This window comes from Miscanthus floridulus, chromosome 2 (genome assembly GCF_019320115.1).
Source record: "Miscanthus floridulus cultivar M001 chromosome 2, ASM1932011v1, whole genome shotgun sequence".
Lineage (NCBI taxonomy): Eukaryota > Viridiplantae > Streptophyta > Magnoliopsida > Poales > Poaceae > Miscanthus > Miscanthus floridulus.
In genome coordinates this window covers 76505276-76649454 of record NC_089581.1, presented here as the reverse complement: position 1 = coordinate 76649454, position 144179 = coordinate 76505276, and the positions used below count along the sequence as shown (strand labels likewise).

The 144179-nt window shown below is 43.9% G+C and overlaps 2 protein-coding genes across 3 annotated transcripts; one reads left to right on the top strand and one right to left on the bottom strand.

Moving 5' to 3' along the window:
- The first annotated feature begins 88384 nt into the window (after positions 1–88384).
- LOC136539149 (subtilisin-like protease SBT1.8) lies at positions 88385–92389 on the top strand. Of its 2 annotated transcripts, none has more exons than XR_010779552.1 (2): positions 88385–89016; positions 91835–92389. XR_010779552.1 is itself a non-coding variant. In XM_066531091.1 (2 exons), exon 1 carries the CDS (start codon positions 89869–89871, stop codon positions 90976–90978), a length of 1110 nt encoding a protein of 369 aa, XP_066387188.1. In that variant the 5' UTR covers positions 88385–89868; the 3' UTR covers positions 90979–91488; positions 91835–92389. The 2 variants fall into 2 exon arrangements, 1 of the variants encoding a protein (XP_066387188.1); XM_066531091.1 differs by having other exon boundaries at positions 88385–91488.
- Positions 92390–121206: 28817 nt separating this feature from the next.
- LOC136539148 (serine/threonine-protein kinase RIPK-like) lies at positions 121207–124231 on the bottom strand. Its single transcript, XM_066531089.1, has 4 exons — positions 123781–124231; positions 122253–122388; positions 121816–121952; positions 121207–121719 (listed from the first exon to the last, which is right to left on the bottom strand). Exons 1-4 carry the CDS (start codon positions 124186–124188, stop codon positions 121228–121230), a joined length of 1173 nt encoding a protein of 390 aa, XP_066387186.1. The 5' UTR covers positions 124189–124231; the 3' UTR covers positions 121207–121227.
- Positions 124232–144179: the final 19948 nt, after the last annotated feature.

Here is a 144179-nt window from a genome sequence, read left to right as displayed (position 1 = left end):
CAACATCGTATCCTTCATGTGGTGCATCTAGCGTACCTAGATGAGATGCAATATACAAGTGCATAAATATGAAGAAGAGTACCATGAGACGCATCACAAAATAGCAAGCAAGACAAGCATAGTTTACACTAACACACTTAAGTACTTTGCGATGCTTAACTTAAACATCACACAATCTATCATGCTAAGATGGCAAAGAAGATGACAACACCAAGCATGACACAAGTTTCCTAAGATCTCAGATGCTCTAACTCAGTCATCATTCAAGGCATAAGTCACACTTAGCAATATACAAGCAAACACTATAATTGGAATCTGCCAATTTCTGGACATGCAAACAGCAGCTACCAGATTTAGCTGTAACTAGAGTTACACAAATCCAAATGACTTGAAAGAAGACATTTTGGAAATCTTATGAAATTGTATACAATTCATTTTTAATCATCTTAGCATGATTCTCAAGTTAACTAAGTCAAATATACCAATTTACAGAAACTGGTCCACAATTGACAGAGAGCAATCAATTCTGTAACCCAACTTTAAACAGGAATAACTCACAAACCACAAAACCAAATACCACCAAATGTTAACAGCAGCTATATACATGAATTATCTACAACTTTGTTATTATCACCAAAAGCTCATTCAAACCCTAACTAGATCAAACACTAGCATCTTTCAGATCTGCTCAGAATACAATCAAAACCTGACAGGAGACTTAAAAGTCATATAACTCCTACACTATCTGGCCTATGGCCTTACAATTTGAACACAAGCAAGACCATGGAATTTTATACAACTTTTGTATTCACTACAACCATAGCAAACATCATTTACACCATGAAAATAATTACACAAGCAAAACTGCAAATGCAATCCAACAGCAGTGGTACAGAAAACTGATAGGAACTTCAGAGATGCATAACTGGAGTTCTAGATCTCCAACAAACATGAACCATAACTTTTTGAAAATCTTAGGAAGTCACCTACAACTTTCTTATTCTCATATTAAAATGATTCTATAGTTAGAAGGGTCAATTAATCCAATAATTGCATCTCTGTCCAAAACATAGACAGAAACTGACATGCCACTTTAAACAGCTATAAATAGAGTTATACATGTCCAATAAATGTGGTTCTAGACTTTTTAGAAAGCTTATAAAATTATAAACAACTTTGTTGTAAACACCTAAAGTTAATTCTACTATTAAGAAGGCTCCACAATACCAACAAGGTACCCCTGTCAGAGTTTGGGCAGAAACAGCCACTGATATTTAAGCAAGTATAACTCAAGATTTACTTAACTAAAAATCATGATATTTAACTTTTTGAAAAGCTTATGAAAAGTAATACAACTAATGTATTATCACAAAGTCATGATTCATAACCTAACTAAGCCAATTAATTTAATCTTGCAGACCTATTCAGAATAGGGGTAAAGCAATACAGGTAATTTGTTATTTTTATAGATCTTAAACTATCAAGCCTAAAATACTGAAATTTTTACCAGACATCACTAATCACATCAGTAACACTCCATAAACATTTCACATTTATTTGAGTAAAATAACTGCAGTTATAAAAAGGACAAGACATGACTAGCATTAAGAACCTAACTGCCTAAATCTATTTTTGCAGCTAAACCTTTAAAATAAAACATGTAATATTATTGATCTAGTGCACAGAGAATTTCACAAGGATTCCAAAAAATCCTCATTTACTATTTTACAATTTTTCTACAAATTACTACGAATTTTCAAAGTGGAGCATTCAAATCTGTAAAAACCAGAGAAAAAGGAAATTGAAATCTTGCATCGGGGTCCCTGCAGAAAACACAAATTAAACACGAACAAATGTATCCTTTTCAGCACTATTCACTGGAGTCACTAGTTCTTCACATAACCCCCTGCCTTTTCCCTTATTGCCGCGCGAGGTCCATCGTCTTCCTCATCCGGTCGGAAGAGAGTAGCATGTCGGCACTCGCTCTTCCGGCCACCGTGGTGCTCACCGGTGGCGAAGGAGGGGTGGAGAGCACCAAGGGAGCATAGTGGACCCATAGGACTATCTTGATCGGCCTGAGATGAGCCCGAACGGCCTAGCCACGGCAGCGGCGAACTTAGCCCTCCTCGGCCATGGCGGCGCCCGCGCACGACCGGCTATTGCAGCTGCGAGGCGACGCGGAAGTGGAGGTGGACGGCAACGTGCGTGTAGCTAGGCATGGAGAGTTCAAGGGGCAGTAGCGCTGGTAGTAGCGCTGGCAGCAGCAAGCTCAGCGGCGGCATTCGCGTGGCCGCCGAGCGAGAGGCAGGGAGCAAGAAGGGCGATGGGAGGGCGAGCGAGTGAGCCAGAGGGAGCTCGGGCGCTCGGCTTTCACTACAGGAGGGCGCCGGGGACACGACAGGGCAGCCATGCAGCAAGCGGCGTGCTGCAATGGCGGGTGCACTTTGTGCATGGCGGCCACGCCCTGGACACGCGCCGCCCATTGGGGCATTTTACCGAGCACGTGGCGGGCAGCAGTGTAGGCAAGGTGGGGAGCCAATTTGGGCCGTTTGCAGGCCAAATTTGGACATGGGCCCAAAAGCAAAGTTGCAGCCCACATAATGCTCTACAATTTCTATTTAAGGTGCACTACCATAAGGGCTATAGATTAATGATTAACTATGCTCCAAAGTGATAGTGTCAGCGCATTGATGGCTATGAACAAAAGTCCAAAATTGATGGTCAAAACGAAGTCCAACGAGTGCCATCTTGTTATATGCTCTTCTCCATAATATAACCTTCAACTTTTATTTTTGGACCAACTCAAGTTGCTTAGCAAAATTTGGAGAACGCGGGATGTCGATGTCGATGTCAGTGAATTTTGGACTGCAAACACTATCGGACTGATTTCAGCTTTTCTATTAGACTTTGAGCCTTGTTTTGATCCATTTTGAAACCGAATCATGACTTGGTCTTTTAACAAAGTTTGTTATAATCAAACTTTTATTCAACCTTTATTTTTGGTCATACCTCATATCTGGTCCAGAAGTAAACTTTATTTCTCGGTCAACGCAAAGCCCTTTTTGCTATAGAATCTAGGGTTTCCATGATTTTCGAATATTTTCTCCATCTTTGCTCAACACGAACCCTTCATAACTTTTGTTGTAGAGTTCAATTAGAGTTGTTGGAGCAAGGTTGCAGGGTTTGGTTGACGTCATAGATTTCCATCTACTTGATAAAGTAATTCATGCAAAGATATGACTTATCATTTCATGTGACTTTTTGATTCCAAACTTCATGAAACTTTTCCATGGGTCTAGATGGATGCATGTGGATGTAATGTACATGGAATAAGCATGTTTAACATTACTCTTGCATAATCTTAACAAGGGTCCATATGTAAGCAAATGTGCATGGCCCAAGTTTAAGTTGGAGCTCCATCATGTAGATTTGATCTTGACACCTTCATTACCACTCGACATGTCATGTTTGAGCTCAACCCCATTGCTTAACTAGTGACAAACACCTAGGGTGTTACACAATCCATGAGGGACCCTAGGTTTATGAACCTGACTGGAGCCTCCGAGCCCCTAAGCGATTCGGGTAGAATCGTCTGGGAGATTTTTGTCTTGACGGCGGGTGTGCATGAGTGCACCCATGGGTGTAGCCCCCAAGCCCATGGGCAATTCAGGTAGAGTTGTGTGGGGGGTTTCTTCGTGTTGCCAATGGGGGAAGTTTCATTTCATTAGTGGGTGCGCGCGAGCACACCCACGGGTGTAGCCCCCGAGCCCCCGGGTGATTCGGATAGAATCGCTTGGGGGTTTTGTCAGCATGGGCGCAGCCGAGGCAGTTTAGGCATCAGGCGAGACAGAGCTCACAGATCCTAGCGTCGAGCGCAACCAAGATAGTTTTAGGGATCGAGCGAGATGGAGCTCACGAATTCTAGCATCGGGCGCAGCCGAGGAAGTTTTAGGGATCGGGTGAGACGGAGCTCACGGATCCTGGCGTTAGGCGTAGCGGAGGCATTTTTAGGGACTGGGCAAGATGGAGCTTGTGGATTTTGGCATCGGGCGTAGCCGAGGCAGTTTAGGGATCGGGCGAGACGGAGCTCGCGGATCCTGGCATTGGGCATAGTCGAGGGAGTTTGAGGGATCAGGTGAGACGAAGCTTGCGGATCTAGGCGTTGGGTGTAGCTGAGGTAGTTTTAGGGATTGGGCGAGATGGAGCTCATGGATCCTAGCATCGGGCGCAACCGAGGCAGTTTTAGGGATCAGGTGAGACGGAGCTCGCGGATCTTAGCGTCGGGTGTAGCCAAGGCAGTTTAGGGATCGAGCAAGACAGAGCTCACAGATCCTGGTGTCGGACGTAGCTGAGGTAGTTTTAGGGATCGAGCGAGATGGAGCTCATGGATCCTAGCGTCGGGTGTAGCCAAGGCAGTTTAGCGATCGAGCAAGACGGAGCTCGGGGATCCTAATGTCGGGCGCAGCCGAGGCATTTCTAGGGATCGGGCAAGACGGGGCTCCTGGATCCTAGAGTTAGGCGTAGTTGAGGTAATTTTAGGGATCGAGCGAGATGGAGCTCATGGATCCTGGTGTCGGGCATAGCCGAGGTAGTTTAGGGATCGGGCGAGATAGAGCTCGTGGATCCTGGCATTGGGCATAGCTGACATAGTTTTAGGGATCGGGTGAGATGGAGCTCGTGGATCCTAGCATCAAGTGCAGCCAAGGCAGTTTAGGGATCGGGTGAGATGGAGCTCATGAATCCTGGTGTCAGGCGTAGTCAAGGCAGTTTTAGGGATCAGGCGAGATAGAGGTCATGGATCCTAGCATCGGGCACAGCCAAGGTAGTTTAGGGATCAGGCGAGATAGAGCTCGCGGATCTTGGCATTGGGTGCAGCCAATGTAGTTTAGGCATTGGGCGAGACGAAGCTCATGGATCATGGCGTCGGGCGCATCTAAGGCGGTTTTAGGGATCGAGTGAGATGGAGCTCATGGATCCTAGCGTCGGGCACAGCCGAGGCGGGTTTAGGGATCAGGTGAGCCAGAGCTCGTGGATCCTAATGTCGGGCGCAACCAATGCAGTTTGGGGGTCAGGCGAAATGGAGCTCATGGATCCTAGCATCGGGCGTAGCCAAGGTAGTTTAGGGATCAGGCAAAATAGAGCTCATGGATCCTAGCATCGGGCACAGCCGAGGCAGTTTAGGGATCAAGCGAGATGGAGCTCAAGGATCCTGGCATCGAGCGTAGTCGAGGTAGTTTAGGGATCGGGCGAGATGGAGCTCGTGGATCCTAGTGTGTGGTGGTTTTAGGTGTCTTGAGCCGCTAAGCCCCGTTGGGATTTGGTAGGAGTCGGTTGAGTTTTGTGCGTTACCCCATCTATGGCTTCTCACGACCGGAGGGGCTGAGCTAATGTCGCTTGCCTTGATGGATCGAGTGACACGCTCGGTGAGCTCGCTAATGGGTATGCTCGAGTGAAGTCTAGGTCCGTCGTTCATGATAAGGTCGGCATAGCCCTCATGTGGCACTCCACTGTGCTTTAAGTAGCAACTCGGTAGATGCCTAGGTCGTTTCGAAGACTGACCCAAGTGGCCTGCTGGCCTCCCCTCGATGGAGATTCTGTGGGTTTGGCGGGAGATTAGGATCGAACAAGAAGGTTGAGATGACCCTATTTGCTTTGGGGCAGACTAGGCAAGGGTCGCTCGGGGCTCATCTATGTTTTCTCCCCTAGCTCTATTTGGTGTGAGGAATCCTCGAGCCCTTTGTTAGGCTGGCCTTTGAACCCTAGTCGGTCGTTGCTCATGTTGAATGAGGCAACTACCACTTCGTGGCGCAACACAGAGCATTGTGATGCATTTAACTACACATGTGATGCCTTGGATGTATGGAATGAATGAATGTGTGTATAGATGAATGAATGATTATATAAAGAAATAGTGGGGTTGGTAATGTTACCTTGATGACTCGAGTGATGGGGTTTGAGGAGCTCTAATCAGAAATGTTTGACCAGGATCCGCGCTCATCGTTTGTGACAAAGTCAGTATAGCCCACATGGGGTGTCTCTCTGCTCCTTACCTATCTCTCGGCATTTGCCTGAGTTGTCCGATTGACTCAAGAAGCCCAATGGTCTCTCCTGGGCGGAGATCTCATAGTTGGGCCTTTCCAAGTCCTACCTCGGAAGGTGGAGGGCCGCCTATGCATGGTGGTGCTTTGTTTCTCATGCCCAGCGTGTAGTAGTGGTGAGCCATACCCAGGCCATGTCCTGTCTGACTAGGCACCATTCCATCGAGTAGGGTGCATCCCATCGGTCAGGGTGTGTCCCGTCATTTCCCATCCGCATTGAATGGGTGAAGGGAGAGGGTTTTTCACCCCAATCCTTTGCCCTTCTTCAATTGTTGCATCTCCTCCTTAAATAAGGGAAGGGAGAGGGATTTTCGCCCCAATCCTTTGCCCTTCTTCAATTGTTGCATCTCCTCCTTAAACAGGGGAAGGGAGAGGGAAAGGATGACTCATAGACCCATTCGTGATTTCAGAGCGCAATGTTGAGCTAGAGGTCATCCAGCATAGATGAGGTGGTGCTGGCCGCCTTCACCGAGGAGGGGCTGCTTCTGTCAAAGGAGGTGGTGCTGGCCGCCTTTGCTGAGAAGGGGCTGCTTCCATCGAAGGAGGTGGCGCACTAGAGGGTACTACACATCGCCGGCTTCGTCACCGTCTACGAGACTTTCATCGGGATGGAGCCGCATGTGGACTCCTTCCAGCGAATCTTCTCTGGGTGAGCCTTGTTGAAGAGGAAGACGCTCAGGACTACACTGGTGGGGGGTTTTACCCTTGTAGCTGCTCAGGTTGGTCAGTTCATAAAGTTTGATGAGACAACCTCCAGCCATGGCAGCCATACTTCGGTGGGCAGCGTCCCTGTCCAGGAGCTGCCTCGACTGTATGAGAAGGTCAGGAGCTCCATGCTCTTCTACTGAGCATCTATGGGTGCGATGCCCTTGAGGTACCCATTGCGCTCGCTGAAGTCGAGGGAGCAGAACTAGGTGGGGCCCTTGTAGTGGTAGTTATGTCTGGTGGTATGTGTCATAGCCTCACTTTTGGCATTAACCGGAGCAGCCATAGTAGCATTTGGAGTAGAAGTAGTCAGCAAATGTAATTGTTAAGTTCATGGGGGAGCCCTCGTGTGAATAGTTTTTTGTATCAATGAATACATCAGTTCTGCTTTGTGATAGAATCATTATTCATTCCTTATTTTTTTATCCTAGCATAGCTTTGTTTTTATCCTTTCTTTTTCACACCTACCCGTTCATTTTGTAGGCTGCAACTTTAAGAACCCAGGCATGGCCTACGAGGCTTGACTGCTTGTAACTATAGGTCATGGTGGGGTGTGCTCGGTCAGGAGTAAAAACAAAGTCACATAGGGTTATCAAAGGAATGGAATGTCCTTTCGTTCGGGCGAAAAGTTTTTACCGTGTGATAGTAAATAAGAGAGGTGGTATTATACCCTCATGGAGCCCTCGAGCGACCTAGGCTGAAAAGTGTTTGGGCTAGGGTGCTTTATAGGAGCAAGTATTGAATAAAAGTGGTAAGACCAAATTTAGGGAAAAAATGACATAACTATTCGATGTTCCAAGTGTTGGTGAGAACATTGCTGTTGTCGTCCTTCAGTCAGTAGGCACTCGATCGGATCACTTCGTCACCGTATAGGGACCTTCCCATGGTGGAGAGAGCTTGTGTTTCTCCTTCGTTGATTGGGTCCTCCGGAGTACGAGATCACTGACTTAGAGCATCCTCCCCCTAATCTTCCTTTCATGGTACCTATGGAGAGTTTGCTAGTAGCAAGCAGAGTGGATGACGATCATCTCGCTAGCCTCCTTGAGTAGGTCGACTGCGTCTTGCTGAGCCTCCATGACTCAGTCACAGTCGAAAGCCTTCACTCTTGGGGCACCATGGTTGAGGTCGGAGGGTAGCACTGCTTCAGCTCCGTAGGCTAGGAAGACATGTGTGAACCCTATGGATCGGTTTGGGGTCATTCTCATGCTCCAGAGGATCGCTGGGACCTCTACAACCCATCACCCAACGTACTTGTTGTGTCAGTCGAAGATGCGTGGCTTAAGTCCTTGGAGGACCATGCCATTGGCACTCTCGACCTGACCGTTAGTACGAGGATGTCTAACCAAGGCCCAGTCGATCCTAATGTCGTATACATCACTGAACTCTAGGAACTTTTTCTCAGTGCAGTTAGTCTCGTGGTCAGTGATGATATAGTTAGGAACATCGAACTAGTAGATGATGACGAGGAAGAATTTGACCGCCTCTTCCAAGCGGATGTTGGTGATGGGCTTGGCCTCTATCCACTTGGTAAACTTGTCGACCGCTATGAGCAGGTGAGTGAAGCCACTTGGGCCCTTTTTGAGGGTTCCTACGATGTCGAGGCCCCAGACCACAAACGGCTAGGTGATGGGGATGGTTTGAAGCTCATGTGCCAGTAAATGAGTTTATTGAGCATAGAATTAGCATCCCTCACACCTATGGACAACCTCCTCTGCATCTCATAGTGTGGTGGGCCAGTAAAAACCTTGGCGAAAGGATTTTTCAACCAGCGACCTTAGGGTCGCGTGATGTCCGTAGATCCCAGCATGGACCTCGAGGAGGAGCTACTTCCCCTGGTTGGTAGGATGCACTTCATGAGCACCCCTGATGGACTCCGTTTGTAGAGTTCATCACTAAGCATGATGAAGGTCTTGGCGCATCGAGCAATTCATCGAGCTTCAGTCCTTTTGGGTGGGAGGACCTCCACGAGGAGGTAGGCGAGTAGCGGTGCTCGCCAGCTAGTTTGATTGAGTGCCAGCACGGCGACATCAGCGGGTGACATCGTCATGGAGGCACTGGGGTCAGATCCCCCGAGCGTCGGCTTGGCGTCAGGGTCGAAGCCCCCAGGCGCTGGCTTGGCATCAGGGTGTGTCTGGATTGGACCTTCAAGGACATGGGTGGATGGCTCATGGAGATTGTTGATGAAGATCCCGCTCGGAGACGGATCCCGCCTGGTGGCCAATTTTGCTAGAAAATCGGCGGCATCATTGTCCTTTCGGGGGATGTGATGCAGCTTGATCCCCTAGAATTTATCCTCGAGCTTATGCACCTCTTGGCAATATGCTGCCATTAGGGGACTTTTGCAGGAGGACTCCTTCATGACTTAGTCGACGACCAACTCTAAGTCACCACGGACATAGAGTCATGTAGCGCCGAGCTCAATGGCGATGCGTAGCCCGTTGATGAGGGTCTCGTATTCTACGGCACTATTTGAGGCTGAGAAATGGAGGTGGATGGTGTAGTGGAGCCTACTCCCATCTAGGGAAATTTGAACCACTCCAGCCCTCGAGTCAGGCGCCATTATGTACCCATCGAAGTACATTGTCCAGTACTCATGGGTGACGTCCGGGGTCGGTAGCTGGACTTCCATCCATTCGGTGACAAAATCCACGAGAGCCTGAGATTTAATGGTGGTACGGGGGATATACCTGATGTCGTGGCCCATGTGTTCGAGTGCCCACTTGGAGATCCGTCTTGCAGCATCATGGTTGTAGATGATGTCTCCGAGCGGGTATGAAGTGACGACCGTGACTTCATTGTAGGTGAAGTAGTGCAGGAGCTTCCGAGTCACCATCAGCACGGCGTATAGGAGTTTCTGCACCTGGGGGTACCGGACCTTGGGGTCGATGAGTACCTCCCCGATGAAGTATACGGGTCACTGGACCTTAAGGTGGTGTCTTGGCTCCTCCCTTTCGATGATCAGGGTGGCGCTCAAGATGTTGTAGAACCGACCAATTTATAAGAGTACAAGTACAATGGTAGTTCGTAAGCGGTCACACTGTCATACTTGAACCCATATAAACCCGGTAGTCCGTCGAGTACCATGATAGGTCTCGATAAACGATTTACAATAACCAAGATCATACATGATTCAACATACAGGTCACATATTACATAAAGTTCATAGATACATTTCCATCATCAGAGTATGAAACAAAGTTATTACAAACCAAGTTTAATTGATAAAAGCGGAAGCAAATTAAGTTTGAAAGTAGCATTTACCAACATAGTTTGATACAGTGCCAACATATGATCACAGTCCACAAAAGCATGTAGAGGGATTAATAAAGAAGCCTACCCAAGGCTTACTCCTCATCCATAGCGGGATAGAAGCAACTCTTGCAATAACCATGATACATAGTGCCATTTGCAACAATGGGAAATAAACCCTGAGTACGAGAAGGTACTCAGCTAGACTTACCCGTTATAAACCAGAAATAAAATAACTCCAAGGATCATGCAAGGCTGTATAAGTAGATATAGCTTAGCAACATTTTGCATAAAAAGCAATTAACTCAATTATACAATTAGAATTCTGTTATCAAGTTAATTATGACTATCGATCTCTAGATTAGCAACTATCCTATGCCAAACATGCGGTATATCATTTTAAGAGCATACAATAGTAACCGTAGCCGGTATTGTAAATCCATGTTTATCCAAACCAACATGTTCCATAATACAGTTACTATGATGTTGGGACTAGCCAAGTTTCTCACTATTTGGGAGAGACAGCGATTCGAATCAATTTCAACCAGCTGGGAATTTATTTCTAACACAAACCCAGGTAGACTAGATCAACAGTCACCTTAGGTCACCTTTGGAACAACTCAAGTACACATTTCGTAGGTTCGCCCAGCGCCGCACAATCAGGGACAACCAAATGCTAGGACGTTCAGGCCCAGCCTGCCCTTGGGCTTAGCTTGGCTCCCCACATATCCTTACTACCATCCAGAGTGCGCACTTTTACAGAGCAGGGCTTGGCCTGAGTTGAGCTACTCAGCTTTGCGGTCAGAACGAGTTATCCGGCCAGCTAAGTGATAGGCAGGCATTCAATCTTGTCAGAAGCGCCAACAACGGTACGATCCTTAATCGGCACAGACGGAATCACATGAGTCAACCTACGCATAGACTCTGCCCAGCCTTGATTTTCTTTTACCCCATGGTTCTTTTCCATGATAGCAAATATAGCCAATCATGCTACAGTATCCACCTATATCTCGTAGGTGACAGGAAATCACCCGACTTCTACTGGTCTAAGCATGGCTAAGCATATATTCGATCCTAGACCTACATAGGGTTAAAGGTGTATATATCTAGAAAAGGAATTTATATACATCAAGTGGTTCCAATCAACTCTTATTACCTAATGCATCAATCATAAGGACGTGAATAATAATTTGTAAAATACTGGGGGACTTAGAATGCTCCAGGGCTTGCCTTTCAGAAAGGAAGTGGGGCGATGATTAGGGCACTCCAGAAGCTCTTCTGAGTTCTGCTCCTTGCCTTCGGGAGCTGCGGCTTGAGAAATCTCCTACTGGTCCCCTTCCTCTCCTTCGTCGAACTCCAGCAACCTGTCACTGTCACTGTGGCACAACCTCCAACAAATTTCATGAATATTGGATTCATAAATAATTTATAAAAATTCATACAAGGATCATCTAATTGTGGCAGAACCTCCTAAGTTATAAGGCCCACATGCACCTGTCACTGTTCGATGACCTTTGACATCTATGCATATGTTTCCATGAACTTAAAAAGACTATCGGGTGTCCTCGGGAACCCCAAATCATCCATGATTTCCGAGCAGGATCACGTTACAGAGTCATTGCAGTATTACAACATTTATTCAAATATCAAAACCAGAGTAAAAACAGCGGAAGTCTTATGATAATATAGTTTACAAACTAGTTGTTTCAAACCTTACAAACTAAGTTCGATAATTATTACAAACCATAGTAGTAGTGGAGTGGCATAATTAATATAGACATATCACACAAAATAAACATCCTGCCCAAGGATCACACATTTACTTCTCATCGTCAGAACGAACGATAGTCATGCAGCACGATCCAAAACAGATCTGCTCATGTGGCTCATCTACAACAAGGGGTCAACGAACCCTGAGTATGAAAGTACTCAACAAGACTTATCCAAAATATTAACTGATAAACTCAGTAATGCAGGCTCAGGGATTCAAGGTATAGCTTTAACAATGATCAAAGTTCTTTTGCGTAAAAGCTCTTTTAACAATATTCTTTATATAGAAAACTTCTCAAGAATTATATACAAAGCTGACACGATCCGCACTGAGATCATGAAACTTCATATCCAACACCTTCACAAGCCTTATTCAAGTTTCGGTTATTAATTCTATGATGATGAACAGTGAGTTGAGTCTCCTTAACCGAGGAGCAATGACGATTCGAACCGATTAAGCCCAGTTGGGGATTCCAGACCACACGACATATGCAGGTCACCAACCTACATATACCAACCTACCCTCGGATCCCCTAAAACAAGAATGGGTCCACGCTACCCGAGAACACAGTACTCCACCATTCCAGCCCATGGCCACGTGGGTACACGCTATTCCCGCCATCTCTCCACTCCTAGTGCGCGAGTAGCCATTCTCGTAATAGAATTGCCAAGTTCAGGCTTACCGGAGTATGTTGTTAGTACTACAAATTCTCACCTCATACAATTCAACAACGGACGTGCCTTAATTGACACAGGCGGAAATAACTCGCTCACAAGACCTCCATGTCTTGTGGCTCACACGCACCAAGTCCGCCCGGTCTAGATTTATTACTTCACAATCCCATATCACATGCTAACATAATTAACCAATGTTCCATTTGTTACTTGCAGGTGGCAGGTAGTCACCCGACTTTCATCGTTCTACGCATAGCTAAGCAAAACTAGGCATATATGAGTTTTAGACTGGTAATATGGTAAATATGGAATAACAAGGGTGGTAATGCACCAATTAGGCTCTTACTTAACTCCTAAGCACTTAATGCAGTAATAGAAAGCAAAAGCGAAATTAATTTGCAAAACACAAGGTAGGGTTGTATGCATCCGGGGCTTGCCTTCGTTGATGGAAAAGTCCGTTTCCTGCGACGTTACACAAGTACACGATCCAACCTCAACAGACGGATTAACCTCTTCAACAGCTTGATTAACTACCACGTTTTCACCTTCGTTCACTACACATAATAACAATGCCATGTTCAACATGATGCGGAATACTAAATATGATGCTCGATGATGGATACAAAAATTAACAATTTGAATACAACTTTCCTTCGCGGTACAGTTGCAAGTCAAACAAACTAAATCTTTATCGTAACACATACATCAATTGCCAAGGATCATTATCAACTACTGACCCGAGGTCATCACTCAATCCAAAATTACAAACAAAACATAAATCACTAAAGGTTACTATTTGCTTTTATGAATTAATTATTTAATTCAAAATTATGAAATAAATCAACTTATTCTAATTGAGCTCAAAATTTGAGTACATGTTCATTACATGATAAGTAAGTGGCAAAACAAATTTCATAATTTTTGGACAATTAAATAAGCCTAGAAAAATCATGGAAATCCATTTATTAATAAATTGAGCAATTTTTACCACATTCAAAAAGTACTGAAATATATTATTTCATATTTTTATTAAATACTATACACCACAGAGAAGTCACTCAAAAATTTTCATAATTTTTGGAGCTCTAAATAAATCTACACAAAAATAACAAAAACAGACACTATTCATTCAAATCTGAAAATAGAAAAATCCATTTGAACGCTGAGTCACTGACAACGGGTCCCACCTGTCATCCCTAACCTCGCGTGTTTGACTACGGCAGCAACGGCGCTGACCGACGATTTCTCGCCGACGGCGAGTCCAACGGCGACGGCCAACATACCAAAATGATCACCAAGACTAGGCGCATCGATTGACGTCCCTATCAGCACTGATTACAGCCCTATACTAGCTCGTCGTCGGCCATGGCGGATGCGGTGGTACGGCGACACAACGCCGGTGATACGAAGCCGAAAATGGGGAAACAGAGGGCATGGGAAGGTCCAGTAGCTCACCACGAACACGTTGGAGCAAAGAACGAGACAGGATAAGCTACGATGACATGGGTCGACGTTGACAACAGTCACGGTGGAGCAAAACGTCGTCGGCGATGGTGTACCAGCGACTGCAGTGGTCAAAATGAGCAACCAGCTATGGATTAAGTACTACATCATCGAGATGAAACAGAATCAACCAAAACCAGGGACGGAGATGCACCGTGGAGCTCTGGCCGCGGCGAATCGTGCTCGGCGGAGGAGTTGCCGGCCACGAGGAAGAAGACGATGCAACTCGAGTTCCCGACTTAGACTAGTTGAATTGGTGGGTTGGCTAGATGCGCAAGGATACAGCGGAGCTAGAGCACACTTTGCTGCGATGGCGTGGGCACTGGTTCGACAGCAAAAGCTCGACGGAGCTGCGGCGGCGGTGACTGGAAAACAGAGGAGAAAAGAAAATGAAGAATGGCGACGGTGGCTGGCTTATAACGCGACTAAGGAAGCGCAAAGAAGCCACGCGGAAGCCTTTGCCATGCCAATGCGATGCCCAGACAGCCACGCACGCGACTGGAAGCAAGCCAAAGCTCGCCGGCCGTGTAGCGCAAGCGGTGAACACTGTTCATCGAAATTACAAGTTTGCCATTCGCCAAAATTCACAAATTACTCCCAAATTTTCATAACAACTCAAAAATCTCCAAAAACAAAAGTTGCTCAAAATCAAAAGTTCTACAACTTTGCTTTTATAACTATTTCCTAATTCGGTCTAGATTTTGAAATGAACTTTTGAATTCAAATAGGGAAATTTAATGAATTACGCCTTTTTGAATTACTCAAAATTTTTCTAAACAACTTGAAAAACTCCAAAAACAAACTTTATATAACTTGCCAAGCTCTACACTTTTGCTTTTGGGCCCAACCCCAAAATATACTTAGATTTTGAAATGGATTTTCAGGGTAGGGTTTAAATGTTGAAAAGCAGGGTTTTCTGGAAAAAAAATTCAAAATCCAAACAAACATTGACTTGAGTCACACAATACAATGCAACACATACCACATAAATATAAACTTATTTTAGTGTATGCATCTCAAAGTTTCACCAAATGCCAAATGCTTTGCAATGCATATGATGACATGTTAGATTTTAATATTTAAACACCCAAGGTGTTACAACCCTTCCCCCTAAAAGAAATCTCGCCCCGAGATTCAAAGCCATAGGGTAAGTAATGGAAAAGGAAATGTGTTGCGAGAACACATACAAACTCTGTTCATAAAACTGCCAAGGTTCCTTTACAAAACACAATTTGTACTACCGAACTCAACTTACATTACTCTATTCTATTTTGACGCTAGAAACTCTGGAAACTTTTCTAACAAGTAATCTTCTGATTCCCAAGTAGCTTCCTCTTCTGAATGTTGATTCCATTGTATTTTATAGAACTTGATTGTCCGTCTTCGAGTAACACAATCTTTCTGATCTAACACTCGGATAGGATATTCGGAATAAGTTAAATCCGGTTCGAGTTCTACTCCTTCAACTTCAACATTCTGTTCAGGCACTCAAAGACATTTTTTTAATTGAGAAACATGGAACACATCATGCACAGCTACAAGATGTTCAGGTAACTTCAAGCGATATGCCACTTTTCCATACCTCTCCAAAATTTGATATGGTCCAATGTATCGGGGTGTCAACTTTCCTTTAACACCAAAACGGGTAACTCCCTTCATTGGTGATACTTTCAGATATACAAAATCTCCTTTGGTAAATACCAATGGTCTCCGTCTTCTATCCGCATAACTCTTTTGTCGAGATTGAGCTATCTTCAAATTACTCTGTATTTGTCTAACCTTGTCTTTTGTTTCTTTCACAAGGTCAACTCCAAAGAATCTTCTTTCTCCAGGCTCAGACCAACTTAATGATGTCCTGCATCTATGACCATAGAGTGCTTCAAATGGAGCCATTCTAATGCTTTCCTGATAACTATTGTTGTATGAGAACTCGGCCAAAGATAAGCATTCGTCCCACTTATTGGAATAGTTAAGGACACAACACCTTAACATATCTTCAAGTACTTGATTAACTCTTTCAGTCTGTCCATCGGTTTGCGGATGATAAGCTGTACTATACAGAAGTTTGGTACCCAATGAAGAATGCAATTGTTTCCAAAAGTTGGAGACAAACTGTGTACCTCTATCTGACACAATAGTCTTGGGTACTCCATGGAGACTCATGATTCTTGCTAAATACATCTTGGCATATTGGATCGTAGGATATATTGTCTTGACTGGAACAAAATGTGCTGATTTAGTGAGTCGATCTACAATAACCCATACTGAGTCAAATCCCTTTGATGTCTTGGGTAGACCAACAATAAAGTCCATACTTGTGTCCTCCCACTTCCAAGATGGAATAGGTAATGGTTGCAATTCACCAGCAGACCTTAAATGTATAGCTTTCACCTTTTGACAAGTATCACACTTTGCTATGTATCTAGCAATCTCTATTTTCATTTTAGTCCACCAGAATCTTTGCTTCAAGTCATGGTACATCTTGTTACTTCCCGGATGGATTGATAACCTAGTAGCATGTGCCTCATCTAGAATTGACTGCCGCAACTCAGGAACTTTTGGTACCACTAGGCGATCCTTGAACCACAACACATCTTCATTGCCAATACTAAAGCATTCCGCTTTTCCATTCTTGACTCTTTTCTTAATATGGGCTATACCCTTGTTTTCCTTCTGAGCAGCAATAACTTGATCTCAAATAGTGGCTTCAACAATTATGTTGGTCAAACTTCCTTGTTGAATTACTTCTACGTTCAACTTTTCCATTTCTTGACATAAATTCAAACCCATTGTTCTCACTGTTAGACAATTGCAATAACTTTTGCGACTGAGGGCATCTGCAACTACATTTGCTTTACCAGGGTGATAATGTACTTCCAAATCATAATCCTTAATCAATTCTAACCATCTTCTTTGTCGCATGTTCAACTCTGACTGAGTAAAGATGTACTTTAAGCTTTTGTGGTCTGTATACATATGACATGTATTACCAAGCAAGTAATGCTGCCAAATCTTCAGAGCATGAACCATAGCTGCTAAGTCCAAGTCATGAGTCGGATAGTGTTCTTCATGTTGCTTAAGTTGCCGGGATGCATAAGCAATGACTCGGCCTTCTTGCATCAACACACATCCAATACCAATACCTGAAGCATCATAATAAACATCAAACGGCTTCTCGATGTTAGGTTGGGCTAATACTGGTGCAGTGGTTAACAGTCTCTTCAAAGTCTGGAAAGCCTTCTCACAATCTGATGACCAGACAAACCTAACTTGGTTCTTCAACAATTCAGTTATGGACTTTGATATCTTTGAGAAATCTGGAATAAACCGACGGTAATATCCCGCCAAACCTAGAAAACTCCGAACTTGATGAACTATGGTTGGCGGTTTCCAATCAAGCACATCCTTTACTTTGCTTGGATCAACTGCCACTCCTTCGGCTGATAAGACATGTCCAAGAAATTGCACTTCCTTAAGCCAAAAATCACACTTGCTGAACTTGGCATATAGTTGATGTTCTCTCAAACGGGTCAGAACAATTCTGAGATGTTCCGCATGTTCTTTCTTATTCTTGGAATATACTAAAATGTCATCAATAAACACTACTACAAACTTGTCTAGCTCCGGCATGAATACTAAGTTCATTAGATACATGAAATGAGCTGGAGCATTTGTCAAACCAAAAGACATTACCAAGTATTCATATAATCCATATCTTGTGGTAAATGCCATTTTGGGAATATCCTCAGGCTTTATCTTGATTTGGTGATATCCTGATCTCAAATCTATCTTGGAGAAAACTTTGGCTCCGGCCAATTGATCAAAAAGCAGATCTATCCGAGATAATGGATACTTATTTTTGATGGTCACTTCATTCAATGGACGATAGTCAACACATAACCTCAGGGTCCCATCTTTCTTTTTCACAAAAATTACCGGACATCCCCAAGGTGAAGAACTAGGTTGGATAAACCCTTTCTCAATCAATTCTTGTAACTGAGTTTTCAACTTGGCCAATTCCTTAGGTGGCATCCTATAAGCTCTCCAAGAAATCGGAGCTGTTCCAGGTTGTAACTCTATATTGAACTGTACATCCCTATCAGGTGGTAGACTAGGTAAATCTTCAGGAAACACATCCGGAAATTCACACACTACCGGAATATCTCTAATCTCTTTGACAGCAGTTGCACAAATCTTGCCCACTGATCTTTTTAGGGTTGGAAGTTGGATAAGAAGTTGAGAATTACTATCAGGCAAACTCACTCTTAAGGTCCTATTCAAAGCGTCTATAACAGCCTTATGCTGATACATCCAATTTATTCCCAAAATTACATCTATATCCTGATCCTTAAGGATAATCATGGTAGTGGGAAAAATATGCCCACCCAGGTTTATGGGTACCTGGTATACCATTTCCTTAGTACATAGACGTCCCCCGGGCGACTGTATAAAGAAACTTTCCTTTGTTTCCCCAATTGAAATTTCATGCTTCACAACAAATGTTCTATTGATGAATGAATGCGATGCACCAGAATCAAAAAGTATAACTGCAGGGTGATTGGCAACAGGAAACATACCCATCATCACTGGCTCCCCTTCTGGAATTTTTCCAGCTTGAATATAGAACACCCGTCCTGTCTTCCTCTCATCTTTGCCCTTCTGAGCATTCTGATTGGGGTTCTTGTTTAGTGCCTGACCCTATTGTTGATTAGCAGGGGCCTTCTGATAATTTTGATTAGCCTACCTAGGATATGGACATTCCCTGGAGATATGACCAGTCCTTCCACAATTGTAGCATGGATAGTTGTGACCCTAGGATGTTGGAGCATTGCCACCAGGAGCATTGGTTGATTGTGAGTTCGGATAGGTTATAGCAAGACGGACATTTGACTATTGCCCGGCTTGGAACTGCGGCGGACGATAAGGAGGACGATTATGATGTACTGGATGATAAATCACCCTCTGCCTCTTCTGATTTCCCCCAAAAGATCCAGACGGCACACTCTTTTTCTTTTTGAGCTCCTTATGCTGCCGATACTTTGATTCTGAAGCAATTGCAATATTTACTGCCTCATGGTAAGTGACATTGGTGCAAGTGGTCATCATAGTCTGCAACTTGGTATTCAGGCCTCTCATAAACCACCTCTTCTTCTTGGCATCAGTATTGACATGTTCGGATGCATATTGGGACAAATGATTAAATCTTCCCACAAACTGCATCACGGTTTGATCTCCTTGTTTCAAAGCAAGGAATTCATCTAACTTCATAGCCATCACTCCTTCAGGGATATAATGGGCTCTGAAGGCAGTACAGAACTCAGCCCAAGTTATTGGAATGCTAGCAGGTTGCATAGCCACTAAGTTTGCCCACCAAGCACTTGCTGCTCCTCTAAGTTGTTGGGCGGCAAACGTAGGTTTCTGATACTCCATACATGGGATAAGGTCAAATTTCTGCTCCATGGTTCGAAGCCAGTCATCAGCCTCCAATGGTTCATCTACCTTGGTGAACACCGGGGGTCTTGTGTCTGCGAAATCAACATATGTAGCCTCCTGTCGGTTATGGTGGCATCCACAGTTTCTGTACATCTGATTCTAATTACTCTGAGCCATCTCATGAAGCAAACGAGAATTTTCAGCTGTCACATTGACAAGTGCAGTTATAGCATCAGCTAAATTGGTTGGAACTGGTGGCGGATCTGGAATACCGTCCTCATCTTGTGAAGTTCCCGGAATAAATGAACCCCATGTACGACGCATCTGCTCATAACAAACCAAACTTTATTCACATGTCTTTATTGAATTGTACCAAAGCTTACTCTAGACACATTACATAGAGTTTACTAATGTACAATCAAACCCACAAGTACGAAAATAGAACTACATAACTTAACTAGAGCTACTATTATACAACTCTACTCTTTTCCTCAATTTCTTCAAACTTCAGGCTCGGTATCCATTCCAGAATTATTACTGCCTTCATCATCACTTTCATTGATCATTACTAATTCTTCAGGATCTTCTTCTTCTTCCTCTCCCGATTCATCATCATCGGCAAGGATGACACTGGGGTCCATGGCATCAGCTTGAGGCTCATGATTCAGATTGAGTAGATTGCTAAGCCTATGAACCTCCTCATGTAGATATGTATTATGTTCTTCTAAATCTTCTACATAGAATTCTAGCTCATGAGTTCTAGCTCTAGCTACATTTTCCCTGTGCCAAGCTTCATTTCTTCCTTCCACCGTACGAACTAACATACTTTCATAGTTCCTATGCGCTGTGGTGAGCTGCCTCAATTGACCCTGTAATTCTCCTATTTGTATAACATCCAAAGCCCTATCTCTAGTAGATTGTGCTAACTCTATAAAAACCCTCAGTATCTCTGCCTAGGGATCAGGCCTAGTACTGCTACTGCTAGCACCATCATTTCTAGAGGCAAGTTGGTGACAAGGAACTCCTTTGGGTCTGGTGGACTTACGGGGCGTTATCTTAGCACGAGCCATACTGTAGGAAGCCAATTGAATCCAAGTAAGACCATTTAATCAAAATCCAAAAAGTAGCTAAGATGGATTACATTCCTCAAACCAGACTCACTACTTAACTCCAGACTAAGAGGTGAAGGAAGTAACGAGTGAATTATTTGTGATGCATGAATCGTTCTTACGAACAAAAACATCAAAGTTAATAATGCACATAAATAACATTTATTTTTATATAGGGCATAGTAATATTACTACTCCACCACACAAAACCTTTTTAATCAAATATGGAATGGTGAGAAAGAAATAAGATAAGTCAGAAGCAATTTGGACTAAATTACCAAGTTAAATTTAGTCATCCAAATCATTTTGAAGTTTTTGTAAAACAATACAACAAAAACCTTGTAATGATAGCTCTGATACCATTCTGTGGCAGAACCTCCTAAGTTATAGGGCCCACATGCACCTGTCACTGTCCGATGACCTTTGACATCTATGCATATGTTTCCATGAACTTAAAAAGACTATCGGGTGTCCTCGGGAACCCCAAATCATCCACGATTTCCGAGCAGGATCATGTTACAGAGTCATTGCAGTATTACAACATTTATTCAAATATCAAAACCAGAGTAAAAACAGCGGAAGTCTTATGATAATATAGTTTACAAACTAGTTGTTTCAAACCTTACAAACTAAGTTCGATAATTATTACAAACCATAGTAGTAGTGGAGTGGCATAATTAATATAGACATATCACACAAAATAAACATCCTGCCCAAGGATCACACATTTACTTCTCATCGTCAGAACGAATGATAGTCATGCAGCACGATCCAAAACAGATCTGCTCATGAGGCTCACCTACAACAAGGGGTCAACGAACCCTAAGTACGAAAGTACTCAACAAGACTTATCCGAAATATTAACTGATAAACTCAGTAATGCAGGCTCAGGGATTCAAGGTATAGCTTTAACAATGATCAAAGTTCTTTTGCGTAAAAGCTCTTTTAACAACATTCTTTATATAGAAAACTTCTCAAGAATTATATACAAAGCTGGCATGATCCGCACTGAGATCATGAAACTTCATATCCAACACCTTCACAAGCCTTATTCAAGTTCTAGTTATTAATTCTATGATGATGAACAGTGAGTTGAGTCTCCTTAACCGAGGAGCAACGATGATTCAAACCGATTAAGCCTAGCTGGGGATTCCAGACCACATGACATATGCAGGTCGCCAACCTACATATACCAACCTACCCTCGGATCCCCTAAAACAAGAATGGGTCTGCGCCACCCGAGAACACAGTACTCCACCATTCCAGCCCATGGCCACGTGGGTACACGCTATTCCCGCCATCTCTCCACTCCCAGTGCACGAGTAGCCATTCTCATAATAGAATTGCCAAGTTCAGGCTTACTGGAGTATGTGGTTAGTACTACAAATTCTCACCTCATACAATTCAACAACGGACGTGCCTTAATTGACACAGGCGGAAATAACCCGCTCACAAGACCTCCATGTCTTGTGGCTCACACACCGAGTCCGCCCAGTCTAAATTTATTACTCCACAATCCCATATCACATGCTAACATAATTAACCAATGTTCCATTTGTTACTTGCAGGTGGCAGGTAGTCACCCGACTTTCATCGTTCTACGCATAGCTAAGCAAAACTAGGCATATACGAGTTTTAGACTAGTAATATGGTAAATATGGAATAACAAGGGTGGTAATGCACCAATTAGGCTCTTACTTAACTCCTAACCACTTAATGCAGTAACAGAAAGCAAAAGCGAAATTAATTTGTAAAACACAAGGTAGGGTTGTATGCATCCGGGGCTTGCCTTCGTTGACGGAAAAGTCCGTTTCCTGCGACGTTACACAAGTACACGATCCGACCTCAACAGATGGATTAACCTCTTCAACAGCTTGATTAACTACCACGTTTTCACCTTCGTTCACTACATGTAATAACAATGCCATGTTCAACATGATGCGGAATACTAAATATGATGCTCGATGATGGATACAAAAATTAACAATTTGAATACAACTTTCCTTCACGGTACAGTTGCAAGTCAAACAAACTAAATCTTTATCGTAACACATACATCAATTGCCAAGGATCATTATCAACTAATGACCCGAGGTCATCACTCAATCCAAAATTACAAACAAAACCTAAATCACTAAAGGTTACTATTTGCTTTTATGAATTAATTATTTAATTCAAAATTATGAAATAAATCAACTTATTCTAATTGAGCTCAAAATTTTATTACGTGTTCATTACATGATAAGTAAGTGGCAAAACAAATTTCATAATTTTTGGACAATTAAATAAGCCTAGAAAAATCATGGAAATCCATTTATTAATAAATTGAGCAATTTTTACCACATTCAAAAAGTACTAAAATATATTATTTCATATTTTTATTAAATACTATACATCGCAGAGAAGTCACTCAAAAATTTTCATAATTTTTGGAGCTCTAAATAAATCTACACAAAAATAACAAAAACAGACACTATTCATTCAAATCTGAAAATAGAAAAATCCATTTGAACGCTGAGTCACTGACAACGGGTCCCACATGTCATCCCTAACCTCGCGTGTTTGACTACGACAGCGACGGCGCTGACCGACGATTTCTCGCCGATGGCGAGTCCAACGGCGACGGCCAACGTACCAAAATAATCACCAAGACTAGGCGCATCGATTGACGTCCCTATCAGCACTGATTACAGCCCTATGCTAGCTCGTCGTCGGCCATGGCGGATGCGGTGGCACGGCGACACAACGCCGGCGATACGAAGCTGAAAACGGGGAAACAGAGGGCATGGGAAGGTCCAGTAGCTCACCACGAACACGTTGGAGCAAAGAACGAGACAGGATAAGCTACGATGACACGGGTCGACATTGACAGCAGTCACGGCGGTGCAAAACATCATCGGCGATGGTGTACCAGTGACTGCAGTGGTCAAAATGAGCAACCAGCTATGGATTAAGTACTACATCATCGAGATGAAACAGAATCAACCAAAACCAGGGACGGAGATGCACCGTGGAGCTCTGGCCGCGGCGAATCGTGCTCGGCGGAGGAGTTGCCGGCCGCGAGGAAGAAGACGATGCAACTCGAGTTCCCGACTTAGACTAGTTGAATTGGTGGGTTGGCTAGATGCGCAAGGATATGGCAGAGTTGGAGCATGCTTTGCTGCGATTGCGTGGGCGCTGGTTTGATGGCAAAAGCTCGACGGAGCTGCGGCAGTAGTGACTAGAAAACAGAGGAGAAAAGAAAACGAAGAACGGCGACGGTGGCTGTCTTATAACGCGACCAAGGAAGCACAAAGAAGCCACGCGGAAGCTTTCGCCGTGCCAACGCGACGCCCAGACAGCCACGCGCGCGACTGGAAGCAAGCCGAAGCTCGCCGGCGGTGTAGCGCAAGCGGTGAACACTGTTCATCGAAATTACAAGTTTGCCATTTGCCAAAATTCACAAATTACTCCCAAATTTTCATAACAACTCAAAAATCTCCAAAGACAAAAGTTGCTCAAAATCAAAAGTTCTACAACTTTGCTTTTATAACCATTTCCTAATTCAGTCTAGATTTTGAAATGAACTTTTGAATTCAAATAGGGAAATTTAACAAATTACGCCTTTTTGAATTACTCAAAATTTTTCTAAACAACTTGAAAAACTCCAAAAACAAACTTTGTATAACTTGCCAAGCTCTACACTTTTTCTTTTGGGCCCAACCCCAAAATATACTTAGATTTTGAAATGGATTTTCAGGGTAGGGTTTAAATGTTGAAAAGTGGGGTTTTCTGGAAAAAAAATTCAAAATCCAAACAAACATTGACTTGAGTCAAACAATACAATGCAATACATACCACATAAATATAAACTTATTTTAGTGTATGCATCTCAAAGTTTCACCAAATGCCAAATGCTTTGCAATGCATATGATGACATGTCAGATTTTAATATTTAAACACCCGAGGTGTTACACTAATTATAAAAGGAAAATCTATAACTACAAATCCATACATGCACTGACCCTCAATTTTATACTAGAGCTTATACTTGTCAAGAATAGCTCACTAAATTTTATAATTTTTGGACCACAGGAACTCTAGATATAAAATAAACAAGTTTACATACATTTAAAAACACATTTCAAGTTTCATTTTAAATCTTCTAGAAATTCTACTACAAATGCTAATATCATTTTTTTCATAAATACTACACTTCCTAAGGAACACTACAAAATTTGGTTCACAAATTTTGGATCTCTATAGCTCAACTTATCAATTTCCAAAGTTACACACAAAAACAGGAATAAATGGACTAGCTTTTTCTGAACTGAGTCACTGACAGACGGGGTCCACCGGTCAGACAGACCCACGCGTTAGCGACTGAAAATAGGGGAGGCAGCATGGAATCGACCAGGGTTCGACGGAGCTCTGCGACAGCGGCCTCTCCGGCGACGGCGTCTAGACTACAGTGACCCCCACTACATCCCACACGCACTAGTGCAACAAATTGGATCGATTAACGAAGTTAGCTACTACAGCGGCGGCCATGGCGGCGCGGAGGTGTGGGTCGACGGTGCTTTGCCGAAGGTGACCATGATGACTCAAAACAGGGCTTGGACAAGCATCTACGGGCTACGGTGCACCTATTGCGCATCCAAACACAACACTCGGTGGTCAGAGTTGGCCGGACCATGGTGACAGGCCACGGCGACGGAATGCCGGCGAAGGTGAACGTGGCACGGCGGCTTACTGAGCGTGGTCAATGAGCACGGGCGGGCGCAGCTAGTCTCGGGGGTGATGGTGGAGTGGTTGCGGTGGTGGAGAAGCGAGGCGGGGCAAGCTGGTGGCCGGCAAGTGACGGTGGCGAGCTTGGCACGGCTAAGGCTACTGCGGATGGCGAAGGAGGAGGCAGTGAAAATGGAAAAGTGAGCGCGGGCATAATGGGTGGACGCTAGGGTGATAAAGACCTGCTCTGGCCCGGTGTGGCCGTGCTAGGCAGAGCAACAGCGATGTGCAGCCTCCTTTCCTCCACGCGGTGGCCAGCGTCTGAAGGCGGTCGGCCATGAACCGGCACGGCGCGATGTTTGTCAGTGCCTGTTCAAACGCTTGATAGCACGATTTCGTGAAGCTCGATCTTCAAATCCGTGATGAATTAGCGCACACAATCTAAACCAAAGTCGTAGCTGTACATACCACCTACAATACTCCTTTAGAAATCAAAGTCTAATTCATAATGAATAGAGAGTAAAATCAACTCAAAGCTGGTTGCATCGACACTGTCAGTTAAACCGACCGAGCAAAATCGCCTAAGTGTAGAAAACAGAGAAATTTTGGTTCTTGTGAGCTAATTTTGGCCATGTTAGGAGCTAAACTAGTCTATGACCCAAACATAAAAGTTGTTCCTCTAGCCAAATACTACAACTTTGCTTTAGTGACCACCTCCATGCAAGGTCTCTAGCACATAGTTCAAACTTGGTCAAACATGCTACATTCAAATGATGGTATACACTCAAACTATGGCTTAGTGACCAAATTACCCCTAACCATGAATACCAAAGTTGTTCATCATGATCTTCTAAACATGTTTAAGCTATTTGTAAGGTCACACACTCATTTCATGCATTGGTCACACATAGGGCTATCCAGGTCAACACATATAACATCACTTAAGTACTTATCATGAAAGGTGACCCTCATGAACAATGTTCCATTTGTTAACCTAAGTGTAGCTAATATGTTTTAGTGGCTCGCATAAACCATTTACATGTATTCACTCATGATCATATGCATATATACAAAGAAACATAAAATAACAAGCAATGTTGCATATGTTTCACTTGTAATCAAATGTTTCACTTGTAAAAGCTTAAATATGAATGCTTGATGCTCATGCTCATGCAATGCAAGTCAATTTATGCAAGGCTAACACCTAGGGTGTTACACAAGACATGGTTGTTCGCTACGACGTAGAGGAGGAGGGGTTCTCCCCATTCAGGAGCAACAAGGATTGGGGCCAACGTCAGTGACGCTTTGAGGCTCTCCAGAGCCTGCCACGCTCAGACACAATGTATCCAAGCAGCTTCCCCTTTGGAACCCTAAAAACACATTTCTTAAGATTCAATATGATGTTGAACCTTCGGAGGTTCACGAACGTTGCAGCCAAGTTTGCGATCAGGTCGCAAGCTTGAGCCATTTTGACCACTATGTCATCAACATAGACGACAATTATTGGTTTTGGCCACTCGCCTTGATCAGGCTGATCGAGCGGGTCGATTTGGTCAGCGAAGCATTGCTGCATGTGCCTTTGGTAGGTGGTGCCAGCGTTCTTCAGACCAAAAGGCATGGTTACATAATAGTATGAACCATACAGGGTGATGAACAAGGTTGCGAGTTGATCAAACTCTTTCATCACAATCTGGTGATAGCCTGAGTAGGCATCCAGAAAGGAGAGGATCTCGCATCCTGAGGTGGAGTCGACTATCTAGTCTATGCATGGCAAAGGAAAGTGATTCTTTGGACACGCTTTGTTGAGGCCAGTATAATCAACGCACATTCTCCATTTCCTGGTCTTTTTTTAATAAGAACAGGATTGACAAGCTAGTCAGAGTAGAATACCTCTCTGATGAATTTGACTGCTAGGAGTTTGGCGATCTCTTCGTCTATGGCCCTATGTTGCTTAGCGGGCATTGAGCCTGAGATGAGGCACAATGCATGCTCGACGATGTCCCGTGGTATGCCTGGCATGTCAGATGGCTTCCATGTGAAGACATCATGATTGGCACATAGGAAGTCGATGAGCTCACATTCCTATTTGGCCAAGAGCTGGGTCCCAATCCGCACCATCTTGATAGGGTCAGTGGGGTTGATTCCCACCGCCTTGGTTCCCTCAACTGGGTGGAAGGCCATTGAGGAGGTTGGTTTGTTGCAGTTTGGGATTGCTGGGATCGACAACTCCCTAAGCCATGGGAGCTCGAACGAGTTGATGACCGCGGTGGCGAGCTCGAAATGCTCACGGTCGCACGTGAAGGCATGCGAGAAGGCGCTTAAAAGCTCTAGTTTGGTTTTGGTGAATTGATGAAATCCTAAGTGCTAACCTAGTTTATCAAGTGATCATGAGATTGGTAACACATTCCAAGTGGTGAAGCAAATAAAGATCATAACATGATGATGATACCATGATGATGATTGTAACACCCCGGGTGTTTAAATACTAAAACTGCCATATCATCATATGCATTGCAAGGCAATTGGTCATATTAAAAACTTTGAGATGCATATACTAAAACAAGTTTATATTCATGTGGTATGTGTTGAATTGTATTGTTTGACTCAAGTTCAAAGTTTGTTTGATTTTTAATTTTTCGTGAAACCCCCGATTTCAGCATTTAAATCCTACCCTGAAAATCCATTTCAAAATCTATGCTTATTTTGGGGTTGAGTCGAAAAGCAAAAGTGTAGAGCTTGACAAGTTAAGCAAGGTTTGTTTTTGGAGTTTTTCAAGTTGTGTAGTAAAATTTGAAGTTATTTAAAAAGGCAAAATTCCTTAAAAATCCCCGCTTTTGATTCAATAGTTCATTTCAAAATGTAGGCCAAATTTGGGTAAGGTTTCTAAAGCAAAGTTGTAGAACTTTTGATTTTGAACAACTTTTGTTTTTGGAGATTTTTGAGTTGTTATGAAAATTTGGGAGTAATTTGTGAAATTGGCGAATGGCAAAACTGTAATTTTTGTGAACAGTGTCCACCGCCGAAGCTACATTGCCGGCGTTTTCTTCTTCGGCGTTCTAGGCGCGGTCATGGCTGTTTTGGTGTCGCGCTGGTGCGGTGAAGGCCACAACACATCTTCCTCGAGCTTCTTGGCCCCCTTTATAGCCTGAGCCGCCGTCGTCTTTGCCTTTCTTCTTGCTCTGTTTTTCCTGTCGCCTTGCTCATCTCCGGTGAGCCCGCGCCGTCGTTGTTGTGCTCCACCATCACTGATAAGTTAGTTCCAGTTTTGCTTACTCCTTGCGCATCCAGCCGACCCACCAATTTGCCTTGTCTTCGTCGGGAACTCGAGTTGCATCGTCTTCTTCCTCGCGGCCGGCAACTCCTCCGCCGAGCACGATTCGCCGCGGCCAAAGCTCCACGGTGCATCTCCGTCCCTGGTTTTGGTTGATTCCATTTCGTTTTGATGCTGTGGTACTTAATCCATAGTTGGTTGCTCATTTTGACCACCGCAGTCGCCGGTTCTTCCTCACCGACGATCTTTGCTCCGCCGTGATCACAGTGATCGTCGTCACGCCTCTCCGTTGCTTCTCCGACCTCGCTCCTTGCTTCAATGCGTTCGGGGTGAGCCACTGGTGCTTCCTGGATCCCTTGTTTGAGCTCTACCAGTTGCACGCCGCCGGTGTAGCACTGTCGTGCCACCGCGTCCGCCATGGCCAACGACGAGCTAGTATAGGGTCGTAATCAGTGCTGATAGGGACGTCAATCGATGCGCCTAGTCTTGGTGATTATTTTGGTACTTTGGCCGTTGCTGTTGGACTCACCGTCAACGAGTTTACGCCGGTCAGCGCCGTCGCCGTCGTGGTCAAACGCGCGAGGTTAGGGATGACAAGTGGGGTCGGGTTGTCAGTGACTCAACGTTCAAATGGAATTTTTCTATTTTCAGAATTGAATGAATAGTGTCTGTTTTTGTTATTTTTGTGTAGATTTATTTAGAGCCCCAAAAATTATAAAACTTTTTGTGTGACTTCTCTGTGATGTATAGTATTTAAGAAAAATATGAAATAATGTTTTTCATTAATTTTTGAATGTGATAAAAATTACTCAATTTATTAATAAAGGGATTTCCATGATTTTTCTAGGCTTAGTTAATTGTCCAAAAATTATGAAATTTGTTTTGCCACTTACTTATTATGTAATGAACATTTACAAAAATTTTGAGCTCAATTAGAATAAGTTGATTTATTTCATAATTTTGAATTAAATAATTAATTCATAAAAGCAAATTGTAACCTTTAATGAATTAGGTTTTGTTTGAATTTTTTGATTGAGTGATGTCCTTGGGTGATTGGTTGATAATGATCCTTGGCAATTGATTTGGGTGTTGCGAAAAAGGTTTGATTAGTTTGACTTGCCACTGTACCACGAAGGAAAGTTGTATTCAAATTCTTAATTTTTACATCCATCATCGAGCATCATGTTTCGTATTCCGCATTATGTTAAACATGGCATTGTTAATATGTGTAGTGAACGAAGGTGAACACGTGGTAATTAATCAAGTTGTTGAGGAAGTTAATCCATCTGTTGAGGTCAGATCGAATACTTGTGAAACGTCGCAGGAACCGGACTTTTCCGTCAACAAAGGCAAGCCCCGGATGCATACAACCCTACCTTGTATTTTACAAATTGATTTCGCTTTTGCTTCTTTTTACTGCATTAAGTGATTAGGAGTCAAGTACAAGTCAAATTGGTACATTACCCACCTTGTTATTCCATAATTACCATATTACTAGTTTTAAATTCGTATATGCCTAGTTATGCTTAGCTATGCGTACAACGATGAAAGTCAGGTGATTACCTGTCACCTGCAAACTTTAAATAGGATTTGATTAACTTATGTTATCATGTGATATGGGAATGTAGAGTAATAAATCTAGACCAAGCGGACTCGGTGTGTGTGAGCCACAAGACATGGAGGTCTTGTGAGCAGGTTCTTTCCGCCTGTGTCGATTAAGGCACGTTCATTGTTGAACTATGTGCGGTGAGACTTTGTAGTACTAACCACATACTCTGGTAAGCCTAAACTTGGCGATTCTATTACGAGAATGGCTACTCACGCACTGGGAGTGGAGAGATGGCAGGAATAGCGTGTACCCACGTGGCAATGGGCTGGATTGGTGGAGTACTGTATTCTCGGATGGCGCAGACCCGTTCTTGCTTTAGAGGATCCGAGAGTAGGTTGATATATGTAGGTCGGGGACCTGCATATGTCATGTCTGGAATCCCCAGCTGGGTTTAATCGGTTCGAATCGTCGTTGCTCCTCGGTTATGGAGACTCACTTCTCTGTTCATCATCGTAGTACTAATAACCGGAACTCGAATAAGGGTTGTGAAGGTGTTGGATATGAAGTTTCATGATCTCAACATGGATCATGTCAGCTTTGTATATGATTTTATGAAGTTTTCTATATAAAGAATTTTGTTAAAGAGCTTTTACGCAAAAGAACTTTGATTATTGTTAAAGCCATACCTTGAATCCCATGAACCAGCATTCTTGAGTTCTATCATTTTTATTTCGGTTAAGTCTTGTTGAGTACTTTTGTACTCAGGGTTTGTTGACCCTTGTTGCAGGTGAGCCTCATGAGCAGATCTGTTTTGGATCATGCTGCATGATAGTTGTACCTTGTGTTGACGATGAGAAGTAAATGTGTGGCCCTTGGGTAGGGCAGTTTCGTTGTGTGTTTTGTATTATATTATAATGCCACTCCACTATTTCGATTTGTAATAAACATCGAACCTAGTTGTGAGGTTTGAAACTATTGTTTTATAAATTATGTTATTGTAAGACTTCCATTGTTTTTACTCTGGTATTGATGTTTGAATAAATGTTGTAATACTACAATGACTCTATAACATGATCCTGCTTGGAAATCGTGGATGATTCGGGGTTCCCCGAGGACACCCGATAGTCTTTTTAAGTTAATGGAAACATATGCATAAATGTCAAAGGTCGTTGGACAGTGACAGGTGCATGTGGGCCCTATAACTTAGGAAGTTCTGCCACAGAATGGTATCAGAGCGATCATTGCAAGGTTTTTGTTGTATTATTTTACAAAAACTTCAAATTGATTTGGGATGACTAAATTTAACTTGATAATTTGGTTCAAATTGCTTCTGACTTATCTTATTTCTTTCTCCCTATTCCGTATTTGATTAAAAAGGTTTTGTGTGGTGGAGTAGTAATATTACTATGCCCTATATAAAAATAAATGTTGTTTATGTGCATTATAGACTTTGATGTTTTTGGTTCGTAAGAATGATTCATGCATCATTATTAATTCACTCGTTACTTCCTTCACCTCTTAGTCTGTAGTTGAGTAGTGAGACTGGTTTGAGTAATGTAATCCATCATAGCTGCTCTTTAGACTTTGATCAAATGGTCTTACTTGGACTAAATTGGCTTCCTACAGTATGGCTCATGCCAAGATGACGCCCCATAAGCCCACTGGACCCAAAGGAGTTCCTCGTCACCAACTTGCCCCTAGAAACGATGGTGCTAACAGTAGCAGTTCTAGGCCTGATCCCCAAGCAGAGATATAGAGGATTTCTACAGAGTTAGCACAAGCTAATAGAGATAGGGCTTTGGATGCTATATAGGTAGGAGAATTACAGGATCAATCGAGGCGTCTCACTACCGCACATAGGAACTGCGAAAGCATGTTAGTTTGTACAGTGGAGGGATGAAATGAGGCTTGGCATAGGGAAAATGTAGCTAGAGCTAGAACTCATGAGCTAGAATTCTATGTAGAAGATTTAGAAGAACATAATACTTATCTGCATGAATCTGCTAAATCCCAATCATGAGCCCCAAGCTAATGCCATGGACCCCGGTGTCATCTTTGCCGATGATAACAAATCGGAAGAGGAAGAAGAAGAAGATCTAGAAGAATTAGTAATGATCAATGAAAGTGATGATGAAGGCGGTAATAATTCCGGAATGGATACCGAGCCTGAAGTTTGAAATAATCATGGAAAAGAGTAGAGTTGTATAATAGTTAGTTATAGTTAAGCTATGTATCTTTGTTTTAGTACTTACAGGTTGGTGTTTATATTAGTAAACCCTATGTAATGTGTCTGGAGTAAGCTTTTGTGTAATTCAATAAAGGCTTATGAATAAAGTTTGGTTTGTTATGAGCAGATGCATCGTACGTGGGGTTCGTATGTTCCTGGAACTTCGCAAGATGAGGATGGTATTCTAGATCTGCCACCAGTTCCAACAAATCTAGCTGATGCTATAACCACACTTGTCAATGTGATGGCTGGAAATTCCCATTTGCTTCATGAGATCGCTCTAAGTAATCAGGATCAGATGCAAGGAAACTGTGGTCATCACCATAATAGACAGGAGGCTACATATGTTGATTTTACAGACACAAGACCACCAGTGTTCACCAAGGCAGATGAACCATTGGAGGCTGATGACTGGCTTCAAACCATGGAGCATAAATTTGACCTTATTCCATGCATGGAATATCAGAAACCTACGTTTGCCGCCCATCAACTAAGAGGTGCAGCGAGTGCTTGGTGGGCGAACTTAGTGGCTATGCAACCAGCTCGCATTCCAATAACTTGGGCTGAGTTCCGTACTGTCTTTAGAGCCCATTATATCCCTGAAGGAGTGATGGTAATGAAGTTAGATGAATTCCTTGCTTTGAAGCAAGGAGATCAAACCGTGATGCAGTATGTGGGAAGATTTAATCACCTGTCACAATATGTATCAGAACATGTCAATACTGATGCCAAGAAGAAGAGGTGGTTTATGAGAGGTTTGAATACCAAGTTGCAAACAATGATGATAACTTGCACCAATGTCACTTACCATGAGGCCATAAATATTGCAATTGCTTTAGAGTCAAAGTATCGGCAGCATAAGGAGCTCAAAAAGAAAAAGAGTATGCCGTCCAGATCTTTTGGGGGAAATCAGAAGAGGTAGAGGGTGATTTATCATCCAATACATCATAATCGTCCTCCTTACCATCCGCCACAGTCTCAAGCTGGGCAACAGTCAAATGTCCATCCTGCTATAACCTATCCGAACTCACAGTCAACCAATGCTCCTAGTGGCAATGCTCCAACGTCCCAGGGTCACAACTATCCTTGTTACAATTGTGGAAGGACTGGTCATTTATCCAGGGAATGTCCATATCCTAGGCAGGTTAATCAAAGTTATTAGAAGGCCCCTGCCAATCAACAACAGGGTTAGGCACCAAACAAGAATCTCAATCAGAATGCTCAGAAGGGCAAAGATGAGAGGAAGACAGGACAGATGTTCTATATTCAAGCTGGAGAAATTCTAGAAGGGGAGCCAGTGATGATGGGTATGTTTCCTGTTGCCAATCATCCTGTAGTTATACTTTTTGATTCTGGTGCATCGCATTCATTCATCAATAGAACATTTGTTGTGAAGTATGAAATTTCAATTGGGGCAACGAAGGAAAGTTTCTTTATACAGTCGCCCGGGGGACATCTGTGTACTAAGGAAATGGTATACTAGGTACCCATAAACCTAGGTGGGCATATTTTTCCCACTATCATGATTATCCTTAAGGATCAGGATATAGATGTAATCTTGGGAATGAATTGGATGTATCAGCATAAGGCTGTTATAGATGCGTTGAATAGGACATTAAGAGTAAGTTTGCCTAATAGTACTTCTCAACTTCTCATCCAACTTCCAACCCTAAGAAGATCAGTGGGCAAGGTTTGTGCAACTGCTGTCAAAGAGATTAGAGATATTCCAGTAGTGTGTGAATTTCTGGATGTGTTTCCAGAAGATCTACCCGGTCTACCACCTGATAGGGATGTCCAGTTTAATATAGAGTTACAACCTAGAATAGCTCCGATTTCTCGGAGAGCTTATAGGATGCCACCTAAGGAATTGGCCGAGTTGAAGACTCAGTTACAAGAATTGATTGAGAAAGGGTTTATCCAACCTAGTTCCTCACCTTGGGGATGTCCAGCAATATTTGTGAAAAAGAAAGATGAGACCCTAAGGTTATGTGTTGACTATCGTTCGTTGAATGAAGTGACCATCAAGAATAAGTATCCCTTACCTCAGATAGATTTGCTTTTTGATCAATTGGCCGGAGCCAAATGATGAGGACATCATTAGCTCAAATATGACCATGCCAACCACTTCTATACCAAAGGTGCAACCATTCTATATGAGGCTTATCATTGATGCATTTGATGAATTGATGCTGCACCATGATGTGTGTTCATTCTCATTTTCAGAATTACTTACATGGATCAAGGGAAGGTTTGATTGCATATGGAAAGCATGGAAGGTTAATGAAGTTGATTGGGGACCAAATCCAAGTATTCCTAACATCCTCCGCTAGGCCACCACATCACTTTGGTTCCAAGGACAGAAAGAGTCCAAGTCCAACACGTTTTGGAAGATGAATTCGAACTGCAAAATAGTCCCAAATTGTGACGGTCACCACGACTTCATACGGATTTTGATTGGGACATTCTAGCACTTTTTGGAAAGCTTATCAAGTCTATTTTCTGACGGATCTAGACTCATGGCAATATCTTATCCGATGCTTCTGCAGTCATCATTTCAACGCCAGGACCTTTTCTACCTTTGGTGCTGCATCACCCTATTTTGGGCCGATGGTCCATGTATCAAGTTGGGTCCATTAGGGACGCATCCTAGGGTTGGAGAATGACCCCAACACCCCCCTAGTCATTCCCCTAGGTATTAATAAGGATTAGAGCCACCACAAACAGATTGGGTTTTGTTTTGTTGAAAGTTTAGCCATTGCTACTTCCTTGTAGACGCGTGTGTTGACTAGACCATCCGTTCTACTTGATTCAGAACCCCAACTTTGTGAGTTCAGATTTGTATTGCCTCTAATATTTTGATTGGCTCTGATACCAACTGATATGAACCCGCTAGGGTGAATCCCGATCTTTTGATAAGAGAAGGTGGATAACTCGATTTGGGGATGGAGATGACGTTCACGGCCCGACTACAGCCTTCCAAGCTACGCCTTAGCAACCAATACACCACCTCCAACAACCATCGCAATCTTGTGGAGCACGATCAACCAAACCACTAGGGTAATTCCTACAAGCAATCGAGGAACAAGCAAGAACAAGTAGAACAAGCAACTCAATTGCAAATATGGAGATAAAAAACCAATCTAAACTCACAAAGTTGGGGTTCTGAATCAAGTAGAACGGATAGTCTAGTCAACACACGCGTCTACAAGGAAGTAGCAATGGCTAAACTTTTAACAAAACAAAACCCAATCTGTTTGTGGTGGCCCTAATCCTTATTAATACCTAGGGGAACGACTAGGGGGTGTTGGGGTCATTCTCCAATCCTAGGATGCGTCCCTAATGGACCCAACTTGATACATGGACCATCGGCCCAAAATAGGGTGATTCAGCACCAAAGGCAGAAAAGGTCCTGGCATTGAAACGATGATTGCAGAAGCATTGGATAAGATATTGCCATGAGTCTAGATCCGTCAGAAAATAGACTTGATAAGCTTTCCAAAAAGTGCTAGAACGTCCCAATCGGAGTCCGTATGAAGTCGTGGTGATCGTCGCAATTTGGGACTATTTTGTAGTTCGAATTCAACTTCCAAAACATGTTGGACTTGGACTCTTTCTGTCCTTGGAACCAAAGTGACATGGTGGCCTAGTGGAGGATGTTAGGAATACTTGGATTTGGTCCCCAATCAACTTCATTAACCTTCCATGCTTTCCATATGCAATCAAACCTTCCCTTGATCCATGTAAGTAATTCTGAAAATGAGAATGAACACACATCATGGTGCAACATCAATTCATCAAATGCATCAATGATAAGCCTCATATAGAATGGTTGCACCTTTGGTATAGAAGTGGTTGGCATGGTCATATTTGAGCCAATGATGTCCTCATCACCAAAGTTTTCTCCAAGATAGATTTGAGATCAGAGTATCATCAAATTAAGATAAAGCCTGAAGATATTCCCAAAATGGCATTTACCACAAGATATGGATTATATGAATACTTGGTAATGTCTTTTGGTTTGACAAATGCTCCCTCTCATTTCATGTATCTGATGAACTCAGTATTCATGCCTGAGCTAGACAAGTTTGTAGTGGTGTTTATTGATGACATTTTAGTATATTCCAAGAATAAGAAAGAACATACGGAACATCTTAGGATTGTTCTGACCCGCTTGAGAGAACATCAACTATATGCCAAGTTCAGCAAGTGTGATTTTTGGCTTAAGGAAGTGCAATTTCTTGGACATGTCTTGTCAGCCGAAGGAGTTGCAGTTGATCCCAGCAAAGTGAAGGATGTGCTTGATTGGAAACCACCAACCACAATTCATCAAGTTCAAAGTTTTCTAGGATTGGCAGGGTATTACCATCGGTTTATTCTAGATTTCTCTAAAATATCAAGTCCATAACGGAACTATTGAAGAACCAAGTCAAGTTTGTCTGGTCAACTGATTGTGAAGAGGCTTTCTAGACCTTGAAGAGATTGTTGACTACTGCACCAGTATTAGCCCAACCTGATATCGAGAAGCCATTTGATGTGTATTGTGATGCTTCAGGTATTGGTATTGGATGTGTGTTGATGCAAGAAGGCCGAGTCATTGCCTATGCATCTAGGCAACTTAAGCAACATGAAGAAAACTATCCGACTCACAATCTGGAGTTAGCAGTTGTGGTTCATGCTCTGAAGATTTGGCGGCATTACCTGCTTGGTAATACATGCCATATGTATATAGACCACAAAAGCTTAAAGTATATCTTTACTCAGTCAGAGTTGAACATGCGACAGAGAAGATGGTTAGAACTGATTAAGGATTATGATTTGGAAGTACATTATCACCCAAGTAAAGCAAATGTGGTTGCAGATGCCCTCAGTCACAAAAGTTATTGCAATTGTCTAGCAGTGAGAACAATGGGTTTGACACTATGTCAAGAAATGGAGAATTTGAATGTAGAAGTAATTCAATAAGGAAGTTTGACCAACATAATTGTTGAAGCCACTATTCGAGATCAAGTTATTGTTGCTCAGAAGGAAAACAAGGGTATAGCCCATATCAAGGAAAGAGTTAAGAATGGAAAAGCAGAATGCTTTAGCATAGATGATAAAGATGTGTTATGGTTCAAGGATCGCCTAGTGGTACCAAAGGTTCCTGAGTTGTGGCGGTCAATTCTAGAAGAGGCACATGCTACTAGGTTATCTATCCATCCAGGAAGCAACAAGATGTACCATGACTTAAAGCAAAGATTCTGGTGGACTAAAATGAAGATAGAGATTGCTAGATATATAGCAAAGTGTGATACTTGTCAAAAGGTGAAAGCTATACATTTGAGGTCTGCTGGTGAATTACAACCATTACCTATTCCATCTTGGAAATGGGAGGACATAAGTATGGATTTTATTGTTGGTCTACCCAAGACATCAAAGGGATTTGATTCAGTATGGGTTATTGTAGATCGACTAACCAAATCAGCACATTTTCTTCCAGTCCAGAATACATATCCCACTATATGGTATGCCAAGATGTATTTAGAGCGAATTGTGAGTCTCCATGGAGTACCCAAGACTATTGTGTCAGATAGGGGTACACAGTTTGTCTCCAACTTTTGGAAACAATTACATTCTTCATTGGGTACCAAACTTCTGTATAGTACAACTTATCATCCATAGACTAATGGACAGACTGAAAGAGTCAATCAAGTACTTGAAGATATGTTAAGGTGTTGTGTTCTTAACTATTCCAATAAGTGGGATGAGTGCTTACCTTTGGCCGAGTTCTCATACAACAATAGTTATCAGGAAAGCATTAGAATGGCTCCATTTGAAGCGCTCTATGGTCATAGATGTAGAACATCGTTGAGTTAGTCTGAGCCTAGAGAAAGAAGATTCTTTGGAGTTGACCTTGTGAAAGAAATAGAAGACAAGGTTAGGCAAATACAGAGTAATTTGAAAATAGCTCAGTCCCGCCAAAAGAGTTATGCGGATAGAAGACGGAGACCATTGGTATTTAACAGAGGAGATTTTGTATATCTGAAAGTATCAGCAATGAAGGGAGTTAACCGTTTTGGTGTTAAAGGAAAGTTGGCACCTCGATACATTGGACCATATCAAATTTTGGAGAGGTATGGAAAAGTGGCATATCACTTGAAATTACCTGAACATCTCGCAGCTGTACATGATGTGTTCCATATTTCTCAATTGAAGAAGTGTCTCCGAGTGCCTGAACAGAATGTTGAAGTTGAAGGAGTGGAACTAGAACTGGATTTAACTTATTCCGAATATCCTATCCGAGTGTTAGATCAGAAAGATCGTGTTACTCGAAGACGGACCATCAAGTTCTATAAAATACAATGGAATCAACATTCAGAAGAGGAAGCTACTTGGGAATCAGAAGATTACTTGTTAGAAAAGTTTCCAGAGTTTTCTAGCATTAATATAGAATAGAGTAATGTTAGTTGAGCTCGGTTGCTACATATTGTGATTTGTAAAGGAACCTCAGCTGTTTTATGGACAAGTTCTGGATGTTTTTGGACTGACACATTTCCTTTTTCCATTGCTTACTCTATGGCTTTGAATCTCGGGGCGAGATTTCTTTTAGGGGGAAGGATTGTAACACCCCGGGTGTTTAAATACTAAAACTGCCATATCATCATATGCATTGCAAGGCAATTGGTCATATTAAAAACTTTGAGATGCATACACTAAAAAAAGTTTATATTCATGTGGTATGTGTTGAATTGTATTGTTTGACTCAAGTTCAAAGTTGTTTGATTTTTAATTTTTCGTGAAAACCCCGATTTTCAGCATTTAAATCCTACCCTAAAAATCTATTTCAAAATCTATGCATATTTTGGGGTTGAGTCCAAAAGCAAAAGTGTAGAGCTTGACAAGTTAAGCAAGGTTTGTTTTTGGAGTTTTTCAAGTTGTGTAGTAAAATTTGAAGTTATTTAAAAAGGCAAAATTCCTTAAAAATCCCCGCTTTGGATTCAAAAGTTCATTTCAAAATGTAGGCCAAATTTGGGGTAAGGTTTCTAAAGCAAAGTTGTAGAACTTTTGATTTTGAACAACTTTTGTTTTTGGAGATTTTTGAGTTGTTATGAAAATTTGGGAGTAATTTGTGAAATTTGGCGAATGGCAAAACTGTAATTTTTGTGAACAGTGTCCACCACCGAAGCTACATTACCGGCGTTTTCTTCTTCGGCGTTCCAGGCGCGGTCGTGGCCGTTTTGGTATCGTGCTGGCGCGGTGAAGGCCACAGCGCAGCTTCCTCGAGCTTCTTGGCCCCCTTTATAGCCTGAGCCGCCGTCGTCTTTGCCTTTCTTCTTGCTCTGTTTTTCCCCGTCGCCTTGCTCGTCTCCGACGAGCCCTTGCCATCGTTGTTGTGCTCCACCATCGCTGATAAGTTAGTTCCAGCTTCGCTTACTCCTTGCGCATCTAGCCGACCCACCAATTCGGCTTGTCTTCATCAGGAACTCGAGTTGCATCATCTTCTTCCTCACGGCCAACAACTCCTCCGCCGAGCATGATTCGCCGCGGCCAGAGCTCCACGGTGCATCTCCATCCCTAGTTTTGGTTGATTCCATTTTGTTTCGATGTTGTGGTACTTAATCCATAGTTGGTTGCTCATTTTGACCACTGTAGTCGCCGGTTCTTCCTCACTGACGATCTTTGCTCTGCCATGATCATCGTGATCGTCGTCATGCCTCTCCGTTGCTTCTCCGACCTCGCTCCTTGCTTCAACGCGTTCGGGGTGAGCCACTGGTGCTTCCTGGATCCCTTGTTTGAGCTCTACCGGTTGCACGCCGCCGGTGTAGCGCTACCATGCCACCGCGTTCGCCATGGCCGACGACGAGCTAGTATAGGGCCGTAATCAGTGCTGATAGGGACGTCAATCGATGCGCCTAGTCTTGGTGATCATTTTGGTACTTTGGTCGTCGCCGTTGGACTCACCATCGACGAGTTTACGCTGGTCAGCGCCGTCGCTGTCGTGGTCAAACGCACGAGGTTAGGGATGACAGGTGGGGTCGGGTTGTCAGTGACTCAACGTTCAAATGGAATCTTTCTATTTTCAGAATTGAATGAATAGTGTCTATTTTTGTTATTTTTGTGTAGATTTATTTAGAGCTCCAAAAATTATGTAAATTTTTGTGTGACTTCTCTGTGATGTATAGTATTTAAGAAAATATGAAATAATGTTTTTCATTAAATTTTGAATGTGATAAAAATTACTCAATTTATTAATAAAGGGATTTCCATGATTTTTTTAGGCTTAGTTAACTGTCCAAAAATTATGAATTTGTTTTGCCACTTACTTATTATGTAATGAACATTTACAAAAATTTTGAGCTGAATTAGAATAAGTTGATTTATTTCATAATTTTGAATTAAATAATTAATTCATAAAAGCAAATTGTAACCTTTAATGAATTAGGTTTTGTTTGAATTTTTGATTGAGTCGATGTCCTTGGGTGATTAGTTGATAATGATCCTTGGCAATTGATTTGGGTGTTGCGAAAAAGGTTTGATTAGTTTGACTTGCCACTGTACGCGAAGGAAAGTTGTATTCAAATTCTTAATTTTTACATCCATCATCGAGCATCATGTTTCGTATTCCGCATCATGTTAAACATGGCATTGTTACTACGTGTAGTGAATGAAGGTGAACACGTGGTAATTAATCAAGTTGTTGAGGAAGTTAATCCATCTGTTGAGGTCGGATCGAATACTTGTGAAACGTCGCAGGAACCGGACTTTTCTGTCAACGAAGGCAAGCCCCGGATGCATACAACCCTACCTTGTATTTTACAAATTGATTTCGCTTTTGCTTCTTTTTTACTGCATTAAGTGATTAGGAGTCAAGTACAAGTCAAATTGGTACATTACCCACCTTGTTATTCCATAATTACCATATTACTAGTTTTAAATTCGTATATGCCCTAGTTATGCTTAGCTATGTGTAGAATGATGAAAGTCAGGTGATTACCTATCACCTGCGAACTTTAAACAGGATTTGATTAACTTATGTTATCATGTGATATGGGAATGTGGAGTAATAAATCTAGACCGGGCGGACTCGGTGTGTGTGAGCCACAAGACATGGAGGTCTTGTGAGCAGGGTTCTTTCTGCCTGTGTCGATTAAGGCACGTCTGTTGTTGAACTGTGTGCGGTGAGACTTTGTAGTACTAACCACATACTCTGGTAAGCCTGAACTTGGTGATTCTATTACGAGAATGGCTACTCGCGCACTAGGAGTGGAGAGATGGTGGGAATAGCATGTACCCACGTGGCAATAGGCTGGATTGGTGGAGTACTATATTCTCGGGTGGCGCAGACCCATTCTTGCTTTAGAGGATCGAGAGTAGGTTGATATATGTAGGTCGGGGACCTACATATGTCGTGTGGTCTAGAATCCCCAGCTAGGTTTAATTGGTTCGAATCGTCGTTGCTCCTCGATTATGGAGACTCACTTCTCTGTTCATCATCGTAGTACTAATAACTGGAACTCGAATAAGGGTTGTGAAGGTGTTGGATATGAAGTTTCATGATCTCAACATGGATCGTGTCAGCTTTGTATATGATTTTATGAAGTTTTCTATATAAATAATTTTGTTAAAGAGCTTTTACGCAAAAGAACTTTGATTATTGTTAAAACCATACCTTGAATCCCATGAACCGGCATTCTTGAGTTCTATCAGTTTTATTTTGGTTAAGTCTTGTTGAGTACTTTTGTACTTCAGGGTTTGTTGACCCTTGTTGCAGGTGAGCCTCATGAGCAGATCTGTTTTGGATCATGCTGCAGGACAGTTGTACCTTGTGTTGATGATGAGAAGTAAATGTGTGGCCCTTGGGCAAGGCAATTTCCGCCGAAGCTACATTGCCGGCGTTTTCTTCTTCGGCGTTCTAGGCGCGGGTCAGTGCGTGTTTTGGTGCATCGCGCTGGCCGGTGAAGGCCACAATGACAGCTTCCTCGAGCTTCTTGGCCCCCTTTATAGCCTGAGCCGCCGTCGTCTTTGCCTTTCTTCTTGCTCTGTTTTTCCCGTCGCCTTGCTCATCTCCGGTGAGCCCGCGCCGTCGTTGTTGTGCTCCACCATCGCTGATAAGTTAGTTCCAGTTTCGCTTACTCCTTGCGCATCCAGCCGACCCACCAATTCGGCCTTGTCTTCGTCGGGAACTCGAGTTGCATCGTCTATTCCTCGCGGCCGGCAACTCCTCCGCCGAGCACGATTCGCCGCGGCCAGAGCTCCACGGTGCATCTCCGTCCCTGGTTTTGGTTTGATTCCATTTTGTTTTCGATGCTGTGGTACGTAATCCATAGTTGGTTGCTCATTTTGACCACCGCAGTCGCCGGTTCTTCCTCACCGACGATCTTTGCTCCGCCGTGATCACCGTGATCGTCGTCATGCCTCTCCGTTGCTTCTCCGACCTCGCTCCTTGCTTCAACTGCGTTCGGGGTGAGCCACTGGTGCTTCCAGGATCCCTTGTTTGAGCTCTACCGGTTGCATGCCGCCAGGTGTAGCGCTACCGTGCCACCGCGTCCGCCATGGCCGACGACGAGCTAGTATAGGGCCGTAATCAGTGCTGATAGGAACGTCAATCGATGCGCCTAGTCTTGGTGATCATTTTGGTACTTTGGCCGTCGCCGTTGGACTCACCGTCGACGAGTTTACGCCGGTCAGCGCCGTCGCCGTCGTGGTCAAACACGTGAGGTTAGGGATGACAAGGTGGGGTCGGGTTGTCAGTGACTCAACGTTCAAATGGAATTTTTCTATTTTCAGAATTGAATGAATAGTGTCTGTTTTTGTTATTTTTGTGTAGATTTATTTAGAGCTCCAAAATTATAAAACTTTTTGTGTGACTTCTCTGTGATGTCTAGTATTTAAGAAAAATATGAAATAATGTTTTTCAGTACTTTTTGAATGTGATAAAAATTACTCAATTTATTAATAAAGGGATTTCCATGATTTTTCTAGGCTTAGTTAATTGTCCAAAAATTATGAAATTTGTTTTGCCACTTACTTATTATGTAATGAACATTTACAAAAATTTTGAGCTCAATTAGAATAAGTTGATTTATTCATAATTTTGAATTAAATAATTAATTCATAAAAGCAAATTATAACCTTTAATGAATTAGGTTTTGTTTGAATTTTTGATTGAGTGATGTACTTGGGTGATTGGTTGATAATGATCCTTGGCAATTGATTTGGGTGTTGCGAAAAAGGTTTGATTAGTTTGACTTGCCACTGTACCGCGAAGGAAAGTTGTATTCAAATTCTTAATTTTTACATCCATCATCGAGCATCATGTTTCGTATTCCGCATCATGTTAAACATGGCATTGTTAATACGTGTTAGTGAACGAAGGTGAACACGTGGTAATTAATCAAGTTGTTGAGGAAGTTAATCCGTCTATTGAGGTCGATCGAATACTTGTGAAACGTCGCAGGAACCGGACTTTTCCGTCAACGAAGGCAAGCCCCGGATGCATACAACCCTACCTTGTATTTTACAATTGATTTCGCTTTTGCTTCTTTTTACTACATTAAGTGATTAGGAGTCAAGTACAAGTCAAATTGGTACATTACCCACCTTGTTATTCCATAATTACCATATTACTAGTTTTAAATTCGTATATGCCTAGTTATGCTTAGCTATGCGTACAACGATGAAAGTCAGGTGATTACCTGTCACCTGCAAACTTTAAACGGGATTTGATTAACTTATGTTATCATGTGATATGGGAATGTGGAGTAATAAATCTAGACCAGGCAGACTCGGTGTGTGTGAGCCACAAGACATGGAGGTCTTGTGAGTAGGTTCTTTCCGCCTGTGTCGATGAAGGCACGTCCGTTGTTGAACTGTGTGCGGTGAGACTTTATAGTACTAACCACATACTCTGGTAAGCCTGAACTTGGCGATTCTATTACAAGAATGGCTACTCACGCACTAGGAGTGGAGAGATGGCGGGAATAGCGTGTACCCACGTGGCAATGGGCTAGATTGGTGGAGTACTGTATTCTCGGGTGGCGCGGACCCGTTCTTGCTTTAGAGGATCCGAGAGTAGGTTCATATATGTAGGTCGGGGGACCTGCATATGTCGTGTGGTCTGGAATCCCCAGCTGGGTTTAATTGATTCGAATCATCGTTGCTCCTCGGTTATGGAGACTCACTTCTCTATTCATCATCGTAGTACTAATAACTGGAACTCAAATAAGGCTTGTGAAGGTGTTGGATATGAAGTTTCATGATCTCAACATGGATCGTGTCAGCTTTGTATATGATTTTATGAAGTTTTCTATATAAAGAATTTTGTTAAAGAGCTTTTACGCAAAAGAACTTTGATTATTGTTAAAGCCATACCTTGAATCCCATGAACCAGCATTCTTGAGTTCTATCAGTTTTATTTCGGTTAAGTCTTGTTGAGTACTTTTGTACTCAGGGTTTGTTGACCCTTGTTGCAGGTGAGCCTCATGAGCAGATCTGTTTTGGATCGTGCTGCATGACAGTTGTACCTTGTGTTGACGATGAGAAGTAAATGTGTGGCCCTTGGATAGGGCAGTTTCATTGTGTGTTTTGTATTATATTATAATGCCACTCCACTATTTCAATTTGTAATAAACATCGAACCTAGTTGCGAGGTTTGAAACTACTGTTTTGTAATTATGTTATTATAAGACTTCCGCTGTTTTTACTCTGGTATTGATGTTTGAATAAATGTTGTAATACTGCAATGACTCTATAACATGATCCTGCTCGGAAATCATGGATGATTCGGGGTTCCCCGAGGACACCCGACAGTCTTTTTAAGTTAATGGAAACATATGCATAAATGTCAAAGGTCGTCGGACAGTGATAGGTGCATGTGGGCCCTATAACTTAGGAGGTTCTGCCACAGAATGGTATCAGAGCGATCGTTGCAAGGTTTTTGTTGTATTATTTTACAAAAACTTCAAATTGATTTGGGATGACTAAATTTAACTTGATAATTTGGTTCAAATTGCTTCTGACTTATCTTATTTCTTTCTCCCTATTCCATATTTGATTAAAAAGGTTTTGTGTGGTGGAGTAGTAATATTACTATGCCCTATATAAAAATAAATGTTGTTTATGTGCATTATAGACTTTGATGTTTTTGGTTCGTAAGAACGATTCATGCATCATTATTAATTCACTCGTTACTTCCTTCACCTCTTAGTCTGCAGTTGAGTAGTGAGACTGGTTTGAGTAATGTAATCCATCATAGCTGCTCTTTAGACTTTGATCAAATGGTCTTACTTGGACTAAATTGGCTTCCTACAGTATGGCTCATGCCAAGATGATGCCCCGATAAGTCCACTAGATCCAAAGGAGTTCCTCATCACCAACTTGCCCCTAGAAACGATGGTGCTAACAGTAGCAGTTCTAGGCCTGATCCCCAAGCAGAGATATAGAGGATTTCTGCAGAGTTAGCACAAGCTACTAGAGATAGGGCTTTGGATGCTATATAGGTAGGAGAATTATAGGATCAATTAGAGGCGTCTCACTACCGCACATAGGAACTGCGAAAGCATGTTAGTTCGTACAGTGGAGGGACGAAATGAGGCTTGGCATAGGGAAAATGTAGCTAGAGCTAGAACTCATGAGCTAGAATTCTATGTAGAAGATTTAGAAGAACATAATACTTATCTGCATGAATCTGCTAAATCCCAATCATGAGCCCCAAGCTAATGCCATGGACCCCGGTGTCATCTTTGCCGATGATAACAAATTAGGAAGAGGAGGAAGAAGAAGATCCTAGAAGAATTAGTAATGATCAATGAAAGTGATGATGAAGGCGGTAATAATTCCAGGAATGGATACCGAGCCTGAAGTTTGAAATAATCATGGAAAAGAGTAGAGTTGTATAATAGTTAGTTATAGTTAAGCTATGTATCTTTGTTTTAGTACTTACAGGTTGGTGTTTATATTAGTAAACCCTATGTAATGTGTCCGGAGTAAGCTTTTGTGCAATTCAATAAAGGCTTGTGAATAAAGTTTGGTTTGTTATGAGCAGATGCGTCGTACGTGGGGTTTGAATGTTCCTGGAACTTCGCAAGATGAGGATGGTATTCCAGATCCGCCACTAGTTCCAACAAATCTAGCTGATGCTATAACCGCACTTGTCAATGTGATGGCTAAAAATTCCCGTTTGCTTCATGAGATCGCTCTAAGTAATCAGAATCAGATGCAAGGAAACCATGGTCGTCACCATAACAGACAGGAGGCTACATATGTTGATTTTACAGACACAAGACCACCAGTGTTCACCAAGGCAGATGAACCATTAGAGGCTGATGACTGGCTTCGAACCATGGAGCAGAAATTTGACCTTATTCCATGCACGGAATATCAGAAACCTACGTTTGCCGCCCAGCAACTAAGAGGTGCAGCGAGTGCTTGGTGGGCGAACTTAGTGGCTATGCAACCAGCTCGCATTCCAATAACTTGGGCTGAGTTCTGTACTGCCTTTATAGCCCATTATATCCCTAAAGGAGTGATGGCAATGAAGTTAGATGAATTCCTTGCTTTGAAGCAAGGAGATCAAACCGTGATGCAGTATGTGGGAAGATTTAATCACCTATCACAATATGCATCAGAACATGTCAATACTGATGCCAAGAAGAAGAGGTGGTTTATGAGAGGTTTGAATACCAAGTTGCAAACAATGATGACAACTTGCACCAATGTCACTTACCATGAGGCCATAAATATTGCAATTGCTTCAGAGTCAAAGTATCGGCAGCATAAGGAGCTCAAAAAGAAAAAGAGTATGCCGTCCGGATCTTTTGGGGGAAATCAGAAGAGGCAGAGGGTGATTTATCATCTAGTACATCATAATCGTCCTCCTTACCGTCCGCCATAGTCTCAAGCCGGGCAACAGTCAAATGTCCATCCTGCTATAACCTATCCGAACTCACAGTCAACCAATGCTCCTAGTGGCAATGCTCCAACGTCCCAGGGTCACAACTATCCATTGTTACAATTGTGGAAGGACTGGTCATTTATCTAGGGAATGTCCATATCCTAGGCAGGTTAATCAAAGTTATTCAGAAGGCCCCTGCCAATCAACAACAGGGTCAGGCACCAAACAAGAATCCTCAATCAGAATGCTCAGAAGGGCAAAGATGAGAGGAAGACAGGACAGATGTTCTATATTCAAGCTGGAGAAATTCTAGAAGGGGAGCCTAGTGATGATGGGTATGTTTCCTGTTGCCAATCATCCTACAGTTATACTTTTTGATTCTGGTGCATCGCATTCATTCATCAATAGAACATTTGTTGTGAAGTATGAAATTTCAATTGGGGCAACGAAGGAAAGTTTCTTTATACAGTCGCCCGGGGGACGTCTGTGTACTAAGGAAATGGTATACCTAGGTACCCAGTAAACCTAGGGTGGGCATATTTTTCCCACTATCCATGATTATCCTTAAGGAATCAGGATATAGATGTAATCTTGGGAATGAATTGGATGTATCAGCATAAGGCTAGTTATAGATGCGTTGAATAGGACATTAAGAGTAAGTTTGCCTAATAGTACTTCTCAACTTCTCATCCAACTTCCAACCCTAAGAAGATCAGTGGGCAAGGTTTGTGCAACTGCTGTCAAAGAGATTAGAGATATTCCAGGTAGTGTGTGAATTTCTGATATGTGTTTCTAGAAGATCTACCCGGTCTACCACCTGATAGGGATGTCCAGTTTAATATAGAGTTACAACCTAGAATAGCTCCGATTTCTCGGAGAGCTTATAGGATGCCACCTAAGGAATTGGCCGAGTTGAAGACTCAGTTACAAGAATTGATTGAGAAAGGGTTTATCCAACCTAGTTCCTCACCTTGGGGATGTCCAGCAATATTTGTGAAAAAGAAAGATGAGACCCTAAGGTTATGTGTTGACTATCGTTCGTTGAATGAAGTGACCATCAAGAATAAGTATCCCTTACCTCAGATAGATTTGCTTTTTGATCAATTGGCCAGGAGCCAAATGATGAGGACATCATTAGCTCAAATATGACCATGCCAACCACTTCTATACCAAAGGTGCAACCATTCTATATGAGGCTTATCATTGATGCATTTGATGAATTGATGCTGCACCATGATGTGTGTTTCATTCTCATTTTCAGAATTACTTACATGGATCAAGGGAAGGTTTGATTGCATATGGAAAGCATGGAAGGTTAATGAAGTTGATTGGGGACCAAATCCAAGTATTCCTAACATCCTCCGCTAGGCCACCACATCACTTTGGTTCCAAGGACAGAAAGAGTCCAAGTCCAACACTGTTTTGGAAGATTGAATTCGAACTGCAAAATAGTCCCAAATTGTGACGGTCACCACGACTTCATACGGATTTCGATTGGGACATTCTAGCACTTTTTGGAAAGCTTATCAAGTCTATTTTCTGACTGGATCTAGACTCATGGCAATATCTTATCCGATGCTTCTGCAGTCATCATTTCAACGCCAGGACCTTTTCTACCTTTGGTGCTGCATCACCCTATTTTGGGCCGATGGTCCATGTATCAAGTTGGGTCCATTAGGGACGCATCCTAGGGTTGGAGAATGACCCCAACACCCCCCTAGTCATTCCCCTAGGTATTAATAAGGATTAGAGCCACCACAAACAGATTGGGTTTTGTTTTGTTGAAAGTTTAGCCATTGCTACTTCCTTGTAGACGCGTGTGTTGACTAGACCATCCGTTCTACTTGATTCAGAACCCCAACTTTGTGAGTTCAGATTTGTATTGCCTCTAATATTTTGATTGGCTCTGATACCAACTGATATGAACCCGCTAGGGTGAATCCCGATCTTTTGATAAGAGAAGGTGGATAACTCGATTTGGGGATGGAGATGACGTTCACGGCCCGACTACAGCCTTCCAAGCTACGCCTTAGCAACCAATACACCACCTCCAACAACCATCGCAATCTTGTGGAGCACGATCAACCAAACCACTAGGGTAATTCCTACAAGCAATCGAGGAACAAGCAAGAACAAGTAGAACAAGCAACTCAATTGCAAATATGGAGATAAAAAACCAATCTAAACTCACAAAGTTGGGGTTCTGAATCAAGTAGAACGGATAGTCTAGTCAACACACGCGTCTACAAGGAAGTAGCAATGGCTAAACTTTTAACAAAACAAAACCCAATCTGTTTGTGGTGGCCCTAATCCTTATTAATACCTAGGGGAACGACTAGGGGGTGTTGGGGTCATTCTCCAATCCTAGGATGCGTCCCTAATGGACCCAACTTGATACATGGACCATCGGCCCAAAATAGGGTGATTCAGCACCAAAGGCAGAAAAGGTCCTGGCATTGAAACGATGATTGCAGAAGCATTGGATAAGATATTGCCATGAGTCTAGATCCGTCAGAAAATAGACTTGATAAGCTTTCCAAAAAGTGCTAGAACGTCCCAATCGGAGTCCGTATGAAGTCGTGGTGATCGTCGCAATTTGGGACTATTTTGTAGTTCGAATTCAACTTCCAAAACATGTTGGACTTGGACTCTTTCTGTCCTTGGAACCAAAGTGACATGGTGGCCTAGTGGAGGATGTTAGGAATACTTGGATTTGGTCCCCAATCAACTTCATTAACCTTCCATGCTTTCCATATGCAATCAAACCTTCCCTTGATCCATGTAAGTAATTCTGAAAATGAGAATGAACACACATCATGGTGCAACATCAATTCATCAAATGCATCAATGATAAGCCTCATATAGAATGGTTGCACCTTTGGTATAGAAGTGGTTGGCATGGTCATATTTGAGCCAATGATGTCCTCATCACCAAAGTTTTCTCCAAGATAGATTTGAGATCAGAGTATCATCAAATTAAGATAAAGCCTGAAGATATTCCCAAAATGGCATTTACCACAAGATATGGATTATATGAATACTTGGTAATGTCTTTTGGTTTGACAAATGCTCCCTCTCATTTCATGTATCTGATGAACTCAGTATTCATGCCTGAGCTAGACAAGTTTGTAGTGGTGTTTATTGATGACATTTTAGTATATTCCAAGAATAAGAAAGAACATACGGAACATCTTAGGATTGTTCTGACCCGCTTGAGAGAACATCAACTATATGCCAAGTTCAGCAAGTGTGATTTTTGGCTTAAGGAAGTGCAATTTCTTGGACATGTCTTGTCAGCCGAAGGAGTTGCAGTTGATCCCAGCAAAGTGAAGGATGTGCTTGATTGGAAACCACCAACCACAATTCATCAAGTTCAAAGTTTTCTAGGATTGGCAGGGTATTACCATCGGTTTATTCTAGATTTCTCTAAAATATCAAAGTCCATAACGGAACTATTGAAGAACCAAGTCAAGTTTGTCTGGTCAACTGATTGTGAAGAGGCTTTCTAGACCTTGAAGAGATTGTTGACTACTGCACCAGTATTAGCCCAACCTGATATCGAGAAGCCATTTGATGTGTATTGTGATGCTTCAGGTATTGGTATTGGATGTGTGTTGATGCAAGAAGGCCGAGTCATTGCCTATGCATCTAGGCAACTTAAGCAACATGAAGAAAACTATCCGACTCACAATCTGGAGTTAGCAGTTGTGGTTCATGCTCTGAAGATTTGGCGGCATTACCTGCTTGGTAATACATGCCATATGTATATAGACCACAAAAGCTTAAAGTATATCTTTACTCAGTCAGAGTTGAACATGCGACAGAGAAGATGGTTAGAACTGATTAAGGATTATGATTTGGAAGTACATTATCACCCAAGTAAAGCAAATGTGGTTGCAGATGCCCTCAGTCACAAAAGTTATTGCAATTGTCTAGCAGTGAGAACAATGGGTTTGACACTATGTCAAGAAATGGAGAATTTGAATGTAGAAGTAATTCAATAAGGAAGTTTGACCAACATAATTGTTGAAGCCACTATTCGAGATCAAGTTATTGTTGCTCAGAAGGAAAACAAGGGTATAGCCCATATCAAGGAAAGAGTTAAGAATGGAAAAGCAGAATGCTTTAGCATAGATGATAAAGATGTGTTATGGTTCAAGGATCGCCTAGTGGTACCAAAGGTTCCTGAGTTGTGGCGGTCAATTCTAGAAGAGGCACATGCTACTAGGTTATCTATCCATCCAGGAAGCAACAAGATGTACCATGACTTAAAGCAAAGATTCTGGTGGACTAAAATGAAGATAGAGATTGCTAGATATATAGCAAAGTGTGATACTTGTCAAAAGGTGAAAGCTATACATTTGAGGTCTGCTGGTGAATTACAACCATTACCTATTCCATCTTGGAAATGGGAGGACATAAGTATGGATTTTATTGTTGGTCTACCCAAGACATCAAAGGGATTTGATTCAGTATGGGTTATTGTAGATCGACTAACCAAATCAGCACATTTTCTTCCAGTCCAGAATACATATCCCACTATATGGTATGCCAAGATGTATTTAGAGCGAATTGTGAGTCTCCATGGAGTACCCAAGACTATTGTGTCAGATAGGGGTACACAGTTTGTCTCCAACTTTTGGAAACAATTACATTCTTCATTGGGTACCAAACTTCTGTATAGTACAACTTATCATCCATAGACTAATGGACAGACTGAAAGAGTCAATCAAGTACTTGAAGATATGTTAAGGTGTTGTGTTCCTTAACTATTCCAATAAGTGGGATGAGTGCTTACCTTTGGCCGAGTTCTCATACAACAATAGTTATCAGGAAAGCATTAGAATGGCTCCATTTGAAGCGCTCTATGGTCATAGATGTAGAACATCGTTGAGTTAGTCTGAGCCTAGAGAAAGAAGATTCTTTGGAGTTGACCTTGTGAAAGAAATAGAAGACAAGGTTAGGCAAATACAGAGTAATTTGAAAATAGCTCAGTCCCGCCAAAAGAGTTATGCGGATAGAAGACGGAGACCATTGGTATTTAACAGAGGAGATTTTGTATATCTGAAAGTATCAGCAATGAAGGGAGTTAACCGTTTTGGTGTTAAAGGAAAGTTGGCACCTCGATACATTGGACCATATCAAATTTTGGAGAGGTATGGAAAAGTGGCATATCACTTGAAATTACCTGAACATCTCGCAGCTGTACATGATGTGTTCCATATTTCTCAATTGAAGAAGTGTCTCCGAGTGCCTGAACAGAATGTTGAAGTTGAAGGAGTGGAACTAGAACTGGATTTAACTTATTCCGAATATCCTATCCGAGTGTTAGATCAGAAAGATCGTGTTACTCGAAGACGGACCATCAAGTTCTATAAAATACAATGGAATCAACATTCAGAAGAGGAAGCTACTTGGGAATCAGAAGATTACTTGTTAGAAAAGTTTCCAGAGTTTCTAGCATTAATATAGAATAGAGTAATGTTAGTTGAGCTCGGTTGCTACATATTGTGATTTGTAAAGGAACCTCAGCTGTTTTATGGACAAGTTCTGGATGTTTTTGGACTGACACATTTCCTTTTCCATTGCTTACTCTATGGCTTTGAATCTCGGGGCGAGATTTCTTTTAGGGGGAAGGATTGTAACACCCCGGGTGTTTAAATACTAAAACTGCCATATCATCATATGCATTGCAAGGCAATTGGTCATATTAAAAACTTTGAGATGCATACACTAAAAAAAGTTTATATTCATGTGGTATGTGTTGAATTGTATTGTTTGACTCAAGTTCAAAGTTTGTTTGATTTTTAATTTTTCGTGAAAACCCCGATTTTCAGCATTTAAATCCTACCCTAAAAATCTATTTCAAAATCTATGCATATTTTGGGGTTGAGTCCAAAAGCAAAAGTGTAGAGCTTGACAAGTTAAGCAAGGTTTGTTTTTGGAGTTTTTCAAGTTGTGTAGTAAAATTTGAAGTTATTTAAAAAGGCAAAATTCCTTAAAAATCCCCGCTTTGGATTCAAAAGTTCATTTCAAAATGTAGGCCAAATTTGGGTAAGGTTTCTAAAGCAAAGTTGTAGAACTTTTGATTTTGAACAACTTTTGTTTTTGGAGATTTTTGAGTTGTTATGAAAATTTGGGAGTAATTTGTGAAATTTGGCGAATGGCAAAACTGTAATTTTTGTGAACAGTGTCCACCACCGAAGCTACATTACCGGCGTTTTCTTCTTCGGCGTTCCAGGCGCGGTCGTGGCCGTTTTGGTATCGTGCTGGCGCGGTGAAGGCCACAGCGCAGCTTCCTCGAGCTTCTTGGCCCCCTTTATAGCCTGAGCCGCCGTCGTCTTTGCCTTTCTTCTTGCTCTGTTTTTCCCGTCGCCTTGCTCGTCTCCGACGAGCCCTTGCCATCGTTGTTGTGCTCCACCATCGCTGATAAGTTAGTTCCAGCTTCGCTTACTCCTTGCGCATCTAGCCGACCCACCAATTCGGCTTGTCTTCATCAGGAACTCGAGTTGCATCATCTTCTTCCTCACGGCCAACAACTCCTCCGCCGAGCATGATTCGCCGCGGCCAGAGCTCCACGGTGCATCTCCATCCCTAGTTTTGGTTGATTCCATTTTGTTTCGATGTTGTGGTACTTAATCCATAGTTGGTTGCTCATTTTGACCACTGTAGTCGCCGGTTCTTCCTCACTGACGATCTTTGCTCTGCCATGATCATCGTGATCGTCGTCATGCCTCTCCGTTGCTTCTCCGACCTCGCTCCTTGCTTCAACGCGTTCGGGGTGAGCCACTGGTGCTTCCTGGATCCCTTGTTTGAGCTCTACCGGTTGCACGCCGCCGGTGTAGCGCTACCATGCCACCGCGTTCGCCATGGCCGACGACGAGCTAGTATAGGGCCGTAATCAGTGCTGATAGGGACGTCAATCGATGCGCCTAGTCTTGGTGATCATTTTGGTACTTTGGTCGTCGCCGTTGGACTCACCATCGACGAGTTTACGCTGGTCAGCGCCGTCGCTGTCGTGGTCAAACGCACGAGGTTAGGGATGACAGGTGGGGTCGGGTTGTCAGTGACTCAACGTTCAAATGGAATCTTTCTATTTTCAGAATTGAATGAATAGTGTCTATTTTTGTTATTTTTGTGTAGATTTATTTAGAGCTCCAAAAATTATGTAAATTTTTGTGTGACTTCTCTGTGATGTATAGTATTTAAGAAAAATATGAAATAATGTTTTTCATTAAATTTTGAATGTGATAAAAATTACTCAATTTATTAATAAAGGGATTTCCATGATTTTTTTAGGCTTAGTTAACTGTCCAAAAATTATGAAATTTGTTTTGCCACTTACTTATTATGTAATGAACATTTACAAAAATTTTGAGCTGAATTAGAATAAGTTGATTTATTTCATAATTTTGAATTAAATAATTAATTCATAAAAGCAAATTGTAACCTTTAATGAATTAGGTTTTGTTTGAATTTTTGATTGAGTCATGTCCTTGGGTGATTAGTTGATAATGATCCTTGGCAATTGATTTGGGTGTTGCGAAAAAGGTTTGATTAGTTTGACTTGCCACTGTACCGCGAAGGAAAGTTGTATTCAAATTCTTAATTTTTACATCCATCATCGAGCATCATGTTTCGTATTCCGCATCATGTTAAACATGGCATTGTTACTACGTGTAGTGAATGAAGGTGAACACGTGGTAATTAATCAAGTTGTTGAGGAAGTTAATCCAGTCTGTTGAGGTCGGATCGAATACTTGTGAAACGTCGCAGGAACCGGACTTTTCCTGTCAACGAAGGCAAGCCCCGGATGCATACAACCCTACCTTGTATTTTACAAATTGATTTTCGCTTTTGCTTCTTTTTACTGCATTAAGTGATTAGGAGTCAAGTACAAGTCAAATTGGTACATTACCCACCTTGTTATTCCATAATTACCATATTACTAGTTTTAAATTCGTATATGCCTAGTTATGCTTAGCTATGTGTAGAATGATGAAAGTCAGGTGATTACCTATCACCTGCGAACTTTAAACAGGATTTGATTAACTTATGTTATCATGTGATATGGGAATGTGGAGTAATAAATCTAGACCGGGCGGACTCGGTGTGTGTGAGCCACAAGACATGGAGGTCTTGTGAGCAGGTTCTTTCTGCCTGTGTCGATTAAGGCACGTCTGTTGTTGAACTGTGTGCGGTGAGACTTTGTAGTACTAACCACATACTCTGGTAAGCCTGAACTTGGTGATTCTATTACGAGAATGGCTACTCGCGCACTAGGAGTGGAGAGATGGTGGGAATAGCATGTACCCACGTGGCAATAGGCTGGATTGGTGGAGTACTATATTCTCGGGTGGCGCAGACCCATTCTTGCTTTAGAGGATCGAGAGTAGGTTGATATATGTAGGTCGGGGACCTACATATGTCGTGTGGTCTAGAATCCCCTAGCTAGGTTTAATTGGTTCGAATCGTCGTTGCTCCTCGATTATGGAGACTCACTTCTCTGTTCATCATCGTAGTACTAATAACTGGAACTCGAATAAGGGTTGTGAAGGTGTTGGATATGAAGTTTCATGATCTCAACATGGATCGTGTCAGCTTTGTATATGATTTTATGAAGTTTTCTATATAAATAATTTTGTTAAAGAGCTTTTACGCAAAAGAACTTTGATTATTGTTAAAACCATACCTTGAATCCCATGAACCGGCATTCTTGAGTTCTATCAGTTTTATTTTGGTTAAGTCTTGTTGAGTACTTTTGTACTCAGGGTTTGTTGACCCTTGTTGCAGGTGAGCCTCATGAGCAGATCTGTTTTGGATCATGCTGCAGGACAGTTGTACCTTGTGTTGATGATGAGAAGTAAATGTGTGGCCCTTGGGCAAGGGCAATTTCATTATGTGTATTTTGTATTATATTATAATGCCACTCCACTATTTCATTTTGTAATAAACATCGAACCTAGTTGCAAGGTTTGAAACTACTGTTTTGTAAATTATGTTATTGTAAGACTTCCACTGTTTTTACTCTGGTATTGATGTTTGAATAAATGTTGTAATACTGCAATGACTCTGTAATGTGATCCTGCTCGGAAATCGTGGATGATTCGTGGTTCCTCGAGGACACCCGATAGTCTTTTTAAGTTAATGGAAACATATGCATAAATGTCAAAGGTCGTCGGACAGTGATAGGTGCAATGGGACCCTATAACTTAGGAGGTTCTACCACAATGATCAAGTGCTTGGACTTGGAAAGAAGAAAGAGAAAAACAAAAAGCTCAAGGCAAATGTATAATCTATAGGCGCTATTTTGTTTTGGTGATCAAGACACTTAGAGAGTGTGGTCACATTTAGGATTGATAGTCGTACTATTAAGAGGGGTGAAACTCATATCGGAATGCGGTTATCAAAGTGCCACTAGATGCTCTAACTCATTGCATATGAATTTAGGATCTAGTGGAGTGCTAACACCCTTGAAAATGTTTGAGAAAATATCCTAACACATGTGCACAAGGTGATACACTTGGTGGTTGGCACATTTGAGCAAGGGATGGAGAATTTAGAAGTGAAATGGAGTTGGTCGCAATGATGCTGGCGTCGGTCAACTGACCGAATGCTAGGTCGCTCTATGACCAGACGCTGAAGGGCTACATCCGGTCATGTTGTCGGTCGGCACAGTGATTAGTGTTAAGCACCGGACGCTAGGCTATGTCTAGTCAAGCATGACCGGACATGTCTGGTCGGCAAAAACACATTTTGGACCCTTACTGTAAACGACCGAACGTTGAGGGTCTAGTGTCCGGTCAGCTCTGTCAGAGCGTCCGGTCAACATTTCGACCGTTGAGATCAAACGTTCATTGTTGAACGCAGGAGACACGTGGCCGCCATCGGGCGACCGGACACTAAGGAGCAGTGTCCGGTTAGTTGGACCGGAGCGTCCGGTCACCCCGATCAGTACCTAGTGAAGGGGTACAACGGCTCTATTTTATGGGGGCTTCTATTTAAGCCCCATGGCCAGCTATAGCTCACAACTCTTGGCCATTTGCATTGACATAGCAACCTTGTGAGCTTAGCCAAAGCCCTCCCACTCATCTCCATCATTGATTCATCATCTTTGTGAGATTAGGAGAGAATCCAAGTGCATTGCATTGAGTGTTTGCATCTAGAGGCACTTGGTGTTCGTGTTTCGCTGTGGATTTCGGCTTGTTACTCTTGGTGGTTGCCACCACCTAGATGGCTTGGAGCAGATGAGGATCAGTTGAGCGGAAGGGTGGTGATTGTCTCTAGCTCCGATCGTGGTGATTGTGAGGGGTTCTTGACCTTTCCCCGGTGGAGCGCCAAAAGGTACTCTAGTGGATTGCTCGTGGCTTGTGTGATCCTCATCTTATGCTGGTTGTGCGGCACCCTATTGAGGGTTTGGCAGTGTGATGCCAATTAGCGCGTGAACCTTCTAAGTGAGTGAATCGCCACAACGAGGAGTAGCTTGACGGCTAGCAAGTGAACCTCAATAAAAATCATTGTGTTCATCCTTTGATTCCTGAGGTGATTGGTCTTCATTGTTATTCACTCTTGTGATTGATTAGTTCTTTCATCTACGCAGCGGTATAATCTTCTTGATCACTCTCTTTACATTACCGCAAACTAGTTGTCAAGCTCTTTAGTGTAGCTAGTTGTGAGAGCTTGTATGCTTGGTTGGTGTGGCTCTTTAGTTAGTCTTTGAGAGCACACTAACATAGTGTAGTGTCATAGCTATTGTGTGAATAGACACTATCTAAACTAGAATTATGATAGGTGGCTTGCCTTTTGAGTAGGCTAGCGCAACATTTGCTTCACCTCATAATTGTCTAACCATTTTGTTAAGTGTTGTTGTAGAAATTTTTATTAGGCTATTCACCCCCCCTCTAGCCATTAGGACCTTTCAAGTGGTATCAGAGCCAAGGTCACCGTGATTTGTGGCTTAACAACCTTTGGCATAAAAATGGCTCAAATCAACAACACAAAGAAGCCACCCCAATTTGATGGCTCCAACTATCCCTATTGGAAGGCCAAGATGACAACTTATATCAAGTCAATCAATAGGAAGGTTTGGAAGGTGGTAGAAACCAAAATTGAGATTGAAGATCCAGAGAATCCCACCGTGGCCAAAGAAGTACTTCTCCAAAACAATGACATTGCTCTAAGTGCTATTCATGATGTAATTGATGAAAGAACATTTGAGCAAGTCAAAAATATTGAGATGGCTCATGAGGCATGGAAGAAGTTGGAAGAATCATTTGAGGCCACTCAAGCCATGAAGGGTTCAAAGGCATGCATCCTCAAAGAAAAGTTTGCAAGCTTCAAGATGAAGGAGGATGAAAGTGTGCCGGAGATGTTTCATAGGCTTCAAGTGCTTGTTAATGATCTTAAAGCACTTGGAGAAGAGGTGAAGGACAAGGACTTCTCACATAAGTTCTTGAGATGTTTGCCTTCAAGATTTGGTAGATTGGTCACCATTCTAGTGAGAAGCGGTTTGGACACCATGACACCAAACCAAGTATTGGGAGATATAATGACTGATGATACTTATAGAGATGATGATGAGAAGGAAGAAAAGAAGGAGAAGAAAGATGACAAGAAGGATGATAAGAAGAAGAGCATGGCATTCAAGGCCACATCATCTAAGGGCAAAGCTAAACAAGAAACATCTAGTGAAGAAGATGATTCATGGGATGATGATGATGATGAGAAGATGGCTCTCTTTGTCAAGAGATTTGGCAAGTTCAAGGTGAAGAAGGGCTACTATGCTAGAAGAAAGAAGTCTTCATCCAAGAACAAAGAAGAGTCAAGAAGGTGCTTCAAGTGTAGAAGCAAAAATCATCTTGTTGCCTAATGTCCATACAATAGCGACAATGATGATGACAACAAGAAGAACAAGAAGAAGGACAAGAAGGAAAAGAAAGAGAAGAAGGACAAGATGTCCTTCAAGAAGAAGGGTGGTTCATATGTAGTCACTTGGGATAGTGATGCTTCCTCAAGTGATGATGATAGTGATGATCACAAGACCACCAAGAAGAAGGTTTTTGCAAGCATTGCCATCAATGAGAAGCCTTCTCTCTTCGAATCTTCATCATGCTTCATGGCTAAGGCCACTAAGGTACAATCTTGTGATGATGAAAGTGATGAAGAACATGATGATGAAAATGAACATGAAAATAAAATGATAGTGATAGTGATAATGATGAACCCACTAAAGATGAATTATTTGACATGCTAGAAGATGCTAGAGAACACTTTGACATCAAGAGAAGGGAATGCAAAAGCTTGCGAAAGGAACTAAAAGACCTTAAGCAAGCCTTTGATGAGCTCAATGCATCTCATGAGAGGCTAGAGGAAGCCAATGAGAAGCTTGGCAAAGCTCATAAAAAGCTTGAAAAGGCTCATTCATCTTTGCTTGATGAGCAAAATAAAAAGAAGCATGTTGAAACTTGCAATGTAGGTTTAACTTGTGATATAATTGATGAATCACTATCTATGCCTATCATTGTTGCTCCTACTAACCCTTCTTGTAGTACTTCTACTTCTACCTCATCTAGTAGTGATGGTTTGACTTGTGATGCCTCACTAGTGGTTGAGAATGAGAACCTCAAGAAGGAGGTCACTAAGCTCACTCACACCTTAGCTAAGGCTTATGGTGGTGAGGACCGCTTGCTTATGTGCTTGGGTAGCCAAAGAGCTTCTCTCTACAAAGAGGGATTGGGCTATACCCCCAAGAAAGGCAAGGCGGCCTTTGCTCCTCACAAGACTAGTTTTGTGAAGAACAATGGTCGGTTTTGCACTAGTTGCAAGCAAGTTGGTCATAAAGAGCAAGAGTGCAAAAACAAGAGCAAAAATGCTAATGTATCCTTCATAAAGCTTGATTCATGATATATGCTTACTAAGGGTACAAATGGTGTGAAGGCTAAGTTCATTGGTAAACCATGGATGGGCTCAAAGAAGAAAGCCATTTGGGTACCAAAGAGCCTAGTGACTAACCTTCAAGGACCCAAGCAAGTTTGGGTACCTAAAAAGAATTGATCTTCTTTTGTAGGTCAATTACAAAGCCAGAAGAAGGCATTGGGTTCTTGATAGTGGGTGCACTCAACACATGACCGGTGATGCAAGAATGTTCAACTCAATCAACACCAATGGCAATGATGGTTATGATATTATCACATTTGGTGACAATAGCAAAGGCAAGGTCAAAGGGCTTGGTAAGATTGCAATATCAAATGACATGAGCATATCCAATGTGTTGCTAGTAGAGAGCTTGAATTTCAATTTGCTATCCGTGGCTCAATTATGTGATCTTGGATTCAAATGCATATTTGGGGTAGATGATGTAGAGATCATAAGTGTAGATGGCTCTAACTTGATCTTCAAAGGCTTTAGATATGAGAATCTATACTTGGTTGATTTCAATGCTAGTGAAGCTAGATTATCTACATGCTTGTTCACTAAGTCTAGCATGGGTTGGTTATGGCATAGAAGGCTTGGTCATGTTGGAATTAAACAATTAAATAGATTGGTTAAGCATGACTTGGTTAGAGGCTTGAAAGATGTTGTGTTTGAAAAGGATAAGCTTTGTAGCTCTTGTCAAGCCAGAAAACAAGTTGGAAACACCCATCCTAAGAAAAGCATGATGAGCACTAGTAAAGCATTTGAGTTATTGCACATTGATTTGTTTGGGCCAACACAATACACTAGCATTGGTGGTAACAAATATGGCTTTGTGATAGTGGATGATTACACTAGATACACTTAGGTATTCTTTCTAGTGGACAAAAGTGATGTATTTGCAACATTCAAATCATTTGTCAAGGGCATTCACAATGAGTTTGAAACAACCATCAAGAGAGTTAGAAGTGACAATGATAGTGAGTTCAAGAATACTAGGATTGATGAGTTGTGTGATGAATTTGGAATTAGACATCAATTCTCGGCTAAGTACACACCTCAATCAAATGGCCTTGTTGAGAGGAAGAATAGAACACTCATTGATATGGCAAGGTCTATGCTTAGTGAGTACAATGTGAGTCAATCTTTTTGGGCCAAAGCTATCAACATGGCTTGCTATTGTAGCAACCGCCTCTATTGTCACCCATTGAAAGAGAAGACACCATATGAGCTCTTGAATGGTAGAAAGCCCAACATTGCATATTTTTGGGTCTTTGGTTGTAAATGCTATATCTTGAAGAAAGGCACAAGATTGGGCAAGTTTGATAAGAAATGTGATGAAGGATTCCTACTTGGTTATTCCACTACAAGTAAAGCATATAGAGTTTGGAATTTAGATAGTGATACTCTTGAGGAAGTTCATGATGTTGAATTTAATGAAACCAAGGGTTCACAAGTAGAGAATGAGAACTTGGAAGATGTTAGAGGCATTCAACTTTCAAATGCCATGAAGAATATGGATATTGGTGAATTGAGGCCTAGGCAAGTGAATGATGATGAAGATGATCAAGTGCAAGTACTCTCCAACTCAAATGTGCAAGATGATACAAATCAAGTTAGTGCAAGTGGCTCTCATGACAATGAACAAGATCAAGTGGCTAGTACATCATCTCAACCCAATGATCAAGCAAGTGCAAGCAATCAAGTTCCAATCCTCCAACCAACCAATGTTGCAAGAGATCATCCTTTGGACACTATAATTGGAGATATTTCAAGAGGTGTACAAACAAGATCAAGATTGGCATCTTTTTGTGAACACTTCTCATTTGTGTCATCCATTGAACCAAAGAAGATAGATGAAGCTTTGAAGGATGTTGATTGGGTGAATGCTATGCATGAAGAATTAAATAACTTCACAAGAAATCAAGTATGGGAATTAGTAGAAAGACCAAAGGGACACAATATTATTGGAACCAAATGGGTCTTTAGAAACAAGCAAGATCAAGATGGGATAGTAGTAAGGAACAAAGCAAGATTAGTAGCACAAGGATATACACAAGTTGAAGGTCTTGACTTTGGAGAAACATATGCCCTAGTTGCTAGATTGGAAGCAATAAGAATCTTGCTAGCCTATGCTTGTGCCCACAACATCAAGCTCTATCAAATGGATGTTAAGAGTGCATTTCTCAATGGCTACATCGATGAAGAAGTATATGTTGAGCAACCTCCTAGTTTTGAAGATGACAAGAAGCCCAACCATGTGTACAAGTTGAAGAAGACATTATATGGCTTGAAGCAAGCACCTAGAGCATGGTATGAGAGATTGAGGGATTTCCTACTCTCTAAAGGGTTCACCATGGGCAAGGTTTACACCACTCTTTTCATCAAGAAGATTGGAAAAGATCTATTTGTATTGCAAATCTATGTTGATGATATCATATTTGGATCAACCAATCAAGAATTTTGTGATGAGTTTGGAAAGATGATGGCTAATGAGTTTGAAATGTCCATGATCAGAGAGTTGAGTTACTTCCTTGGTCTTCAAATCAAGCAATTGAAGAATGGTACATTTGTGAGTCAAGGCAAGTACATCAAGGACATGATCAAGAAGTTTGGCATGAGTGATAGCAAAGTCATTAGCACACCAATGGGAACCAATGGCAACTTGGATAGTGATGCAAGTGGAAATATGGTGGATCAAAAATTGTATCGGTCCATGATTGGAAGCCTACTCTATGTGACCGCATCAAGTCCGGATGTCATGTTTAGTGTATGCATGTGTGCAAGATTTCAAGCCTCAGCAAGAGAAAGTCATTTGAAGGCTACAAAGAGAATATTGAGGTACTTGAAGCATACACCAAATGTTGGTTTGTGGTATCCCAAAGGAGCAAAGTTTGAGCTAGTTGGTTAGCCAAAGCCCTCCCACTCATCTCCATCATTGATTCATCATCTTTATGAGATTGGGAGTGAATCCAAGTGCATTGCTTGAGTGTTTGCATCTAGAGGCACTTGGTGTTCATGTTTTGCTACGGATTTCGCTTGTTACTCTTGGTGGTTGCTGCCACCTAGATGGCTTGGAGCAGCGAGGATCGTTGAGCGGAGGGTGGTGATTGTCTCTGGCTCCGATCATGGTGATTATGAGGGGTTCTTAACCTTTCCCCGGTGGAGCGCCAAAAGGTAATCTAGTGGATCGCTCGTGGCTTATGTGATCCTTATCTTGTGTTGGTTGTGCGGCACCCTATTGAGGGTTTGGCGTGTGATGCTGATTAGCGCGTGAACCTCCAAGTGAGTGAATCTCCACAACGAGGAGTAGCTTGCCGGCTAGCAAGTGAACCTCGGTAAAAATCATTGTGTTCATCCTTTGATTCCAAGGTGATTGGTCTTCATTGTTATTCACTCTTGTGATTGATTGGTTCCTTCATCTACATGGTGGTATAATCTTCTTGATCACTCTCTTTACATTACCGCAAACTAGTTATCAAGCTCTTTAGTGTAGCTAGTTGTGAGAGCTTGCATGCTTGGTTGGTGTGGCTCTTTAGTTAGTCTTTGAGAGCACACTAACATAGTGTAGTGTCATAGCTATTGTGTGAATAGACACTATCTAAACTAGAATTGTGATAGGTGGCTTGCCTTTTGAGTAGGCTAGCGCAACATTTGCTTCACCTCATAATTGTCTAACCATTTTGTTAAGTGTTGTTGTAGAAATTTTTATTAGGCTAATCACCCCCCTCTAGCCATTAGGACCTTTCAGCGCTGCCCATGGTGATGATGTTTCTCGGTCCTGGCATCTTTAGCTTGAGGTAGGTGTAGTTGCGGTTCACCATGAATTTGGTATAGCTTGGCCACCCCAAAATGGCGTGGTAGGACCCTAGGAAGTCTACCACTTCAAAGGTGAGGACCTTTGAGTGGAAGTTGGCCTAGTTGCCAAACGTGATGGGCAGGTCGATCTGCCCAAGCGGGTATGCCTACTCTCCTGGGATCACGTCGTGGAAGCAAGAGCCCGCTAGGCAGAGTTCCAACTGGGGGATGTGCATGGCATCGAGGGTGTCGACATAGAGGATGTTGAGGCCGCTGCCTTCATCCATCATCACCTTGGTGAGGTGTTTCTTGTGGACAATGGGGTCGACGACGACCAGGTAGCATCCTGGTTTGGCGACATGGGAGGGATGGTCCCTCTAATCGAATGTGATCAAAGATTCCAACTAGCTAAGGAAGGAGGGGATGGCCATCTTGGTGGTGCATGCCTCTCTATAGTGTACCTTGTGATGGCACTTGGAGCAGATGGCGTCGGATCCCCCAAAGATCGTGATGCATTCTTTGGGGTCGGGGAAGTTGTCCCCGTTCTAGCCTGCCGTGCCTTCTTTCCTGGCTGCTGCCTCTTTGCCGTCTCCTTGTAGAGGTTTTTGATAGGGTAGGCATGGTTGGTGCATGGGCTATCCACGAGCTTGTTGAAGTGGGCAGGCAGGCCCTACTGGGGCTTCTTGCCCACATGATCAGCTACGGTGACCAACGTGGTGTTGGCTAGTCGGCACTGATCCTTTTTGTTCTTCTTGCCCCTCTATGTGGAGGGGCCCTCATCTTGGTCCTCATGCTTGGCCTTGCCTTTGTCCTAGCCTCCGTTGAAGACCGCTCTGACTACCTCCTCACTAGAGGCATGGTTCGTGATGATGTTGAGCAGGTCATGGGAGGTATGGGGCTTCAGACACCCAAGCTTGTGGATCAGGGACTCGTAGGTTGTCCTAGAGAGTAATGCACTGATGATGTCCATGTTGATGACATCAAGAAGGGAGTTGCATCGTTTGGAGAACCTATGAATGTAATCCCACAAGGACTTGCTAGGCTCCTGCTGGTAGCTCTTGAGGTCATAGGAGTTACTAGGACAGACATATGTCCCCTAGAAATTTCTAACAAAGACCCTCTTGAGGTCTGCCCAGTTGTGGATGCTGTTGTGCGAGAGGAATTCAAGCCATGCCCAAACATGTCCCCCAATGCAGATGGGGAGATATTGGATGATGAAATGGTCATCATCCACCCCTCCGGCTTGGCAAGCGAGCTAGAAATCTTCGAGCCATATACTAGGGTTCATCTCTCTGATGTACTTAGCGATGTTGGTGGATGGTTGGAAGCACTGTAGGAATGGCACTCTCTGGATGCGTCGACCAAAGGCCTATTGTCCTAGGCCATCCGGGCTAGGACTCTGATCATCTAGACGATGACCATGCCTAGGGCACATTTCACCACTCCCCTCGATGGTCTGGCCGGGGCCCATGCTGCCTGTCCTCACCGCCGCCCGATGGATGTCATCATCATGCTGGGTCTAATGCCAGTTGCTAATGACACTATGGGCATATTGGTGTAGATTGAGCCATTCGTGTATTGGTGGTCGGTGTGGAGCAGGCATCAGGTCGAACCACGGTGCAGCTATGGCCTCTCGTGCCATGCTTGGTGGCTATAACAGTGAGCAGATGGAGCAATCCATCTGGTGCATCCCCACTCCCCTGGTGGGGAGAGAGGCCATGAGTCAGAGTGGTGATGCGGAGTTTTCCACCTATTGAACGGTGGTGGCTTCCACCAGCGCTCGAAGGTTTCAGTGGACCACTCGCTCCTAGGGGTCAACAGGCTCGGGAATGCCGTGTAGAAGCATTGCTGCAATGGCGATGTTCTGGCTAGCCCATGCCACGATGTCGCACTAGACCTAGCGGGCCTGACCTTGGGTGCCGCTCATCAAGTGATGCACATGGGGCGCAATGTGCTGCACCGAGCATGCCGGTGTAGGTGGCAGCTGGTTCTACCGCCGTTGTCGTAGCTCCTCACTGTGCTTTTGTGCGGGCGTGAGGACCCCCACACGAGGGTCTAAAGGGGTGCGAGTCTGCAAGGACTCCGCTACCACCGGTGGCTATCCTAGAGCATCCGCCATAGCGCACTCCCAAGATGGATGGTGGCTAGGTACCACGTTGTTGATGCTGGAGCCATCGCTCTCGACATCATCATCCATGAGGTCGATGAAATAGGTGGGAGAATAGCTCATCATCATGATGAATTCAGATGTGAGAGGAGGTGGCATCAACATTTTTTGGAGCTCTTGGGCATACGCGTTTGTGGGGAATGTGAGGTCGTAGGGGAACCAGTCGTACAGTGGTTGTGGTGCGAACAACATGGTCCCTCTAGATAAATGGCGGAAGATAGTAAATAGTGAGTAAATAATAGTATGTACATTACTCATACAGGGGTTTGAGCGGAGCGTTTGCTCAGAATGAAGCATAGGCGCCTTGTCATTGAAGTCGTTGGGTGTCCCAGAGCCGACAGAGCACACCCCTTCGACTGGCGTCGGGATGGATGCCTCCTCATGGAGGTGTAGTACATCGAGCCGGTCGGCGACGAAGTCCAGGCTTCTAAAGAGGAAGGCCTGGGATGGTTTGAAGATGGATGGAGCTCACATCCCAACAGGTGGGAGTGTAGGAAAATCCAGCAAGCCAAAGCGAGTCGTATCGCTCGAGCCCAGCATGGCGAAGATGGTGGAAAAGTGGGCCATCCGATGACCAAAAAGTGTGAACGTACAACGTCTTCCCCACGGACGGTGCCAATTATCAGTGCAGAAAGTGACCAACACATAAATATTTGTAGTTTTGCCATACGTTGTGATTGGATGTGGCCTAGCACTTAATGACATAGGGTTTATACTGGTTCAGGCAACGTGTCCTATGTCCAGTTTGAGTCGGTCGATGACTTTATTCCTGAGCCTAGGTGCTCAAAGTTTTCTGTGGGGTTACAAACAGAAGGGAGAAAGATGGGGGGTGCAAGAGGTCTGCTCAGACTCCGGTTTGAAGGGCCGAGAGTGACGGGAGCTCCGCTATGTGCTAAGTGTTCAAGCGTGTGCTCGAGGTTTGTACCTAGTGGTTCTATTGTAGTGTGTGAGTGAACTCATTGACCTCTCCTTTTTGGGAGAGAGCGCATCCCCTTTTATAGATGAAGGGGATGGCCTTACAAGTGAGAGAGGGAGAGTGTATGTATGCTAAGTCTTGTTGCCCACGCCATCGGGTACAAGATGATTGTAGGCGCCCATAACACTATTAGTGTTAGATGCATGTGGGAGGTTGCATCTTCTTCTTCTGGTATGGCAGACGTCGGTGCCTGCCATACTGTTGATGCCTAGAGGCATCTAGGGGGTTTTACCATGTTCGCCTGGTACGATAAATGTCGGCACCCACAACACTATTGATGCCTAGAGGTATGTGGGGGAGCCTTACCGTGTTTGTCTGGTATGGGAGTTGATGGCACCCACAATACTATAGGGAAAATGTCGGCGCCCACAATACTGCTTGAGTTCTGGCATGCCAAGAAGGTTGTAGGGTACTGTCCTACAGGGGTACAGGGTATGGTCTTTGGTATTGCGGTTAACTTGAGTGCCTTGCCTTACTTTCTCTGTCCATTTCTTGGTCCTCACCGAGCGGGCTTAACCACCTAGAGCAAGGTGTCCCACGGAGATGGACCTCCTCCTATCTTTGAGGGAGATGATTTCCTTATTGGAAAATTCGCATGCAGGTTGATAGAAGAAATTCACCCCTACTACAAGCTCATCCACAAGATCTCATCATAGGGAGTCCTTCAAATGGTGTAATGACTTATTCTCAAAAACTTGCTTCATTTATTAAGCATCACTCTTTTATTTCTTGCATTGAGCCTACAAATGTAGAAGAAGCGCTTCAAGATCTAGATTGGATAAATGCCATGCATGAAAGTTTGGACACTTGAAGGACGACCACAAGGTGCAAGAGTCATTGGAACAAAGTGGGTGTTCCACAACCAGCAAGATGATCAAGGCATTGTTGTAAGGAACAAGGCAATACTAGTTGCAAAGGGGTTCTCTCAAGTTGAAGGGTTATATTTTGGAGAGACCTTTGCACCGGTTGCAAGACTTGAAGCCATTCATATCCTTCTTGCATATGCATTGCATCATGAAATGAAATTATATCAAATGGATGATAAAAGTGCATTTTTAAATGGCTTCATAAATGAACTAGTCTATGTTGATCAACCTCCTGGGTTTGAAGACCCTACATATCCTAATCATGTTTGTAGGTTGTCCAAGGCACTATATGGGCTGAAGCAAGCTCCAAGAGCTTAGTATGAACGTCTTTGGGATTTCCTCATTAAGAAGGGCTTCACCATTGGGAAGGTCGACACCACACTATTCACCAAGAAGCTTAATGGAGAGATCTTCATTTGTCAAGTATATGTTGATGATATCATATTTGGCTCATCAAATGAAGATTATTGCAAAGAGTTTGGTGAATTGATGTCGAAGGAGTTCGAGATGTCTATGATTGGAGAGCTTACATTCTTTCTTGGTTCTCAAGTCAAGCAAATGAGAGAGGGGATTTTCATCTCTCAAAAAAAGTATACCAAGGACCTTCTCAAGAGGTTCAAAATGGATGAATGTAAGACAATCAAGACACCTATGCCATCAAATGGACATCTTGACCTAGATGAGTGAGGTAAAACTATTGATCAAACTCTCTACCGCTCTATCATTGGTAGCTTGTTATATTTCACCGCATCTAGCCCCAACATCATGTTTAGTGTGTGTTTGTATATGTGCTAGATTTCAAGCTAATCCTAAGGAAACTCATTTAGTTGCCGTTAAAAGAATCCTTAGGTACCTTAAGCATACACCAAGCATTGGTCTTTGGTATCCCAAAGGAGCTAGATTCCAACTAGTTGGCTGCAAAGTTGATAGAAAAAGCACATCCAGAGGGTGTCATTTGCTTGGTAGATTACTAGTGTCTTGGTCCTCCAAGAAGCAAAATAGTGTGGCTTTGTCCACCGCCGAAGCAGAATACATCGCCGCGGGTGCTTGTTGTGCACAAATTCTTTACATGAAGCAAACTTTGCTAGACTATGGTGTAGTTCTAGAAATGGTACATTTTTGTGTGACAATGAGAGCGTGGTAAAGCTTGCAAATAATCCGGTTCAACACTCTCACACCAAGCACATAGATATCTGCCATCACTTTCTTAGAGATCATGTTGCTAAAAATGATATATCACTAGAAGGTGAAAGGACTGAGGATCAACTGGAGGATATCTTCACTAAACCGCTAGATGAGGCTACATTTCGTCGTTGAGGAATGAGCTCAATGTGCTTAATTTTAGCAACTTCACTAAAAAATGAGATTGTGTTGTCCCTTGCATTGCATTGGTATATACAACATGTTTAATTTTTGTAATGCACTTAGGGCTTGTCTAACATTGTTAAGATAACCGCTAAAAAGCATGTGAAGAAGCTTAACCTTGGATCAAACTTGACAAGCAACTAGAATTACTTTCAAGTATTGCATTGCATGTGCATGTGTGTTGCTCTGTCATTTCTTTTTGGTTATCTTTTGAGCACACACTGTGTTTATCCACAAATAGGGAGAGCATATGAAGCTCCTATTGGTCATAAAACCCTATTGTGTGACCATGCTCCTCGCCCCTTTTATTGCCTATTTTCTTAAAAAGAATTATAGCCTAAGGCAAAATACTTTAAAATTTTGAGGGTTTGAGAGTGGTCTCACATCAGTCCTAATTGGTGTTTATTTGTGTCTTATTGAAGTTGGGACTTGATTGGGAAAAGGCAGCGTGAAGGAACTTTGAAGATCTACTGAAAAATGGCAACTGGACGCTGCACCAGACTCTGCTTCCAACGTCTGATCAGTTCACAGGAGGTGAACAGATGCAGCACAGAAGTGACCAGATGCTGCACAGTGCTTTTTCAATGTTCGGTGTGAAGGTGATCCTATGTCCGTTCAAATAATGAAGATGTTGTCAGGATCGACCGGACTCTGGTCTGCGTTCAGTCAAGGGTGATCAGACACGTCCCGTCGTGACTTGAGGGGTTTTGGACCTCTCTGTTGTTGACCAGACTCTGGGTGGCAGCGTCCGGTCATTGCCACCGGTGCATCTAGTCAGTAGAATCTATGTGGATCTAAACTCCTTATCTTCTCTGTCTCGTGGGGCCCACCTTAAGTCGTATGTCATCTCTCCTGCACCTAGGTCTCATGCGCCGCCCGCTCTTGCACCTACATCCACCGTAGCACCGCCGCGCCACCGCCATGACTTGCCCTCATCGCGACCATGCACCAACGCCGCCGCCAGTGCATCCATCGTCGTGCCTACGCCTCCACAGCACCGTCACGCTACACGCCATGTACTAGTGCCATCACCTACATTATGTCGTCATGCCCTCTTGGCCGCCATACCATTTCTCACCAAACCCTAACCCTAGCCTTACATTGCTAATTCTAGTGGTGCCCCATGGTCCTTTCCTTTGCTGATTGGTCACCGGTTCATTGGATTTTGTCAGGTAGCAAGCCATCGCTTTCAATTTCTTATCTACTGCTTGCTTCTTAGGATTTCGCACCTCTAGATGAATATAGTGATTATTTATATTTCCTATCTATTCCATCATGCAGTGAGTCAGTGCACTTATGGTTGATTTGGTAGTTGTCAGTAAACTCAGGGCCAAGCCGGTGAGTACGGATTGAGGCCAAGCCTCACAAGTGACCATCGATAGTGGTTTTCTTGTTAGTGGTAGTGATTCTCGTTAGCTTTAGTAATGGCACATTGCAAGAATGCTGGAGGTGGTCCTGGTGATGAGGATCCAAGGCCTTCGCCTCACCTGACTGCTTAGGAAAAAGGAAAGGCAAAAAAGATTATTACAAAGAAGAAGCACAAGATAGATGATGTTGAGGCAGAGAGGGCAGTAGTAGTGGCAGCCATCGTAGAGCGAGTAGAGAGAGGTGGACCTAGGAGTGGCATTCGTATAGACGAGCAGTTGTCCCCAGCTCAGAGGGCCACCATCAAGAGGATTCAGACTCATCATGGTAGTCCACCTAGGACTATCATGCTTGGAGGATGGTGTGTCTCTTTGGAAGAGAGTCTGTCTTAGGGGAAGACTAAGCAGCAGACATGGCCAGCAGAGCAGATAGAGGGTACTAAGCAGATAGAGCAGGTTGAGGAGATAGAGTAGGAAGCATAGCCATAGCTTCGTCGCTCTGGTCGCACATGTACTTAGGTGTCACCGAGGCATGAGACATAGAGGAGGGGCTCTCGTCCACCTCCTAGACCAAAGGGTCTGCCTTCGATGGTTCACCTTGATGTAAGGGCAGCCATAGCCAGATAGGTGCAGCAGCTTCGCTTTGTGTAGTTTGCGGACTAGTTTCCACTGAGGCGGGATGAGCGTGCTTCATAGCACTTCTATACAATACTATAGGAGGATTTCTATAATGCTTATCTTAACAGTGGAGTTGCCTTTAGATCTTAGAGAGTCTGCTTCATAGAGTCTCTAGTTGTAGCTGCAGGCGAGTAGATCTGTCCTCACCTTTCATATCTGCTAGGCTTGATAGATCTTCTTGGATGGACTGGCCGCTTTGTTCCATCATGGGTCCATGAGTTCTACTCCTCTCTTTGGATTGACCCGAGACATAGATTCATACACTTTTCTTTCAGAGGCCGTGACTATAGGCTCCAAAGCTCGAGAGTTAGAGAAATATTGAGGATTCTAGAGTCTCCTATTCGCCTTCACAAGGTATGCTATGGATAGACAGAGCCTTCAAGATGCCCTCATGGTGGACTTGTGCCACCTATAGACCTTGTCAGACCTTGCTTCACAGAGCTATTTAGCGAGGGGTCGAGTAGGACACCACGTGATCTTACACCTATAGCTTAGCTTCTTGATGCTATTATGAGGGGGACTCTGCTCCCAAGGATGGGTTACCATGAGGGTTTGACTCGCATCCAAGTGTGGTTAGTGCATTCTCTAGTGTCTTAGACTATATTTGATATTTGGGATGTGATACTTTTAGAGATGGAGGATACACTAGCAGAGGGCTTTAGAGGTCACCATTAGCTGTCTTATGCTCATTGGATCACTTTCCTAATCTAAAAGGCAATTACATAGAAGTCTCCTAAGACAATGGTAGAGTACACAGGTGCTACCACTGAGTTTCCATCATATGAGATGACTTAGATGCTACATCACAGTCATGCGAGGACACCTTGCCAGCCGAGCCATCGCCCAGAGGTACCAGAGATAGTAGCCTAGCTAGATGAGATCATCAGGGGCATTGCGGCGACAGAGAAGGAGGAGCTTGATGCTTAGCAGGAGGATGTGGTCGAGAGCGATCCGAGTGATAGCTCTGATGATGACTATCAGCTGATTTCGTAGATGGCTCCTTGACCACATTATAGAGAGGCTAGTGGCTCCAACTTTGCTCCACCACAGCCACCGTAGACAGACCTAGCACTTCTAGCAGTACTTGAGAGGATAAGGTAGGACCAGGCACGCTAGGCATAGGAGACCATAGTTGCCCTTGCTCAGGTTCAGGCTCAATAGGACAAGTTTTAGAGGCAACAGCAGGCCATGCAGCAGCAGCAACTTGTGATTTAGCAGTAGTTACTTGGCTTCATGTAGCATGTCTTCACTGCTATTGGGGTTGCTCCTCAGCAATCTACACCTTAGATAGGCTAGCCTGCTACCACCACTACAGTGACTCCAGCTGTATAGCCTAGTGGGCTTTAGAGTCTAGGACCACCAACTACTCAGTTTGCTTCACCTACAAAGCAGGTGTCCTAGTGGTTTGCATCACCAGTGACAGCTCAGGGTCCTCACTTTACTCCTATTATTATGGGCTTCACTCCACCTCAGAGTTCTTTAGTGTTAGTGACGGACACCCCAGTCTCCAAGAGTCTTGGTGCTACCTTCAGTGAGCTTACAGGGTAGCCTACACCTCCAGAGTCACGAGTCCCTATCCCTACCATAGTTGCTCTAGTTACTGGGACTACAGAGATGATCCCATCGTCTGTTGCATCATTCGAGCCACCTCAGACAGTCACTCCTATACTTGTGGCTTCAGCGATAGTGATAGAGGTAGATGTGGTTCCACTTCCTATAATGATACTTCCAGAGTCACAAGCCATGCCAGTTACTGAGCAAACCCTGATCGCTTCACCTTCACTTCCAGCTACAGAGGATCAGACCACTTAGAGTTTAGGGTCAGAGGATGATGCAGCTCAGTTCTAGATCTCTCACCGCACCTTAGCGCTCGACTCGACTGCTCCTATCCCGTCGTTTGACCCTTAGGTTTTGGTGCTTAACACCAAAGGGGGAGAGGGAGCGAGTATCTTAGATCTAGGGGGAGCGTTAGATCTAGGGGGAGCATGTGATTCGTTTCTTTTGTGTGAGACTTCATGCATTCATGTTTACTTTCATGCATTATCTTATTTGCATGTGATAGTGAGACTTATGTGACATGTGTGCTCTCTACATTGATTTATATATATGTCATGTCACTTGGTTATGCTCATTTGCTTTGCTTCCACATTTTACTTCGATTCAAATGAGCTTTACTTTATGTGCTCATGCTTAATTCATATCTTTTGTGTACACCATGTTGGCTTGGGCCATATAAGAATGTCTAACCCCTTTGCTCTTATTGTCAAAAGCTTATATGAAACAAGCATGTTGAAAACCTCACTCATCTCTTCTACATACTCAAGGTTGTGTTGTCATCAATCACCAAAAAGAGGGAGATTGAAAGCATCTAGGCCTCTAGTTGGGTTTTGGTGATTAATGATGACATGAGATTACTATGACTAACGTGTATTTTGCATAGACAATTTGAGTTAGGTCATGGTAATGGCAATTGATTGGGCAATCATGGTTGTCATGCCCCTGTCGATGGAAATCGTTTTGGTTTTCAAAGGATGGATGACAAGGTTAAGGACGGACTAGTTCTAAGTGTCATTTGGTGTTGGAGAGACACTTAGAGTAGTTTAGGACTTTGTTTTTCCTTTGGCCATACTATTAAGGGGGTATGGACTAGTAGCTTGACCTAGGTAAGTCTAGTGGGTTAGATGTGGTGCACACTTATCAAACCTAACACTAGGTAGCTTAGGAATAGCCCTAAGATCAATTGGAGCAAACTTCATTCACATAGTATTTTGAGTTGGAAGTGAATGGAGGGTCAAAAGACTGACCAGACGCTAGTCTAGTTGTGACCGGATGCTAGAGGGTGAGCCCGATTAGTTCATTTGATCAACTGAAGTCATCTGGTACTGATCGGATGCTGAGTGAAAGTGGGCCAAACACTAGGTTTCTGCGTCCGGTCAACTCTAGAACAGTTCCAGAGAGACTATTTCCTAACCAGATATGTCCGGTTGGTGCTGACCGAACGTTGGTCATGTTTCGGTAACTGACCGGACGCTAAATAGTGAAGTGACCGGACTCTAGGTGCTAGCATCCGGTCAACATCAGTAAGGTTCTAGAGAGCGTTTTTCTTGGTTGGACGTATCCGGTCAGTGCTGACCGGATGCAGGTCAGAGTCCGATTAGAACTTAACGGCTCTTTCTAACACAGTGGCGGGGATAACTGACTGGAGCATCCGATCACACTGACCGGAGCATCCGGTCACCCCGTAGAACGTTGACTCAACCTCCAAACGTTATGTTTTGAATGAGAGGGTATAAATACTTACTCCACTCATCCAAGGGAGGTCTCTAGCCCATTTGTTCAAGTGAGAAACACCTTGAGAGTGCAAGGGAGAGCAAGAGCCTAGTGAGGTGATTGAGATTTGAGAATCCAAGATTAATGTCCTCATTAGTGCAAGGAGAGTAGCAAGCATGCATACACTCTTCTCATTAGGCTTGTCATGGTCAAGTGAGAGTTTGTGCTTGTTACTCTTGGTGATCACCATCACCAAGATGGCTCGGTATTGAAAGCTCTAGTTTGGTTTTGGTTAATTGATGAAACCCTAAGTGCTAACCTAGTTTATCAAGATGATTATGAGATAGGTAGCACTACTCCAAGTGATGAAGCAATGGTGAAGATCATGACAATGGTGATGGCATGGTGATGGTCAAATGCTTAAACTTGGAAAAGAAGAAAGAGAAAAACAAAAGGCTCAAGGCAAAGGTATAAAATGTAGGAGCCATTTTATTTTAGTGATCAAGACACTTAGTGAGTGTGATCACATTTAGGATAGATAGCCGTACTATTAAGAGGAGTGAAACTCGTATTGGAATGCGGTTATCAAAGTGCCACTAGATGCTCTAACTCATTACATATGCATTTAGGATCTAGTGGAGTGCTAACACCCTTGATAATATTTGTGAAAATATGCTAACACATGTGCACAAGGTGTTTGCAGGGTTGAGATGGGTTCGCAAGCTCGGCGGGATTCGGCGCTTTCGGGAAAATGAAATGTCTATTTTCTATTGCGCCGGATGCAAAATTCTTGGTGGTTGGCACATTTGAGGAAGGGTGAAGAAGTTAGAGTTGAAATGGAGTTGGTCGAAATGATGCTGGCGTTGGTCTACTGACCGGACGCTGGGTCACTCAGTGACCGGACGCTGAAAGGCTGCGTCCGGTTGAGCTGCCAGATGGCACAGTCGCTAGGGTTGAGCACCAGACGCTGGTCTGCGTCCAGTCAAGGTGGACCGGACGCGTCTGGTCAAAAAAACATGCCTCGGGGAGCTTACTAGAAATGACCGGACGCTGGGGCTTCAACGTCTGGTCAGTTTTGACCGGAGCATCTGGTTAGCTTCGTAGCCGTTGAAATCTGACGAACAGCGTTTGAAGCTGGTGACGCATGGCGTCCATCGGGTGACCGGACGCTGAGGGCCAGCGTCCGGTCAGTATGATCGGAGCATCCGGTCAGAGCGCGTTTTGCCCAGTGAAGGGGTATAACGGCTCTATTTGATGGGGGCTCTATTTATAGCCCCATGGCTGGCTCAAGGGACAACTCTTGCTCATTTTCATTGACATAACAACCTTGTGAGCTTAGCCAAAGCCCTCCCACTCATCTCCATCATTGATCCATCATCATTGTGAGATTGGGAGAGAATCCAAGTGCATTGCTTGAGTGATTACATCTAGAGGCACTTGGTATTCGTGTTGCACTGCGGATTTCGCTTGTTTCTCTTGGTGGTTGCCACCACCTAGACGGTTGGAGCAGCGGTGAAGGATAGGCACGAGTTGGTGATTGTTCATGGCCGCCTTCGGTGATTGTGAGGGGAGTTGTACCTTCCCCGGTGGAGTGCCGAAAGGTAACTCTAGTAAATTACTCGTGTCATTGAGTTACCTCACTTGTGGGTCAGTGCCGAAAGGACAAGGTTTGTGAAACACCTCTTAGCCGCCGAACCACCAAGTGTTGGTCGACACAACGGGGACTAGCATGTTGGCAAGCACGTGAACCTCAGAAGAAAAATTGGTTGTCTCTTGTCATTTGCATTCTCCCGGTGATTGGCTTGATCTTCATCTTGTGATTGGTTCATCCCCTACACGGCGGTATAATCACCCTACTTACTTGTTTACATTCTTGCAAACTAGTTGATATAAGCTCTTTAGTGTAATTAGAATTGAGAGCTTGCTTTATTATTTACATTCATCTAGTTGAGCTCTTTGGAGTAGCAAGTTTGTGTGCCTAAGTAATCATTGCAACTAGAATTGTTGGATAGGTGGCTTGCAACCCTTGTAGAGCTAGAGCAAGTTTGCATTATGCTATTTGTCATACTAATCAAATTGCTCTAGTTAATTTGTAGATTTTTAAATAGGCTATTCACCCCCCCTCTAGCCATATTAGGACCTTTCAGGTGGTGATTGGGAGTTTGGTGATCATCTGGCGGAGCTTGTGGATGACCCAACTCAAGTTGTGAGTGGTTGTGGGTGATTCTCCGTGATAGAGTGTAGAAGAATTAGCCCGTAGAGAGCACTTGATTCTTGCATGGATTAAGAGGGAGCTACACCCTTGCGTGGGTGCTCCAACGAGGACTAGTGGGGAGTGGCGACTCTTCGATACATCAGGAAAACATTGTTGCATTCCTTTTTCTCTCTTTACTTCGAGTATTTACTTTTGAGCAATTCATTTCTTGTCTTTACATTCCTAGAATTTCTATGCTAGAGTAGGATTGGAACCTAGGGTGCAAAACTTTTATACGATAGAACAATAGAAACACATTCTAGGCACAAGGGGTGAAGTAGGCTAAGTGTAGGGTTTAAGTATTACAAAGAATTTAGAATTAGCCCAATTCACCCTCCCCCTCTTAGGCATCTTGATCCTTTCACCCCACACCTAAGTCCCAGACTCAGTGTGGTGCTTAGACCTCCACTGTCCCCGCCTCCAATCAGTCAGTCCGAAAAGAGCCGAAACCATGGCAAGAGAGCAACGAGCCTTCCCTGCTCCTATAAATAAGTATGTGCTCAGGATAATAAGTCTATGACCTAACTAGAATCCAATGCAACGGCCGGTCCTTAACCGACACGGACAGGGAAAATAGTGTAACCAAGTTATGCCCTATTGGCCACGGGACATAATCTCTTACACCCACCAATACTCATACCATATCTCTGCCCGGTCTCCATTTCTTTTCACCATTTTATCATGAGAGTAATAATAATTATCACCTATTGTGAGTAACGACAAGTTACTCACGCTATCAAAAAACCTAAGCATAGCAGCTACTCGCACCTGTACTAGTAGAACTCATAGGACGGATATATTTAGGTAGGTGGTTTCCATAAAATGTCTGTAACGTAAATGCACATCACAGATATATATATATATTCAGGGATTATTCAAAATAAGGGTTATGGACCAGGGCTTGCCTTGGGCAGGTGCGGTGTTAGCTCAGTCAGTCAGTGGCGGCTCCAAGACCTCCTCCTACATGAGGTTCTCCTCCTCGTACTCCTCGGTCACCTCCTCAAACTCATCATCTTCGATGGTCACGATCTCTGCCAACTTGTTCTCTACATGCATGCGATGATGATGCAATACTTAGCATTTCAGCAATAATAACTCTTAAAATAAGAATACACATGGTAAACTACTAAGCTAGCTCTAATGACTAAGATACTAAGCTAACTATCATCTTCATCAAGTAAAGTGTTGGGTTCAACTAACAAACACCTAGCTTTACAAATGAAGGATATATCTCTATTTCTACTAATGATTTAATGTATATTTGAAACAAAGAGCATTTAACTACCCTTATGTTAAGTCTATTCTGAAGCTACAAAAATTATAATGAGCACACAATAATACAATGAAGCTACTATAAAAATTTCAGGGTTTTTGTTATCACCAATCTACCACAAAAATTCCTATAATATTTAACCTAATAATATTAAACACACTCAAATGATTTAATAGCTCCTGGTATCGACAAGTATATATGAACTAAATACACTAATAGATAGAGCGCAATTTTAGAAACTTAACAAAATTGGTTTCATAATTTTTGGATACCTAAATTATTTTTATATTAATTACCAAAGTTTAGCTCAGAATTAAAATGAAAAAATATTTCTATTCTCCACAAAAAAGCTAAACTGATTTCGGCCCAACGTGGCACACGCAGCGCAACACGTGCGGGCGCGCGAGCACACGGCGGCCCATAGGCACGGCGTGGCCCATGCGCAGAGGCGGCCTCCAATGAGGAAGCCCACGTGCTCTGGCACTCTTCAAAAATGCCCCTAGACTATGAGCAAAACAACCCACAGTCCATGTTACTATTTCTATAGATAGCGACTTTGCAATAGAACCCTCGTATCTTTCTCCTCTTTACAACGGCAAGGTCCTCGACCATCCCCACGCACTCCGGCGTGGCGAGCGGTAGCACTGGCGCTTACGCCGGCCACACAGGACCCCCACTGACCTATCTACGAGGCCGACGCTCACCTAGGGTTCAACACGAGATGATGGATGGCGGTTGCATGAGCCAGGATGCCGTAGAAGGACTTTTCCACAACGGCAAGCACCCTACGACAATGGCGACGACGTTCTGGTGAGCCGCAGCAACAACAAGGCAGTAGGGGTAGCGGGTGAGCAACGACAACTCACCAGTGACCTTACCGAGAAGCCGGCTCGGCCGAAGATGACCCGAGCGAGGATGGCCACGTGCGTGCTGTGAGTGGACGGCGGATCACAAAGGCACAGCCACATCAATGGCGAGGAGGCGACACTAGAGCTGTGACTAGTGTGCGTAAGATGAAGAGGGAGCCAAGGCAAACTAATGGTGTAGAGGAATTAGTGCGGGGTGAAGTCATGGAAACTGGCCGTGACGTGGGCGGCGACGGGCCTTAATGGCACGGCGGTGGGGGTGGGGTGGCTGGAGAACGAACATGAAGGTAGAGACACAAGCATGAGGAATTGATGAGAGGTGCTCTCTCTCTCTGGCTTTACCGTGACATGACGCGACGGCAGCAGAACACAGAGGGAGAAAGAGGGAAAGAGAGAGACGGCGCGACAGGTGGTCTCGGCTCGTTCACGCCTTGGCGGGACGTGAGCGGCGAGCACATGAGCCCCACGCGCTAGTGCTACGGACATCGTGTCCGACCGTCATGGCCTGCGCGCCATAGTGCCATAAATGGCATGGCGATGGCAACTCATCCACGTGCGTGTTGTAGAGGCGACAAGCAAAGGGTCGGCAACAGCGCAGAGGTGCAGCAGACCGGCACGGATACGACAACGAAGCGATGGCAGCAGCAGTGTCGCGACGCGCGAAGCGTCGACAGTGCAGATGCGACGGTGAGTTGATGGCGCCGACAGTAGCTCCGTAGCGATGCATGCGGAGTAGTCGGTAGCAGCAGCAACAACTCCACGCGGCGGGGCCAGCGGCAACCGAGACCTAGCCAAGCCAGAGGCGGCCATGGCCGCCCGCGCGCGGCAGCGTGCGCATGCACACATGCGACCAACATGGCGACGTCGAGCGCCCGAGCACGATGATCACGACCAACAAGCCCGAAATCGTAACACGCACGAATTTTAAAGCCTTTAACACAACCAGACGGTTGTTCCTAAACCTAAACCGTCTTCACCATGCTCAAGATGGCACATGAGACTATCAAATCGAGTTATAACACTACACCACCCTTTAGCCCAATCTCTCACAATAAATTGCTAAACATAGCAATGTCTAGCAGTCGATAGACTTGAAAATTTCTAAGTTTTAGAGCTGAATTTGATTTACATTTGCGATTTCTAAGCTAGTGAAAATATTAGCTAGTAATATCATTTTTCGACCGCAAGTATTTCATTGTCATCTATAAAGTTTGTACTTCAAACTTTATTTAAGTACCACATACATGTTCTATAGCATGTTTGCTTAATAAAAATTGGTTTTAAACCCTAAATGATATAACATGACGATTGAATCAACTTTCGTTTCGCATTTTAGTTGTTCGTTTTGAGTTACGGAAATTGATCTACACATATTATCACATGCATTAACACATAAACATGATGGTCATGACATGTTTTAGTAAATGATTTATGGTGTAACACTGAGCACCCTATTCGTTTGGCTTATAAGCTGTACTTTTTCAGCCAACGAAAAATATTTTTCTCTCACACCAAATCAGCCAACGGTACTTTCAGCCATGACTTATCAACCAAGCGAGCAGGGCAAAGGGTGTTACACATCCTTGCCTATCCGCAGGGATTTTTTTAGAGTTTAGGATTCTATCCATCCGGAACATTCTTAGGCCTTGATGTTGCAGTATTAAGAAACTATACTTTTAGAATAATTGATGTGGAAAACGGTGGTCTAGGAAAAAGAGGACTAGAGTGGAGGTTTTAAAATTCCAGAAATACTACAGTTCAGCAATATCATGGTATTTAAAACCATAAAGTTTATTGCACCCAAACACTTTATGGCACTCTAAAACCAAAGTATTTCACAAAACCATGGTATTTTTTTAAAACTCCAAAAAAATACTTTATCCCAACAGACCTTAAATTGTTTATATATTAGGGTGGTTAAAACCAACTCTATTATGCTCGCACGAGAGCATTCAAGGCATTGGTGGCTTCGACACACGTCTATGTATGTTTTGCAAAAAGAAAAGCCCTTTAACTTTTATAAAATCGATCCGCCGTCTATCCTGCATATATAAATAGTAATCACATTTTGAAATTTTATGAATAAAACCCTCATGTTAGTTTTATTTCAACATGAAGAAGGCAAGATTTGATAGCCTAATCATTTTATAGAAATCCCCTTGAAATTTCGCAGAGCCCCTCTCCCCCACTCCCGCATAGAAGCGTACCCCAAGTCCCCAACCCTAGCGCAACACCCCATCTCATCTCTGTCTCTCTCCTCTCCCCTCCTCCCTCATCACCGAGAAAACTGGGACAGACCCACAAATTCATAGGCCCACTGGAAATTATAAGCAAGGAAGCAATGATTGCAATGGGAGACTGTGCCTGTTTTGTGGAAGTTGTTTCAGCAGGGCCTCCATGGTCTGAGAAGCTGAAAATAGCGTTGTGATGGTGGACAAAAAACGCTACCAAACATACCCTAAATAAGTGTTGTGCACAGAAGCATGGCCAAAAAAGGCTGTAAAAACATATCGATTGGCTTTTAGTTCTAGCTTATTTTGACTATAAACAGTTTATAAGTTGTATCAAACATGGCTATTATTTTATATATCATTATCGAGCTTTTTATGTCGGCCCTCTGGTCAAAAACATTGAAATTTACAAAATCTATTGTAATTTTGTCTATAGTGAAGCTTTCTATAATATATACTAAATTTTAAGTATTTTAAATCAACAATACTGGATATGATTATACATATCTAAATAGTGAGTGAAAGTCATGGAACACTTTAAAAACGAGGATTTCTCCCCAATTGAAAGAAGCATATGCAAATTATAAAACTTAGAATTTCGGTGTCCGCTTTCTGTAAAAACATCCAAATCTGAACTCGGACGGAATTCTGGAGATTCTTTTTTTTTTACGAGCGGCCATATTTTGGCATGCGTGACTGCAGTGATTTGTCGGCTGACTGCGGCCTGCCGCCTGCTTGTGACTGTGAGGCGGCCAGGTGACGTTTCGTGGGGCCAGCTTGACAGTGACTTTGCAGCATGTTCACTGCTCACTGCTCACGGCTTACTACAAAATTGACAAACTCAGTAATTTTCTATTTACCGGTGGATGACACCGGGCTAGCACTGTTCCTTGCAGGACACTTGCGTTGCACACACTTGTGTTAAGATATCCATCATCCGTCCCGTGCTCTAGTATATGACGTACAGTACGATCAATACAACGGTAAAAAAAATGCCTTCTTCTGAATCTTAAAATCTCATCCAAACATGATAGGATTCTAATGGATTTTGACATACATGCACATAATCCAATAAAGTACATCGGATTTTTTTTTTTTTGCCCCGTTCGCGTGCCCTTAAACCCAGCTTCATCCGCTTCTTTTTTCATCTGAAACAGTATTTTCCTCTCACAAATTCCTCCAGATTCCTCCAAATTCCTCCCATCTCAAAAATAGTTGTATGTCTATATTCATAACTAAACTAAAGTGACATAATCTTAGAGATACACGATTAAAATAATAACATAAAAAGGCTCTGATATGCCATACCATGACGGCGGCTTGGAAGTTACGGTGTGGAACTCATGAACGAGTGCATGGGAGCTTCAATTCTAGACTCCCATAGACGGAGGGATAAGGCCGTTGGCTTTTCTTTGAGGAAACAAATTTGAGGAAACAAAAAAACACGTCTGCGGGCAGCCTGTTCGCTTGCTCGTAAACGATCGTAAATTTTCAGCCAGGAACAGTGTTTTTCTCTCACACCAAACCAGCCAACAGTAAATAATTCATAATACGATACGGCCTCCCGAACAGACTGATTGTTATTAGGGGGTGGGCAGGCATGACCCCCACTGCCCACCCTTAGCTCTACTACTGGACCAGTCATTTGATCTGTGCTTTAAGAATATGTGACAGGCAAGAGGAAAAGTTGTTTTATTTTTATTTTGTTGATCACGCTGATGGGTTTGTACCTGACAAGAGTAGTACTAGTGCAAGTTGCATCTCCCATGCCCTATATCACCTCCTATGTGAGCTTTTATTTTGGAACAAAATTTGAATCATGGAAGTGTACATATTTCGAAGGGAGTAGTCAGTGCAGGTGCACTGAAGAGTATAGATGGACTTTTATGATGAGGTGCAGGAAAGAGGAGGAGGAAGAAGAGAAGTTAGATGTAAATTTACAGCCAATTTATACACAAAACTTTATGAGGAGGAACAAGTGGTCATAGGTGAGTTCACTATTATATGACTAGACTAATAAGTAACGTATACATACAAAATACTTTGTTATTAGCCTTGCTATCCTAAGATCGGATTTTTTTGTGCTTTGGACAAATATAAATTGACTTGCAATTATTTCTTGTTTGTTCTCCAAAATGACTAGTTTTCCATGTTAGAATAATATTGCCATCATGCCACGTCAGAAACACAAACTAACCTAGAGTATTTCCTCAATATTACTAAGGCACATCACTACTGCAGACGGGCTCTTTGCCGAGTGCTTAGGGCACTCGGCAAAGCCCCTATTGCACTCGGCAAGCCGCACTTGGCAAAGAGCAGTCGGCAAAGAACCCGTCGGCAAAGGTTTCTTTGCCGAGTGCCACATATCGGGCACTCGATAAAGCCTTTGCCGAGTGTCACGTCAGCACTCGGTAAAAAAAATCCGACGTCAACTCTGATGGCCTCTTTGCCGAGTGCCACCTCAATGGCACCCGGCAAAGAAATTTTTTTTTTTTGAAAATTCTTTGCCGAGTGCCATACTCTTGCACTCGGCAAAGAAATTTTTTCTTTTTAAAAAAAATCTTTGCCGAGTGTTATGGCTCTGGCACTCGGCAAAGCTGGAAAATTAGGTCTCTGCTTCCCAGCTTTGCCGAGTGCCATGGTCACGGCACTCGCCAAAGCCCTCTTTGTCGAGTGTGGCACTCGGCAAAGAGGGGAAAATGCTATTTTTTTGTTTTTTGTTTTCCATCAGCACAAACAAAGAAATCACATATATATCAACACACAGCACAGGATATATCACATACACATCCATATTCCATCACATACACATCCATAACCCATCGCATACACATCCACCGTCCATAATACATCACATATAAATCCATTGTCCATAATCCATCACATACATTCGCATCATCCATGACAATATCCATCACAATATATATATGTGTCTAGTAGTAGTCCAACATAAGGCTAAGTCTAACACAAGTCCATGCAACATGAAAAGAAACAAATAAACGGTACCTACTGCCAGCCTTCCCACCCAGAGTGTGAACTGCCACCTTGAGGAGGGCCAGTTGGCCACCCGGCCTGTGGAGAAGGGCCAGCTTGAGGAGTTGGGTTTGAACCCGCCAACTATGGCTACATAAAGGAGAAGCGAATTCATGAGTATCTATAGGAGGGCCGGAGAAGCTAAAGGAATAAACAACCATATATACTCACCGAAGTCCCTACAGGAGGAGGAGGAGCCACAACTGGAGCGAGCAGCGACTGGGGCACGACCACACCTACCAAGGCCTGAAGGCTCGCCATGAAGCTAACATATCCTACAGCCTCTGCGCCTCGGTCGCCCTCTGGGCTTGTATAGCCTCCATCTCCAGCTGATGGGCCTCCGCCTAGGCCGCCTGCTGGGCCTCCAACCTTCGCAAGTCGGCCCTGCAACATTCCACCCGCAATATTTAAATAATGCAAAGACAAGATAGATGTGTAAAAGCAATGAACGACAAATAAAATAGTACTAACCTAGAGTTCCACCATCTGCTACCGAGAGCGTATGGGGAGGGAGGAGCTCGTGCTCCTTGCTCGAATCTTGGCGAGGATGGGAACAGAGGCGGAGTCGACTGTGCTATCCGCCATCTAGTACCCGGCCATGCTGCTTCCCTCCTCCCAGCCTCATCAGGAGGTCTGTGTCCAGGGGCTGGGTGGCCAGATCAAAGTCCTCCCCATGGCGCTCGCGGGCCACCAAGGTGTACTCGCTAAGCTTGCTGTGCACGCTCGCGTTGGTGTACGCCTCGGGCCCGTCCATCGGGTTGTAGGTGACTTCCAGGGCTATCGCCTTGCCCTTGTGTGCCAGGGCGTATGCCATGAACTCGTTGCATTCCTGGCCTTGGTGCGCTTGGGACTGCGAGGAAAACATAAAGATGATTACAAGTAATGAGAATTGAGCGTTAGAATAAATAAATAAAGATGAAAACACAAAGAAGATTACCCATGTCTGGGCGTACGCGCTGAGGCTCCGGTTGCCTTGGTGGTGTGGCGCCCCACCCAGGCGGCAGTCTCGACGGATGTTGTGCTTCTCCACCCACTCCTCCGAGAGCCACCTGTCCACAATGGCCTCCCAGCAGAGGCGGTGCCTGGCACACCAATCAGGACATTGTTGCATGCCATCAAGTTATTGATATGTCAGAAGATGAAATGAAGTCTACCTATTCTTCATGGAAGGAGTCAGTATTAATGTTTTGTACTTATCAAGAGGTACTGCTCCTTGGTGAGCGTCCTAGTCCTGGCATCGGCCTTCCTCATCACCTAACCAAGGATGTCGGCGCTATAGTTGATGATGCACTAGAGCCACGTCTCGTGGTACAGGTCCGAGAGTCGGGACCTACAGACCTTGTCCTGCACTCGTGCCACCCGGTCCTCAAACCCTCCTCTCTAATACGATCGGCTTCACCATGGTGGATTCAGCAGGTATAGTTTGGCGTGAATCCATACTTGCAAAGATCTTCCCCCACGTTCTTCCTATTCTTTCTTACACGGTTATCACATTTGCTGTAGGGACACGGTATCCGACTCGACCCTCTAGCAGCCTCACCAAATGAATGCTCCAAGAAAGCATTAGTCTTAGTCATCCATTTTGGGGTCATACTTGCATGACCCGTGTATATCCAATCACGGTTCTCCATCCTCTGGCATATACATATGTAAGCGAGTAATATAACCAACAATTACATCTGAACGGCGTTCCTACCATCTAATAGGTGAGGATAGGTCCTAATCCCACCCGCGGATGCGTAGATAAGGTCAGTTTCAATGCTCCGCTCCTATCTAAGATAGAATTTTGGCAGCACCTCCCCGCTGTTCTCCCGATACACGCCCTGTAAGGGAGAGTGTGTATCTGGAGAACAACAGGGAGGTGATGCCGAAAGTCTGTCTTAGATTGGAGCGAACCATGGAAACTAACCTCATCTACGCATCCGCGGGCTGTCCAAAATACATGGATAATCCAAAAGAGATACGGTCGCAGATATGCAAAGATCTATATACCTTCGACCGTATCTCTTTTGAACGGGAGACGCGTAACTAGGCTACGTGACCATATAAAACATGCATACAAAGGAGGAGGGGGTTATACCTAGGGTGGCGGTGGAGTCAAGCTAGCGGGGCAATAGCGTGTCGGTGCAGTGGCGAGGCGATGCGGTGCAGGCAGACCAGCAGCGCCAACAAAGACGATTGGGGTCGCCGAGTCCCTCCCACGGGTCCTTCTCCTACATAAAAAGAAAATAGGTTAGAATCCATTGAAAATTTTGGCAGCACCTCCCCTGCACGGGGAGATTTCCAAAACCTGCAAGAAACATAGGCGCGATGGCCAACAACCACATATATACCAAACATAGGCACGAAGGCCAACAAACATATATATACCAAGATGAGTCATGTACTTTAGTTCTCTTTCCATGCAGATGAAAGTATCGAAGTAGTACAACAACAAGTACTACTACCACTACAACTACTACTAACACTAACACTACTACTACTATCACTACTTACTACTAACAATACTACTAACACTACTAACTACTAACTACTACTACTTACTAACTACTACTAACACTACTAAGTACTACTACTAACTACTACAGGTGTAGGGCATACCTTCGCGATGAGAATGGCAACAACGAGGGTCGGCGACGACGGCGGGGACGACCGCAGCGGTGTGAGGGTCGACAGGCCTAGGCCGGCACCTTCCTTCTTCTCCTGTCTTCTCCCCTCCTCCTCTCTTCTCCCCTTCTCCTCTCTTCTTCTCTGCCTCCTCCTCTCTTCTGCTGTGGCCGTCGACGTGGGCAGTGGCCGCCGAGGGGGCCGCGTAGGCGGGGGAGGTGGCCGCCAAGGGGGCCAGCGCGGGCGGTGGAGGCTGGGCGGGGGCGGTGGCCGCGCGAGGACCCGGCGCGGGGAGGCAGACGGGGACGGGCCACGCGGGCCGCCGCGCGAGGCGCCGGCGCAAGGAGGCGGACGGGGACGGGCGCCGCTAGGGGCCCACGCGGGGAGGCGCGGTGGCCGAGGCGGAGGCACGGGCCGGCGATGTGCGGCGGCGGCGGCTGAGGGAGAGAGAGGTGAGAGGGAGAGAGAAATGAGAGAAAGAGAGAGAGAGAGCGCACGCCAGCCGGGCGCAGGTGAAGGGATAAGGGCGGCTTTGCCAATTGCCAGATCGGCGGCACTCGACAAAGTCAATTTTCTTCGCCGAGTGTCGTGATCTGGCACTCGGCGAAGTTTTTTAAATAATTCAGCAGCTCTTTGTCGAGTGCCAGCTGGGCGGCACTCGGCAAAGTTATTACTTTGCCGAGTGCCAACCCTAGGCACTCGGCAAAATAATTTTTTTTTTAGTTTTTTGCCACCAATTTTTTGAAGCTTTAGTACACTACCACAAACAACATGTTTAAATTTGGGATATTTTCATTGCCTTTTGGCATATTTCTATAGTTTATTTTGTTTTCTTGATTTTTTCTGGAAAATGTAGATCAAACTTACATTTTCTGGAAAAATTTAACAAAACAAAATAAACTATAGAAATATGCCAAAAGTCAATGAAAATATCCCAAATTTAAACATGTTGTTTGTGGTAGTGTACTAAAACTTAAAAAAATTGGTGGCAAAAAACCAAAAAAAAATATTTTGCCGAGTGCCAAGTTTTGGCACTCGGCAAAATAAATTCTTTGTCGAGTGCCAAACGGGGGGCACTCGGCAAAGAGGACGCCGCTGGATGCCGTTAAGCCCCTACCAATCTTTGCCGAGTGTCTACCTTTGGCACTCGGCAAAGACAGCCTTTGCCGAGTACAGGTCTTTGCCGAGTGCCAGGCACTCGGCAAAGGCCTCTTTGCCGAGTGCCATATTTTGCCGAGTGCAGCGCTCGGCAAAGCAGGTCTTTACCGAGTGCAGCGCTCGGCCTAAATTTAACACTCGGCAAAGGTTTTTGCACTCGGCAAATAGTGTTTACCATAGTGCGTTGTACAAAAATTCATACCAAACCTCAATTTATAGGTTAGACACATTGTTAGTTTTGCTAGCTTTCCCTCTCTCTTCCCCTGTGATTTGGACGCAATATATCACAAAAGTAGTTCAAATACTTTAGAGTGCAGTTGATCCACAAATCGGGAAAAGCTCCAAGACATTCTACATATCAATCCTCTCATAAGTCTCCAAACCCTCTTTACAGAGGAGAGGGTACGATTGATCAACCAGCCACCAGGTATTACATGAAAAACTCGTTTGTAGCATAAATAAAAGCGCTGGCGGAGCTACCCTAGGGACGTGGCCGGGCGGCCGCCCCAGCTACTGGCGTGGCCGCCGTAGACCCCAAGAGCCCCACTTCTTCCTTAGGTCCGGCCTGCTGAGTTCCTGACCGAGACTCCGAGAGGTTCTTCGGCCGCGACATGGAGGAGCGAGCGGCGATACGAGATAGAAGAAGATGACGATGGTTGGGCCATCTTTTTTTATTACCTTGTTCAGCCCAGCAGCAGCCCACTGATAGCCCAACAGTTTCCCAATCGAAGGCGCAGTTCCTCAGATCGGTAATCCCCCAACCCCAATCGGCCAACTCCCGACCCCAATCCGCATCGAGGCATAGGGCTAACAGTTGCGCACGCAAGCTGCCGCCCGCCACCAGGGCGCCGGCCGCGGAGCCACCACCGCCGCCATATAGGAGGGCAGCCGAGCGTCCGAGCCGGCGCGTGAGGCCACAACCGTCCCGCGTGGCGCGAGCAGAGCGGCCAGCTGGAGCCGATTTGACAGAAGGTTGTGGCCTGCGGGCGAGCGGCGAGCCGGTCATGGAGTGAGGGAGAAGAAGCGCAAGGTACATACCTGAATGAATACACGCATCTTTTTATTTAAATGAATGTTTTTTATAGCAATTCTAAAAATCTCACCTAATGTGCCACTAGCGGCTAGCACATGATAAACCGATGTGCTAATAAAAGTCAAATGACTTCTGAATTTGAAGTCTGAATAATTGTATTCACCTACTAGAGAAAGCGCTGGTTTTGGGTAAGCACGATTGATGGTTGTGTGGTGCCCTCCATAAGCATTGTTCTGTTTGGTGCTTTTGATTAGCATGTAGCTTGTGCATAGAGTTCGCCCCAGCTTAAACAAATTTCTGGTTCCGTCATTGAATAAAAGGAACCTAATTATCACAAAACTGTTACCGCTTTAAAAAATACTTCAACCAAATAATAATCGGTCAAATCCATGAATGTAGAAATTATGATGCATTACATACTACTCAAACCACCAACTTTTTTTTAAAATGACGCTTGATCCCCTATATCAGTAGTCACAATCCTAATAAAAAGCTCCAAAAACCTTCCAAAGCTCCTAAAAATACTTCATAAAGATAACAGCGCTGGATGTACCAAACTTAGCAGTAGAACTTTAGAAACAATCTTTAGCCAAATAATTTCATAATTCATTTTAGTCCTAAAATGATGTTCCATTACTCACTCATCATGTCTCTCCTAATCTATTTTTATTTTATTTTATTATAAAAACCCAGAGACATTCTCCATCTCGCTTCATCCACTGCAACTGCAAAGCCCCAAAACCCTCTCTAAAGCACTGCACAAGGGCCCTACCTGCTTTCCCACCCAACCGCCATTATCACTATCACCTGACCACCTCACTCTCAATCTCACTCCCCTCCACTCCTCCAATGGAGCTTACTCTCCCCTTCCCCCTTGCACTCCTTGCAAGCCCCTTGCTTGCCCATGCCAATGGCGACGGCGGCAACACGACGACGTACATCGTGTTCATGGACCCGGCGCGCATGCCTACCATGCACCGGACACCGGCCCACTGGCACGCGGCGCACCTCGAGTCCCTGTCCGTCGACCCGGCCTGCCACTTGCTGTACTCCTACTCCGCCTCCGCGCACGGATTCACGGCGGCGCTGCTACCGGGCCATTTGCCCTTGCTCCGCGGCAGCCCCGAGGTGCTCCAGGTCATGCCGGACGAGGTGTTCCAGCTCCACACCACGCGCTCCCCAGAGTTCTTGGGCCTTCTCATGCCGGCCTACCAGCCCGCCATCGACAATCTAGAGGCGGACACGCACGACGTGGTCATAGGGGTTCTTGACACCGGCGTATGGACGGAGTCGCCGAGCTTCGCGGGCGGTAACCTACCGCCACCGCCCGCGCGGTGGAAGGGGGTGTGCGAGGCTGGCATGGATTTCCCGCTGAGCTTGTGTGGGAGGAAGCTGGTGGGCGCGCGCGGCCTCCGTGCCGCAAACGGCGGCGCAATAGGCGTGGGGAAGAGGACGTTCAGGTCGGCCCAGGACAGGGACGGGCACGACACGCACACAGCGGCTTGCACGGTGGTGGCGAACGCAAGCCTGCTCGGGTACGCCACGGGGACGGCGAGCGGGATGGCGCCCGGGGTGCGCGTGGCCGCGTACAACGTGTGCTGGCCAGAGGGGTGCCTCGGCTCCGACATCCTAGCCGGCATTGACGCCGCTGTCGCTGATGGGGTGGGCGTGCTGTTGCTGTCTCTCGGCGGCGGCTCAGCGCCGTACTTCCGGGATACCGTAGCGGTGGGCGCCTTTGGCGCCACGGCGGCCAGCATGTTCGTCTCTTGCTCCGCCGGAAACTCCGGCCCATCCGGCGCCACCGTCTCAAACTCCGCTCCGTGGGTCGCCACCGTCAGCGCTAGGACACTCGACCGAGATTTCCTGGCATACGTCACGCTCCCCACAGGCGCACGCCTGGCCGGCGTGTCCCTCTACGCAGGGCCTTCTCCCTCCCCACACCCCGCCATGCTCCCATGACTCTACGACGGCGGGTGTGACAACACCAGCAAGCTCTGCCTCTCTGGGACGCTCGACCCGGCCGCCGTGCGCGGAAAAATAGTTCTCTGCGATCGTGGCGTCAACGCGCGCGTGGAGAAGGGCGTCGTCGTCAAGGCAGCAGGCGGTGCCGGCATGATATTGTCCAACACGGCGGCCAACGGAGAGGAGCTCGTGGCGGATAGCCACCTGCTCCCCGCGGTTGCGGTGGGGCGGATGGTGGGTGATAAGATACGGGAGTACGCGGCGCGCGATGGCGGCAGGCCCATGGCAATGCTGAGCTTCGGCGGCACGGTTCTTGGCGTCCGGCCGTCTCCAGTCGTGGTGGCGTTCAGCTCCCGCGGCCCCAACACCGTCGTGCCAGAGATGTTGAAGCCGGACATGATCGGCCCGGGGGTAAACATCCTGGCCGCTTGGACCGGTGTCGCTGGACCGACCGGACTCGCCAAAGACAGCCGCCGGACTCACTTCAACAGTTCAACATCATCTCAGGTGAGTGCCCCACTGTCCCTACCAAGTTCTTGCATTGTTCAGATTCAAAATTTTGACATCTTGTCTTGTTGCTATCGTCTTTATCAAGCTCTTGCACTGCTCGTGCTCAGTGCTTAGATTCAAAACTGCACATATTGTCATGTTGCTAGCCTTCTTGGAATTACTACTACTGATTTACTGCTCCCACTCCTACACATAGACAATTCAGTTAGTAAAAAGAGATAATACTGGCAAACAGGGCCTTTATCAGATCCAGTCACGCTCATGCTGTTGCAGAAAGGCCATTTCATCTTAACTTTCATTTGTGTCATAAGAAATCACATTTGCTTTCACCATCTTTTGTCAGGGTTGCACATGTGATGCTCTGCTAGATATGGACGGCAACAGCAGCAAGGACAAGTTACCTTTTACTTTTTCCCTTTTTTCTTGACAATTCAAAAGGCATGAGGCAAGGGGACACTAGTGATTTGAGTACTCTCCAACTCTATAAACCGAATTTTGCAAAACTGTGGTGGTATTTTCAGTACTAGCTTAGCAAAGGTGTTGTCACTGCTGAAATTTAATCAAATAATTCTGAGAGATCTCAGTTCTCATTGATTTGTATATTTGTTTAATTAGTGTAGGAGTCTCCAATTCTCTCCCACACTTAATTGGATCGATTTCGAACAATATATACTGTATATGTGAATGTTGGGTTATTGATTTATTATCAGCAGATTAATTAGTTTAGTTGAATAGATAATTCTGTTTGCAGAGTGGAATTTCTGCTTCCTGTTGCCATGGCGGTTGAACTAATGAGCTGTTTTCACCATGCTGTGGATCTTTCCTATGAGAAAAGAGACAGATTCCTCATTGTTTAGAATTGTTGATAATATACACAGTAGAATGCAAGGAGAACTGAGCTGTCGAGACTGAGCTTTGGACGTATTCTGCGGAGTTTATGTTTTAAACTTTTTTTAAAATGAAGATTCAAACGTGTGCATCGCTGAACATGCTAACAGATGTTTCTGCTATTTTTGCCCCGCACCGCACTCCCTAATACTATGAGCTGCTGCTTGCCTGTTTCATGGTACAATAGTGCTAGTGCTGTGTGAAGATTCTTGCTCAAAATCCTCCTACCATAGTGAAGACTGAAGACACAACACAGATCCCAGCGTGGTGTGCCATTTGCAGGTACTGAATGAACTGTGAGTCGATCTGCTTTGTGGGACTGGGACTAGGACACGGGAAAGAAGAGAAAAGGCTGCGTGCCTTGTCTCGCCACGCCGCCTTTGGCTTTTGCCCCGGCTGAATTTTTTATGTTTTTAGCTCTTTTTTCGAAAGATATTTACATTTAGACCCCTAGGGGTTTCTTTTTATTTTCTGGACCCTGAGCTCGACGCCGTAGCAATTGGTGTCGAAGTTACACGTCTCGGCGCTATAGTCATTGGCGTCGAGATCCATAATTATTTTTTACCTGGCGTTGACGTGGCTGCTTATGTAGCATGGATGTGGTGCTGGCTCGGCGCCATAGATCTTGACGCCAAGCTCGGTGCCATGTCTGGCAGCTGTAGAGAGAGGAGCAGTCATAGTAAAAGCATCGAAAAAAGAAACATGCATTCTGTCGGTGCGAAATTTGACCAACAAGTAAATATTGGTAGTTTTGTCGTGCGATGTGATCGGATGTGGCCTAACACTCAATGACATATGATTTATACTGGTTCAGGCAACGTGCCCTATGTCCAATTTCAGTCAGTCGGTGACTTTATTCTTGAGCCAAAGTGCTTGAAGTTTGTTGTGGGGTTATAAACGAGTAAGGAATGAGAAGGGGGTGTTAGAGGCCCGATCGGACTGTCGTCGAGTCCTCGAGTCGTCTAGCGTCTCCCTGTTAGGAGAGAGCGCACCCTCTTTTATAGGTGAAGGAGATGGCCTTACAAGTCAGAGAGAAAAAGAGCGCGTACATATGCTACCTAGTCTTGTTGCCCACGTTGTCGGGTACGAGATGGCTGCCAGTGCCCATAATACTGTTTATGCCCAGACGCGTCTGACAGGCTCTACTATGTTCGTCTAGTACGGCAAACTACGTCGTCCACAATACTGTTTATGCTCTGACACGTCTGGAAGGTTGTAGCATCGGCCTACAGTTGCACAGGGTATGGCAAGGTACGGTCCTTGGTATTACGGTTGACTTGAGCACCTTATTTTATCTAGGCCCACACCGAGCGGGCGTCCCCTGTCAGTTGCTCCCAGTTGGCCCCGACCGGGTCGGTCGGGAAAGAGCAGCGAGCAGAGGTCCGGTGTATCCTCGGTCAGAGAAAGGGAGACGGGCGAGGCGGTGCCCCCGGCCTAGAGGTTGGGCGAGGCGGAGCCCCCGACATAGAGGTGAAAGGTCCTAATGGCTAGAGAAGGGAGAGTGAATAGCCTAATAAAAATTTATATAACAACACTTAACAAACCGGTTAGACAATTATGAGACGAAGCAAGTATTGCGTTAGCCTACTAAAATGCAAGGCACCTACCACAATTTTAGTTTCTATTGTCTCTAACCATACAATAGCTATAGCACTACACTAAGTTAGTGTGCTCTCAAAGACTAACTAAAGAGCTAAACTAACCAAAGTAACAAGCTCTCACAATTAGGTACACTAAAGAGCTTGATAACTAGTTTGCAGTAATATAAAGAGAGAGAGCAAGATAGTTATACCGCCGTGTCGAGGAAGGAGCCAATCAATCACAAGAATGAATAACAATGAAGACCAATCACCTCGGAATCAAATGATGACACAATGATTTTTTACCAAGGTCCACTTGCTTGTCGGCAAGCTAGTCCTCGTTGTGGCGATTCACTCACTTGGAGGTTCACGCGCTAATTGGCATCACACGCCAAACCCTCAATAGGGTGCTGCACAACCAACACAAAATGAGGATCACACAAGCCACGAGCAATCCACTAAAGTACCTTTTGACTCTCCACCAGGGAAAGGTCAAGAACCCCTCACAATCACCACGATCGGAGCCGGAGACAATCACCAATCTCTGCTCGACGATCCTCGCTGTTCTAAGCTGTCTAGGTGGCGGCAACCACCAAGAGTAACAAGCGAACCCCGCAGCAAAACATGAACACCAAGTGCCTCTAGATGCAAACACTCAAGCAATGCAATTGGATTCTCTCCCAATCTCACAAGATGATGAATCAATGATGGAGATGAGTGGAAGGGCTTTGGCTAAGCTCACAAGGTTGCTATGTCAATGTAAAATAGCCAAGGGAGTGTGCTTGAGCCGGCCATGGGACTTAAATAGAAGCCCCCATAAAATAGAGCCGTTATACCCCTTCACTGGGCACAACACGGGGTGATCGGACGCTCTGGTCATATCGACCGAACGTAGGACCCCAGCGTCTGGTCGTGCGATGCATGCCATGTGTCATCAGCTTCAAATGTTGTTCGTCCGATCTCAATGGTCAAGTGATGACTGGACGTGCTGCTGTGAAGTGACCGGACGCTGGACCTTAGCATCTGGTCCTTTCCATTAAGCATCTAGAAACAAGAAATCACGACCGGACGCATCCGGACATGCTCAACCGGACTCACCCAACGTCCGGTCACTCGGCGTCTCCTCTGTGTACTACCACATCAACGGGACCGAACGTATCCCTCCAGCGTCTGGTCACTAGGTGACCCAGCGTCCAGTCACAGACTGACGCCAGTGTCTTCACTGCTTCTACTGACCGAACGCACCGGTCCTTTCGAGACCAGCGTCCGGTCACTTACTGTGACCTTCGTCTTTTCTGTATAGGGTGCCAGTGGCACCGTCGGACTGTCCGCACTCTACAGGCGGACACTCCGCTGGTGAAGTTCCTAACCCTTGCTCAAATGTGCCAACCACCAAGTGTATCACCTTGTGCACATGTGTTAGCATATTTTCACAAACATTTTCAAGGGTGTTAACACTCCACTAGATCCTAAGTGCATATGCAATGAGTTAGAGCATCTAGTGCCACTTTGATAACCGTATTTCGATACGAGTTTCACCCCTCTTAATAGTATGACTATCGATCATAAATGTGATCACACTCACTAAGTGTCTTGATCACCAAAATAAAATGGCTCCTGCCATTTATACCTTTACCTTGAGCCTTTTGTTTTTCTCTTTCTTCTTTTCAAGTCCAAGCACTTGATCATCACCATGGCATCGCCATCATCATGTCATGATCTTCATTTGCTTCACCACTTGGAATGTGCTACCTATCTCATGATCACTTGATAAACTAGGTTAGCACTTATGGTTTCATCAATTCACCAAAACCAAACTAGAGCTTTCAAGAGGTCAGACGAGGCGGAGCCTGTAACAGCCCATGTGTTTGTCACCAGTTAAGCAATGGGTTTGAGCTCAAACATGACATTTTAAATGATGATGAAGGTGTCAAGATCAAATTTACAAGAGTGAGCTCCAACTTAAACTTGGACAACATACCTTTACTTATATGGGTACCCTTGTTAAGATTATGCAAGAGTAATGTTAAACATGTTTATTTCATGTACATTACATCAACATGCATCCATGTTGACCAGTGGAAAAGTTTCATAAAGTTTGGAATCAAGAAGTCACATGAAATGATAAGTTACAATCTTTCTTGGCTTGCTTTATTAAGTAAATGGGAATATGAGATGTCGAACAAACCTTGCTACCTTGCCCAAACAACTCTAATTGAACTCTACAACAAAAGTCATGAATGGTTCATGTTGAGCAAAGGTCAAGAAAATGGCTCAATCGGTCAAAAACTCCGATTTAAGCTTTACCGTGATGCTACTTTGACTTGGTTTGAACTATGGCTTAGAGTGTTTGCATGGAGTTACACCTTAAATAAAAGTTGAATTTTGAGTGGAGTAGAACAAACTCTGTTTTTGGACCAAGAGCCAGATCCACTTGGAACTAAGTCAAACTGAGGTTTGAAGATTGAATCAGCTGCTGTCTTAAGCTCTAAGAAAAATATTCTAAGTCCCCGATTGACAACGACAAGTTGACAATGTTTGTGAATTTTTATCTTTCAAATTCATGTGGTAGCTCAATTGGATTCCTTAAGATAAGTTGAAGTACCTTTCATGGTGGAAACAACAAATCAAGTCTCATCAAATTTGGAGTTCATTTGGATCTTCAAAAATACTTTCCAAAAACAACAAAAGTTACTTTGTCACTTAATTGAGATTGACATGTTGGCATTCCGCGTTCTTCAAATTTTGTTAAATAACTTGATTTGGTACCAAAATAAAAGTTGGAGTATATATGGTGGAGAAGAGCATATAAAAAGTTGGACTAAGTTTGACTCCGTTTTGGTCCTCAATTTTGGATTTGATTAATCAGCGTCAACACGTTGACACTTGCTAATTGGAAGCTAATTAACCGCTGTTTCAAAGACCTAATCGTGGCAGAACCGCCTAATCTAATGCTTCCTAGGAGTGCTCATCTTTCATTAGACACTAAGCACTCAAAGGGGAACACTAAATTACTCGGTTCTATCGGGCACACCGCAAGGGAGAACCCGAAAATCCACATTTTTCCATAAGGATCACAAATGAGAGAATAAAGCTTACATCATTCTTAATCATTTCTTACATCACTTTTAATACAACATCAGAGTATAATATTTATTATTATAACAGCGGAATGTAATCATATTATCAGAGTTATAAATAATTTAATGTAATAGCGGAATATAAACATGTGATCAGAATTACAGCGGAAATAAATAGATATTCATGGCATGATGAAGCATTGATATATAAGCTATGACAACAGATTATAAAGCTTTCATTCATAAAAAACATTTGGTGAGAGTTATAAGTAAAAACTATGATCGCAGCGTAAAGAAAATCCTCTCTGAGCCCACCATGATAAATCCACACACAAGAGTCAGCTCTAGCATCCACCTGTCACCTGCAACAGGGGGAATAAAACCCTAAGTACTCAATTATACTTAGCAAGACTTACCCAACAGGAGGAAAAAAAGACTTCAAGGATATGCAAGGCTATCTGGCTTGTGGATTTATTACATCTGCTGGAGCATTACTAAAAGTATGTCCTTATATTCGATTTTTATTAATAGCCGCATTGGTTCATTAACTAACCATTCTATGTAAGCACATGTGCTACTTTTAATCAGGTGGTAAGCAATCAGATTTCATTTTTCCATCTTCCATCTTTCATCTTTTAGTTCTTACTACGGTGCTAGAGGTAAGACAAGTTGTACCGACTCGGCGGCGATTCGCGAACCAATGTCCCCAGCTGGGTACTCTAAAAACACACGCCCTGCTTGTACCACGGGCATAAGCAGGACCAACCCATCATCCTCCTGGACTGGGTGTAGGTCCCCGTCTAAACTAGGACTCCAAGCCCTCGCTCCTTAGTCCCAAACTTAGTGCGGTGCAAGGACCTCCTAACCCAAAAACCACCCTAACAGTCGGTTTGAAAAGAGCCAGATCCACGACAAGAGAGCAACAAGTCTTCCAAGCACCCATATACAAGTATGTGTTCGGGATAATAAATCTGTGACTTGCCTAGCGTCTTATACAACGGCCGGTCCTTAACGACACAGACTGGGAAAGCAGTGTAACCAAGCCATACCCTACGTCCACGGCGACACAACCTCTTACAACCCACCAATATCCAAATCATATCCCTGCCCGGTCACTATTTTTTTTGTTCCACCATTTATATTTTCCAAGGGATAATAATACAGTAATATATTTTCTATCTCTCGCGAGTGATAGGCAATCACTCGACTTCTACCGGAGTCCTGTAGCATAGCAATCTACACGATCCTGTCATACTAATAAGACTCATATATATATATATATGCAAGTGGGTTTCATTCAACTCCTTAAAACTTAATGAACAAATATAATTTAAACTGCAAAAAAGTAGGGGTTATGCACCGGGGCTTGCCTGAGTAAGATATATATTAAAAAGTTAGTATCTGCATCTTCAGATCATCCACCATCAACTGAATAGAAAGTCCATTGCATCATCTCCTGGAGAGAATACAATTATACCATCTTCGGAATCCTAATCATCCTTCAATTGATCCGTTGATCTATCATCGTACCTATATGATATGCATTGATGCAAATGCATAGATGTAAATAACCAATGACATCCGAAACACTTAGAAATCTGATCACACCTCACAAGCTAACGAGATAGCTCTAATGCTGGTCTACGTATTCATGTTGTCGAATAAGGCGTTACTTCCCAACCAATGTTTTAGTTATACAAAACCCAAGGTGTTTCTTTATTTTATTCTATCGATTTAATCTTTATTTGGAATAGGGCATCATTATCTATTTAGCAACCTAATTATTCTAGATCTACAAAAATTATAGTGAGTACCTAATATTGCTAGTAGCCTACTGTATAAATTTTAGATTCAATAATATTAATCAATTTATCATAGAAATTCCTATAAATTTATATTTTACAATATTAAGTACCTTAAATTAATTATATACCTTACAAGAATATTATCAAACTATGTGAATAAAATACACTATTAGATAGATCATGATTTTAGAAACTCAATAAAAACTGGTTTCACAATTTTTTGGACACCTACATAATTTTATATTGATTTTATAAGTTTATTTCCAAAACTAATTTAACAAGTGCTTAGAAAACTAAAGGCCAGCGGCCGCCAATTCAGCCTAGCGGGGCACGGCGCGCGAGCGGCCCAGCAAGCCAAACGTGGGCGCACGGCCCAGAAGGCACCAGGCCGACAGGCGACAGACCAGCAGCCCACCAACGCCCACATGGTAGCGGCCCAAGGCCGGCTATGACCCAAGCAGCCAAGCGGCGTGGCCCAGCCGAAGCAGGCCGATCTGCGATGACTACAGGAGTGCCGGGCAAGGGCCACGGATGCCAGGGTGCAGGCGCCGTGCAGGCCAGGCGATCAAGGAAAAATATGCCTGTTGTAGGAAGGGAGGAGCGACACTGCGACACGGATGAGCGCGGGCGGCCGGAGCATGGCGTGCGCGACCAGGCTAGGAAGGCGGTCCAGCACAAGGCAAATAGAGGAAAGAAAAGCAAAGCGAATCGATAATCATGAGAGAGAGAGAGCAGAGCGGGAGCAGCAGCTCAGCGTCCTCAAGAAGCAGAGGGAAGGGGCAGCAGCACGTGCGGCCATGGCTGGAAGGACAAGAGCGAACAGAGACAGTACAGAGCAAGCGCGAGGAGCCGTGTGGTTCACCACCGGCCACAGAACGCGGCTCAACTCGATCATGTGCCCGAATAGAGACTAGGCATTGCAGTAGCTAAACGCTGGATGACCGTACCACTAAGCCAGAGGAGTGGTAAGCACTGCATGCATGCACTGAAAGCTTCACGTGAGCCACTACGCTTTTGTACGGCGGACGACACGTCAATTGCCTGCTGATGCTGATAATTTAATAGGAACGAAGGCAAGCAACGGTGTTGCAACGAAGACAATAACACGACAAGACAATGGAGGTAGACTGCAGTACTGCTTCATCAGTGATATCTAGCGAGCCCGCATACACGTCGACGTGGTCCGCCAACGCGGCGCGACGTTAATAATTCGGATTGATGGATTTATTCACAGTAGGGGAAACACACCACCGTACAAGCGTCCAAAACAACAGTGAGGCAAGGACGTGAGAGATCATGCAGCAGCTGAACGCATGGACATCGCGTGGCTCTGCTGGCTGCCTGCCTGCGCGTGCGACGCGGATGTGAACAGCTATACGTTGTCGGTACTCTAAAAAAATCTAATTCTATCAACTTCCATCACTAAACATTTCATGCGATAGCTCATACTCCATACTAAGCCATAGAACAAAATATTAGGGTATTGTGTTATTATTTGTGCAACTCAAATCGCCACAATAGCGCTTTTAAATATAATTATAGAATTTTACCGTGGACGCAAGAAACTGGTTTTAAAATTTAAAATCCAAGAAAAATCATTTTGAAAATTTTTCTTAGGCCTAAATCTTAGTGCTAAACGAGCTCGTAACACAGAGGTGTTACACTAATGGTTGTGACCCCTTAATCAAGTTTGTAGAGCATCAGAAGAGGAACAACTTTGCTTAAAGGCCCATAGCCCATTTTGGAGCAGAGCCAGCCCAAAAACGGACTCCAACTCGGGCACAACGACGCACGCCACGTGTTCGGTGAAAGGCTGACGCGTCGTCCATGCGCGTGGGCGCATTCCCACCATTGCCGCGCGGCCACTACCACATGGCCTGCCTCCCTGTCATGCCCCTGCTCCTCTAGGCCGAGCGCCTGAGCTTCTCCACGCTCCATCCTCACTCACGCTCGCTTCCTCTGGCCTCCCTCGCTCTCCCAGCGCCGAGCTCGTCCTACTGCCGCGTAGCCGCATCGCCATGGCCAGCCGCAACCGAGCTCCACGTAGCCATGGCCATCGAGCAGTGTTTCCCCCAGCGTCCACCAGAAGCTCAGTGACCCTCTCCTCTCCCTCGCGCGCACCCACGTCCAAGCCAGCATTTGCCAAAGCCGCTATCACTGGAACGACTCTGGCCGCCTCCCTTGGCTGCCGTGGCCAGACAGCCACAAGCTGTTGTGGCCAAAACCAGGGCTAGGCGTGGCCATGTCTGGCTGCTGTGTAGGCCACGTCGCCCCTCTATGGCCACCGACGCCCCTCCCCAGCCGGCCGAATCGGCCACCGGCCGGCCCGACGGCCTCCTCTGTCGTGCTCTGCTGTGACTCCGTGAAGAAGAAAGAGAGAAGGATCTCACGCGTAAATAGAAACTTTTGGAGAGTTCTAAATGTAGATCTCGTGACTCATATGAATAGTGGCTCTTGTACTGCAGGTTGATTAGCAAAAACTCTAGGGTTCCCGATGCGAAAGTGGCCTTTTCTTTTCCTTTTTCCTTTTTCTCTTTTGTAGGAAATCGGAGGAACTTCGAAAAATCATTGTAAATCGTAGAAAAAATCCTAAAATAGCAAATGAGGACTTTTTGGAATCCTTGTAAAATTATCTATGCAGTAGATATATAATATGATATGGTTTAGTTTAAAGTTTGTGCTGTAAAAATCAATTTATGTAGTTAGGTTTTTAATACTAGTTGTGTCTTGTCTTTTTCATAAATGCAGTTGGTGTGCTCAAATAAATGTGAAATGTTTATGGTAGTCTACTGATTCTATGTGTATGCTGTGGTAAAATTTTTGGGAATTTTATGTTTGATAGTTTAATAGCTATAAAAATAACAAATGCCTTGTGTTGCTTTGCTCCTATTCTGAATAGGACTGCATGTTTATATTAATTGGCTCAGTTAAGTTAAGAATCAGGATTTTATGACAATACATGAGTTGTAGTACTTTTCTTAACATTCCAAAAAGCTAAATAGCATAATTTTGGTTAAGTAGAGTTTTAGATTTTGTTGCTTAAATTTCTGTGGTTGTTTCTACCCAAACCCAGATAGGGTTGTCTTGTTGGTAATGTGTGGCCTGTTAAGAGCATAATTAGCTTTAGGTGTTTATAACAAGTTGTTTAGAATTTTCTAAGCTTTCTAAAAAGTCATAAACCACATTATTGGACATGTAGAACTCTAGTTATATCTGTTTAAAGTGATATGTCAGTTTATGTCCATGTTTTGGACAGAGATGCATTAACTGGATTAATTAACCTTTTAACTATAGAATCATCTTAATATGAGAATAATAAATTGTAGGTAACTTCATAAGCTTTTTCAAAAAGTTGTGATTCATGCTTGTTAGAGGCCTAAAACTCTAGTTATGCTTCTTTGAAGTTTTCTATACCACTGTTGTTTGGACTGTAGGTGTAGTTTTGCTTGTGCAATTATTTTCATGGTGTAAATAATATTTTATGTGGTTGTGGTGAATACAAAAGTTGTAGGTAACTTCATAATATAGCTTGTGTTAAATTTTCATGACCATAGGCCTGATAATTTAGGAGCTATAGATTTTATAATTTCCCTGTCAGGTTTTGCATGCTCTCTGTATAGATCTGAATGATTATGTTGTTTGACCCAACTAAGCTTTGAATCATGTCTTAAATATAATATAATAAGTGTAGTGATTTTCATTAGATTTCCAAATTGTTAAAAATCACTCTTTTTGGTGGTCTAAATCTTCAGTTATAAGCTTATGAAGTTGCATGGCAGAATCTGTCCAAGTCTGGACAAAGGTGCTCAATTATGCGATTGACCTTGTTAATTGAGGAATCATCTTGTGATGATAATAAACATGTTTTAGATAATTTAATAATATTTCTAGAAAGTTAAGGTTCATGCTTGTTTGATGTCCATAACTCCAGTTATGCATTGTTGAAATTGCTGCTACTTTTGTGTCCTAGTTCTGTGCAGATCTGAAACATTGGCATGTTTGACCTGGTTGGCTTTGGAATAAGCTTTTGGTGATAATAACAATGTTGTAGGCAATTTCATTAGATTTCCATAAAGTCTAGGGTCACCCTTGTTGGATGCTTATGTCTTTAGTTATGGTTAAAATAAATAATTGTTGTGCTGTAGTCTAGATTTTTATACATGTGTAGGTGATTGTTTTAGCTTGCTCTTGTTTTGGCTAAACATGTTGGTTAATTCTTGATCGATGCATGTGTGCAATATCTGAACTTAAGTTCACTTGTATGTCATGCCTAATATGCTTGCTATCCCTCTATAATAGGTTGTGTGATGTTTAGTTAAATAACTCTAGGTGCCTATGTCTTACATTATCTTATGTTTACCTTGAATGCTATTATGTGATGCATCTCATATTATGATTCTTTATATTCATGCACTTGCATCTTGCATCTCATCTAGGTACGCTAGATGAACCACATGAAGGATGTGGTATTGGAGCCGAACCCAAAGACGGTGTATGGTGGACCTATCCCAAAGATGAAAGGACTGGACAAGTGATAGGATGGGAGATACTCGCCAAGCGATTGTCATCTAACAAACACTAACCTAGTGTTGGTTCACAGGCAAGCCTCGGAGCATTCTAAGTCTCCTACGTTTTTATAAATATCACTTGAGTTCTTTATGTTTGATGCATTAGGTTATAAGAGTTGATTGGAAACACTTGATGCATAGAACTACCTTGTCCAGATATATACACCTTTAACCCTATGTAGGTCAAGGATCGAATGTATGCTTAGCAATGCTTAGACCGATAGAAGTCGGATGATTTCCTGTCACCTACGAGATATAGGTGGATACCAAAGCACGGTTGGCTATTTTTACTATCGTGAAAATAACCATATGTTAATAATGAATGGAGACCGAACGAGATATCGATAGAGAAGCAACAAGACATGGAGGTCTTGGGTGTGGATCTATCCCCATCTGTGTTGATTAAGGACCGTACCATTGTTGACACTTTTTGACAAGATTGAACACATGCCTATCACTTAGCTGGCTGAATAACTTGTTCTGACCATGAAGCCGAGTAGCTCAACTCAGGCCATGCCCCGCTCTATCAAAGTGCGCACTCTGGATGGAAGTACGAATGTGTGGGGAGCGGATCAATAGACCATGGGCAAGCATGACCTGAGCGACCTAGTCTAGGACTATGGGCAGGCATGGCTTGAGCGACCTGGCTACCGTCAGTCCCTGATTGTGCGGCGCTGGGTGAACCCGCGAAATGTGGACCTGAGTTATACTAAAGGTGACCTAAGGCTACCATAGCTAGTAGACCTGAGTTATACCAGCTGGTTGAAATCGATTCGAATCGCTGTTTCTCCCGGATAGTGAGAAACTTGGCTAGTCCCAACATCGTAGTAACTGGATTATGAAATATGATGGTTCGAATAAACATGGAATTACTACACTGGCTATGGTTACTATTGTATAGTATCAAATGATATACCATATGTTTGGCACAGGTTAGTTGCTAATCTAGAGATGAATAGCTATAATTAACTTGATGACCAAAGTATAATTGTACAACTGAATTAGTCGCGTTTTATGCAAAATATTGTCAAGCTAGCTCCACTTATAAAGCCTTATATACTCCTTGGTGTCATTTTATTTCTGGTTTATGACGGGTAAGTTTAGCTAAGTGTATTCGAGTACTCAGGGTTTATCCCACCATGTTACAGGTGAAGTTCTCGACCTGCTGAAGATGGTGACTAACCACCGGTGGGCTCGGTGACTCTATATTTACTTCTCATCTATATGCTTTTATCTGGGGGTGTCACTTATGCTAGCAATGTATTTAGAACTTATATTAATGTAATCATTTGAAAGCTATGTTGTTTTCACTAATCGGTTTTGAAACACAAACTTGTACTATTATTTGTGAATCAATTTGTAATATTATTTTTGTTACAACTCTGCGTATGTAATGTGTATTTGCTTAATCATACGATCTGGGTTGTGATGTTGATTTATTGAGGTCCTTCGTAACAGTCGGCGGACTACCAGGTTTATATAAGTGAAAGTATGCGTGTGTCAACGTGCTAAGCGGGGACAACCGTACTCAGATCTTGTATAAATTGGGATGTTCTATCACAGAGCCCGCGACCTAGAGGTCGGCCCTTTCTACCCCTCACTCTAAGGGTGCCCGAAGCGATTTTGTCGAACCCATCAGTGGGCCAACCTTCGAACTCCTAGGCTTAGACGGGCCGTAGGACCGTTTTTAGCTCCGTATGCCTCATTTCTGTGGTGGGTCGTGGCCTATTCGGAGAGGTCCTAGTCGAGGGTGTCGTCAGGGACCGAATCGTGGTCTTGGCCTGTTATTGTGTGTCTGGGGCGGTCTAATCGTGTGCTATCGTTGCGCTGCCTGCTGGGCCGAGTTTTGTAGGAAAACGGGTCCATTGGGGACCTCGGATTTATGAACCGACACATTCATCGGCTACAAGCGTGTGGCAAATTTTCTCTCGTGCATGTGTATCAAAGAGAGCTTTTTCACCCTTCCTGTTGTGCACGGTGGTCCGTAGGAGTAGTGTGTATGTCATGCTTCAACCTTTCTACTGCTTACTTCAATCTTTCTACTAGTTTTTACCAGCAGCAATGTACATGCATTAAAATATAATAACTTCCAACAGTGTTATATTAAAGTCTTTTAAGTTAAATCAAATTTATATAAAAAATGTATGAAAGCAAAACTTGAAAAAAGAATTTGAGTAGGTTTACAGAAAATTATTAATAATATTTATATCTCCAAATAAGTTTCTCATAAAAATAAATTCAATGATCAGTCTAATGATTTAACTTAAATACTTAAATACTTCCTTCATCATAAAAAAATATAATTATAGCATAGTATCATGTTTTAGTATCTTACTAGCAAAAATACCCATATGTTACAATAGAATAAAATAAACTACTAACACGACCAAGTCTAATAAACAATTAAATAACTTTTGGCAACGAACAAACAATTAGACATAGCTCAAACTAATTCTGTGACTGGGCATTTAGTGTACTTCGGTCTCTATAAATTATTTTTAGCAGTTGTTATGGGTGACGGGAGTCTGCGACGTGCGCATCACATGCGTCAGCATCATCACCTTCGTCCTAAAATATCTGTCATTTTTTCTTTTAAGAAATAACTTTGACAAAATATATATTAAAAATATTAATATCTATAGTATATAATTGGTACATCAGAAAGATCTTTGAATCTAGTTTTTAATAAATTTATTTAAAGATATAAATATTGCATATATTTTCTATAAATTAAATTAAACTTGCGACGTGAAAAACAAAAGCGACATATTATTTGGGACAGAGGGATTAGTCGAGTGCTGATTGCTCGACCCTGCTTAGGCTCTCAGCTGGGGCACCGTGCACAACAGCAAGCTATCATCGATATGCGTGTAGGAGAGAATTTTCCACACCATCCACTTGCACACGTTATTTTTTCGAGGCTCGTGCAAGCACAAGACTCCAATGCTCTTTCACTCTCCAGGCGTACCTTCAGACTATCTCCAACAGGATAGGCAAACTGTGACCGAAACCTAAAATACGTCGTGCACAATGTTTTACCTTTAAAAACATCGCTCCAACGGAAGATCCAATCACCTCACCCATTTTGGGTACGAGGCTTGCCGAATTGCAAATGTGCGTCGTCGAGAAAGAGGAACGCAAATATCTGGCGGCGTCGTAGTGGTGGGCCTGTAGGAGCGGGCCGCGGCCAGGCACGGCTAGGTGGACCGCTGTGGGGAGCCGCCGCGGCGAGGTCCACCTCGAGGCGCGGCCGGTGGGTACCGCGTCGAGGCGGGGAGCGGGGTTCTGGGGTCGAGCCGTCGAGCACGATTCCAACCGCAGCGCGTGAGCGGCGAGCCTCGCGCTCGTCCATGGCGTCCGTCTCCACGGTGCCGCGCGCCCCGCTCCCGGCGGTGGCGTCCTCCTCGTCATCCGCACGGCAGGTGGATCCGAACCCTAGCGGTAGCCGCTTCTTCGCCGGGCGGCACCTCCGCGTTGTCCGCCGCCTCGCCGGCACGGCCCTGTCGCGGCGCGCTCCGCTGGTCTGCTGCTCCGCACGTAGCTTCGATGTGGACGCCGACGATGAATGTGGATGAAGAGAGGAAGTGTCGATACGGGACCCACAAGATACCCCACAAAGGAGAGAGAAGATCTAGTCTAACTAGTATTCTTCCCTTGTAATCCTAGTAGTAGTACTATTCAGTAATCCTACTAGTAACTCTCATTATAAACCGACTAGGACTCTGGCCTCCTGACTATATAAAGGAGGGCAGGGCTCCTGGACGAGGAGGACGACAATCGTACAACACAACATATCACAATCAATCCAACGCAAAGGCTAACGCCGACTGGATGTAGGGTTATTACTCGATCTACGATCGAGGGCCTGAACCAGGATAAATTGACTGTCTCTTGCGTTAACCGTCGAGTTCAGCATACGCCGGAGCCCGAACATACTGTCCCGGGTACCCCTGTGGCAGGCTATCAGTGGTAAAACATCGATAGTTGGCGCGCTAGGTAGGGGCTTTCGGCGACTTTGCATCCGAGAGCTCGATGGACCTCGATAATATGATCTTCCGACGAGATCAACTTTCATCTTCGGCTCATGGATCTGCGAGGCGGACAACTACGGTAGGCTTCAAAGCCATCTCCTCAAAGATCCGGATCATCATGAAGAATTTCCTATTTCGACCACTATGACGGATCAGCTCACCAGGAGATTCGCGCAGCTCATAATATCTGATTCGAATAAGATTTCACGGCTACGCGCATCCGACTCGAATTCAAGCTCTGTGTCCAAGATGAAGTCTTATTCGAGTGCTTTCAAGAAACTGAGTTCTTTTTTGGCAGGATTCCAGAGCACAACCCAAAATAACTCGGATTACCCTCAGAGTTCTTTCAAAAAGTCGAGTTCTTTTCTATTTGGGCTCAACAACACGACAAAATCCTATCAGGGACAGATCGAAAGGTCTTTCAATCCAATGCTTGAGATACCACTAACAGGAGCCTAGGAGGGTCTCATGCTAATGATAACATCGTAAGACTGTATCATCCACTGGCCAGGTTCCATTCCTGAAGATAGCAGAACCCAACTAGTCGACACAACAACAACAGCTATTCTACCTTACCAAGAAGGAGACTCGATCTGCGACATCGAGGCATCTACTGAAATCATCACCAACTCTATGAAAACTAACACCAATAACAGGACGGCTCACGCACGGGAAGTACTCATGGTTCAATGTCCTCGGTCACCATTAAAACCCCCAGAAGCACCCGATGTTAGGTCGTCAGATGAATCAAAATCCAACATATCACCCTTTGCCTAGGGCTACGATGGAGAAACCGAGAGTCGGAAATAGGCTAGAGAAAGGAAAAACAAGTTGAAGCAAGGGCGCCAAAACCACGCTAGGCAGCGCAGGGAAGCCTGGATCAGATATGAGTCAGATTTGGCTGAATACGACAAAAGAAAATCACAACAAGAAGTCGAAGAAAGACACATGGTGAATACGCCTTACGATAAGATTTGAGAAGCATTAGAAGAACTCAGGACAACTTCACATCACGGAGAGAAGTATGAACAGCTCCAAGACTTGCTCCGGTCGATGATCCCAAGAACGCATGAAGAGAGAGCCTGATCAAGACTACCCGCCAGATCAACAACCCACAGGCAAGAAGATCAAAATCAAAGGAAGTCCGCTTTCGAAAGACTTGGGCCAGGTGGAAGCCATAACGGAGAAAGTAGGAAGGAACATAATCAAGGTCACCAATTTGAACAACCAAGAAAGACCAGGAGTAGAGTACCTATTCAGACAGCCTCGCAGAGTTATTCCCATCAAAACAACAGTTGGCCAGAAGGAGGTGCCGAATCCGAATTCAAAGAAACCGGAACGCACGATAGATTCTCCTGTTTTGCGAACAGGCTTGCATCGGTGCGATTACCTCACAAATTCAAACCGTCTAACCACTCTAAGTATGATGGCAAAACTAAACCAAGGCAATGGCTCAGAATATATTTACAATCAATAGAACTAGCCGGAGGAGACGACGATATCAAGACCCTGTTCTTTCCCATGGCACTAGAAGCTATGCCCCTCCAATGGTTCGACAAATTAAATCCAGGATCTATCAGAAATTAGGAAGACTTGCAAAAAGCTTTTTGTGAAAATTTCGCGGGTATCATCACACACCCGATCACTCATGCAGAACTAAAAGGGCTCAAGCAAAAGGGAGGCGAAAGTCTCAGAAATTACTATCGACGATTCGGCGAACTATGGGCTCAAGTGCATGACATCACCGAACGAGAAGTGATTGAAGCTTTCTCTCATGGAATCATGGCTAGATGGCAATTTCAAGACTTTTGCAAAGAAAATCTAAGAAACAATGAAGAATTCAGACGAACAGTAGAAAAGATGATTACTGCGGAAGAAAAAACACGAGAGAGGTTCCCAGATAGAAGCAACCAGGACAACCCGGACAAGCAAAATCATCGAAATAGCAGACATCAAGAAAGAAAACGTAGACCAGATAATACTATGGCTATGGCCGACAAATCAAAAAAGTTTTCCAAACCCAGAAGATATGATGACATTGAAAGCATATGATACCCATTGCACCCCAATGGGAGACACACCATCAGAAATTGCTACACTTTCAATGATCGATACATAAGAAAAGATAGTAAGGAGAACACCAAAGAGGACAATCAGAAAAAAGATGAAAACAACCACGAGGACAAAGGATTCCAAAAACCTAGGGGAACGGTAGCAGTGATCTTCTTAGGGGCTCCAGATTGCAGAAGCAAACATCAAGAAAAACTAGCACTACAGACTATCATGACAGTAGAACCGGCTACACCAAGATATCTCAATTGATCACAGTATCCTATCCAATTTACTAGAGAAGACCAATGGACTAGCGTGGGAAATTCGACGGGGGAGCCGGACTCAACATCATCTTTTCGGAAACACTAAGGAAGATGGGACTACAACTCGCCGGGATGATCACACCAACAAGCACACCTTTTTACGGAATAGTACCCGGCAAAGCAGCCATGCCGCTCGGACAAATTACTCTACCAGTCACTTTTGGAACACCCTCAAACTACCATACGGAATTCATCAAATTTGAGGTGGCGGACTTTGAGTCATCATACCACGCAATTCTCGGATGACCGGCACTAGCAAAATTCATGGTGATACCGCATTACTTGTATTTGCTGCTCAAGATGCCAGGACCTAATGGAGTACTTTCCCTTCAAAGTGACTTGAAACGCGCTTTTGACTGCGATGTTCAAGCAATCCAGATTGCAGCCAGAGCGCAAGATGACCAAAGTAGAAAAGAAATAGCCATAATTGCTGCGGAGATAGGCCAAGAAGAATTAGAAATACCGGCTAAAAAGCCCAGCATCATCACGCCACCAAAAGAAGCCGACGTCAAGCAGATCGACTTGGGTACTAGCGATACCTCCAAGACAGCAACTATCAGTGCTCACCTCTCGACAAAATAGAAACTCGCACTCACCAACTTTCTTCAGGACAACAAAGATATCTTCGCTTGGAAGCCGGCTGACATGCCAGGTGTCCCAAGAGAGTTGGCTGAGCATAGAATTGATGTTAATGAAAGCTCCAAGCCTATAAAGCAATGGCTACGATGATTCTCACCCGACAAAAAGGCAGCGATTAAAAAGGAAATCACAAAACTGATGGCAGCCAGATTCATCAGAGAAATCCTTCATCCAGACTGGCTAGCAAACCCGGTCCTTGTGCAGAAGAAGAACACAGACGAGTGGCATATGTGCGTCGACTACATAGATCTCAACAAACATTGCCCAAAAGATCCGTTTGGGCTACCACGCATTGACCAGATAGTCGACTCAACAGTAGGGTCTGCACTATTATCCTTTCTCGATTGCTATTCAGGGTATCACCAGATCACATTAAAAGAACAAGACCAGAGCAAGACATCTTTTATTACTCTATTCGGTGCTTACTGTTACAAGACCATGTCGTTTGGACTAAAGAACGCTGGCGCCACATACCAAAGAGCTATCCAAACTTGCCTTGGGGATCAAATCGGTGAAAATGTGGAGGCATACGTGGATGATGTAGTGGTGAAAATGAAGAACCCAGACACTATGATTAAAGATTTAGAGCAAACATTCGAAAACTTGAAGAGATGGAGATGGAAGTTGAACCCAAATAAATGTGTATTCGGAGTTCCTTCAGGACAACTACTCAGATTTTTGGTCAGTTAGCGCGGGATTGAAGCCAGCACCAAGCAAATTCAAGCTATAACAGAAATGGGCCCACATAGAAGTATCAAAGATGTGTAGAAACTAACAGGATGCATGGCAGCCCTCAACCATTTCATATCAAGACTCGGCGAAAAGGGGTTACCTTTCTTTAAACTACTAAAGAAGACAGACAAGTTTGAGTGGACAAAGGAGGCCGACGAAGCCTTCAAGAAACTTAAGGCATACCTCACATCCTCACCAATTCTCACACCCCCAAGGAAAGACGAAGACATGATGTTATACATTGCAGTGACTACTGCTATGGTCAGCACGGCAATAGTCGTAGAAAGAGAAGAAGAAGAACGCGTGTATAAAGTACAATGACCCATATACTACATCAGCGAAGTATTATCTGAATCAAAAATACAGTACCTGCATGTATAAAAACTACTCTACGCCCTATTGATCACTTCACGTAAGCTTCACCACTATTTTGAAAGCCACCAGATCATAGTAGTGATAGACTTCCCGCTCGAAGACATCTTACACAATGGAGATGCAACGGGATGCATATCAAAGTGGGCAGTCGAACTCGGAGCTCTTAACATCAATTTCACCCCGCGGAAGGCAATCAAATCTCAAGCCCTTGCTGATTTTGTGGCCGAGTGGACAGAGATTCAACAGCCTTTATCAGATACAATCCTTGACCACTGGAAGATGTACTTTGATGGGTCACTCAAACTAGGCGGAGCCGGTGCAGGCGTCCTCCTCATTTCTCCAGAAGGAAAACAACTCAAGTACGTCCTTCAGATATTATGGCAAGCTACAAATAATGAAGTAGAATATAAAGCCCTCATCCACGGGCTACGAGTGGCAATTACCCTCGGAATAAAAAGATTACTCGTATACGGCGATTCAGCAGTAGTCATCAACTAAGTCAACAAAGATTGGGATTGCACCAAAGAAAACATGGGTGCTTACTGTGCTGAAATACGGAAACTTGAAAAACATTTCCAAGGATTAGAAATTTTACACGTCCTGCGCGATTCCAACATTGCAGCAGATGTCCTTGCCAAGCTCGGATCAGACAGAGCGAAGGTTCCACCCGGCGTATTCATAGAAGAGCTATCAGTTCCCTCTATCATACAACCCGGTGAAACAACCCATGAAATTCAGGCTAAAAGCGTTCAGATCTTGGTAATCAACACTTCATGGAGCCAAGTTTTCATCGACTATATCAAAGAAAATAAATTGCCAACAGATAAAGCAGAAGCCACCCAAGTTGTTCGTAGAAGTAAAAACTACGTTCTAATAGGAGATATACTTTATAGAAGAGTAGCATCATCAGGAGTACTCCTAAAATGTGTCTCATTTGAAGAAGGCAAAGAGATCCTAGACGAAATACACTCAGGTTGCTGTGGAAATCATGCCACCTCAAGGACACTGGTTGGCAAAGCATTTCGCACCGGATTCTACTGGTCAACCGCTTTGAAAGACACAGAAGAACTTGTCAGAAAATGCAAAGGTTGCCAAATGTTTGCAAGACAAGCCCATGTACCAGCTCACAATCTTATCTGCATCCCACCTGCTTGGCCTTTTTCCTGCTGGGGGCTGGATCAAGTAGGACCCCTGAAGAAAGCAAAAGGCGGCTTTGAGTACATCTCTATAGCAATCGACAAGTTCACCAAGTGGATTGAATACAAACCACTCACGAAGTACAGCGCAACCAAAGCAGTCGAGTTCATCCAAGACATTACGCACCGCTTCGGCATGCCCAATTGAATCATCACAGATCTAGGCTCCCCCTTCACAGCTACAGAATTCAAAAGCTGGGCACAAGACTGTGGTTTCAGTATAGACTATGCGTCTATTGCATATCCAGAAGCCAATGGACAAGTAGAAAGGGCTAATGGACTCATACTAGCCGGATTAAAACCAAGGTTATACGAAGAACTAGTGGACTATGGGTCCAAATGGATTGAAGAATTACCAAAAGTAGTATAGGGCCTACGAACTCAAATAAGCAGAGCAACAGGCTACTCACCCTTCTTCCTAGTTTACGGGTTAGAGGCCGCACTGCCTGCCGACTTGATCTGGACATCACCAAAGATAGAACAATACGATGAAGGAGAAGCAGAACACACAAGAAGATTAGAACTCGACAGCTCAGAAGAAGTCAGAATAAACGCTACCCTCCAATCAGCCAGATACCTACAAGGTTTAAGATGACACTACAATAAGAGTACCCATCCTCAATCATTACAAGTCGGAGACTTAGTGCTAAGAAGGATACAAAAGACTGACGAACGACATAAGCTGCTCAGTCCATGGGAAGGTCCGTTCATTGTCACAAAAGTCACCGGACCAGGCACATATAAGTTAATAACCGAAGATGGAAGAGAAGTCAGCAATACATGGCACATTAGCCAGCTAAGAAGATTCTACGCGTAAAAGCAACTCAAGAAAAACAGATATGCAAGCCACAAGGAACCAACGTTCACAATCGACAAAGGACAAATATTCTTCGACAACATATGTATTAGTTTATATTCATGATCAATAAAGATAATATTCATCCACAGCATGTCTTGTCATGACTTTCAACGACTTGTTTTCACGAAACAAAAAGCAAAATGGCTGAAAGCATGCCTGAGCATCCCGGCCGAGAGCAAAATAGCTGAAAACACGCTTGAGCCCGCCGATGAGGGTAGCTAAAAGCTGACACCCGAAACAAAAAGCAAAATGGCTGAAAACATGCCTGAGCATCCTGGCCGAGAGCAAAATAGCTAAAAACACGCTTGAGCCCGCCGATGAGGGTAGCTAAAAGCTAACACCCGAAACAAAAAGCAAAATGGCTAAAAACATGCCTGAGCATCCCGGCCGAGAGCAAAATAGCTAAAAACACGCTTGAGTCCGCTGATGAGGGTAGCTAAAAGCTAACACCCAAAACAAAAAGCAAAATGGCTGAAAACATGCCTGAGCATCTCGGCCGAGAGCAAAATAGCTGAAAACACGCTTGAGCCCGCCGATGAGGGTAGCTAAAAGCTAACACCCGAAACAAAAAAGCAAAATGGCTAAAAACATGCCTGAGCATCCCGGCCGAGAGCAAAATAGCTGAAAAGACGGTTGAGCACACTGATGAGGGTAGCTAAAAGCTAACACCTAAAACTAGTCGACCAAAATTGAACTTCAAAAGACCCTCCTGCTCTTCATTCCGAAAAGCAAGAGGCTCGGGGGCTACATCCAGATAGGAATACTTTTTCCTCAGAAAAGCACAAGCGCCACTCAAAAAAGCATTCGGATGCCAAAGTTCGTCAAGGCAACATTCTATGCCGAGTTGTTTTTACATAGCGTGGATGAAAGGTTGTCAACACAAAGATTTACATCTAACAAGTCATAGCATGGACAAAGCACTCAACGAATCACAAAAGAGGAAGAAAAGAAAAGTACTCAACAAATCGAGGGGTTTCGTCAGGATAACGCACAGAGTTGTTTGCGGAGCTGAGACGAAAACGGGACAAAGTACTCAGCAAGACAAGTAACTTCGACCGCACCCAAGCAAAGAATACATCAACGAAAATAAAGAATCTTCATTTAAAGAGGAGTGTAATATTACAAGGGGCTGGTCAATCGGATCAGGCATTGTCATCAGGAAGGGAAATATCAATATTTAGACTATCTACAACCCTACTGGCTAAACCTTCGACCTCAGGCTCCATCCTCTCAATGGCATCAAGGTATTCTTGGCTATCAGCTTCCTCTACTATCTTGGACAGAGGTGCCACTGGAGCAAGGACCCGGACCTAGGCCAGCACATTCTTGGTACATACTTGAGCACACTTCTTCGTGAACTCTTGGAAACGAGTCGGAATCCGGGGAATGAATTGCGCCCAAGATTGCCCGTCATCTGCTGGAGTCCAAAGAACATCAGCTACTGAATGAAAAGATTTTCACAAAACGTTCCAATTTTCAGTAGCCATCGCCAGCTTCCCGGACAAGCCTTCAATAGTTTTTTGGGCCTGCACAAGATCTCTGTCAGCTCCACGCCTAATCAGCTTAGCAAGGGCGAGTTCTTCCTCAGCATGAGTAATTACCTCCTCAGCCTTATTATGACTAGAGCGGACAAGAGCCTTCATTTCATCGATACTCTCCGAGAGCTTTTGCTTCTCAACTCGGAGAACTAGACAAGACACCGAAAAACAAGTCAGCAAAAAAAGAAGTCAAAATACAAGAAGAAACAGGCAGAACCCGTGGCACCTTTGCATTCATTCTTCGCAGACTCCACCGCGGCATCTCTCTGCTTCTCTGTCTCCACTACCCGGGCACAAAGGGTATTCTCCTCCTTTTGGTGCATTTGACGCTCTGTCTCCAACTCAGCTCGGAGGAGGTCAAGATCAGCTTTTAGAGCATCCACCTCAGAAGACAACTTTCTCTCATTTTCACATGAGAAAAAGAAGCCAGAATGATCACGAGAGAAAGACTGAGCAAAAAGAGGCAAAGAGAAACAAGGTGTAAGGACAGAAGAAAAACAAGCATGCGAAAGAGGAGTGACAGTAGAACCTACCTGGAGCTTTTCACTAAAAGAAGTCGCGAGGGTCGACAAGCTCCCCCAGGCTGCGGTTAGCTCCGATAACCGATGGGTGGCATCGAACTGTTGCACTACGTCACCGGAAAAAGAGGGACCGCCGGAAGCAAGAGAAGGGGAAGGAGAGGCCGGCTGGGACAAAGAAGGAATGACCAAAGCAACCTCCAGGGAAGCCAGAGCCAAACCCTCAGAAGGACCCGGCGCGACGGCCACAGTCACCTCCAGAGCGGCCAAGTCCGCAACTTCGCCAGGTAGCTCCGAGGCCCCTGCAGCAACTTCATCAACAGAATGTTGTGAGTCCTGAGGCTCGGAACTCGTTGGCATGGTGGGAGGCAGAGAAGAAGTTGATGAAGAAACGAGAGAAGACAAAACACTGAAAAGTGATAAAAGGAAGCACCGATAAGAACCAGAAGAAGGAAGATAGAAGCCAAAAAGATAAAGTCAGAATCTACTCACCCAACCACTTTCTTCTTCGTGAAGCCAAAAGAAGGCCTCGCAGGGGGAACCACGACGGCGAAAACATCCCCGCCACCCGGCGACGGGAGCGAGATAGCCGACAACGGAGCCGCGGAAGAAGCCGGGGCTGGAGCCATGGAAGAACTCCGCACTAGAGGAGCGGTAGAGCTCGGTACCGAGGCTACCAAAGAACTCGACACTAGAGCTTCAGAAGAAGTCGACACGGGAGCCTCGGAAGAACTCACACCCAACCTCTGATTACTTCAAAAAGTTCAAGACTAAAAATCAAGACAAAGAAGAGAAATTCAATGCAATAGGAATATGAAAAACAACTCACCGCCGCATGATGAGGGGTACTTCATCATCCTCTTCTCCCTCAGCCAAGGAAACCAGAGCACCTGCTGAAAAAGGATAAAAAGTACTCAGTTCAAGAGAGAAACAGGAAAACAAAGGAACAAAGAGTATTAAATGTGCTCACCTAAGAGCATGCTAGCAACAACTGGAGTACCTAAGGGAGTACTTGGTTTGCGAGGCTTCTTGGAGACAGGCAGGCCAGATGAAGACCCATCCGTTCGCCCCCTCTTCGGGACACTATGAGGACCGCGAGGGACTAGACGAGGAACATATTCTTCATATACATCAACAAATCTGGAAGAAACCCTAGGAAGGGCTATAGAGGTTTGGGACTTACTAGTTGCAGAAGTTCTAGCAAGTTTATCCCTAGTCTCTGCCACGGCGGGGAGAACATCAAGAGGGATCGGGTCAACAAAGTTCCGCCCAAGCTCCTACGAAAAAGGATAAAACACTAAGACAAAGAAAAGCTAAGCAAAAACGGATGCAGCAAGAGTACATAAAGAACTCAAACAAAGGGATAGACAACTCACAGCTGGGGGCGGGTTGTTGGCTGAGAACTCAGAGACAGTAGGAGGACTGACGCTCACTCCTTTCAGCATCTTCTGGAGACGCTCGAGTACCTCCTCATCGGTCAGCTCAAGAGCTGGGACCATGCATGAAGGATCCTCGGCCCCAGAATACTCAAAGCCAAGGTGCTCCCGCTCTTTCAAAGGCTGAACCCGGCGATGAAGAAAGCTCGAAACAATACCGAAGCCGATCAAACCCTACTATTTCAGCATACTAATCCTATCAAGGAGTGGCTGGATCACTTGAATCTCAGTAGGTGACTCAAGTTTCTTGTCCCATCGGTCATTCACCATAGGACCAGATCCACAGTGGACGACAAGGGAAGGGATCAAATTGGTAGCGTAAAACCACTCGGCACGCTAATCTTTTACAGAATTGACCAGATCATAGTCAAAAAACTTAATCTTGAGACCCTGGCGAAACTGAATCCCACAACCGCCAAGAACGCTGGTTTCTTCACGGCAGGGTTGAGGTTTTAGATGAAAGAAAAAGCGAAAAAGAGATAGAGAAGGAGGGATTCCAAGGAAAGCTTCACAAAGATGAACGAAAATAGAAAGATGGAGAACGACATTGGGGGTTAGATGGTTCAGACTAACCCCGAAATAACCAAGAAACTGATGAAGGAAGGCTGAAGCAGAAAGGCAAAGTCCGGCGCGAACAAAGGAAACAAAGAGGACAATCTCACCAGGACCCAGAGCTAGAACTCGATGCTCGCCCGGAACTCTCCATTCAGCGATAACTTTGCTTTGGATCAAGCCGTCGCTAACGAGCTCACGCAGCTGGTCTTCGCTTGTTGTTGGAGCCGGCCAAACCTTCTGAGCAGCTCTCATGGCCACGAACTCCTGGTTTTCGATCAAAGAAAGGGATGATTCCTCGTCCATGAAGGTCGCCTGGGACTTGCTTGCGGTTTTCTTCTTTTCCATGAACTGGCGGAAGCAAAAAAGGCACTAGGGAAGATGAAGCTAGGATGATGGTGCTCAGGTGACAGCGACGATGACGGCGGCGGATTTTTGAAAGCTAGGGTTTAAAGGCAAGAGCTGGGCAGCAAGGGAAAGGAAGATAAAAGTCTTTAAATAGATTTTTTAGTAATAAAAACGGCCCACAAGGCCCATTAAAACACAGTGTGAGAACGCAACGGTCCATTTACCGACGCAGCTAAAATGACGGAGGGCACAAATCCACACAACGGTACAAACCAACGGGCAGATTTCATACTTATCCGTCCAACACCACGGTAGGGCTATCAAATCGCTACAAAGAACAACTCGTCGAACTAAGAACAAAGAAAGGGCTACCTCACAAGGAACAAAGGTACCTGGTTATTTAAGAAAGAACTCGGTAATCTCATGAACGAACAGGGATCATAGCAGAAAAGTAAAAGACAACTCAGAAGACAAGATTCGTTCCATTACAAGTGGCTTCAAAAATAGAAGATTACAAATCTTACAAGATCCAATGAACTCGGTACCATGAAAAGCAAAGTAGCAAAGAGGAACACGGACACGGCTAGGCTCTGGAATGACTACGTGTCCCAAATTGCTACTCGGAAGGACAAACCGCCATCAGCTACACTGTTTTCTTCAAAGGACGGACACAGTGCATCTAAGGCGGAAATCGGCAGCACGGCAGGGCAACATGGAGCAGAGAAGGCTGGTGGGTATCTGTCTACCCAAGACCGATGTGATGCTGGATATGGTGTTGATCTACACCGGACAGTCTCAAGATAGGCGACGAGGATCAACCCAGAACTGCCAGATGAAGGAACGAAGCCCACATCACAAGACTTCCTCCAACTACCGCCACGTACATCCTGGCACAATGCTGTCGCGGGATTAGCCTACCTCTAATCCCTATCACAAGACTTCCTCCAACTACGACAAGACGCAAAGGAACTACAAAATATGCCCGGGGGCTGCTCTACTTCACAAACTACCATGTTCATGACCATAAAGGTTTAAACAGAATGTCCAATGGATGAAAACAAGCACTCCGAGACAGTATTTATAGATCAAAGGAGCGGCGCACATGGACTAGGAGTACCAACGAAATAAGCCTAACAAAGGACACAGTGAAAAAACAGGACTCAATAATGGATGACTCAGGCGAGAGGGAACAGTACTCGAAGACGGGCATATTCGGAAGAATATACCAGCATAGTACAACCCATGAACAAAAGGCATTTACACTCAATCACCACCATACAACTATCTCTGACAACAGCAGACTATCAAAGAATACGCCAAGACCTCGCATCCGAGTTCTTCCTGAACAAAACAACAAGGATATACGCTCGAAGGCTGCATGCTGCGAAACTACTCGGATGATGGTTTAATCCAAGACTAAAGGGCTGCTTCGAAAAGATGCCACAAAACTACTCAAATGATAACATAACCCAACTCTCAGGAACTACTTCAGAACATAAATTTTCAAACAACATAAAGATTCAAGACCCTTCAACTTTTTGTTCCAAATAGCAAGAGGCTCGGGGGCTACACTCAGTGAGTGCGCTTTTTCTTCGAAAAAGCGCACGTCACCAAAAGACTTCCTCAACGCAGACCACTTCAAGACATTACGACAAAAAGAACTCGGAACGAGCCATATTCGAGTTCTTTTTGATAAAACTTCAACGAACAAACAGAGCAACTTCAAGACAAGATCCTCCAGCTACTTGTTCCAAATAGCAAGAGGCTCGGGGGCTACAACCAGATGGACATACTTTTTCTTCAAAAAAGCACTCACCACTCGAAGGTCCTAAGAAGCACTACAAGGTTTCACTCTAGAAAGCACTCGGATGACGTTTGTTACTACTCATCAAGACCTGAAAGAGCAAAACGAGACTTTCAGAGCTCAACCATGAAGTGCTCCGGGGCTTGTCGATACGGGACCCACAGGATACCCCACAAAGGAGAGAGAAGATCTAGTCTAACTAGTATTCTTCCCTTGTAATCCTAGTAGTAGTATTATTCAGTAATCCTACTAGTAACTCTCATTATAAACCGACTAGGACTCTGGCCTCCTAACTATATAAAGGAGGGCAGGGCTCCTGGACGAGGAGGACGACAATCGTACAACACAACATATCACAATCAATCCAACGCAAAGGCTAACGCCGACTGGACATAGGGTTATTACTCGATCTACGATCGAGGGCCTGAACCAGGATAAATCGACTGTCTCTTGCGTTAACCGTCGAGTTCAGCATACGCCGGAGCCCGAACATACTGTCCCGGGTACCCCCGTGGCAGGCTATCGGTAGTAAAACATCGACAGGAAGGTTGGGGAGGAAGAGGGAAAGTGGGGCTGGGAGAGGTGGAAGCAGCGGGGGGAGAGAGACTGAGGAGAGAGGGACGGGATTTTGGGTTCGGCGGTTGGAGAACACGAGTGTTGGTTGGTTGACTTTTTTTACTGGACGTGACCCAAAGTAGTGAATGGGTCTTCGATTTAGGTGTGTGTCGTTGGAGATAGTCTCATGCATGTATGCCCTTGCAGCCATGCTCTCTCTCCTAGCTTTGAATAGATAGGCCCACGGGTATCTCCACTTTACTGCCATATCCTGCATGCAGTTGCCGGGCGTTGCAGCCGCAAGTCAGTTTGGTGCCAGGCAAAGTGACGCCGGGCTCGGCGTCAAGATCCACGGTGTCGAGCCGGCGCCACGTCCACGCTACGCAAACAGCCATATTAATGCCACGCAGAAAATAATTTTGAACCTCGGTGTCAACGACTATGGCATCAAGAAGTGTAATATCGGCGCCAATTGCTAGCTTAGGTCTAGAAAATAAAAAGAAACCTCCAGGGATCTAAATGTGAACATCTTTTGAAAAATGCACTAAAAAATAAAAAATTCGGTCGCCCCGGCATGTGTCCGTGTACGCGCCTGCAAAGCACGCGTGCTCCCTACCAGTGCCATCCTCAACGGTACTTCACGGAATGTTTGGGCCTGCTGGATTGATTGCTAAGCGTCCATGCAAGGCTAGCCCAATGGGGTCTGGATTCTCTGCCCCGGTTGGAAGATGGGCCGTGTGTGTTAGGCTAGGAAATGGAATTACCATTTACCACACGAAAGTAGTAGAGTAGTAGCTACAATATATATATAAACCAAAACAAAAGAAGGGACGCGCAAAATACAAGGTCACCATAGGTCATCTGTTCTCCGGCGGCGCCGTGTACACAAATGGCTCCACAACGGCATCGTCTAGAGCAAGCAGCGACTCCAGGGCCTCTACGACGGCAGACATCTGGGGCCGGGATTTGGGGCTTACACTCAGGCACTGGTGGGCTATCCCCGCGGCCTTGTGGGCTGCTCGGCTGGGCGTGGGGTGCCCGTTCAGCAGCCTCCGGTCCATGACGCGCTCCAGCCGGCGAGAGTCGCGCAGGCATGGGCGCGCCCACTCCACCACCAGGCTCTGCTCTCGCGGCGGCCGGTTCTTGTCCAACGCCTTCCGCCCGGTGAGCAGCTCCAGGAGCACCACGCCGAAGCTGTACACGTCGCTCTTTGTTGTCAGATGCCCTGTCATGATGTACTCGGGTGCGGCGTAGCCCTGCGTGCCCATCACTCGGGTCGACACGTGGGTCTCGTCTTCTCCAGGCCCAGCCTTGGCTAGCCCGAAATCCGACAGCTTTGCCGTGTAGTCCTGAATGATGACGAACACAACTGATTAGTGAAGCTGTGAAGGAAGGAACAGCTTGGTCTTGTGGCCATGCATCTCAAGACATACATACATACATACCGAGTCCAGCAGGATGTTGGAGGTCTTGAAGTCGCGGTAGATGACGGGTTTGGCAGCTTCGTGGAGGAAGGCCAAACCTTTGGCAGCTCCAATGGCGATCTTCAGTCGCGTCGGCCACGGCAGGGAAGCAGAGTACTCTGTCATTTCCATGAAGGGAGCATTCATTCATGCACCAGATCGTTAGGAATGCTGGCTCTCACCCTTGTCTTGGGATCAATGTAAATTTCAGATCCAACATGTTATAACAGAACACCGTACGCTCTATGCCACTTACAGTCAGTAGCTTGTGCAAACTCACCTTGGGTCGCCCTTAGGGGAGAGCTATGGTTATTTGGCCTTTAATTAAGGTGAATGCAAAAAAAAAAAAATCAAATTCGTAGAGTTTCTATTGTTAAGATAAGAAAAACTTGAATTTAAATTTATAGAATTTGCCGTACTTTTGAAGAGATGCTTCTCCAAGCTGCCCCTGGCCATGAACTCGTACACAAGAAGCCTGTGCTCATCCTGGTAGCAGTAGCCGATGAGTTTGACAAGGTGTGGATGCCTCAGCTGCCCGAGGAAAATGACTTCAGCCTGTCCAGCAAAAACAAATAAAATAAGTAAATCATCACAGGTAGGAGTTGCAAGTCAACACAAGCAGCATTTTCTTAGTATTTTAAGGAATATTTTGACCAAATGAGCAGTGTTAGTTTGGTGGTTGACAAGTTGACGTACCACATACATCTCCAGGGCACGAAAAAAGAATTCTCAAAGGAAACTGTGTGTCTGAAGAGGGGAGAAGACATGGCGACTTCCAAAAGTGATCACAGCTAAGCAATGGATGGCAACACTACTATTTTCTTTGGACTTTTGAGTAGGGCTCAATTCATTGTTAAATAAAGGACTAAAATGGCAGTAGAAATTAACTTCGTTTCCACACATGATTATTTTCTTAATGGCATTCGCTTGTAATAGTAGGGAAAAAAACTATCTGAAGTTGTATAATATTTGAATTCTGTATAGTTAATTCAAGCTAATACTTTCCTCTATTACAAATTATAAGATGTTCTAGCTTTTCTAAATGCATAAATTTTGCTACGCACTTAGATATATATTATGTTTATACAGAATAAAAACAATGTATATAGAAATTTGGAAGAGAGGTAGTACTATATATAATAATAAGAAACATTAAGATGGTATGCGCCTTTGTTTAAGGAGCCGACAATTTAATAACCTTTCAGTTTAATTCTATTATTTTCAGTACAGTTTCATTGCAAAGTCAATAAGTGCTTAAATACTAATACAATGCTTTCTCAGTTTCAAATATATAATGAATATATGACAGGATAAGTAACTTTTAAATTAACTAGTTTATCTTAAGGGTCATATATATACAGACAGATTAAAGGAAGGGGAGTACCGAGAACAGGGTTAACAGTACTCTCCAGTCTCCCGTCCCCCAAAAATGTAATTTTTACTTTTCAACAGGTCAATCAATTTCAAATTTGATCAAATGTGTTAAAAAAATACTAATATCAGTATGATGCATAAGTTTATCATTAGATTAATCATAAAATATATTTTATAATAAACCTATTTGGAGTGTAAATGGTGGTACTTCTCAATAAACCTAATAAAATAATAAATAGGTCCAAGAGTGCCAGCTGATTAGTTCAAATATACTACTACCTCAATTATTATTGGATAAATAAAAAACACTAAAAAAGCCAATCCTTATACTACTCCAGACTGAAGTGCTGAACTACTGCCCAAACCAAAAGCATTCAGAAGTGAAAGAGACTAAACTACTAGTATTTGCGAAGTGCTAGTTTTACTTTCAACGAGGGATCGTTGTTCTGCAACGAAGATGAATTCAGAATAATGGATCAATCACTATTCTCTGTCCAAAAAAAAAAATCTGCGAAACTAACCCGATCGAATCAGATTATATTGGCGTGATTCAGAAACTTGCTTACCAGCCACCTTGTGGCCCTGGGAGCCCTCGAGGTCCAGCAGCTTGACGGCGACGGCCTGCGGCTGCCGCAGGCCGGGCCTGACCCGCTCGTCGACGCGGCCCTTGTACACGGGGCCGAACCCGCCCTCGCCGACGAAGTTGCTCATCGAGAAGTCCCGCGTCGCCACCCGGAGCTCCTCCACCGTGAAAGTCAGCACGTCAGATCCCGCCAGCGACAGTGATAGGTCCTCTGGCGAAGGCAGCGGCGCTGGTGCGGCTGGAGGCCTGGAACTGGAGGCCACCTTGGCCACGTTCTTGGAGCCGGAGCCGGAGCCGTCGCTAGAGCGGTCGGCATGGGAAGAGCTGAAGCAGCCGAGGCCGAACAGCGCAGACCACGACGTCGACGACGACGACGACTTGGACTTCCCCATGGCCATGAGCGCGTGTGCGGGCAGCTGATCAAAGTAGAGGAATATCGTGTGGAGGAGTCGTTTGTGTGTTTGAGAGCTGGCAGCCGTGTCTGCCTGTCTGGGGTGGCCTTGTTTATTCGGACATCGGAGTAGTTGCTGTCATCATCATCAGTTAATTGATTATGAATGGTTTATTTAGTTTGGCTTGGTTCGGTTCGGTCAGTTGCGTACTTCCTGCTAGAGGTTTGGTTTTAAGCCAGGCTAATTCGCTACTACGGATTTGAGGAACTCCAGTTATTGGCCCCGTTCGACTGTTACGAAAGTGCACTGTTCATGCTAAAAAAACACGGTTACGGTTGAAATATTGTGAGAGAAAAACACGGCTCCGACTAAAAACAGAAGTCGAACAAGCCAGCTTCTTGGTCAGCCGACTAATAAAATAGAAAATTTATAGACATAGACATAGACATCATTAGTTATTGTTTAATACCCCCGACTAATAAAATAGAAAATTACAGGCGCCCGGACGTCCGAGTGATAGGATTTCGTCGGACGGTAACCTAGACATACTCCCACAGAACGCCCTAGCAGAACGGTCCATCAGAAAACGCCATCATGCGACCCCGGTTTCGGTCACCAGCCCGTCCACCTACGCCTTCCGTTGTGCTTTTCGCTGTTGCATGCGTCCATCCCCGTCCGCCTCGTCTCGACCAGCACGCGTACCCCGCCCCTGTCCGCCTCACCCCGCCCTGCGCCCGGTGCTCCTTCCCCTGACCCCCTCCTCTCTCTCCGCGCGGGGAGACCCGCGAGCACGCCCCGTCCGCAGGACCCCAGGCGCACCACGCGCCCCATGTGCCGCCCCCTGGCTCGGCGCGCTTCCCTTGTGCCCGGCCGTCCCCCATGACTCTTTTAACATACCTATGAAAAACAAAACACTTACAACATGAAATACTTGAATGAAACATACGTTTGCTGTGGCAGAACCTCCTAAATTATAGGGCCTACATGCATTTATCACTGTCCAATGACCTTTGACAACTATGCATATATTCCCGATAACTTAAGAAGACTGTCGGGTGTCCCCAGGGAACCCCGAATCATCCACGATTTTCGAGCAGGATCCCATTACAGAGTCATTGCAGTATTACAATAGGTTATTCATTAATATACATCAGAGTAAAATAGCGGAAGTCTTACAATAACTTAATTTACAAAACAGTTGTTTCACAAACTAAGTACGATTATTATTACAAACCATAGTAGTAGAGTGGCATAATTAACATAAACATAACACCCAAAGAAAGTGCCCTGCCCAAGGACCACACATTTACTCATCATCCTCGATCTGAACAACAGTCATGCAGCACAGTTCAAGACAGACCTGCCCATGAGGCTCACCTGCAACAAGGGTTAATGAACCCTGAGTACAAAAGTACTCAACAAGACTTAACCGAAATATAAACAGAGTAGACTCAGGAATGCAGGCTCAGGGATTTAAGGTATGACTTTAGCAATAATCAAAGTTCTTTTGTGTAAAAGCACTCTAAGAAGATTCTTTATATCTACATTTTTATCTTCAAAAATATCATATACAAAGCTAACATGATCTGTGATGAGATCATGAAACTCCATATCCAATACTTTCTCAAACCTTACTCAAGTTCTAGTTATTAAACTACGATGATGAACATTGAGTTGAGTCTCCATAATCGAGGAGCAACGACGATTCGAACCGATTAAAAACCCAGCTGGGAATTCCAGACCACACGTCATATGCAGGTCCCTGACCTACATATACCAACCTACCCTTAGGTCCTCTAAAACAAGAACGGGTCCACGCCACCCAAGAATACAGTACTCCACCAATCTAGCCTATTGCCACGTGGGTACACGCTATTCCCGCTATCTCTCCACTCCTAGTACGCGAGTAGCCATTCTCGTAATAGAATCACCAAGTTAAGGCTTACCGGAGTATGTGGTTAGTATTACAAAGTCTCATCTCAAGCAGTTCAATAACGGACGGGCCTCAATCGACACAGATGGAAAGAACCCGCTCACAAGACATCCATGTCTTGTGGCTCTCATACACCGAGTTCACCCGGTCTAGATTTATTATTCCACATGTTCATATCTCATGATAACATAAGTAACCGAATGTAACCAAAGATCCATTTAAAACTCGCAGGTGATAGGTAATCACCCGACTTTTATCTGTCTAAGCATGGCTAAGCATAACTAGACATTTACGAAGTAAAACTGGTAACAAGGTAGATATGAAAAAAACAAGGTTGGTAATGCACCAATTATGTTTTCACTCACTCCTAATCACTTAATGCAGTATTAAAAAGCAAAAGCGATATAAATTTGTAAAACACAAGGTAGGTTTAAATGCATCCGGGGCTTGCCTTGATTGACGGAAAAGTCAGGTTCCAGAGTCGTCCCACTAATATCAAATCCGACCTCAACAGACGGATTAACCTCCTCCTCAACTTGATTAACTACCACGTGCTCACTATCGTTCACTATACGTAGTAACAATGCCATGTTTTAGCATGATGTGAGATACAAAACATGATGCTTGATAATGGATGCGAAAATTCAAAACTTGAATACAACTTTCCTTCGCGGTACAGTTACAAGTCAAAACTAGTTAAACCTTTTTCATAACACTTATTTCCATTGCCAAGGATCATTACCAACTAATGACCCAAGTTCATCACTCAATCCAAAAATTCAAACAAAACCTAAATCATTAAATGTTACTATTTGCTTTTATGAATTAATTCTTTAATTCAAAATTATGAAATAAATCAACTTGTTCCAATTGAGCTCAAAATTTTTGTAAAGGTTCATCACATGATAACTAAGTGGCAAAACAATTTTCATAATTTTTGGATAATTATTTAAGCCTAGAAAAATCATGAAAACTCATTTATTAATTAATTGAGCAATTTTTATCACATTCAAAAAGTACTAAAAAACAAAATTTCATATTTTTCCTAAATATTATACATCACAGAGAGGTCACACAAAAATTTTTATAATTTTTAGAGCTCTAAATAATTCTACACAAAAATAACAAAAACATACACTATTCATCCAATTTTGAAAAAGAAAAATTCCATTTCAACTAACGATCACTGACAGTGTGACCCCACCTATCATCCCCGACCTCCCGTGCTGACCACGGTGACTACACGCGCTGACCGGCGATTTCTCGCCGATGGCGAGATCACTAGCGACGGCCAAAGCACCACCACGCCCCCTACATCCCTACGCGTCGATTGGTGGCACAAGCAAGACCTAAAACGGCCTAGACCGAGCATGACACCAGCCATGGCGGCCACGATGGCGCGGCAGCGCTACGCCGGCGACGTGAGACCGGTAGAGATTAAACAAATCGAAATGGAAGGTTCAGCAGCTCACCCCGAACACGATTCAGCAAAGAACAGGACCGGAAGAGCAACGGAGAGGTGGGTCGACATGCACAGCAGCCACGGCGGAGCAACGATCGTCGATGGCGGTGTTCCAATGATTGCAGTGGACAAAATGGTCAATCAACCAGGCACAAAGCACTATGGCATCGTGGCGAAGCTGAAACAAGACTTTGCAAGGTCAGAGGCTCACCATAGAGCTACGGCCACGGTGAAGCGCATGCGACGGCGACGCTGCCGGCCGTGAGGAAGAAGAGCGATGAACGGCGGTTCCCGACGAAGTCAAGCTACAAGGGCTGGTTGGCTGGGTGTGCAAGGAACAAGCGGAGCTATGAAGGGCTTTGCTGTGACTGGAACGGCGCTATGGCGTCGGTGCGAGCTCATCGGAGTTGGGCGGTGGCGACGGGAAAAGCAGAGGAAGGAGAAAGAACGGCGACGATGGCGTTCCAGCCTTTATAGGGCGGCAAAGAAGCAAGGAGACGACACGCAGCAGCCTGCTCATGCCAGTGCAAAGCCGGAGAAGGTCACAGGCATGCCTAGAAGCCAGATGAAGCTCGTCGACGGTGACAGCTGCCCGATGGCACTGTTTGCCATAATTACAGAATTGCCACTCGTTTTAAATTCTTAAATTACTCCCAAATTTGTATGGCAACTCAAAAATCTCCAAAAATAAAAAGTTGTTCCAAATTCAAAGTTCTACAACTTTTCTTTTATAACCATACCCAAATTCGGTCTACATTTTGAAATGCAAGTTTAAATTCAAAAAGGGGACATTTCAAGAATTTACACCTTTTCAAATTACTTGAAATTTTACATAACAACTTTGAAAACTCCAAAAACAAACTTTGTATAACTTGACAAGCTCTACACTTTTGATTTTAGGCTCAACCCCAAAATGTGCTTAGATTTTGAAATGGGTTTTCCAGGGTAAAATTAAATATTGAAATCAGGGTTTTCGGAAATTCAAACCAAAACAAAGATTTTTAACTCAATTCAAGCCATACAAGTCAACACATATAACATAAAGGTAAACTTGTTTTAGTGTATGCATATCAAAATTTTCACTAACAAATGAATGATGTGCTATGCATATGATGACATGGCATGTTTTAGTATTTAAACACCCGAGGTGTTACAATTCTTCCCCCTAAAAGAAATATTGTCCCAAGATTTAAAGTCCATGGGTAAGTAATGGAAAAGGAAATGTGTCGAGCGAACACATACAAAACCTATCCATAAAACAGCTAAGGTCTCTTTACAAAACATGATTTGTAACGACCGAGCACAACTAACGTTACTCTATATTGACGCAAGAAACTCCAGAAACTTTTCTAGCAAGAAATCTTCAGATTCCCAAGTAGCTTCTTCTTCGGAATGTTGATTCTATTGTATCTTGTAGAACTTGATTGTCCTCCTTCGAGTGACATGATCTTTCTGATCTAGGACTCGGATAGGAATTCGGAATAGGTCAAATCAGGTTCAAGTTCCACTCCTTCAACCTCAACATTCTGCTCAGGCACTCAGAGACACTTCTTTAATTGAGAAACATGGAACACATCGTGCACAGCTGAAAGATGTTCTGGTAACTTCAAGCGATATGCCACCTTTCCACACCTTTCCAAAATTTGAAATGGTCCAATATAACGAGGTGCCAACTTGCCTTTAACACCGAAATGGGTAACTCCCTTCATTGGTGATACCTTCAGATATACAAAATCTCCCTTGTTAAACACCAATGGTATACGTCGTTTATCTACATAACTCTTTTATCAAGACTGAGCTATCTTCAAATTACTTTGTATCTGTCTAACCTTCTCTTCTATTTCTTTCACAAGGTCAACTCTAAAGAACCATCTTTCCCTAGGTTCAGACCAATTTAGTGATGTTCTGCATCTACGACCATAGAGTGCTTCAAATAGAGGCATCCTAATGCTCTCCTAATAACTATTGTTGTATAAGAACTCAGCCAAAGGCAAACATTCATCCCACTTATTGGAATAGTTAAGAACACAACATCTCAACATATCTTCAAGTACTTGATTGACCCTTTTAGTCTGACCATCAGTCTGTGGGTGATAAGCTGTAATATGCAGGAGTTTGGTACCCAACAAAGCATGCAATTGTTTCCAAAAGTTGGAGACAAACTGTGTACCCCTATCTAACACTATGGTCTTTGGTACTCCATGTAGGCTCACGATTTGTGCTAAATACATCTTGGCATATTGGATAGTGGGGTATGTACTCGTGACCGGAAGAAAATGTGCTGATTTAGTTAGTCGATCTACAATAACCCATATTGAATCAAAGCCTTTAGATGTCTTGGGTAGACCAACAATAAAGTCCATACTAATATCCTCTCACTTCCAAGCTGGAATAGGCAATGGTTGTAACTTCCCAGCAGACCTCAAATGTATAGCTTTCACTTTTAGACAAGTATCACACTTGGCTATATACCAGGCAATCTCTATCTTTATTTTGGTCCACCAAAATCTCTGTTTCAAGTCATGGTACATCTTATTACTTCCCGGATGAATAGATAACCTAGTAGCATGTGCCTCTTCAAGAATTGACTATCGCAACTCAGAAACCTTTGGTACCATAAGACGATTCTTGAACCATAGCACCCCTTCATCATCTATTTTGAAGCATTCCGCTTTTCCATTCTGGACTCTTTCTTTGATATGGGCTATACCCTTGTTTTCTTTCTGAGCGACAATAATCTGGTCTTGAATAGTTGACCCAATAGTTATATTGGTCAAACTACCTTGTTGAATTACCTCTATACTCAATTTTTCCATCTCTTGGCATAAAGTCAAATCCATTATTTTTACTATCAGACAATTGCAATGACTCTTACAACTGAGGGCATCTGCAACCACATTTGCCTTACTAGGATGGTAATGTACTTCTAAGTTATAATCTTTAATCAATTCTAACCATCTTCTTTGTCGCATGTTCAATTCTGATTGAGTAAAGATATACTTTAAACTCTTGTGATCTGTATACATATGGCAAGTATTACCAAGCAGGTAATGCCGCCAAATCTTCAAAGCATGAACAACTGCTGCTAACTCCAGATCATGAGTTGGATAATGTTCTTCATGTTGCTTAAGTTGTCTAGAAGCATAGGCAATGAATCGTCCTTCTTGCATCAGTACACATCCAATACCAATACCAGAGGCATCACAATAAACGTCAAACGACTTCTCGATATCTGGTTGTGCTAATACTGGTGCAGTGGTTAGCAATCTCTTCAAAGTCTAGAAGGCTTCTTCACAATCAGATGACTAGACAAACTTGGCTTGGTTCTTCAACAACCTAGTGATGGACTTAGATATTCTAGAGAAATCTAGGATAAAATGATGGTAATAACCCGCCATTCCAAGAAAACTCCAAACATGATGAACTGTGGTTGGCAGTTTCTAATCTAATACATCCTTAACTTTGCTGTAGCCTGCTATGAAGGGTTTGCTGCAACTGGAATGGCGCTATGGCATTGGTGCAAGCTCGTCGGAGTTGGGCAGTGGCGATGGGAAAAGCAGAGGAAGGAGAAAGAACGGCGACGACGGTGTTCCTGCCTTTATAGGGCAGCAAAGAAGCAAGGAGATGACACGCAGCAGCCTGCTCATGCCAGCGTGAAGCCAGAGAAGGTCACGGGCATGCCTAGAAGCCAGAAGAAGCTCGCCGGCGGTGACAGCTGCCCGATGGCACTGTTTGCCATAATTACAGAATTGCCACTCATTTTAAATTCTCAAATTACTCCCAAATTTGTATGGCAACTCAAAAATCTCCAAAAATAAAAGTTGTTCCAAATTCAAAGTTCTACAACTTTGCTTTTATAACCATACCCAAATTTGGTCTACATTTTGAAATGCAAGTTTAAATTCAAAAAGGGGACATTTCAAGAATTTATGCCTTTTCAAATTACTTCAAATTTTACATAACAACTTTGAAAACTCCAAAAACAAACTTTGTATAACTTGACAAGCTCTACACTTTTGCTTTTAGGCTCAACCCCAAAATGTGCTTAGATTTTGAAATGGGTTTTCCAGGGTAAAAATAAATGTTGAAATCAGGGTTTTCGGAAATTCAAATCAAAACAAAGATTTTTAACTCAATTCAAGCCATACAAGTCAACACATATAACATAAAGGTAAACTTGTTTTAGTGTATGCATATCAAAATTTTCACTAACACATGAATGATGTGCTATGCATATGATGCCATGACATGTTTTAGTATTTAAACACCCGAGGTGTTACATCTGCAGCGGATGAAACATTTGGAACATACACTTACAACATGTGTGTGAAACATATGTAACATTCTGATAAAACACTTGCAACTTGCAACATGAAAACACCTATTGCAACATAAGACTGAAATATTTTGAACATACTCTTGCAACATATGTGTGAAATATGTGCAACATCCAGATCAAAACGTTTGCAACATACGTCTAAAACAGACGAAATATTTTAAACAAATGCTTGCAACATGCCTCTGAAACACTTGCAACATGTCTATCAATTACTTACAACATATGCAACATCTCAATCTACTTTTGAAACATCCATATGAAACACTTGAAACATACCTCTGACAACATCTGAAACACTTGAAACATACATTTGCAATATAGGGGGAGCGAGAGGCCAAGGCAAGTTGATTCTAGCCTCAGAGTGGGAGCCAGTTGAAAGCTCTAGTTTGGTTTTGGTGAATTGATGAAACCCTAAGTGCTAACCTAGTTTATCAAGTGATCATGAGATAGGTAGCACACTTCAAGTGGAGAAGCTAATGAAGATCATAACATGACAATGGTGATGGCATGGCGATGTTCAAGGGCTCAAACTTGAAAAGAAGAAAGAGAAAAAACAAAAGCTCAAGGCAAAGGTATAATTTGTAGGAGCTATTTTGTTTTTGGTGATCAAGACACTTAGAGAGTGTGATCACATTTAGGTTTGATAGCCGTACTATTAAGAGGGGTGAAACTCATATCGGAATACGGTTATCAAAGTGCCACTAGATGCTCTAACTCATTGCATATTCATTTAGGATCTAGTGGAGTGCTAACACCCTTGAAAATGTTTATGAAAATATGCTAACACATGTGCACAAGGTGATACACTTGGTGGTTGGCACATTTGAGCAAGGGTGAAGTGAACGGAGGAGATGCCAGCGTTGGTCAAGTGACCGCGTCCGGTCACGCTGACTAGCGGTACAGTGGCTAGGGTTTACCACCGGACGCTGGGCTATGTCCGGTCGAGGTGGACTGGTCGCGTCTGGTCGAGGAGAAACGGATTTTGACCCTTACTGTACTCGACCGAACACTGGGGCTTCAACATCCGGTCAGTTTTGCCGGAGCGTCCGGTCAGCTTCGTAGCTGTTGAAATCTAACGAACAACATTTGAAGCTAGTGACACATGGCGTGCATCAGTGGACCGGACGCTGAGTCCAGGGTCCGGTCAGTTAGACCAGAGCGTCCAGTCAGAGTGTAGTGTGACTAGTGAAGGGGTACAATGGCTCTATTTCATGGGGGCTTCTATTTAAGCCCCATGGCCGGCTATGGCTCATATCTTTGGCCATTTTCATTGACATAGCAACCTTGTGAGCCTAGCCAAAGTCCTCCCACTCATCTCCATCATTGATTCATCATCATAGTGAGATTGGGAGTGAATCCAAGTGCATTGCTTGAGTGATTGCATCTAGAGGCACTTGGTGTTTGTGTTTTGCTACGGATTTGGCTTGTTACTCTTGGTTGTTGCCGCCACCTAGATGGCTTGGAGTAGCAAGGATTGTTGAGCGGAGGGTGGTGATTGTTTCTGGCTCCAATCGTGGTGATTGTGAGGGGTTCTTGACCTTTCCTCGGCGGAGCACCAAAAGGTACTCTAGTGAATTGCTCGTGGCTTGTGTGATCCTCATCTTATATTGGTTGTGCGGCACCCTATTGAGGGTTTGGCATGTGAAGCCAATTAGCACGCGAACCTCCAAGTGAGTGAATTGCCACAACGAGGAGTAGCTTGCCGGCAAGCAAGTGAACCTCGGTAAAAATCATTGTGTTCATCCTTTGATTCTGAGGTGATTGGTCTTCATTGTTATTCATCCTTGTGATTGATTGGTTCACTCCTCTACACGGCATTATAACTATCTTGATCACTCTCTTTACATTATCGCAAACTAGTTGATAAGCTCTTTAGTGTAACTAGTTGTGAGAGCTTGCTTGCTTGGTTGGTGTGGCTCTTTAGTTAGCCTTTGAGAGCACACTAACATAGGGTAGTGTCATACCTCTTGTGTGAATCGACACTATCTAAACTAGAATTGTGGTAGGTGGCTTGCATTTTGAGTAGGCTAGCATAACACTTGCTTCGCCTCATAATTGTCTAACCTTTTGTTAAGTGTTGTTGTAGAAATTTTTATTAGGCTATTCACCCCCCTCTAGCCATTAGGACCTTTCAAGTGGTATTAGAGCCGAGGTCACCATTATTTGATGCTTAATAACCTTTGGTGTTAAAATGGCTCAAATCAATAACACCAAGAAGCCACCCCAATTTGATGGCATAAATTATCCTTATTAGAAGTCAAAGATGACCACATATATCAAGTCAATCAATAAAAAGGTGTGGAAGGTGGTAGAAACCAAAATTGAGATTGGTGATCTGGAGAATCCCACCGCGGCCGAAGAAGTACTTCTCCAAAATAATGACATTGCTCTAAGTGCTATTCATGATGAAATTGATGAGAGAACATTTGAGCAAATCAAGAATATTGAGATGGCTCATGAGGCTTGGAAAAAGTTGGAAGAATCATTTGAGGGCACTTAAGCCGTGAAAGGTGCAAAGGCATACATCCTCAAAGAAAAGTTTGCAAGCTTCAAGATGAAGGAGGATGAGAGTGTGTCGGAGATGTTTCATAGGCTTCAAGTGCTTATTAATGATCTCAAAGCACTTGGAGAAGAGGTGAAGGACAAGGACTTCTCCCACAAGTTCTTGAGATACTTACCTTCAAGATTTGGCACATTGGTCACTATTCTAGTAAGGAGTGGTTTGGACACCATGACACCAAACCAAGTATTGGGAGACATCATGACTGATGATACATATAGAGATGAAGATGAGAAGGAAGAAAAGAAGGAGAAGAAAGATGAGAAGAAGGATGAGAAGAAGAAGAAGAGCATGGCATTCAAAGCCACATCATCCAAGGGCAAAGTAAAGCAAGAAACATCAAGTGAAGAAGATGAATCATGGGATGATGATGATGATGAGAAGATGGCTCTATTTGTCAAGAGATTTGGCAAGTTCATGGTGAAGAAGGGCTACCATGCTAGAAGAAAGAAGTCTTCATACAAGAACAAAGAAGAGTCAAGAAGGTGCTTCAAGTGTGGAAGCAATGATCATCTTGTTGCTCAATGCCCATACAATAGTGACAATGATGATGACAACAAGAAGAAGGACAAGAAGGAAAAGAAAGAGAAGAAGGACAAGATGGCCTTCAAGAAGAAGAAGAAGGGTGGTTCCTATGTAGTCACTTGGTATAGTGATGCTTCCTCAAGTGATGATGATGATGATAGTGATGATCACAAGACCACCAAGAAGAAGGTTCTTGCAAGCATTGCCATCAATGAGAAGCCTTCTCTCTTCGAATCTTCATCATGCTTCATGGCTAAGGCCACTAAGGTACAATCTTATGATGATGAAAGTGATGAAGAACATGTTGATGATAATGAACATGAAAATGAAAATGATAGTGATAGTGATGATGATGAACCTACTAAGGATGAATTATTTGACATGCTAGAAGATGCTAAAGAACACTTTGACATTAAGAGAAGGGAATGCAAAAGCTTGCATAAGGAACTAAAAGCCCTTAAGCAAGCCTTTGATGAGCTCAATGCATCTCATGAGAGGCTAGAGGAAGCCAATGAGAAGGTTGGCAAAGCTCATAAAAAGCTTGAAAAGGCTCATTCCTCTTTGCTTGATGAGCAAAATAAAAAGAAGCATATTGAAACTTGCAATGTAGGTTTAACTTGTGACATAATAGATGAATCACTATCTATGCCTATCATTGTTGCTCCTACTAACCCTTCTTATAGCACTTCCACTTCTACCTCATCTAGTAGTGATGGTCTCACTTGTGACACCTCACTAGTGGTTGAGAATGAGAACCTCAAGAAGGAGGTCACTAAGCTCACTCACACCCTAGCTAAGGCTTATGGTGGTGAGGACCACTTGCTTATGGCCTTGGGTAGCCAAAGAGCTTCTCTTTATAAAGAGGGATTGGGCTATACCCCCAAGAAAGGCAAGGCGGCCTTTGCTCCTCACAAGACAAGTTTTGTGAAGAACAATGGTCGGTTTTGCACTAGTTACAAGCAAGTTGGTCATAGAGAGCATGAATGCACCAACAAAAGCAAAAATGCTAATGTATCCTCCATTAAGCTTAATTCTTGCTATATGCCTACTAAGGGTACAAATGGTGTAAAGGCTAAGTTCATTGGTAAAGCATGGATGGGCTCAAAGAAGAAAGCCATTTGGGTACCAAAGAGCCTAGTGACTTGTAACACCCTAGTGTTATGCCAGCATTTAGGCACTGCAAATCATGCATATCATGCATCATCAAGCATCCTAATCATACATGCCTAATCATGTAAATAACAACTGAAACACTACTTCGAAACATACGAAACATGTTCGTGAAACGTAAATGTTGCATACACTTGTTTAGAGTGGTTTTGCCCTGATTACGCTTGCTAGGTTAGTAGAACTTATTTGGTTATGATTGTGAATCAGCTAGAATTGTTTAGCACAATTTTTGGAGCAAGGTTTGTATTTAAATTATTGCCAAATTTTGCTTTTAAAAATAATTCTCCAAAATTAGGGTTTTGAGTTAAAATTTACTTTAATTTTATAATTCAAAATCTATCAAGAATTTGGCTTTGGTCATAAAATCAAAGTTGTAGATATTGAAAAATGGAACAAATTTCATTTTTACACCAATTTGTGAAAATGCTTTTAAATGGCTCAAAAATGGGAATTTAATTCTGTATATTTGAGAAATAAAAAGAACAATTCTTCATTTTAGCTTAACAGGCCGCCGCTCCGCTTCCCGGCCCACGGCCAAAGCCAGCCCAACAAGCCTCCCGCCGCATTGCGTGCCTTGCCTTGGCCCAGCCTAGCCCAGCGCTGTGCCTGGCCTGCCTCCACGCTCGCCCGCTCGCTGACGCATCGCGCCGCGTCTCGACCATGGCAGAGCACGCCCGCCGCGTGGCGGCCATGCGCCGTCGCCGCCGCCACGCGTCGCAGCCAGCCTGCGTCCACTCCCACGCGCCTGCCTACACCTGCCGACCACACTGCACCCCTCTCCACTCCATCCCGCCCGCTCTCTTGCTCTCCCGTGCTCGCTTCTCCTCCCGCGTGCAGCGAGCTCGCCACCGCACCCGCCGGGCAAATCCACCGCCCCTCCTCCACCACGGCCAGCAATTGAGCACCAGCAGCTCCGCCTTGCTCTTCGGCACTTGGTGCTCGTGATTGTGCCATCTTTTGAGCCTAGGTAGCGCATTCTTGCGACTCGCTGACGTCGGCCATGGCGCTGCCGTGCTCGGCCGCCATGGAACTCCCCCTTCCTCCCCTTCTCCACCCTGCCTAGCTACCTACCCACATTCGCCAGCTCCTCGCGAACCGCATGCACTCGCTCGTTTGCCCTGGCACGGCCAATAATGGCTGCCGGCCCCATTGGCCGAGCCGCACTACCGTGATGTCTCGGCGCCGGCATGGCTTTCGCCTCGACCGAGCTGGGCCAAGAGGCCATGGGCCGAAGCCCCTACCAGGCCATCGCTCTTTCCCTTCGCTCGGGCCACGCAAGCCAAGTGTGGCCGTGGGCCGGCTGATTCCCACGGGCCGGCCCAGTAGCAATAGGATGTTTATTTTCAGTTTTTCTTTATTATTTGAAAAGAGAAATGATTTGGAAAATGTTTGGATACTCAAATTTGCTCCAAATCTATTGAAATAAATTTTTGCTAGGTTCCTTATCACCAGATCTACTTGGGAAAATTATTGCATGTTATTTTTGAGATACTTTTCTGTAGAACTTTATTTAATCATGGATATTGCTGATAACTTGAAAAATATGTAGAAAAACCTATAGGCTTCAGAAAAATATGATTCCAAGTTTGTTGATCTTCTTATGTAATGTACTTCCTAGGAAAAATATGTGTCATGCATGCGCTGAAGAAAAATTTTGAGGTGTAGTTCAAGTGCCTTTAATGGCTGATTTTTGTTATTTTAGCTAGAGAGCAAACTTTGTATAAAACATGTATGTGATAATTTTTGTACAGTGATTGTATGCTATGAAGGTCATAGGAAAAATGCTAACTCTATTGTTTGACACTTTTCACAGTACAAAGTATTTTCATGTTCATAATCGTGCCATAGCTTGTTATTTTTGTGTAGGCTAATCCCCCCATTCAAATACCATGAAAATCTGATGGTAGACTACTTAGGGTAGTACTGTGCTATGGTAATTTTCTAAGATTTTTCTAATCAATAAAAATAGATGTTACTATTCAAACCTATTATTAAGTAGGGTTTAATCAAGTGTTGCTGAATGTGTGATTAAGAAATTAGTAAAGCTTTGGTGTATCTTTGAAGCATTTAATAAGATGTGTTGATTTAGCATATTAGTAGTAGAAGAGAATGCAGTAGATGACATGTGCTTGTAGTATATGTTCTTGGATGATGTTGACTACCTTGCATTCAAACATATCCATTGTATTCGTCTCATTCGATGTATCGATTGCATAGGCGCTTACGCATATTGCATCATACAGGATCGCAAACCGAGAACCCAATCGTCATACCCGAGGAGCCCGAGGAGCAGTTCAAGGTGCAGCCGCAGGAAGTGCCCGAAGCCAACGAGGAGGACATTGAGGAACTTCCAGAGTGCCCCGATCACCGCCCGAGCTCCTTCGAGAGAGGCAAGCCCCGGAGCATTTTCTCTCAGTTTGCAATTTTTAATTAAATACTTTACTTTAATTGATGCATTACATTTAGGAGTTGTTTGCAACCATTGCTACATTATACCTTGTCTACCTTTGTTATACTATATCCTTGTTACCCTGTTATCCGCAGTCGAGTCAATGCTTAGATGGCTTAGACCGGTAGAAGTCGGGTGATTTCCTATCACCTGCGAGCTATAGGTGGTTACCTGGATCTGCTTGGATGACTATGAAGTCATGGTATAACTAAGTGTTAAATGAAGTTGAGACCGGACAGAGACTTATAGAGTTTTGGACTATAGTGCTTTCCGTTTGTGTCGATTAAGGACCGACCGTTGTTGGGCCTCGAGTCATGTTGAACGCATGCCTTACATTTAGCTGGCCGAATAAAGTACCTTCCGACCGCGAAGCTAGGAGATTATTCGGGCCGAGTAGATTGCCCACAGCGCACTGTGCCGGAGCAGGTGTGGTAGGACACGGGGGCGAGATGATAAGACCAAAGTGCAGTCGGTCGGCCCCCGGGTACATGTGGTTCCTGGCAAACTCGAGATTCCTGGATAGTTGACTCGGTGATCAATATCTCACTTTAGCGGGTGAGTGAGGTTTGTGTAAGGAATAAATCACCAGCTGGTTAGGAATCGATTCGAATCTCCATCGCTCCTGGATAGTGAGCACTTGACTTGAGTGACTTCATCGTAGTAATGTTGATGGAACACTTGGATAGTTATAATGAATATGACATTATGAAAGTTGTTTAATGATCATTGGTTATCATTATCTACTTAATCACAAGTTTGCTCTAGTATAGGTGCAAATCTAGTCGACAGGTTATAATTAATTAACTTGGCAATAATGTTTTTAGAAAGGTTCTTGGAATGCTAAAAATGCTTTCTTTGCAAATGAGTCAGCTACCCTACTATAAAGCCTTCATAATCCTTGGTGTCACTTATTTTCAGTTATGTCGGGTAAGTCTAGCTGAGTACCTTCTCATACTCAGGGTTTTATTCCCACTTGCTGCAGATGGGCAGATGTATTACGGCTACTGTATCAACTGCCTTTATCCTATGATGGGTGATGCTTAGGACCATGGGCATGGTCATTTCTTACGTCTCGTCTAATGCTTTTGTTGGAGATGATCATTCGCTGGCAGTATATTTGAACTCCGTGTGAGTGTGTGTGGTTTGAACAAATGGCTTCCGCTACTTTTATTCGAACTTGTTTTGTAATAACTATGTTTAAACTCTGATGTATCTAAGATGCAAACTTTTATGTAATATGTGATGGTGACCGCTAAACTTATTACGATCTTGGCTGGAATGGAAGTTGGTTTGAAATCCTTCGTGATTTCACGGACTACCGGGTTATACGGGCTTAAGTTGCTAAATCGTCTGCTCTGGCGGATGATTTTCTTACTTAATTTTGTATAATTGGTCGGTTCTGTTACAGCTAGTATCAGAGCATGGTTTAGCGTGTTACTGTTCACAAGTGTATTTAAAACAAAAAGGCATTTGGAAAACGTGATTTTCAAACTATAAAGTGTGCCGGTGGTCATATCCTTTATGTCCAGTTAAGGACTTTAGGTGGCTTATTTAAGTACTGACTTGGGGTTCTTGCATCATATTTCTCTTTTGTCGCTCATACGGCGTGCTATTGTATGAGTGCCACTTGTTTGAGTGGTAATGTATGGATCAATTGCTTCTACGCCTCGGTAAGTGTGAGTTGTGAGAGCATGATCTGATACACCGCCGATCTAGGGTGAATGCTTATATGATGCTGGAGTAATTACATGTTCTACGCATGTTTTATAAAAGGTATCTCATGTGTGGGTATTCCATCTATTAAGGCGATGTCGTCAATAGGACGATGGTCTGGGTAGTTACTACTGTTGTACATGTATCTGGGGATTCGTGTAGAGCATGTAGATAAAATTTACTGCTTCTATGCATTCATTGGGAATTGGGCTAAAATGAATCTTCTGTAGGTACATAACAACGCTATCGTGTAGAACGTATTAGCTACATATTTGAGAGATTGTTTGTATGCCACCAAATTCGTCGTTAGAAATTATTCATTTCATAAGTTTGTGAGAATGTAAGACACGTACATACATCATATTACTTGTGCATTTCATTCATGTCATGCATTACTCCCCTTATAAATTGATTATCTCATTTTGATAAAAGTTGTATCACCTAAAATATGTTTCCCTAGGGTAATAAAAGAACTTTTGCTATAGATGGCTCGCACAAAGCAGACCACCCGTAAGTCCACCGGAGGAAGAGCACCTCGACATCCATTGGCCCTGAGGGAGCACCACACCACAGACACCTTCTTGAATGAGTTTGGCATGCTGACCTTGCTTTGGAGAGTGCTCCATGATGTGGGATACCCAGAGGGTCAAGAACCGGTGTACTCTTGGAATGAGAGCCAGTTAGCAGAGGATGGACTTGTAGTGGTAGAGATCACGTTCCCTGCTCTCGGTGATGCTCCAGATTGGGATGGTTGGCACTTGGAGTTTGAGGGTCGCACTCCCACTGAGGGTGCAGAGGGAGCAGCCTTCCGTGTCATCAGGGATATTATGAGCAGATTTCCTAGTGAGCTTGCAGTAGCTCTAGCTGGCACTTTTCCTAGGGATGATCCTCGTGATGCCATTTGGGTTCAGCCTCAGGGAAGCGCCTTGGTCAGAGGTCCAGCTGAGGGACAGGCTAGCAACAACCATTCTATGAGTGCTATGTTCACCGCCATTAGAGCGTATGAGGGTCTCGAGAGTACCTACTAGACTTTGACTGGCTTGCGTGGTCAGGATAAGCTCAAGGGGAGAAAGCAGAAGAAGAGACAGGCACATGCTATAGCTAGTTTGCAGGAGCAGTTGGCTGATATGAACTTACAGCGAGACCAGGCAGTGGAGAGAGGTGATAGAGCTATGCAGTGGGTGCATACGTTGACTCAAGCCAACAACAATGCAGACCGCATGATTGGACAGTTGGTTCAGGAAAGGAATGAAGCCTAGGACGAGAGGGACCTTCTGCTGTAGAGGGTCGATGAGCTAGAGGAATACAACGACAACCTACATGAGGAGTTTCACGTGCTCTACAATGGGGTTGGCTCATATGCTCCACCAGATGCCGCTGGAATTGACATCGACGACGACAACGAGGATGAGCCTGTAGTTTCACCTAGGGGCGATGGTGACGTCTTCAATCCCGATGATGGCCCCGAGGAGTAGGCTAGTTGCCTTGCGCTAGTATCTAGGTCCTGTCGCGATGACCTTTCTTTTGTTGGCATGTAACCTAATGTGTTTTGCTTCGAACTTATGAGACTTGGCATGTGGTTGGAACTTGATTAGGAATGCAATATCTGAACGCATAAAAGTCTAGTGTATGTATGCTGGCAATTTGGTTGTATGGACGCGATGTTTGCTGTTGAAGTAATTTTGATTAAGTGATGTTGTTTTAATTGGGATGCGATTGTTGTGCCTCTGTTTTATTGTATGAATTTATCCTCTCCAGTAAATTTAGTACGGCATAATTTTTCCTTCACTCGCAATTATTACAGCTTCACTCAATCATTACTTGTTGCTAAAATATGCAGATGACAAACACTCGCCGAACCACGTATGAGGCCGCTGAGACCGGTGCTAACGGTGCGGGGACCGGTGGTGGTGGTGGAAACCACAGGAACAACAATGAACCTCCCCATGAACCGCATTTGCCACCTCCTCCCCCGTTTACCCCTGAGATGTTCCTCGCACAGTTGCTCGGGAGTCAGCGCAACGCGGAACAATCCCAGAAGAACATGGAGGATTTTCTGCGTACCATCACCAATAATGTTCAACGTGGTAATAATCAGGGTGGTGGCCTTCGGGTGAACTAATATAGCAGCTTCAAAGATTTTATGGACACCAGGCCACCAGTATTCAAGGAAGCAACAGAGCCACTCGATGCTGAGGAATGGATCAACACTATGGAAGATAAATTCCGTGTGTTAAGGATGACTGAGGTGTTGAAAATGGAGTATGCTGCACTCCAGTTGCAAGGACCAGCGAGAATGTGGTGGAAGCACCATCGCACCACCTTCCCTCCAAATGCTCAGATTTCATGGAGAGAGTTTGCTGAGGCCTTCCGTGGAGTTTATATTCCACCCGGGCTGATCGAGATGAAGTTGGGAGAGTTCTTGGTGTTAAATCAGGGCACCAAGACCGTGACGCAATATCTGCATGCCTTTAACAACTTGTGTCGTTATGCTCCCGACGTGGTTGACACAGATGCTAAGAGAATAGCCAGTTTCAAGAGGGGACTCAATCCAAAAATGATGAAGCATGTTGGTACCAACAACCACGTCAGATTCAATGACTTCATCAGTGACTGTCTAAAGCAGGAGAAGAATAACAACGCCAGCACCACAGCCAAGACACGCAAGAGAGCCCTTGAAGGTGGTCCGTCCCAAGCTAGAGCACCTACAGGAGGTCATCCTCCATATTGCCCATCGGCACCTGGCGTGAGGTTCAGGCCACCTCAGCAGAGAAGTCAGAATTTCTATGGACCCTAGAAGCCTTACAAGATGGCAGTACAACCCAACAAGGCAGCCACAACCACGGTACAAGGCAGTTCCAAGGGAGCTGTGGGATTTGCTGGGACAGTGAGAGGACCCTGCTATAACTGTGATCAACCTAGCCACTTCTCGAGGTTTTGTCCGTATCCACCCAAGAAGAAGCAGCAGACTTATAATGCTAGGGTGCATAATACGACTGTGGATGAAATTCCTGAGGGAGAGCCCATCACTGCTGATAAGTTTCCTGTCAACGAAAACCTTGCAGTTGTTCTATTTGATTCTGGATCATCGCATTCTTTTATGAGTCAAGCATTTGCACAGAAACATGAACAACTATGCACAGAATTGGGTTATGGTTACCGTATAAGTTCAGCAGGGGCTGATGTTTTGACCAACCAGATGGTTCGAGGAGCAACCCTTGAATTAGGTAGCAGGAAGTTCCAAGTGAACTTGATAGTTATGCCTGGACTAGTTTTAGATGTCATTATAGGGATGAATTGGATGAAGGATTGGAGAGCAGTCATAGATACTAGAAGTCAAGTACTTACCCTTAAGGATCCCCTGGGTGAGGGTACTTTTCAAGTACCATTGCCTCGAAGAATAGACCTTATAAGTGTTACATGTGCTACGACAGTCATTCCTATTCATCAGATTCTAGTAGTGTGTGAGTTTCTGGATGTATTCCCGGACGAGCTATCTAGTCTTCCACCGGATAGGGAGATTGAGTTTGGAATTGAGTTAATCCCCGGAACAACTCTGATTTCAAGGAGACCCTATCAGATGCCTCTAGATGAATTAGCTGAGCTGAAGAAGCAATTAGAAGATTTATCAAAAAAGGGGTTTATTCGGCTAAGCAAATCTAAATGGGGATGTCCCACCTTGTTTGTGAAGAAGAAGAAAGAGGGCATGTTGAGAATGTGCGTAGATTACAGGCCACTCAATGCTGTAACCATCAAGAATAAATATCCCTTGCCTCATATTGATGTTCTATTTGACCAGTTAGCCAAGGCCAAGGTGTTCTCAAAAATAGATTTGAGATCCGGTTA

Excerpts from the sequence above, each read along its gene's own strand:
- LOC136539149 (XM_066531091.1), top strand. The coding sequence starts at position 89,869 with ATGGAGCTTACTCTCCCCTTCCCCCTTGCACTCCTTGCAAGCCCCTTG.
- LOC136539148 (XM_066531089.1), bottom strand. The coding sequence starts at position 124,188 with ATGGCCATGGGGAAGTCCAAGTCGTCGTCGTCGTCGACGTCGTGGTCT. Across the intron at positions 122,389-123,780 it reads AGGGCTCCCAGGGCCACAAG|GCTGAAGTCATTTTCCTCGG; the intron begins GTGGCTGGTAAG and ends TTTGCTGGACAG. Across the intron at positions 121,720-121,815 it reads CCAACATCCTGCTGGACTCG|GACTACACGGCAAAGCTGTC; the intron begins GTATGTATGTAT and ends GTCATCATTCAG.